Raw genomic sequence first — 144,179 nt, forward strand, 5'->3', positions numbered from 1 at the left:
TAAGCCAGAGGAATCACACCTGTTAGTGATTCCCGTGTAATAACGCTAACCACCACTGGGGGCAAACTAGAACAAAAGACACCACTGTGTATTAATCCTAATGGCCACTGGGGGCAAAACCAAACAAGCACACAGCTTAAGGAAAAAAAGGTTATATGTGCTTTTAACGGTCATCATCCAACCTGGATCATGACAGTCGGTCAGTCGACCAGCATGAATTTCATTAATGTGGCAGGCCACTGGTGTATCTCTCTTGTTTTTTATTTCACTGCCATGTTCACCCACCCTCACCCTCAATTCCCTTTGTTTTTCCAACATAGTCCAAAGGACAGGTACAGGTGGCCTTATATACCATGCCCATGAACCTGCAATTGCCAAAATCCCTGATGGAAAACAACCGGCCATTGGCTGCACTACAAAAAGCCTTCCCTGGTTCCCTGATGAAGGCTCGCCGAAACGCGCGTCGGGGTGACGCCAGTGTGTGGCTGTCTCCATTCCCTCTCGTTACTATTTCTCCAGCGGCCTGGTGATCGTTACTTGGTATGTACTGGGAGCCGCATGTCTCCATTTTTGTTCATACTGTATGAAATCACGTTATAATGATTGCTGCTTGGGTGTTACAATTAGGATTGGTATTCTAATATTCTTGAGGGAATTCTGATATATATATATATTATATTAACCCTAGTGGGGTCTTGTTACCTCTTATATACAATAACATTAGATATAATTTTTGTATAATTTAGACAGCACGCCTGTGTCCTGTTTGTTTTTTGTTTTTTTCTTTTAACTGCACATAGCACTTTGGTTTGTACCACCCTACACTTGCTGCTATATTTGTAACTAATTTAATAAAAATTGATATATTTGAGCATTTTGGACTTGATGGTCGTTTTTTCTTCCTTTTGTGGTTGTGGTTTTTATGTTATATTGCGATCAGTCCATATATTTGTCCACCATCTGGGGTATCAATATACGATTCTATAATTTTGATATGTCACTTTCTATATGAATGATACCCTTCTGTCTGCTGAAATTGTTTCTCCTTGAGACATCATGTTGCATCTGGAGCAATTACCACACCTATAGAACCCCACAGGTCTTCTGTCAAGCCAAGTGCCAGTCCTGGCCGGTCTCTGATAAAGACTATGGAACAAACGGTCCCCAATCGATCGACCCCCCCCTCCTATACATCACACTAGGTTTAGGCGAGATAAGTTTGCTAACATTTGGGTCCGCTAATAGAAACCCCCAGTGCTTTTTGAGAACCTAATAGACCATCTCAGATTGCCCATCAAATGTTCCAATGAACCTCACAAAATTCCCCTGAGCCTTCATCTGCAGTTGATTTTTATTGAGAAGTGTTTCTCTATTAACAGAGAAGGCCTGATTCAGGGGTCCATCCAGGGCACTGCATGAATATCCTCTCCTCCTGAATCTACTGTAGAGATCCCTGGATTGCCTTCTTAAGGTACCAAGGTCTGAGCGGTTCCTTCTAATCAGGAGGAACTGCCTCTTCAGTATCCCTTTCTTCAGGGGGGTTGGATGATGACTAGTCCATCTAAGAAGACTATTGGTCACAGTGGGTTTCCTATAGGTGCAGGTATATATTCTCCCATCATCCTCTTTCGCAATAGTCAAATCCAGAAAATTGATGCTCCGTGTATGACATTCTGAGGTGAGCCTTAGACCAATTGCATTATTGTTGATATTTTCAACAAAACGGGTGAATCTCTCCTCTGGGCCAGACCAGAAGACCAATATGTCATCAATATATCTGGCCCAGAGGGAGATGTAAGGACTCCACCAACCTTCAACTTCCCCACCAAAAAAGATGGGTTTACTCCCACCAGCGCAGGAAGATATTTTATATGGTAGTGTACATTAGGGAAGCAAGGGACAGTCTACGTTGAGTGGGGGCTCCAAAAAATTGTTTCTTTTAGGGTGCCAACCTCCACAGTCAGGTAGGGATCATCATAGGCATATTGTAGGGTATCTGTAAGGCTAGGTTTATCTTTGGTATATCTGGGTATATACCTTTTCACTGGGTTGGTGTTTTTTAGAAATGTATTAATAAAGAATCTAGTTTTTTTAACGGGGAATATATGTGCACATGTCAGTTTACTATTTCCTGGATTATTTTATACTAGATAATATTCAAATATGATGTGGTCCCTAAAAAAAAAAACGGGTTTGTAAATTTTGCTGGAAAAATGAAAAATCGCTGGTCAAGCTTTAACCCTTACAACTTCCTAACAAAAAAATTTGCTTCCAAAATTGTGCGGATGTAAAGTAAACATGTGGGAAATGTTACTTATTAAGTATTTTGTGTGACATATCTCTGTGATTTAATGGAATGAAAATTCAAAGTTGGAAAATTGCAAAATTTTCCAAATTTTTGCCAAGTTTCCATTTTTTTTCACAAATAAACACAAGTTATATCAAAGAAATTTTACCACTATCATGAAGTACAATATGTCACGAAAAAATATTCTTAGAATCAGTGGGAACTGTTTAAACATTCGAGAGTTATTACCTCATAAAGTGACAGTGGTCAGAATTGGAAAATTTGGCCCGGTCAGTAACTTGCAAACCACCTTTGGGGTTAAAAGAAAAGGGAATTGACATGAAGCACAAATGCAGAGCAGCCAGGTGGTGAGGTTGGTATTGGTAAGCGTATAGGATACATGTCTATAGCGCAGAATTATGCAACTGCCTACAGGAAAAACTGTCTTTGTTGCTCATAGAATCCATCCAGTCACAGCTCACATTTCATTTCTCAAGAGAACTATGAACACTGAAAGCTGCACTGTTATTGGCTGCCAAAACCTCCTTACTTTTTAGATGAAGGGAACCTGACAGTTGATATATGCTACCCGATTCATGTAGCACGTACCAGACACTGGCTGCACGATTCCAGCCATATATGTTAACTCTGAAATGCTAGGGCATTTCACTAAAAACAACATAGTTTTAATAGCCTACAAGGACGGAGTCGTGCTGAGGACTAGTTTGACAGTCGGGTCCCTGGTGTCATATCCCCGTCCCCTGCCCTGCAGTGACAGGTCTCTGTGTGCGTATACAGGTAGAGACCTATCACTCAAGGGCAGCGGGAGGGGAGAAATGTGGCTGGAATCATGCGGCCACCATGGATTCCATGTTTCTATCTGTTATGATTCGACTGAATGTTTTTTTTCTTTTTATTACGGTAACACAAAAAATTATAGTTATAGAAATTGATGCAATAAAGGTGTGCCATTTTATAGAATCAGAAATCTACTATTTTTTTTTTTACTATTTTTGAATGTACATTCTGACCCTCCTCGGTTGTTGTCTGCAGCGCTGACATCAAGTCGACAGCGCTGCAGCCAATCGCTGAGCTGATGGCTATGGCCATGTAAAGAGGACGAGCTGATGAACTCAATGATTTGTGATGCAGGCAATCGACACTAAGAGCAGCGTCAGAGAGGCAGCTTTGGACCCTGGTGGGGTGTGTAAAGCTCAATTGGTTTTTTTAGCGCCACAACTTCCTGAAAATAGAAAACTCATTTAAGAAGCAAAGAGAAAGATGACCAACGGAAGGTATGCTTAATGCAACACAGTTTTTTGGGGGGTCAATAATTAAAGCAATTTCTGTGCGGAAACTGATGGAGGTAGCCAAGCACAGACTACCCCCAATCAATAGATTCACCTGTGTGCAGACCCCCTGGAGTTCAAACGGCAAATCCTCACCTATAGTCCAAGGAGTAATCTCAGTTTTTTGCTAGAGATGGAAAATTAGCATTCTGTGTTATTTTTCAGAGAAAATATTGAATTGTAGTTGAGAAAAAACCTGCCTACTTATCAATTTATGGCATTTGTGTGGTTGGCAGGCACGCAGGGCTACTGGAGGCAAGAGTCTGACCAAGATCAGAAAGTGGACATCATTTTATTTAATAAATAGCACCAGAGGAGGTAACAACTTGTAGACGGATTAAAGACTTTGGAAAACAGAAAGATGGAAAAAAATATTGTATTGAAGTGGATTTGTTTCTTTTTTTGGTACAAGGTGACTTAAGACCCGCATCAGAATACTGAGCAATTCTAAGTAAATGCAAGCAGAGTCACTTAAGAAGTCCACTCTAAGGAGCAAGTAGAGAGTCACAGTCAGAGAAAGGTTTCCTGATCTAGATGGTGGTGAGGGATCACTGCAGATCTTCAGCCTCCCCACGCTCAGCAGACTCCTCTTTGCTGGTTGCAGGTTTGCTCCATGCAGTTTCTTTGAACACAAACCATGCATTCGCTGCCCAGATCAGAAAATTCAGAAATCCAAAGAGCTGTGGTGAAAGCAAGGAAAAGTGAGAGAACAGAAATGTGGTAGAAAACTGTAATAAATAAATCATTAAAAAATAAGGACAAGTATTGGCAAAGTCATTACCAAATCAACTGTTTAAATGCCCTCTAGTACCTAAGGATTTGAGGTGGACACCTCTGTATATAACATCTGCATATATATAATTATAAAGTGGTTCTACTGTAAGAAAAAAAAATTATCACCTAACCAAAGGCTAGGCGCTAAATATGTTACAGCTGGGGATCACATAATTCTCCGTTTGCTTCTCATGGCTATCAGAATTGAATGGAGTAGTATGATCACACATGACTTCTGCTGCTCCATTTATGGCTATGAGACTGATGGAAATAGCTTTTATATCTGTCAATTCTGTAGTCACTGAATTGTTTCCTATTTTTATAGTGTTTAGATTTTACTATTGTGTATATTAAATTAACTTATTATTAAGAATTAATATTTTACTTTGTGTACATTATTAGGTATAGTTCGGTAAATATAAACAAACGGAAGCATATGCCAGATAAATTAAAAAGTACCGTAATAGTCTTTAACAGTTATTAACACACTATTAAAAGAATTTTTGCCTTTAGTGGGTAAACACACAAATATGGACCTGAAAACACAGGAATAATTATACCCAAGTTATGAGCTAAGAATCAAAATTTCATAACAGAAATAATATACTCAGAGCATACAATGAAGAAAATCCACAAAAAAGTTTCTGTCTGTGTAGAGCACAACTGTTAATACAATTATATAAGAACATCAATATACTGGTTACAAAAAAACTAACGCTCAATGTAGTCAAAGCTTTTAAAATGCCTATAAAGTATGTACAATCCTTGTTTAGGGATAAGTACGCATATAGTGTGTTACACCAGGTCCCGGTTCTGGTCCTGCACCCGGTTCTGGCACTGTCCCCAGTTCTGGTCCCTCACCCACACCTGCTTCCGACGCTGCCCCTGTACCTCTGCGAGGTCCCTGTCAGGATCCTCGCTCTCGGTCTGTCACTTGGCGTCCTGCTGCTGTGTCTCTCTCCCTACTTCCTACCAACAAGAGAAAGAAGTGTGTATAATAGACGCGATCAACCCCATGGTCATAACCACATCCACTGAGTCCATTATACACACTTCTTTCTCTTGTTGGTTGTATATCTAATTATGTGTGTGGTCAGCAGTCCCCCTTAGTTATTGGTAGTGCCCTCAGGTTTTTGGTTTCTTCTCCCCTACTTCCTGGCATGCTGCCAGCAGGCCTCCTGGGAGAATGCTTAGGATGCGCGTGCTTCCCTCCAGTCTCTTAAAGGGACACGTGCATTTTTTGAAAATAGCAATTAACCAATGGCAGCGCACTAATTACTATTTCTGGCCACTCCGCCATGGGGGGAATGCCGGAGCAATGAGTATCTACTCTTGCTACATCTGGTTCTGTTCCTGCTTTGTCTGCGCTGTTATAGCATTCTGTTTTGCACTCTGCTTATACTGTTTGTTTCCACATAATTCCAGTGACCAGTTGTTCGGCTGTCCTAAGACGACACCTGTACTTATACTCAAGTGCCATCCCGTTCCGCCACTCGCCATCCGAACCTCTGGATGACGCTAAAGTTGCAGGAGCCAGCTTCCTCCCAACTACCTGGAATCTGAATACCCTCGCCAGAGCCAGCTTTATCTCTCATACCCGGTGTCCGCCGGTCAGCTCCACTATATCTGTAATATCTGTTTACCCATTTGTCCCGCTGGGACAGCTGCCACGTGTCCGGGGTCTAATTGGAGGTAGCACCTGTGTGCCCCAGATATTCCACTCTGGTCCTGTTCGAAGGATCTTACTACGGATACCTTGGGCTCACTAGTTACGCCCTCATTGGAGCCCCCCAGACCGAGGTACCGAGGTTCCACTCAAAAAATAAAAAATGAATGTGAACGTCATCACCTGTGCCTCCACTTCCATTTGCTACACAGTGCTTAACACAGTAGTAGTTAAACAAAAACAAAAATGCTTTTATAAACCAATGGGTAGGGACTTTTTACAAATAAAGCTCTATTTTAGTACAACTATAGTTCATAACCTAATACAAGAGAGTGTATTGCCCCTCACAAAAGGATATACATATACATATTAATTGCTTTATATCTCCACATGATAGAAGTAAGTGTTTAGTGCTCATTGATTCTAAATGTATTTCCTGGCAAAATAATACCTAAAGTGAATCGCATGACACCAGAGGAAGATATACTCATTAAAGTGCAAATATGCTACTGAATATTACAACAATTAAATATATAGTGAGGGAGAGATAAAATATGCTCAAATATACTGGGTATACATGACCTGGTTAGCAGGATGGCCCCCCGACGCGCATTTTGCGTTAGCTTCATCTTATGGGGGGTAAGATTCTTAGCTCATAACTTGGGTATAATTATTCCTGTGTTTTCAGGTCAATATTTGTGAGTTTACCCACTAAAGGCAAAAATTCTTTTAATTTTGTGTTAATAACTCTTAAATAAAGACTATCACTTTTTTTTAATTTACCTGGCATATGCTTCCGTTTGTTTATAGGTAGAATGGTATTTTGGAAGTGCCATTTGTAGCTAGGTCATTCCCTTATGCTTATAGTTCAGTAAATAGTATATACTCTCGAGTATATAACACTTTGGGCCCATGGTACAGAATTTCATTTATAGATTACACTTACCACTGATATATTGGCAAGGCCATAGTATGGTGTAACGCCAGCACTGCAAGACGCGTTATCCAGCTGGCACAACGGCATTGACGACAAAATGCTAGATGGGTGAGTAGCTAATTTCACATCCATGAGACCTTTTCCCCATGCTGAAGCAGCTACAAGCCACAAGAAGGCAAAGCCACCGGTCACACAGAAATCCTGCAAAATGACATTACCATAAAGGCCATCAGTACTTGATGAATAGAGTAGATCCAGTGTAAATCAGCTAACGTCAATGTAAAAATACAGCATATTTTACATAACATAATAAATGCAAAGAAAAAGGGTAAAATTTTCTTCATATACATTACTTATAATATTCTACTTTTACTAATTAAAGAGAACATGTCAGAAGGATTTCGCTATGTAAACTACAGACAGGGCAATGCTAGTGCTGTAATACTGATGAAAATGATACGTGCAGTGATGAAATCCGTATTGTGGTTCTTGTGTAATGAGTGTCTAAAGTTTTGCTGTAATCATGTCTTCGGTGCATTAAGACAGTACTATGGGCAGGGTCTTTTCTTGTGCCCAGAGGACCAGCGCGATGTTACCGGTCTCCTCTTCTGCTCACTCCAGCGCTGGTCCTCTGGGCATGGTGGGCAGCGCATACGCAGATTGAGAATTAGTATACACTTTTAGATGCGACCGTGCATGTGCAGCCACCACCGTTTTGTGGGAGACCTAATATTTTTTGGAAACAAAATAAAGTACTGCGCAGGCGCCATATTTTAAATAGGAGGCAGATGACTGACGGATCAGTGACATGTCATTCAAACAGGAGGCAGACAGACCAGAGCAACAAGAAAATAGACTACCCATAGTCCTGCCCCTATGCACGAAGACAAGATCACAGCAAAACTTTAGACACGCATTACACAAGAACCACAAAACGGATTTCTTCACCGCACGTATAATTTTAATCAGTATTACAGCACTAATATGGGCCTGTCTGTAGTTTAAATAGCCAAATCCTCCTGACAGGTTCTTTTTAAATGGGAATCTGTCATCAGGTTTTTGCCTCATAATCTGAGAACAGCACAATGAAAAGCAGCAAACCTATTTCCAGTGATGTGTCATTTACTGCTTACGATCAAATCACAGTTTTATCAGCAGTAGATTATCACTAGATGACTAGTAAGCCTGCTGCCATGTAGTTCTCCATATTCATGAGCTCGGTGTATAACTTTTCCTCCACCGATTGGCAGTTTTACGCTTATGCACAGTGTACACAGTTCTGCCTATCAATGGTGTGGGGGTGGGCTTATGCAGAGCTCCTCATTCAGGGAACTGGTAGATCTGCAGCAGATAAAACAGTGATTCTGAACTGCAGCAAACAGCCCAGTAAGTGATACATCGCAGGAATCAGGGTCTCAGCCCTTACATCGTGCTGACCTCAGATGTGGTGCAAAGACCTGGTGACAGGTTCCCTTTAACGTGGTTTTCAGTGCTTAAATGTGAAAATAAAATAAAAAATCAACACACTGCTGTTAGGGACCAGGTCAACATAAAGGAACCCCACTGTTTTCAACAGCAGCCAGAAGAACTACTGATACATCCAACATTATAAAGTGTCCTCCTATTTTTATTTAGTTCCCCAGTAATTCTTGACATGACTAGAGCCACTTACCACAATTGGTACTCTCCGAATCTGAGTGTATCGGTCATGGAAGAGCAGATAAATTACCAATGCAAACATGGAATAAAAGAAAGCAAACACAGACAAGGTAACAAAGAATTCAGCTGGTGCAGAGAAATCCCCTGAGAGGTGCAAAATACGACTTTCGGTTTCCCCACAGGCTGGCATCTCATACCGTTGTCGATACAGCCTAAAGACATGTACAAAGATACAATCAGACACATGGAAAGGAGTAAAGGCAGCATACAAGAGCAATTATTTACCCCTTACTATGTAATCATGTAGCCAAATTATAAGTAAATAATGAATGTGGAAGCTTCCATAATAATGAATGACAAAGCTAAGCAAATACGGCAGGATGAGGAAATGTCTAGTTTTAACCGTTTACATTTATGCTGTACACTTTAATATGTTTTTATTAGATTATACTTTGGCAGACGGGTGTTAGTTCTGCCCCTTATAGACTGTAACCCAAAAAGTTAGCTGAGACATTTTTATTACCAAGAGGAAAATCTCAGATAAAGATTGTTTTATACCATTAAACACTACTTTTTCTATAAATAGGTCTGAAATTGTGACGTTACTGTATGTTAATTATTTATGAGACTGTAGGAAAAAATAAAATTTGGGCTCGAACATGAAATGGTCATATACTGGTGGATATTTAAGGTAAATCTAAAGCTTATGTCCACCTATTTTAATAGTTCATGTACAGAATTAAAATCTTGACTAATATTATAATACAGTATATTGCCCTAAGTCCCATCTATATGGAAGAATTGTGGCTTCATTTTGCATGCAGTTATAACTCGGTGCCCATGGATGTGTGAAGGGTCTTTCTTGAATCTCCATGTGCTTAGTGCTGTGTGATCATGTCTTGTACTAACACAGTAACAGCCTGACAGTCCAAAGCTGCATGCACGGTTCTGCTGGTTCAAAGTGAATTTACCACTAGGTTTTTGTTACAACTTCTGAGAGCAGCATGATATAGGGGCAAGGGGCAGACCCTGATTCCAGCAATCGCTTATTTTACTGGGTTCTGCAGAGATCTACCGGCTCTTTGAATGGCGAGTTCTGTATAACCTCACACAGCTTTCTGTGTACACTGTGCATAGTGTAAGGTGGCTACCAGACACACAGTTGATGGGAGGTATGTATCACAGAGGTGGTTGTCATCTGTGATGTAAACCTGGAGTATTTCCCTAGTGCACATAGTACTACTAGGCTTGTTTGGTGCATCTGGGCCAGGTTTTATGGGCAGCTTTGGAGATGGGCGGGTCTGGCTGCCAATGTACCCCACCTCTGGGTGTGGTTCAGATGTAAACATGGAGTCTGTTGCTTGACACATGGTGTGTGTGTATGTAGGAAGAAGGTCTCCTGTGTGTTATTCTCAGACTGATATGATATAATGGATGCTCTCCAGCCTTTGTCACCAGGACTGGTTCTAAAGAGACTTTGTCAAGAACTGTTCACTTTGTTTTCCCTGCACTGAAAGGCTGCTTGTTTTTCCTTTGCTTGTAGCTGGTTTATGAAGCACCAATAAACTAGCATAGACATTTAAAGGCTTCCTGTGTTGCCTGACGACGCACCCAAGTGAATAGCAATCCAAAAATTGGTGTTAGAAGTGCAGACTGCGTTCCTAGGGAACATGGGTGATGGCTACAGTGGTACTGCATGTCCAGGGCGAAGAGGGTCATAAGTCAGTAAATAACGTCAGACAGCATGGGCTGTTGTGAATTCGCTTTGTGGCCTCCCTCTGGTTGCTACTGAAGGTAGTGGAGCTGGTCAAATTGACAGAGGGGTTGCGAGTTCTCTTTCTGGGCTCCTTCTGGTGGTTACTGGAGGTAATGGAGCTGATCTGATTAACAGAGGCTTGCCACCTGATAATGAGGATGATGATTGGAGATCTGGAGTTTCAGACCGGGATTTAAGACAGCCGACTCCCTCTATCTCTGCTGGTGATTTTCTTCCTGCCTCCTGAGGTCTTAGTTTCCAGCTCAGTCCCTGCATTTTCAGCTAAGTGTTCATTTGCTATTCTGCTTACATTTGATCTGGATTTGTCAATCTCAGTTTTGTGTGGTCAGCTAGCTCCGGCTGGGGCTGTGCTGAATCACCATCCATATGTTACTGCTTGTGCCAGTTTGTTTTTGTCCCTTATTAGATTGGCCTCTTTTTGCTCTGCTTTCAGAATATACCAGAGTGCTGATACAGTGGGCGAAGTCGTGCGACTTCAGTATTTTTTGTATCAGACGTGTTGGATTTTTTTGCAGGGTTTTTTTGCGTGATTACAGACAGTGTCTTTCCTTTCCTTTCCTGTCTAGTCAGTGTGGGCCCCATCATTTGCTCAGTCTATTTTCCTGCCTGCGTTTGTGTTTTCATCTTGTCTCACCGACAATATATGTTTGGGGGCTATCTATTCCTTTGGGGTCTGCTCTGGGACAGTTAGCTCTCCGGCTGTGCCGAGGCATCTAGGATCATCGTAGGCATGCTCCACGGCTACTGCTAGTTGTGTGGATAGGATCAGGGGTCTGCAATCTGCTTAGTTACCAACCTCTCTGGTTTTCTGTGGCTTAGCTTGGGCTTGCTCTCCTCCTCGGTGACCCAATCATAACAGACTCACCAGCCTAACCGCAGACTCTAGGGTACTCAAAAGAAGGAAAGAATTGTAAAAAAAAAAAGTGTCAGAATTTTTTAATATATTCTTTCCTCTTTTTCTCTGGGGCCGTAGGAGGATTTTTTTCTTTAATAGAGATTAAGCAATTGTCCGATTGTGTTGAGCAGCTCGCTGCTAAGTGCGGGGAATTTCTGCCTACCTCGTTCAATCATCTGCTGTTGAACCAAAAATCCCTATTCCTGATGTGTTTTCTGGGGATCGGTCTAAATTTTTGAATTTTAAGAATAATCGTAAACTATTTCTTGCCTTGAAACCTAACTCCTTGGGGAGCTCTGTGCAGCAGGTTAAGATTGTCATTTCCCTGCTGCGCGCCGATCCCCAGGATTGAGCCTTTTCTTTGACACCCGGAGATCCTATTCTGGCCAATGTGGACGCATTTTTTCAAGCCTTGGGGTTGTTGTAAGATGAACCTAATGCTATTGATCAAGCTGAGAAAACCTTATTGGCATTGAACCAGCGTCAGGATTCTGCAGAGCTTTATTGTCAAAAATTCTGAAAGTGGGCGGTCCTTAATGGAATGACGATGCCCTAGCAGCACTCTTTCGGAAGGGTTTGGCAGAAACCGTAAAAGATTTTATGGTGGGATTCCCTGTTCCCACTGTTCTTGATGATTCTATGTCATTGGCCATTCAAGTTGATCGGCGTTTACGTGAACGTAAAACTACATGAGGCGTTACCGCCTTTTGAACGAACATCTGAACCCATGCTATGTGATAGGGTTTTGTCTAGGGCGCAACGTCAGTTTATAAGGCGTAATAAGCTGTGTTTTTTCTGTGGGGACGCCTCTCATACTATTTCTGTCTGCCCTAAACGAGAAAAACGTTTTGCTCACACATTTACTGTGGGCAGTGTACAGCCTAAGTTCCTTTTGGCAATTACCCTGATCTGCTCCTTGTCTACATTTTCCACTAAGGCTTTTGTTGATTCAGGAGCAGCTTTGAATCTGATGGATTTGGACTTTGCTAAACGTTGTGGTTTTCACAAGATACCCCTGCGGACTCCTATCCCTTTGAGGGGTATTGATGCTACTCCTTTGGCAGAGAATAAACCCCAGTTTTGGACCCAGGTGATAATGCGTATCGCCCCGGACCACCAAGAAAATTGTAAATTTTTGGTGTAGCACAATTTGCATGATACTATTGTTCTGGGTTTTCCCTGGTTGCAAACTCATTATCCTGTTTTGGATTGGAAATCTGCGTCTGTAGTGAGTTGGGGTTGTCAGTGACACTCCTGTTTTCTCCACCTCTCCCCAGTCTCATGATATTCCTGACTATTTGGCTGATTTTTCTGATGTATTTAGTGAGAGTAAGTCTGCGTCTTTGCCTCCTCATAGGAGTTATGACTGTGCAATTGAGTTAATGCCCAGGTGTACATTTCCCAAGGGTCGGCTTTTCAACTTATCGGTACATGATGCTATGCGATCTTATATGAAGGAGTCGTTGGAGAAGGGTCATATTAGACCATCCTCTTCACCTTTAGGTGCTGTTTTTTTTTTGTGGCCAAGAAAGATGGTTCATTAAGGCCATGTATTGACTATCGTTCCCTTAACAAAATCACTGTTAAATATCAGTACCCGTTGCCCCTGATTTCTGATTTATTTTCCAGAGTTAAAAGTGCCTGTTGGTTTACCAAGCTTGACCTCAGGGGGCGTATAATCTTATTCACATCAAGCACGGGGATGAATGGAAGATGGCGTTTAATACTCCGAAGGGACATTTTGAGTACCTGGTGATGCCTTTTGGGCTCACTAATGCCCCTTCTGTCTTCCAATCTTTTATGAACGATATTTTTCGGGACTTTGTGGATAAGATTTTGATCATTTATCTGGATGATATTTTGATCTTTTCCAGTGATTGGGATTCTCATGTGGAACATGTCCGCACTGTGTTCCGGATTTTGAGGGAAAATTCTCTGTATGTTAAGGGATCGAAGTGCCTCTTTGGTGTACAGAGGATTTCATTTTTGGGATTCATTTTGTCCCCGTCTGCTATTGAAAAGGACCTGGCCAAGATACAGGCCATATATGATTGGGTTCAGCCCACTTCTTTGAAGGCTCTCCAGAAGTTTTTGGGTTTTGCTAAATTCTACCGTAAATTTATAAGTAATTTTTCTGGTATTGTCAAACCACTGACTGATCTGACCAAAAAGGGCGCTGATGTGGTGAATTGGTCTCCAGAGGCAGTCTCGGCATTTCAGGAGCTTAAGCGGAGATTCACTTCTGCTCCGGTTCTACGGCAACCTGATGTCTCACTCCCATTTCAGATGGAGGTAGATGCTTCTGAGATTGGTGCAGGAGCAGTTTTGTCCCAAAAAGATCCAGTGACTTCTAAGAAGAATCCCTGTGCCTTCTTTTCTCGAAAATTCTCCCCATCTGAACGTAACTATGACGTGGGGAATCGGGAATTGTTGGCTATGAAATGGGCATTTGAAGAGTGGAGACATTGGTTGGAGGGAGCTAGACATCAAGTTGTGGTCCTCACCAACCACAAGAATTTGCTTTATCTTGAATCAGCCAAATGCTTGAATCCTAGACAGGCTAGGTGGGCCTTGTTTTTCATGCGTTTTAATTTTGTAGTCTCTTTTCTTCCGGGCACTAAGAATGTTAAGGCGGACGCCCTTTCTAGGAGTTTCTTTGTGGATTCTCTTGATGTGACCGAGCCTACTACCATTCTAAATGAGGGTGTAGTTCTTTCCGCCATCTCACCCGATTTGAGACGTGCCCTGGAGGAATTTCAGGAGGACAAACCTGAACGTTGCCCTATGGGAAAATTGTATGTCCCTGACCAGTGGAGGAAAAGAGTAATGCCTGAAATTCATTGCTCCAAGTTGGCTGGTCATCCAGGTATTTTTGGTACCAGAGATTTGGTGAGTCGGTCTTTTTGGTGGCCTGCCTTATCTCTTGATGTCAGGAATTTTGTGCAGTCTTGTGGGACATGTTCTCGGTCCAAGCCCTGTTCTCGTTCTAGTGGGTTGTTGATGCCCCTGCCGGTGCCCAGGAGGCCATGGACTCATATCTCAATGGATTTTATTTCCGATCTTCCTGTCTCTCAGAGAATGACTGTTATCTGGGTGATTTGTGATAGATTTCTAAGATGATCCATCTTGTACCACTCCCAAAGTTGCCATCTTCTTCTGAGTTGGTGTCCTTGTTTTTACAACAGGTGGTTCGGTTGCATGGGATTCCTGAGAGCATTGTGTTGGACAGAGGAGTCCAGTTTGTTTCCAGATTTTGGAGAGCTTTTTGTTACAAACAGGGAATTCAGTTACCTTTCTCCTCGGCATTTCATCCTCAGACTAATGGGCAGATGAGAGAACAAACCAGACTTTGGAGTCCTATTTGAGATGTTTCATATCTGCTGATCAGGATGACTGGGTCTCATTTTTGCCCTTGGCTGAATTCACGCTAAACAATAGAACAAGTTCTGCCACTTTGATGTCGCCCTTTTTCTGTAACTTTGGGTTTCATCCTCGATTTTCTTCAGGGCAGGTGGAATCTTCGACCTGCCCAAGTGTGGACACTGTGGTAGAGAGAATGCAGCAGATTTGGGACCAAGTGGTGGATAAGTTGTCCCTCTCTCAGGAAAAAGCCCAATGGTTTTCCAACCGGCATAGCACCATTGGTCCCCGGTTTAAAGTGGGTGATATGGTTTGGTTGTCATCAAAGAATATTCCTATGAAGGTTGTGTCTCCAAAATTCAAGCCAAGATTCATTGGACCTTATAAGATTTTGGTGATCCTTAACCCTGTTCTTTTCGATTGGCTCTTCCAGTTATGTTTAAGATCCATAACGTGTTTCATAAATCTTTATTGAAGAGGTTTGTGGAGCCAGTAGTTCCTATGGCGGCGCCTCCTGACCCTGTATTGGTTAAAGGCAATGTGGAATAAGAGGTAGAGAAAATATTGGATTCTCGTTTGGCTAGACGGAGACTACAGTACTTGGTCAAATGGAAGGGTTATGGCCTGGAGGATAATTATTGGGTCTCTGCTTCTGACATTCATGCTGAAAGATTGGTTCGTGCTTTTCACCGGGCCTATCCTGATCGACCTGGTGGCGTGGATGAGGGTTCGGTGACCCCTCCTCAAGGGGGGGTACTGTTGTGAATTCGCTTTTTGGCCTCCCTCTGGTTACTACTGAAGGTAGTGGAGTTGGTCAAATTGACAGAGGGGTTGCGAGTTCTCTTTCTGGGCTCCCCTTCTGGTGGTTACTGGAGGTAATGGAGCTGATCTGATTAACAGAGGATTGCCACCTGATAATAAGGACGACGAATGGAGATCTGGAGTTTCAGACTGGGATTTAAGACAGCCGACTCCCTCTATCCCTGCTGGTGATTTTCTTCCTGCCTCCTGAGGTCTTAGTTTCCAGCTCAGTCCCTGCATTTTTAGCTAAGTGTTCATTTGCTATTCTGTTTACATTTGATCTGGTTTTGTCAATCTCAGTTTTGTGTGGTCAGCCAGCTCCGGCTGCGGATGTGCTGAATCACCATCCATATGTTACTACTTGTGCCAGTTTGTTTTTGTCCCTTATTAGATTGGCCTCTTTTGCTTTGCTTTCCGAATATACCAGAGTGCTGATATAGTGGGCGAAGTTGTGCAACTTCAGTATTTTTTGTATCAGACGTGTTGGACTTTCTTGCAGGGTTTTTTGCAGACAGTGCCTTTCCTTTCCTGTCCTGTCTAGTCAGTGTAGGCCCCATCATTTGCTCAGTCTATTTTCCTGCCTGCGTTTGTGTTTTCATCTTGTCTCACCGACAATATATGTTTGGGGGCTATCTATTCCTTTGGGGTCTGCTCTGGGGCAGTTTAGATTTCCCCTTTCTTGCTTTAGGCTTAGTTAGCTCTCCGGCTGTGCCGAGGCGTCTAGGATCATCGTAGGCACGCTCCACGGCTACTGCTAGTTGTGTGGACAGGATCAGGGGTCTGCAATCTGCTTAGTTACCAACCTCTCTGGTTGTCTGTGGCTTTGCTTGGGCTTGCTCTCCTCCTCGGTGACCCAATCAGAACAATGGAGGACCTGGTGAAATACTTGGTGCAAGCCCAGCTGCAGCAGCACCAACAACAACAGCAGGAACAGCAGAAGACAAACTGATTATGCAACAGATCCAGCAGCAGCTGTTTGATCTACTCACAGAGGTGGCTCGTGGCACGGTGGCAGCTCGAACTCCAAGGTCCACTGATGATTTTTCCATCCGGAAGGCGGTAAGAGGTGCCCTGAAAAAAATGACTGAGGGGGATGACATAGAGGACTTTTTGACCGTTTTTGAAATGGTCTCCCAGAGGGAGAAACTTCTGCTAGAGCAATGGGCGAAAGTGCTAGCGCCATACTTAATGGTGGAGCCCCTGAAGGTCTACTATAACTTAGCCTTGCAGGATGCCAAGGAATATTTCACACTTCCTCTCCAGCTGATCACTGGGAAGATTGATGTCCGCTGCACTCATGGGGATGCTACAGACAATCCAGAGGCCAGAGTGGTCATTGAAATGGCCCAAGGTACTGAGTCCAATAAGGTCGACATGGTCCAGGACTTTTTGCACCCCATTATCATAGGTCGGGACTTTTATTTGTTTTAGGACCTGTGGGGGGAAGGAGACAAGGCTTGGTGGCGCGGATAAAGCCCTAAAGTAGTATCATTCATCACACCTGACAGGTTTCCTGTCATGATCCAGGGTGGATCTGACAGATTAAATGCACAAGTAACCTTTATTTTTCCTGTGAGCTGTTTTGCTCAGGGTTGGTTTTGCCCCGGTGGTGGTTAGAGTAATTGCACGGGAATCACTAACAGGTGTGTTTGCTCTATAAGGGTCTGTCAGTAGTGCCCACTCACATTGGTGATATTATTATTGTTGGGCTTTCCAACCATCCTGGGTGAAGGAAGGAGCTGGATGGGGAGCTGGAGGAGAGTCCAGGGCGGCTCATTCAGAGTCCTGGAGTGGCAGCCATGGTGTCAGCGAGGAGTTTGTGTAAAGCATGGTGGAGTGGCAGCTATGGTGTCAGTGAAGAATTCCTGCAAAGCTTGGTGGAGTGGCAGCTATGGTGTAGAGCTGCACTCAGTTTGCTGCACTCTGTTACTGAGAGCTGCACTCAGTTTGCTGGACTCGGTTGCTGGACAGCTGCACTCAGGTGCTGGACTCTGTTGCTCCAAGGCGGCACTCAGTGCTGGATGCTGTTGCTGTAAAGCTGCACCCAGGTGTTGGACACGGTGGGAGGAAGATGCACTCAGGTGTTGGTCTCTGTTGCCAGGAGCAAGTGCATCAGAGCAAAGCTAAGTGTTTCCCTGTTTGTCACTTATCCTCATGTTGGCGTTAGTGCAGCAGTGGGGCCAGTGCCTGCGCCACCCAGCTCCCTAGCAAGGGATAGGTGTAGGGTGTGCCAGGGCTACAGGTTCCTGAGCGGCGCCCGGTGCGGAACCGGCATAGGGAACGTTAGGAGCGTTAGGGACAGTTATTGGTATTAGGACCCTATAGATGGAGGGCATTGGACATCACATGTCTTGGGATTCATCTGGGGATGGATAAAACTCAAGAGCGGGTCATGCAGAGGTTGTATTGGCCCGGATGTCACCTGGAAATCTAAAAGTATTGCAGGACCGGTTTCACCTACCAGCTAACCGCCACCACCTCTCACTTTCAAAGCTCCCTCATGCCATTATCCATCATATAAGTGTCCTTTGAGAGAATTGCCATGGACTTGGTCAGTCCACTGGTTAAATCTGCTCTTGGGCATCAATATATACTGGTCATCCTTGACTTTGCTAAGTGGTACCCTAAAGCTGTTCCTTGAGAAACTCCTTTGTGAAAAGTATAGCCCTCAAGTTGGTCCACGTTTTTTCCCAAGGGAGATCCTGACCAACCAAGGAACACCCTTTATGAATAAGGTGAAAAGGGAATTGTGTAAGGCCTTAAAAATTACACAACTGAAGACATCCGTGTACCATCTCCAGATGGATGGCCTTGTGGAAAGATTCAATAAAACACTGAAGAGTATGCTTAGGAAGGTTATAGAAAAGGACAATCGAGACTGGGATTGTCTCCTACCGCACCTGCTGTTCTCTATCAGGGAGGTTCCACAGGCCTCTGGGTTCTCTTCATTTGAACCTCTGTATGGCCGACATCCGTGGGGTTTCCTTGCTATATCAAAGTAAACTTGGGAAGCCGAAGTCACAATTTGGATTTAGCAAAGGGATATTGGCAAAACCTCATGTCACAAGAAGCCAAGGAGAAGACAGCTTTTTCTACGAACGACAGATGCTTCCAATACGTCCAGATGCTGTTTGGACTGCAGAGGGCCTTGACCGGATCCTCGCCCCCCCTAAGAATTATGCCGCAGAATACCTGGATGATATTGTAATCTTCAGCGCAGATTGGGGAAGTCATCTCCGAAAGGTCCAGGCGGTGTTTGATGCTCTTAGGAAGACAGGGTTTTCAATAAATAAAAAAAAAAAATTCCATGGAGAAAGAAGAGGCCAAATACCTAGGATATATAGTAGATAGAGGTGAGATCAAACTCCAGATCAGTAAAGTGGATGCAATCCAACACTGGCCGAGACCGCTCTGAAAGAAGCAAGTTAGAGTCCTTCTAGTAATTGTGGGTTACTAATGGAGATTCATCCCAAAGTTTGTCATGATAGCCGCACCCCTAACTGACTTCCTTAAGGGGACCAAATCAGCTATGGCCAAATGGACTGCAGAGGCAAAGACGGCCATCTAGGACAAGTTTTATGGGCAGCCTGAGAGATAGGCAGGTCTGGCAGCCCACATACCCCACCTCTGGGTGTGGTTCAGATGTTACAATGGAGTCTGCTGTTTGACACACGGTCTGTGTGTACGGAGGAAGAAGGCCTCCTGTGTGTTATGCCCAGACTGAGATGGCATAATGGATGCGCTCCAGCATATGTGACCAGGACTGGCTCTAAAGAGACTTTGTCAAGAACTGTTTTATTTTGTTTTGCCTGCACTGAAAGGCTGTGTTTCCTTTGCTTGTGGCTGGTTTATGAAGCATCAATAAACCAGCATGGACCTTTAAAATGAAAGACGCTTCCTATGATGCCTGATGACAAGTAAGTAGCAATCCCACAATAGGCACAAAGATGGCAATTAATGGTGGGAGCATGGATGGACTACCAGGCAGCAGGTTTGCTAGTCTTCTAGTAATAATCTGTGTTGATAAAAAACGATTTCATAAAAACTACACTAATCAGCCTGGTAAGTGATGCATGTAACTGACCCTACATTATGCTGCTCTCAGATTAGGAAGCAAAAAGCTGGTGACAGATTTCATTTAAGAGTTAAAATCTCCACACATTTATCTACTTCACACAAGGTGTTAACACTGCAAAAAGGGGCAGCAGTATTTACCTGCCCAGGTCACAGAATATTAGGATACAGCAAAACCATGTAGTAAAGATGATGGCAACATAGGTGCAAAATACTGATGAGACAACCACTCACAACCTACCAATTCACTCACACATACTATTAGATTAGGCGGGCTGCCTAGCACTATCTAAGTGCCCCCCATGAGAAGAGACACCCTAGTTTACAAGACCAAAAATGCTGGGCTTCACTGCACCCTGAAAAAAGACGTGCAAAACATGTACATAATATATGAGGAATTGGTCGCCTAATCTAATAGCATGGGTGTCCGTAATAGACTGTAAGCCAGACACTGTGCCTTACCTGTGTGCGCCCTATACAAGCTGCTTTTGTCTAATTTAATACTAAGTAATTGCCCCCTCCATGAACTGGTAGGTTGTGACTGGCTGTCTCATCAGTATTTTTCGTCTGTGTTGCCGCTATCTTTACTACATTGGCTTGCTGCATCCTGATACATTAGTTCTGAGACCTGGGCAGGTAAATACTGCTGCCCTTCTTTTGGGTGTTAATTTTTTAATTTTAGGAGGATTTTTTATTTCTCTTTTTGTGGCTTTGCTTTTAATTTTAGTGCTGTACAGTTCTCGGATGTAGAAAGAACTACAGTAACTATTATAGTGCAGCGGAAGAGCTTAGCTGAGATGTTAGGCATCCAATGATAATTGGTAGAACTCTGAATACAGTTTAGGACTATAGTACAGGATATCAATTAGAATCAATACAAGTCAAGCACCGCTCTATAAGTACTAATGTAAATAATTTTTTATGTAGACTATAGCGTGATCAACCATAACTCTAAAACCACCTAGCTCATATTGTGCAGATCCCACTGGTGCTGCAAAACATCTGAACCCCCACAAAATGGGATTCGGGCATATGGGCTGATGGGGCCATAGACAGTAATGATGCAGACAGACATCATTTTTGGTCATATACGACTATTGGAAATAATGTTCTACATCATTCTTCCCGCCTCGAATAGGCGTATGCTGCCAGAAATGATGCATTATTAGTGTCTATGGCCCCATCAGTGCAGGCGCCCAATTCCCATTTTGGGGGGTTCAGATCTAAGCCCCTTTGGAGCCAGTGAACTAAAACTATGTAAAACTCTATGTAAACATAGCCTTATTCAAACCATTACTGAGCAATTTTTGCAGCGTGACCAGCACATTATCCTGCTGAAACTATTGTCATCAAGGGTTCTTCATGGACTGCAACACTGCAGAAGTAGATTTGACTGTCAGAATAACATCCATAAGAATGCCAGAACTCATGGTTTTAAAGCAGAACATTGTACCGAGTACCACACTGCCTCCATTGGCTTGTTTTCTTCCCACACACATCATTTGATGTCATCTTGTCTCCAGGTGGCCAGGCCCATTATGAGCAGTGGATAAGGGTCAACATGAGCTCTTTGAATGCCTTAAGAGTTCTGACACCTTCTATCACAGTAACACTTCTGCGAGGTTGAATCAGACAGGTTAGAGTTCATTTTCCTTGAACATCTGTTCACCGATTGTCCTTCTTTGACCACTTGTGGCAGGTACTAACCACTCCACCCGAAAAACATTTTTGGAGGTGTCTATAGCCAGTCACTGTAGTTATGACAAATGCCATGTTAGAGCTGGTTAGGTTTGTATACGGTACTTTACTTTTTTCCTGCTGCCAACACATCTTCTCAGAGATGGCTGCTCACTTGCCACTGAATATAGTTCATCCCTTGACAGGTGTCATTGTAATTACCTGTCCAATGTTACTCTTTTCGTCTGCTTCTTCCCTGGTGATTAGTGTGTGCATATATATATATATATATATATATATATATATATATGCACACTGTATATACACACATACAGTGAGGGGTACCTGGACAAACTCTTTAATGATCGGGCAAAACAGGCAGAAAGAAACTTTCGGTATTCTATTCTACTGGCAGGGAATGAAGTAAAGATGACAAGGCATTACCTGAAAGGGTAGGAAAAAGGCACCGAAATGAGATCTGTGTCTGTCTGCGTATCTGAAACCTTACACATCACGACTGCTGCTGTCTCACCAATGAAAGAACCACAAGTTCCAAAGGCAAAGATGGCAAACAGCTGAGAAACAATAGTGGACAGGAAATTTAATAAGCAGTAGGTTAAGAAAGGTCTTAAAAGTAATGAATGGATTTTCAATACATGACATCTAAAAGATGAGCAATTATTTATTACACTGTTACAGGCAAATATAAATCTATCTGTTTATGTTTTTGAGTACAAAGATCGATATAGACAATGTCTAATGTTATAAGACTAAAGGTATGTAAAACTATGTACCATAAATACAAAAAGTATTACGTTTTCAAGTAATCCAAATATGTATACTTAAGAAATTACTAAATCAGGTAAGCTTAGACTAATAGATGGGCAATCCTATACTCTTCCCTCCCTAAATGAGAAACGGAACCAATACAGCAATGTACATAACTGGGCTCTGATTGTATAAGCTAAATATATTATAAAACTTATCTGTATTATATTAATCATTTCATTCTATGCACATTCATGTAGCATGTTAAAAGGAGCCTGTCATGTCCCCAAGAGCTCCAGGTTAATAGTATTCCTAAGTTGTCTGTCCGCTTTAGGGAAAGTGTGGCTACTGGAGAAAACAAACCTTATTCCTCCCAGAAGCCGTCTGATACAGTCACTACTTAGTACACAGTGAGTGGCAGCAGTAAGCATGCACTGGTACTTTGATTGACAGCTCATTCTGCATGTCAGAGTGAGCTTTCAATCAAAGTGCCGAGGTGAGTGACTGCAGTTGTTTTGGGCACGCCTGTATAACTGAAAGCAGGCGGCTCCTGGGAGGAATAATGTTCATTTCTCCCAGTAGCCGCACTTTTAGTAAGGCGGACAAACAACACTGGAATGCTATTAACCTGCAGATTAACCCTAAATGTGCAAGTGAATAGCATTTGGGGACATTTTCCCTTTAATGTACTCATGTAAGATTTTGCTTTATATAGCAGCATGTATGTGAGCTGTAGATATTGGTTTGACTTGTGTGACCAGGGCATGTTTTTTAATGGTTTAAAACAGTATTGAAACTGTAATAAATGTATCTGCTTGGTATATCCAAAATAACCTGGAAAAAATAGAACCCAGATACCAGTTAGTAAATGGAAATTAGTATAGCAGTTGACAACGTGGACAGACATAACATACATTAATATTTCTTGAAGGCTCAAATTTACAGATGTTGCCCTCATTGTTGATGAACTCATTTATTATAACAAGTTTCTTCTGTATTAAAGAAATACAAATATCAGTCACTGCTCCCTCATATGAAAATATAACATTCTACTACTATCTACTATCCAACCAAGCCCTAGATCTCCTCTCTCATCTCTACCACCCTACCCGTGCTTTATTGTCTTCCAATCATATAAGGCTAATATTGCTCATAATACAAACCTCCTATTCCAGGCTCTAAGACTTCTCTTGTGTTGCACCAGTTCTCTGAAATGTACTACCCCAGACAATCCTGTAAAATCACATCTATTTAGCCAGGCCTATTATCTCAATAACCTAGCTTTTCTCAGTTCTCCCTTTCTATATTTCCCTTAGAATCTGGTCCTTTTTATCATCTGATTGCACACCTTTTATGCCCTCATTAGCACTTTGTATCTGGACAAAAACAGATACTGGCTGCTGACTGGTTCATGAAGATTTACATGAATATCCCTTGTAAAGTATTGTAAAGTGCTGCGGAATATGTTGGCGCTATATAAATAAAAATTATTATTATTATTATTATCCCTAAGCTACAAGCACGTGTTAACTTATTTGTCCCCCCTATTTCCTTATAGATTATTAGCTTGCAAGAAAGGTCCTTACTCCTTTTATAATTGTTGAATTATGCTTACCCTTGTAAAATGCTTTGGAATATGTAGGTGTTATATAAATATATGATAAATAATCTAAAAATAATGTATACATAAATGGGAAATACCCAAGCAAGTCATACTTAAAGGAGTTGTCCAGTTTAAAAGTCTGACAACTCTGTGTGGCTGCAGATTAGGGAATCCTTGGAGAGCACGCACTGTGCACTGCGAGAATTTGCCTGTTTCTGTCAAGTATACAATATGCATGCTCATGTGCAGGACTCAACTAGTGGGCGCAGCCTTTCTGAATACAAATACACTTGTTTGGAGTCGTGTCCCGGCCAGGAGTATGCATACTGCATACTTTACCGCCGTTCCTGACACAAACTAGTCATTCTAGACTGGACAACCACTTTAAATGGCTGTTCCATCTTGGAAAGGTATCACGTATTTAAAGATAGGCAATGAATTTCTGAACTCTGGGTATCTGATCACCAAGACCCCCGCCATTACAGAGTGCAAGATTCAGAAGAGTTCCATTTAAATCAGGGGTCTCAAACTTGCGGCCTGCGGGCCAGCTGCGGCACTCGGGTCAATAGTTTGCGGCCCTCACCTCATGGGCCCTTGGGATAATAGTTTGCGGCCCTCACCTTGGCTGGGATCACACATGCGAGAAACACGGCCGAGTCTCGCATGTGAAATCCCAGTCAAACGTAGTACCACTCATTAAGGTCATGAATATGGACGCCACTCCACTCTCATAGGCGTGGCGCCCATATTCATGAGCTTAATGAGCGGTACCACGTGATGTGTGACCGTGTGCTCATACAGGAAGATATCAGCGCTGGACCATCTGAGCTGCAGCAGGAGGAGGTGAGTATGATGATGGCTAGACAGTCACAGCAGCCTGCTATCAGCAGGCAAGGCGTATGAGTCACACTCACAACACATGCAGCAGGAGCAGCCAAGCAGGGACGGGACCGGACCACGCCACAGACTCAGGTGTGCCAGGTTCAGAATGTTTGGAATGTTTTTGTAAGAGCTGTTATTGTGGAAAACCTGATGCGGCCCAGCCCCACCCAGATTCTACCTCCAGCGGCCCCGGGTAAATTGAGTTTGAGACCCCTGATTTAAATGGTTCAATATCCAAGCATTCTGCGCTATAAGTATTGCAGTATATAGAAGAAATGACAAGCTCCTATGAAAACCAGCCTCTATCAGAGATTGAAAGTAGCATTTACATGCTTAAAAAATAGCAAAGGAAATGGGTTAAAGACTAGGTAATAGCTTGCTAATATGGGAATAACTATTTTAAAATATCCTTATTGTCAAAGATAACTATGTCTACCATACATCTACTTTCAGCTACCATCAATTTAAACCAAAGGAAGTATCAGAGCCTTGGGAGATACTAGCTGAAGACATCACAGCAGGAATATGAGGATGAATGTAATGGACACTTTATTAACATATTATTCAAAAATAAAATAATTTAATAAAACAACAAATGTTATTAAAGGAAAGGTAGGAAAAGCCTACACACTTCAACATGTTTCAACACTGTACTATTGTCTTCATCAGGCACACAGATGAAGTGTACAAAGCTTCTATAAATATAAATGATTCAGCAATGAAAGCACATACATTTTGAATATATATATATAGTACAGACCAAAAGTTTGGACACACCTTCTCATTCAAAGAGTTTTCTTTATTTTCATGACTATGAAAATTGTAGGTTCACTCTGAAGGCATCAAAACTATGAATTAACACTGTGGAATTATATAATTAACAAAAAAGTGTGAAACAACTGAAAATATGTCTAATATTCTAGGTTCTTCAAAGTAGCCACCTTTTGCTTTGATTACTGCTTTGCACACTCTTGGCATTCTCTTGATGAGCTTCAAGAGGTAGTCACCGGAAATGGTTTTCACTTCACAGGTGTGCCCTGTCAGGTTTAATAAGTGGGATTTTTTTGCCTTATAAATGGGGTTGGGACCATCAGTTGTGCTGTGCAGAAGTCTGGTGGATACACAGCTGATAGTCCTACTGAATAGACTGTTAGAATTTGTATTATGGCAAGAAAAAAGCAGCTGAGTAAAGAAAAACGAGTGGCCATCATTAAATGAAGGTCAGTCAGTCGTCAGTCCGAAAAATTGGGAAAACTTTGAAAGTGTCCCCAAGTGCAGTGGCAAAAACCATCAAGCGCTACAAAGAAACTGGCTCACATGATGACCGCCCCAGGAAAGGAAGACCAAGAGTCACCTCTGCTGCGGAGGATAAGTTCATCCGAGTCACCAGCCTCAGAAATCGCAGGTTAACAGCAGCTCAGATTAGAGACCAGGGCAATGCCACACAGAGTTCTAGCAGCAGACACATCTCTACAAAAACTGTTAAGAGGAGACTTTGTGCAGCAGGCCTTCATGGTAAAATAGCTGCTAGGAAACCAGTGCTAAGGACAGGCAACAAGCAGAAGAGACTTGTTTGGGCTAAAGAACACAAGGAATGGACATTAGACCAGTGGAAATCTGTGCTTTGGTCTGATGAGTCCAAATTTGAGATCTTTGGTTCCAACCACCGTGTGTTTGTGCGACGCAGAAAAGGTGAACGGATGGAGTCTACATGCCTGGTCCCCAACGTGAAGCATGGAGGAGGAGGTGTGATGGTGTGGGGGTGCTTTGCTGGTGACACTGTTGGGGATTTAATCAAAATAGAAGGCATACTGAACCAGCATGCCTACCACAGCATCTTGCAACGGCATACTATTCCATCCGGTTTGCGTTTGTCACGTGGACCCGTCCTGTGTGACACGACCAGCAGGGTCGGTAACTCAGACAACAAGACACAGCACGTGTAACTAAAACAGCAAAACACGGGGAAAGGGGAACAGTTACAACGGTGGGCCCTGCGATAGGGAACGGGGACGTGGAGACCTCCTGCACTCCCCTGAGTCAGTGTCCCTCACACTCCTAACATTCCCTAGGCCGGTTCCGCACCGGGCGCCGATCAGGATACCCGTTACCCTAGCACACCCTACACCTATCCCTTGCTAGGGAGCTGGGTGGTGCAGGCACTGGCCCCACCGCTGTACTAATACACACGAAGGAAAAACACAAACAGGGAAACACCACTTAGCTTTGCTCTGTTGCTATTGCTCCCAGCAACAGAGTTCACCACCAGAATGCAGCTTTCCCCTGAAGCTCGACACCTGAGTTCAGCTTCCACCAGAAGCTAAACACCAGAGCTCCCCTGAGCTGCCAGGAACTCTTCTCTGTAGTTCCTTTCTCCACCAGACTTGGTTGGGAAAGAGCAATATCACCAACACCTGCTCATAGACCATGTGACCCTATATAGGAAAAGGGGATGGTCAAATGATCAGGGGCAAAAAGCTGCTATAACCCCACTGACCACCGGGGGCAAAAGGCAAAGCAAAGAAAACATCAAGTGCAATGACCCTAATGGCCACCGGGGGCAAAACTAGAACTGAAAACACCACAGTGCAATGACCCTAATGGCCACCGGGGCAAAACTATCATTAAGCACACAGCTTAAGGAGAAAAAAAAAAAGGTTACTAGTGCTTTTTATCTGTCATGATCCAGCATGGATCATGAAAGCGTTTAGTTGGACCATCATTTATTTTTCAACAGGACAATGACACCAAACACACCTCCAGGCTGTGTAAGGGCTATTTGACGAAGAAGGAGAGTGACGGGGTTCTACGCCAGATGACCTGGCCTCCACACTCACCAGACCTGAACCCAATTGAGATGGTTTGGGGTGAGCTGGACCGCAGAGTGAAAGCAGAAGGGCCAACAAGTGCTAAGCATCTCTGGGAACTCCTTCAAGACTGTTGGAAGACCATTTCCGGTGACTACCTCTTGAAGCTCATCGAGAGAATGCCAAGAGTGTGCAAAACAGTAATCAAAGCAAAAGGTGGCTACTTTGAAGAACCTAGAATATAAGACATATTTTCAGTTGTTTCACACTTTTTTGTTAATTATATAATTCCACAGTGTTAATTCATAGTTTTGATGCCTTCAGAGTGAATCTACAATTTTCATAGTCATGAAAATAAAGAAAACTCTTTGAATGAGAAGGTGCGTCCAAACTTTTGGTCTGTACTGTGTGTGTATATATATATATATATATATATATATATATATATATATATATATATATATACACAGTGGGGCAAAAAAGTATTTAGTCAGTCAGCGATAGTGCAAGTTCCACCACTTAAAAAGATGAGAGGCGTCTGTAATTTACATCATAGGTAGACCTCAACTATGGGAGACAAACTGAGAAAAAAAAATCCAGAAAATCACATTGTCTGTTTTTTTTTCATTTTATTTGCATATTATGGTGGAAAATAAGTATTTGGTCAGAAACAAAATTTCATCTCAATACTTTGTGATATATCCTTTGTTGGAAATGACAGAGGTCAAACGTTTTCTGTAAGTCTTCACAAGGTTGCCACACACTGTTGTTGGTATGTTGGCCCATTCCTCCATGCAGATCTCCTCTAGAGCAGTGATGTTTTTGGCTTTTCGCTTGGCAACACGGACTTTCAACTCCCTCCAAAGGTTTTCTATAGGGTTTAGATCTGGAGACTGGCTAGGCCACTCCAGGACCTTGAAAAGCTTCTTACGAAGCCACTCCTTCGTTGCCCTGGCGGTGTGCTTTGGATCATTGTCATGTTGAAAGACCCAGCCACGTTTCATCTTCAATGCCCTTGCTGATGGAAGGAGGTTTGCACTCAAAATCTCACGATACATGGCCCCATTCATTCTTTCATGTACCCGGATCAGTCGTCCTGGCCCCTTTGCAGAGAAACAGCCCCAAAGCATGATGTTTCCACCACCATGCTTTACAGTAGGTATGGTGTTTGATGGATGCAACTCAGTATTCTTTTTCCTCCAAACACGACAAGTTGTGTTTCTACCAAACAGTTCCAGTTTGGTTTCATCAGACCATAGGACATTCTCCCAAAACTCCTCTGGATCATCCAAATGCTCTCTAGCAAACTTCAGATGGGCCCGGACATGTACAGGATTAAGCAGTGGGACACGTCTGGCACTGCAGGATCTGAGTCCATGGTGGCGTAGTGTGTTACTTATGGTAGGCCTTGTTACATTGGTCCCAGCTCTCTGCAGTTCATTCACTAGGTCTCCCCGCGTGGTTCTGGGATTTTTGCTCACCGTTCTTGTGATCATTCTGACCCCACGGGGTGGGATTTTGCGTGGAGCACCAGATCGAGGGAGATTATCAGTGGTCTTGTATGTCTTCCATTTTCTAATTATTGCTCCCACAGTTGATTTCTTCACTCCAAGCTGGTTGGCTATTGCAGATTCAGTCTTCCCAGCCTGGTGCAGGGCTACAATTTTGTTTCTGGTGTCCTTTGACAGCTCTTTGGTCTTCACCATAGTGGAGTTTGAAGTCAGACTGTTTGAGGGTGTGCACAGGTGTCTTTTTATACTGATAACAAGTTTAAACAGGTGCCATTACTACAGGTAATGAGTGGAGGAAAGAGGAGACTCTTAAAGAAGAAGTTACAGGTCTGTGAGAGCCAGAAATCTTGATTGCTTGTTTCTGACCAAATACTTATTTTCCACCATAATATGCAAATAAAATGAAAAAAAAACAGACAATGTGATTTTCTGGATTTTTTTTTCTCAGTTTGTCTCCCATAGTTGAGGTCTACCTATGATGTAAATTACAGACGCCTCTCATCTTTTTAAGTGGTGGAACTTGCACTATTGCTGACTGAATAAATACTTTTTTGCCCCACTGTGTATATATATATATATATATATATATATATATATATATATATAGAGTATACATACATACAGAGAAGAGCAAAAGGGTAACAATGATTTGAACTTTTGACTTTCAGGCTCCATATCTCACCATCCACTACTGCTTTGATCGTGAGACTACCATCATTTTATAGACAATCATCTTGGCTATCTCACACATAAATATGACTTACAACTATTTAGCATATGATTAATTATGCAGATTCTTGTTATGTCACCGCATTGTTACTGGGCTCCTGGCTTTGGAAAAATATTTTTCTTCCTGAATACTACAACCTGTTCTCACATTCCCTAGTAGCTCAGTATATTATTAGGTTGATTCCCAAGTGAAAGGTCATTGGTTTGAATGGAGGAGGAGCCATGAAGACAATTTCCCAAGAAAAGAGAAACCGCATCATACAGTTCATCGATAGCAGTCTCTTGTCCGAGAAAATTGCCAAACTGCATCATGTGAGTGCCATGACAGTTTGAAGAATGTGAAATGAAGTCAATCCATTCAGAAGCCAAAGGGTGGGCATCCAGCAAAATATTGGAGTCAACAAATCAGCTCATCACAAGGTCTATAAGTTCTGGCATGATAAACATGGAAGTGGAGATGGCTTGTATGCGTCATAATAGCAAGATCACAGATGTTGATGTGAGCACAGTGCAACCTACATTACACAAGTCTGGAATGGTGGCCCGAAAAAAGGTGATAAAGTCTCAACTACAATCAATATATATAATTGCCTTAAACTGTCCGTCATCCACTTCCGTCTGGAAGTCCTCGAATCCCATAATTCACCGTGCCGACCAGAAGTACGCCGACTGCCATATTAGAATACCCAAGTGATGGGTATTCCAATATGGCACCCGGTGGCGGTACCAGACCCCTCTGCAGTACCACCGGCGGGACACCCACGCCAGACCACACCAGCCGCCACTGGACCCGCCGTCGGAACTGCCGCTGGACACGCCGCCAGGACCCGCCGCCTCACTACACGCGCCGGATCCCGCCGCTGCCTGCCCATCCACCTCCGTGCAGTGACAGCCAGCAGGAAAGACCGCAGCTTGTGGCCTTTGCTGGAGGTGGGGCGCCGGGACACCCACGCCGGACCCCCCCGCCGCCGCTGGACCCGCCGCCGGACCCCCTCTGTGCCGGATCCTGCCACTGCCTGCCCACCCACCTCCGTGCAGTCACAGCCGGCAGGAAAGACCCCGGCTTGTGGCCTGTGCTGGAGATGGGGTGCGGGCACTCTCTGGTGGCACCGCACTTAGAATCATAGAATCGTAGAGTTGGAAGGGACCTCCTGGGCCATCTGGTCCAACCCCCTGCTCAAAGCAGGATTCGCTAAATCATCCCAGTCAGATGTCTGTCCAGCCTCTGTTTGAAGACTTCCATTGAAGGAGAACTCACCACTTCTCGTGGCAGCCTGTTCCACTCATTGATCACTCTAACTGTCAAAAAGTTTTTTCTAATATCTAATCTGTGTCTCTTCCCATTCAGTTTCATCCCATTGCTTCTAGTCTTTCCTTGTGCAAATGAGAATAAAGTTGATCCTTCTACAATGTGACATCCCTTTAGATATTTGTAGACAGCTATTAAGTCTCCTCTCAGTCTTCTCTTTTGCAAACTAAACATTCCCAAATCCTTTCCTCATAAGACAGGGTTTGCAGACCGGTCACCATTCTGGTCGCTCTTTTCTGAACTTGCTCCAGTTTGTTGATGTCTTTTTTAAAATGTGGTGCCCAAAACTGGACACAATATTCCAGATGAGGTCTGACCAAAGAGGAGTAGAGGGAAATAATGACTTCACGTGATCTAGACTGTATGCTTCTGTTAATACATCCTAGAATTGCATTTGCCTTTTTTGCTGCTGCATCACACTGTTGACTCATATTCAGTCTGTGATCTATTAGTATACCCAAGTCTTTTTCACATGTGCTGTCACTTAGCCCTATTCCTCCCATTCTATATATGCTTTTTTCATTTTTATTGCCCAGATGTAGTACTTTGCATTTCTCCCTGTTAAAAACCATTCTGTTAGTTGCTGCCCACTTCTCCAGTTTATTTAAATCTTTTTGAATCCTCTCTCTCTCTTCTCTAGTATTAGCTATCCCTCCTAGCTTTGTGTCATCAGCAAATTTAATCAGTTTACCCTCAATTCCTTCATCTAAATCGTTGATAAAGATGTTGAACAATACAGGGCCCAGGACAGAGCCCTGTGGTACCCCACTTGAGACATTCTTCCAACTGGATGTGCAGCCATTTACGACCACTCTTTGGGTCCGATCACTAAGCCAGTTATGAATCCACCTAACAGTTGCCTTGTCCATTCCATACTTAGTCATTTTTTCAATAAGGATTGTATGAGAGACTTTGTCAAATGCTTTGCTGAAGTCAAGATATACTATATCTACAGCATTTCCTTGATCCACCCAATCAGTGATACCGTCATAGAAGGAAATTAAGTTAGTCTGACATGACTTATTAGTTACAAACCCATGCTGACTCTGTTTAATCACTTCATTCTTATCCAGGTATTGACATACATGTTGTTTAATAATTTGTTCAAAGATCTTTCCTGGTATAGAAGTCAGACTCACCGGCCTATAGTTGCCTGGGTCCACCTTCTTCCCCTTTTTGAAGATAGGAACAACATTTGCTCTTCTCCAGTCTTCTGGCACTTCTCCTGTTCTCCAAGAATTTTCAAAGATTATGGAGAGGGGTTCAAAAATTTCTTCTGCTATCTCCTTCAGTACTCTGGGGTGTAATTCATCTGGACCTGGAGACTTGAATTCATTTAGGTTAGCTAAGTGTTTCCTCACTATCTTTCTGTTTATAGATATCCTGGATTCTTCTATTCCCTTAATAGGACAGTGAATAACAGTTGCTGTTGCATTTCCTTTCTGAGAGAAAACAGATGCAAAATAGGAATTTAAAAGTTCAGCCTTCTCAACATCCTGTCTTACCATTTCATCATTTTCATCCTGTAAAAATCCTATAGCATCTTTGACTTTTCTTTTACTTTTGACATATCCCCAAAATCCTTTATTATTGCTTTTGACATCTCTTGCAAGCCTCAGTTCATTTTCAGCTTTAGCTAATCTGATTTGTGCCCTGCAGGTTCTGCAGACAGCATTATATTCTTCTTTAGATACGCCTCCCTCTTTCCATTTTATAAACATTTTTTTCTTCCTTTTTAGCATGTGCTTAAGTTCTGTGTTCATCCATCCTGGTTTCCTTAAATGCTTCCTATTCTTCCCTCTTTTCGGAATTGTTAACAACTGTGCTTTGAGAATTTCATTTTTCAAGATTTCCCATCCTTCCTGGACATTTTTGTCTTTAAGGATATCCAGCCATTGGATCCCTCCAATTCTCTTTCTGAATCCCTTAAAATCTGCCTTTCTGAAATCTAACCTTGACGTCTGAGTCTTCACAGGTCTTCCACCTCTAGTAATCCAAAATTCTAAAATAGCATGGTCGCTACCTCCTAGGGTCCCAGCCACTTTTACCTCCTCAACCATTTCCTCCCTGTTTATAAGGATTAGATCCAAGGTAGCAGTTCCCCTTGTTTTCTCCCTTACCTTTTGGAAGATAAAGTTGTCAGCAAGAGAGGATAAGAATTTCCTTGACCTGTTAGTTTTGCCTGAGAGAGATTCCCAACAAATGTCTGGATAGTTGAAATCTCCCATGACAACTATGTCATATTTTTTGGAGAACTTGGCCATCTGATGCATAAAGAGTTCATCTATATCTTCGGCTTGCACAGGCGGCCTGTAGTAAATGCCTACAATGGTGTCCTTTCCATTGTTCTGTCCTTGTATTCTTACCCAAATAGTTTCCACAGAACTCCCAGTCTCTGAAGCTTCAATCTCTGTGCAGATATACGCGTTTCGAACATACAATGCGACACCCCCTCCTCGTTTATCAAGTCTATTTCTTGCAAATAAGTTGTATCCTTCTAGTCTTGTATTCCAATCATGTGTATTGTCCCACCAAGTTTCAGTGATTCCAATTACATCATATTTCTGTTCCTGTGTTAGTAGTTCCAATTCTCCTTGTTTGTTGCCCATGCTTTGTGCATTAGTATAGAAACATTTTAGTTTGTGATTGGTTTCTCTTTCTCCATTATTTTTATTAATTAGATTCTTTCGTCTTTGTTCTTCCTTTCCACTTCTAATAGCAGAGTTCTCAATAGCATTTGTCAGGTGTATGGCTTTTTCTGGTCTTTTGCTTCCCTTCCCATGTTGTTCTAGTTTAAAGCTCTCCTTACAAGTGTAGCAAGGCGACTTCCAAATACATGCTTTCCAGTCTTCGTAAGGTGCACCCCATCTCTAGCAAGTAGTCCATCGTATAAGTAGTTCACTCCGTGATCCAGAAATCCAAATCGTTGCTGACGGCACCATCGACGTAGCCAGTTGTTCACCTGCAGAATCTTATTCCACCTCCTTGTTCCATGGCCATCCACTGGGAGGATGGAAGAGAAGACCACCTGCGCTCCCAGTTCTTTCACTTTCTTGCCTAAGTCTTCAAAGTCTCTGCAGATGATTTCCAGGTCGTTTCTTGCGGTGTCATTTGTCCCCACATGTAGTAGCAGGAATGGGTAGTCATCTGTAGGTCTGAAGAGTCCTGATATCCTGTCAGACACATCTTTAATTTTTGCACCTGGAAGACAGCACATTTCTCTTGTAGTTATATCCGGTCTGCAGATAGCGGCCTCTGTTCCTCTCAGCAGGGAATCCCCCATGACCACCACTCTCCGTTTCTTCTTCACAACATTTTTCTTTCTCCATCCAGGAGGACTCTGAGGGCGTACAAGGTTGCTGTTTGTTGGCAAAGTCTTATCCTGATGTATTTCTTCATCGTTTTCCTGCGTGAGAGCCTGGTACTGGTTCCTGAGCAGTATGGGTGCTGACTGCCTCCTGATCCTCCTGCTTCTCTGGGTCACATGTCTCCATTCCTCTGTTTCTTCAGGTGCACTTCGAATTTCTTCTCTTTCTGTAACATGAAGATACCCCTTCATCTCCAGCACAGGCCACAAACCACTGTGTTTCCTGAGCTTACCGGAGCCGCTCACAGCACGCCGGACCCGCCGATGCCTGCCCACCCACCTCTATGCAGTCACAGACGGCAGGAAAGACCGCGGCTTGCGGCCTGTGCTGGAGATGGGTGCTGGTGCCCTCTGGTGGCGCTGCTCTCCATCACCAGCACAGGCCGCAAACCACCGTCTTTCCTGCCGGCTGTGAGAGGGTGTAATGAGAGGGGTATAATGAGGAGGGTGTAATGATGGGGAAATAATGAGAGGGTATAATGAGTGGGATGTAATGAGGGGATATAAAGAGGGGGTGTAATGAGTAGGGTGTGATGAGGGGATATAATGAGAGGGGTATAATGATGGGGGAGTAATGAGAGGGTATAATTAGAGGGGTGTAATGAGGGGGGAGTAATGAGAAGGTATAAAGAGAGGGGTGTAATGAGTGAGGAGTAATGAGAGGGGTATAATGAGGAGGCAGTAATGAGAGGGGTGTAGAGAGGGGTGTAATGAGGGGTATAATGAGGGGGTATAATGAGGGGGTATAATGAGGGGGTATAATGAGGGGGTGTAATGAGGGGGTATAATGAGGGGATATAATGAGAGGGGTATAATGAGTGGGGTGTAATGAGGGGATATAATGAGAGGGGTATCAGAGCTGCCCCCATCGTGATGTCACTGCCCTCCCAATGCGATAGCATCGGGCCCACTAGTATTGTCATAACAAGCGTTGGTTTGAGTTTGCAAACAAGTAAGGCTAGCTTCACACTAGCTTTATGTAGCGCTGCGGATGGCAGTTTACTTCCTTCTTCCGTCCTCCGTTAAGTCCCGCCCACTGCTGCACCTCTTCCTTCACTCCGCCTACGTCGGCATGCATCCTGCGTACCCTATTTTTAACATTGGGTATGCAGGCCATGCCGATGTATGCTGATGCATCCGCCGCATGCGTCATTTTGACGCTGCGCCGAACGCAACAAGTTGCATTTTGTTGCGGTTGGTGGATGCGTCAAAACGATGCATGCGGATGCGTCAGCATACATCCGCTTGGCCTGCATACCCAATGTTAAAAATAGGGTACGCAGGACGCATGCCGACGTAGGCGGAGCTGAAGGAAGAGGTGCAGCAGTGGGCGGGGCTTAAGGGAGGACGAAAGAAGAAAGTAGGCTGCCATCCGGAGCCCTGCCGAACGCTAGTGTGAAACCAGCCTAAGAAAAGTGGACATTTAAAAATTTAAAATGGGCAATTTTGAGCCATGACACAAAAGTCAATAGACTAGGCTCTGATAGGTGCAAATGGGTCTGAAATAAACAAGGGAAAAGGGGGCTAACGGATTGAGAAATTGAAGTTTGGTGTAGGAAGCCTGATGATATGGGGTTGTTGCACAGACAAAGGCATTGGATACTTGACCAGGATCGATGGTGGTCTCAATGCTGAGGTATATGTGAACATCCTCAAGTACTAGGAGTATGAAAAGGACGACATAGCGTTCCAACAGGACAACAACACGAAGCATACATCAAGATTGGCGTAGAAATGCTTCAATGACAATGAAGTAGAGGTGCTGTTCTGGCCCCTACAGACCTCAATCCAATCAAACACTTGTGTGTTGAATTGAATAAAAAACTGTATACATACCCAAGTGAGTCGATCAGTATGCCCTCTGGAAAAGTAAATAAATGAATTGAAATAAATTATGTACTTAAACCTCCTATCACTATAATACCTACCTTAACCCCTTTACTCCCAAGGGTGGGTTGCATATTAATGACCAGGCCAATTTTTACAACTCTGTCCACTGTCCCTTTATGAGATAATAACTCTGGAACGCTTCCATGGATACCGGTGATTCTGACAATGTTTTCTCGTGACATATTGTACTTCATGGTAGGGGGAAAAATATGTTGATATGACTTTCGTTTATTTGTGAAAAATTGGAAATTTGGTGAACATTTAAAATATTTCGCAATTTTCCAACTTTGAATTTTCATGCCCTTAAATCAACATTTCCCACGTTTACTTTACATCAGCACAATTTTGGAACCAAAAATTTTTTTTTGTTAGGAAGTTATAAGGGTTAAAAGCTGACCATCGATTTCTCATTTTTACAACACCATTTTTTTTTTATCGACCACATCACATTTGAAGTCACTTTGAGGGGTCTATATGATAGAAAATACCCAAAAGTGACACCATTCTAAAAACTGCACCCCTCAAGGTGCTCAAAACAACATTCAAGAAGTTTATTAACCCTTCAGGTGCTTCACAGGAATTTTTGGAATGTTTAAAAAAAAATAATAAACATTTAACTTTTTATCACAAAAAAAATCACTTCAGGTCCAATTTTTTTTTTATTTTCCCAAGGGAAACAGGAGAAATTGGACCCCCAAAAGTTATTTTGCAATTTGTCCTGAGTACGCTGATACCCCATATGTGGGTGTAAACCACTAAATATGTATACTTTTATTGTTTTTTTTAATTTACATACAGAAATGAATTTATTGGGGAATATTTTTTTTTTCTTTATTTAGGAATCTTTTTAAAATTATTTTTACACGTTAATTTTTTTAAAATCTTTTTTACATTGTCCCAGGGTGGGACATTACTATGCAAAGTGAGATCGCTGATCTGACCCTTGCAGAGCACTGTGTCTGACAGGCAGTGTAAGGAGGCTTCTCAGCCTGCTCTCAGTAGGCACTGAGAAGCCACCTCTCTGCAGGATCCAGAAGGACCCCGCGGCCATCTTGGATTCGGGGGCCTGCAGGGAAGAGGCCCTCAGAACAATGCGATCACATCGCGTTGTTCTGAGGGTCTCAGGGAAGCGTGCAGGGAGCCCCCTCCCTGCGCAATGCTTCCTTATGCCACCGGAACACTGCAATCATGTTTGATCGCAGTGTGCCGGGGGTTAATGTGCCGGAAGCGGTCCGTGACTGCTCCTGGCACATAGTGCCGGGTGTCAGCTGTCATAATCAGCTGACACCCGGCCGCGATCAGCCGCGCTCCCCCCATGAGCGCCACTGATTGATGATGACGTACTATCCAGTCCTTAGGAATTAAGCAGGGTACAAGGAAGGGATAGTACGTCATATGGCAGAAAGGGGTTAAGTGGCTGTTATAGCTGTCAAAAGTGCACAATCACCGACATGGGAGACTTGGGGTTCAAATCCCGGCTCATACCTGTTGAAAATAATATACTAGTAGTGGTCCTTGGGCAAGATTACTAACACTATAGTGCCTACCTCAATAAACATGAGAGTGTCACGAACAAAGAGAGTCAGGCCAGCTCGGATGTCGCCTGGATTAAAAAGGTCTGCGTCAGATGTAGAGGAACCAGGACAATCTAATGATAAATAGCCTACTGGAACAAACAAGGCAAGAGAACCTGGATCTGATGAAATGCTACTATAACAGCAGACCAAATTAGAGAGGATATATGAAGTGTATGACTGACTGAGAAACAACTAGTCACCCAAAGTTTCAATTTCATAAAGAGAAAGCTATTATCACAACTTGAGATGGATCAACTGCACTGCAGATCCACCCCACATGAAGACCTGAAAGAACAATATGTGCAACCCGCAGAAGATCCTGATCCAATCTTGCAACTAGAGAGCACTGCAGCTGATCTGAAACAGAAGATCTTAGATAATCTAAATACCATCAATACCAGAGATCGACTGTCAAGGCAAAGAAATACCAGCAGACAACCAGACAGTATGCTAGAAGATGTCAATAGAGCACTTGCATCAATACCTACCCACCACCATAACTCAAATTAATAAACTTATTTATGCTACTGCCTCAGCAATCATGGAAATGCTTGACTATACAGGCAGAAGTACATGCCCCCCTTGGAAAAGAAAGATCAAGGTGTCACGAAGGGAAGTCAGCCAACTAACATAAATACAAAAGGGTGTAAAGCTCAATAATAAGACCAAGTTGCACAAGTATAAAGGCTTGACCCAACTGAAGCCCTAGCGACTGCTTAACAAAGGCTCACAACACTCGCTGCAAGACTAGTGAGATACACGAGAAAAGCTGAGGCAAAAAAGATAAATGCCCTGTACTCCAAAGAACCATAATGTGTACTCCCAACTACAGAGTAACAGCACAAAGGCAGTAACTCCACCAATAGCAGAGACTGAACAATACTGGATGAACATATGGGAGTAGGAAAAAAACACAACACCAATGCATTGTGGCTGCAAGATCTGAGAATGAAACACAGCAACCACCTAGAGCAAGAACCAGTCCCCATTACAGAAGCAGACATCCAACAGAGGGTCAAGAACATGAAGAGCTGGACAGCACCTTGCCGAGATATGATCCACACCTACTGGCTAAAGAAATTAACAGCGGTACATGAACGCATGGCAAAGCAGATGAACCAACTGCTAGAAGCAGGCCACCACCCAGCTTGGCAACACAAGGAAGAACAGTTCTGATCATGAAGGACCCTCACAAGGAAGAGTTCCATCCAACTACCGCCTAATAACCTGCCTTGTTGTGAGTTCATTTTCCCCTTCGTCACTGGGGTCTGGTGAACTCCCTATTCTGGTAAAGGAAGGTAATGAGCCTGATTATCAGGCACCTGAGTCTAATGAGGATGACTGGCTGAGTGGAGTCACGGACTGGATATAAGGTTGCCGACGCCCTACTGCCCTGCGGGTGATTTCTCTGTGGACTTCTAGGACACCAGTCTGATTCCTGCTCCTCTCAAGCTAAGTTTTCTGTTTTGCCTGTTAGCTTTTGGTTTTGTTTTTTGTTTTCCTTGCTTTTCAGTATTCTGCCATTCCCTGCTGGGGTGAGCTGAATCTCCTTTTGCCTGTAGCTCTGTCTTCAGTATATTCCTGAGTACTGACATAGCTTTTTTGAAGCCTAGCGTCTTCAGGGCCTTTTTCACTGTCAGTCTGTTGGCTCTTATTTTCATAGGGTTTTTCACGGATTGCAGACAGCAGCCTTCCTGTCCTTTTCTATCTAGTTAGCTTGGGCCCCTCTTTGCTCTGTCTATCTTTCTGTCTGTGTTAGTATTTTCATCTTGCTTCACCGTCATTATATGTTGGGGGCTGCCTATTGCTTTGGGGTCTGCTCTGGGGCAGTTTAGATTTCCCCTTTCTTTCTTTAGGCCTATTTAATTCTCCGACTGTGATCGAGGGGTCTAGGGCATCGTAGGAACCCCCCACGGCTACTGCTAGTTGTGTTGATAGGTTCAGGGGTCTGCAATCCGATAGCTGCCAACTTCTCTGGTTTTCTGGACTTAGCTAGCATTTCTGTTTTTTGCCTCCTACGGTGACTCAATCATAACAGAATCACCCGCCATACCGCAGATCCTAGGGTACTCAATAGCAGGAAAGAATTGTGTTTAAAAAAAAAAAAAAGTGTGTGTATATTCTTTCCTCTATATCTCTGAGGCCGTAGGGGGAATTTTTTTTTTCTCTCAATGGAGATAAAGCAATTGTCTGATCGTGTGGAGCAGCTCGCTGCGGAAGTGCGGGGAATTTCTGCCTACCTTGCTCGTTCGCATGCTGTTGAACCAAAGATCCCTACACCTGATGTATTTTTTGGGGATCGATCTAAATTTTTGAGTTTCAAAAATAATTGTAAATTATTTTTTGCCTTGAAGCCTAACTCGTCAGGGAGCTCCGCGCAGCAGGTTAAAATTGTCATCTCTTTGCTGCGTGGCGATCCCCAGGATTGGGCGTTTTCTTTGAAACCAGATGATCCTATTCTGACTAATGTGAACGCATTCTTTCAAGCTTTGGGGTTGTTGTATGACGAACCTAATGCTATTGATCAGGCTGAAAAGACCCTGTTGGCATTGAACCAGGGTCGAGATTCTGCAGAGTTGTACTGTCAAAAGTTCCGAAAGTGGGCGGTTCTTACTACCTGGAATGATAATGCCTTGGCTGCTCTCTTTCGGAAGGGTTTGTCAGAAGCCGTAAAAGATACTATGGTGGGATTTCCTGTTCCCTCTGGTCTGGACGATTCTATGTCATTAGCCATTCAGGTTGATCGGCGTTTACGGGAACGCAGGATTGCACGAGAGGTGTTGCCACCGGTTGAACAGACGTCTGAACCTATGCAATGTGATAGAGTTTTGTCTAAGGCGCAACGTCAGGAGTTCAGAAGGCGTAATAAGCTGTGTTTTTTCTGTGGAGATGCCTCGCATATTATTTCTGTTTGTCCTAAACGAGAGAAACGCTTTGCACACACGTTTTCTGTTGGTGGTGTTCAACCTAAGTTTCTTCTGGCAATTACTCTGATCTGCTCCCTGTCCACATTTTCCGCCAAGGCTTTTGTGGATTCGGGAGCAGCGCTAAACCTAATGGACTTGGATTTTGCTAAACGTTGTGGATTTCCGATGACACCTCTGCGGACGCCTATCCCTTTGAGGGGGATTGATGCTACTCCTTTGGCTAAAAATAAACCTCAGTTTTGGACCCAGGTGGTCATGCGGGTCACCCCAGACCATCAAGAAAATTGCAGATTTTTGGTATTGCATGATGCCGTTGTTCTGGGGTTTCCCTGGTTGCAAATTCATAATCCAGTTTTGGATTGGAAATCTGTGTCTGTGGTGAGTTGGGGTTGTCGGTGTGCCTTTAGTGAGGCTCCGGTTTTTTCCACCTCTCCTCAGTCGCATGATGTTCCTGACTATTTGGCGGACTTTTATGATGTATTTAGTGAGAATGAGTCTGCGTCCTTGCCTCCTCATAGGAGTTATGACTGTGCAATTGAACTAAGCCCGGGGTGTAAATTTCCCAAGGGTCGGCTCTTCAATTTATCTGTACCCGAGCACGAGGCTATGCGGTCCTATATTAAGGAGGCGTTGGAGAAGGGTCATATTAGACCATCCTCTTCACCCTTAGGTGCCGGGTTTTTTTTTGTGGCCAAAAAGGATGGTTCTTTAAGGCCTTGTATTGATTATCGTGCCCTCAATAAAATTACTATTAAATATCAGTATCTGTTACCCCTGATTTCAGATCTATTCTCTAGAGTTAGAGGTGCTTGCTGGTTTACCAAGCTTGACCTCAGGGGGCGTATAATCTTATCCGCATTAAGCAGGGGGATGAATGGAAGACGGCGTTTAATACTCCGGAGGGACATTTTGAGTACCTGGTGATGCCTTTTGGGCTCACTAATGCCCCTTCTGTCTTCCAGTGCTTCATGAACGATATTTTCCGAGACTTTGTCGATAAATTTTTGATTATCTATCTGGATGATATTTTGATCTTCTCCAAGGATTGGGATTCTCATGTGGAACATATTCGGACTGTGTTCCGGATCTTGAGGGAGAATTACCTGTATGTCAAAGGATCAAAATGCCTTTTTGGAGTACAGAGGATTTCATTTTTGGCATTTATTTTGTCTCCGTCAACTATTGAAATGGACCCGGCCAAGGTACAGGCCATTTATGATTGGGTTCAGCCCACTTCTTTGAAGGCCCTCCAGAAGTTTTTGGGTTTTGCTAATTTTTATCGGAAATTTATAGCAAAATTTTCTAGTATTGCCAAGCCATTGACTGATCTGACTAAGAAGGGTGCTGATGTGTTGAATTGGTCTCCTGAGGCTGTTGCTTCCTTTCAGGAGCTGAAGCGAAGATTTACCTCCGCCCCGGTTTTGCGGCAACCTGATGTCTCACTCCCGTTCCAGGTAGAGGTGGATGCTTCTGAGATTGGTGCAGGAGCTGTTTTGTCCCAAAAGGATCCTGTAACATCTAAAATGAATCCCTGTGCTTTCTTTTCCCGAAAGTTCTCTCCATCTGAACGTAACTATGATGTGGGGAATCGGGAACTGTTGGCCATGAAATGGGCATTTGAGGAGTGGAGACATTGGTTGGAGGGAGCTAAACATCAAGTTGTCGTCCTCACTGACCACAAGAATTTGATTTACCTAGAGTCGGCTAAACGCTTGAACCCTAGACAGGCTAGGTGGGCCTTGTTTTTTACACGTTTTGATTTTGTGGTCTCTTTTCTTCCTGGAACTAAGAATGTCAAGGCAGACGCCCTCTCTAGGAGTTTCTTTGCTGATTCTCCTGTGGTGACCAAGCCTGCTACCATCTTAGGCGAAGGGGTAGTTCTTTCTGCCATCTCGCCCGATTTGAGACTTGCTCTGCAAGAGTTACAGGAGGACAAACCTGAGCGTTGTCCCAGTGGAAAGTTGTATGTTCCTGACCAGTGGAAGAAGAGAGTGATGTCTGAAGTTCATTGCTCTGCATTGGCTGGTCATCCAGGTATTTTTGGTACTAGAGATCTGGTGAGTCGCTCTTTTTGGTGGCCCACCTTGTCTCATGATGTCAGGAATTTTGTGCAGTCCTGTGGGACTTGCTCCCGGTCTAAATCTTGTTCTCGCTCTAGTGGGTTGTTGATGCCTTTGCCGGTCCCCAGGAGGCCATGGACCCATATTTCAATGGATTTCATCTCTGATATGCCGGTCTCTCAAAGAATGACTGTTATTTGGGTGATTTGTGATAGGTTCTCTAAGATGGTTCATCTTGTACCACTCCCTAAGTTGCCATCTTCCTCTGAGTTGGTGCCCCTGTTTTTGCAACAGGTGGTTTGCTTACACGGGATGCCTGAGAACATTGTATCTGACAGAGGAGTTCAGTTTGTGTCTAGATTTTGGAGGACTTTCTGTTCCAAGCTGGGAATTCAGTTGTCCTTCTCCTCTGCTTTTCACCCTCAGACCAATGGGCAGACAGAGAGAACAAACCAGACCTTGGAGTCGTATTTGAGATGTTTTATTTCCGCTGATCAGGATGATTGGGTTTCATTTTTGCCCTTGGCCGAATTTGCTTTAAATAATAGAGCTAGTTCTGCCACTTTGATGTCACCTTTTTTTTGTAGCTTTGGGTTTCATCCTCGATTTTCTTCAGGGCGGGTGGAGCCTTCTGCCTGCCCAGGTGTTGACACTGTGGTGGAGAGAATGCACCAGATCTGGGACCAAGTGGTGAATAAGTTATCTCTCTCCCAGGAAAAGGCCCAGCGGTTTTCCAATCGACATAGGACCATTGGTCCCCAGTTTAAGATTGGTGATATGGTGTGGTTATCATCAAAAAATATTGCTATGAAGGTGGCTTCTCCTAAGTTTAAGCCTAGATTTATTGGACCTTACAAGATTTTGGAGATTATTAATCCGGTCTCTTTTCATTTGGCTCTTCCTGTCACATTTAAAATCCATAATGTGTTCCATAAGTCCTTGTTGAAGAGGTTTGTTGAACCAGTTGTTCCTGGGGTGGCACCTCCAGACCCTGTATTGGTTGAAGGTAACATGGAATATGAGGTAGAGAAAATACTGGATTCCCTTCTGGCTAGACGGAGACTCCAGTATTTGGTTAAGTGGAAGGGTTATGGTCTGGAGGATAATTCCTGGGTCTCTGCCTCTGATATTCATGCCAAAAGATTGGTGCGTGCATTTCATCGGGCTCACCCTGATCGCCCTGGTGGCGTGGTTGAGGGTTCGGTGGCCCCTCCTCAAGGGGGAGGTACTGTTGTGAGTTCATTTTCCCCTTCGTCACTGGGGTCTGGTGAACTCCCTATTCTGGTAAAGGAAGGTAATGAGCCTGATTATCAGGCACCTGAGTCTAATGAGGATGACTGGCTGAGTGGAGTCACGGACTGGATATAAGGCTGCCGACGCCCTTCTGCCCTGCGGGTGATTTCTCTGTGGACTTCTAGGACACCAGTCTGATTCCTGCTCCTCTCAAGCTAAGTTTTCTGTTTTGCCTGTTAGCTTTTGGTTTTGTTTTTTGTTTTCCTTGCTTTTCAGTATTCTGCCATTCCCTGCTGGGGTGAGCTGAATCTCCTTTTGCCTGTAGCTCTGTCTTCAGTATATTCCTGAGTACTGACATAGCTTTTTTGAAGCCTAGCGTCTTCAGGGCCTTTTTCACTGTCAGTCTGTTGGCTCTTATTTTCATAGGGTTTTTCACGGATTGCAGACAGCAGCCTTCCTGTCCTTTTCTACCTAGTTAGCTTGGGCCCCTCTTTGCTCTGTCTATCTTTCTGTCTGTGTTAGTATTTTCATCTTGCTTCACCGTCATTATATGTTGGGGGCTGCCTATTGCTTTGGGGTCTGCTCTGGGGCAGTTTAGATTTCCCCTTTCTTTCTTTAGGCCTATTTAATTCTCCGGCTGTGATCGAGGGGTCTAGGGCATCGTAGGAACCCCCCAAGGCTACGGCTAGTTGTGTTGATAGGTTCAGGGGTTTGCAATCCGATAGCTGCCAACTTCTCTGGTTTTCTGGACTTAGCTAGCATTTCTGTTTTTTGCCTCCTACGGTGACTCAATCATAACACTGCCTTACAACAACAGGGAAACTCCTGCCAGGCATCATAGCCACCAAGCTACAGAACCATATGAACCAGTACATGAATCCAGCCCAGAAAGGCATTGGGACCGACACCAGTGGCTCTAAGCACCAGCTCCTTGTCGACAGAGCAGTCGCTCAAAACTAAAGATCCTGACAGATCAATCTCAGCACAGCCTGGATTGACTACAGGAAAGCCTATGACTCAATGCTACACACATGGACCTGTGCATGCTTGGCTCTCTAAAATGTCAACAGGAAATTAAGAATCTTCCTCAGAAAATCAATGGGGCGATGGAGAACAACATTGGAAGTCAACTCAAGACAAGTGACCATCAAATGAGGCATATATCAAGGTGATGCACTGTCCCCCCATTGCTGTTCTGCATAGGCTTGAATCCACTCAGCCAGATAATTACAGAGTCTGGCTACAAGTTCAAGAGTGGAAGCACCATCAGCCACCTCCTCTACATGGGTGACATCAAGTTGTATGCGAAAAATGAACGAGACATCAATTCACTGATCCACCTGACAAGGATCTACAGCGAAGACATCGGGATGTCCTTCGGACTGGAGAAGTGCAGCCAATTGGTAATGAGGAGAAGCAAGGTAGTCAAGACTGATGGAATTACCAGCAGGCCACATAGCAGATGTACAGACATGTTACAAGTACCCTGGCATCTCACAGGGATATGGTAACCATGATGAGGAGGCAAGGAAAGCAGCAACATCCAAATACCATCAAAGGGTAATACAGGTCCTGGAAACCCAGCTCAATGAGAAGAATACAATCCGTGTAATCAATACATATGCCCTGCCAGTTATCAGATACCCTGCTGGCATTGTGTGCTGGCCAAAAGAAGATATGGAAGCTGCAGATGTGAAGACAAAAAAACTCCTCACAATGCATGGAGGTCTCCACCCTAAAGGCCCCTTTACATTTAGCAATGCACCAGCGATCCGGACCAGCGATATGACCCGTCAGGATCGCTGGTGCATCGCTAAATGATCGCTAGTGAGCTTCCACACAGGAAGATCTCACAGCGATGCAGCAGCGATACAGCGTCCACGCATCACTGGTCGGCGCCAGCAGGAAGAGCCCAGCGAGAAATGGAGCTGCGCGATCAGCAATGGACAGCGGGGGAGCCGGTCGGAGGTAAGTATCACACATAGCGATATCGCTAGCGATATCGCTGCTGCGTCACCAAATCGGTGATGCTTTAGCGATATTCTCAGCGATATCGCTATGTGTAAAACCCCCTTAAGTCTAACACCCAAAGATTTTATAAAAACAGAAAGGAGGGTGGTCGAGGCTTAGAAGCATCCAAGCCACCATCACAAATGAAACAAGGAGTATCCAGGAATACATCATAAAAATGGCACCAAAAGATGAGATACTGAGAGAATGCCTAAGGCAGCAACAACAACAGATCTGGAAGGAAGAACAGGAACATCAAGTGCCATGGCAAGACAAGCCGCTGCATGGGATGTACCATCGACAGATAATGGAGGTGGCTGACATGGAGAAATCCTACCAATGCTGGAGAAAGCTGGACTCCGAGACAGCACAGAGGCACTAATCATTGCGGCACAAGAGCAAGCACTAAGTACCAGATCCATAGAAGCAGGAATCTACCACACAAGACAAGACCCAAGGTGCAGACTATGCAAAGAAACCTCAGAAACAGTCCAACACATAATGGCAGGATTTAAAATGCAAGCAGGAAAAGCGTATACCTGTACAGCATACGGGCTAAGTCCCCCTAAGTCCAGGTGGGAGACCCCAGAGAAAGTGGTGGAGAATGAAAAGGCTAAAATCCTGTGGGACGTCAAGATCCAGAAGGATAAGCAGGTGTTGGCTAACCAATCAGACATTGTGATAGTAGACAAGGACGACAAGACAGCAATGATAATAGATGTGGCAGTGCCAAGTGACAGCAACATCAGAAAGAAGGAATATGAGAAGCTGGAGAAATACCAGGGCTTCAAAGGAGAACTGCAGAAGATGTGGAAGGTGAAGGCAACAGTGATTCCAGTGGTGATAGGAGCACTTGGAGCAATGACCCCTAGGTTGGAAAAATGGCTAGAACAGATCCCAGGAGCAACATCTGAACTCTCTGTCCAGAAAAGCGCAATGCTGGGAACATCCAAGATCCTGTGCAGAACCCACAAACTCCAGGCCTCTGGTAGTGGACCCAAGAATGAGGAAGGACAAAAAAGACCACCCCATTGGGGGGTGAGAAGGAAGTTTATTCAGTGGGTACGGAAAGTATTCAGACCCCTTTAAATTTTTCACTCTTTGTTTCATTGCAGCCATTTGGTAAATTCAAAAAAGTTCTTTTTTTTCTCTTTAATGTGCACTCTGCACCCCATCTTAACTGAAAAAAAAACAGAAATGTAGAAATTTTTGCAAATGTATTAAAAAAGAAAAACTGAAATATCAAATGGTCATAAGTATTCAGACCCTTTACTCAGTATTGAGTAGAAGCACTCTTTTGAGCTAGTACAGCCATGAGTTTTCTTGGGAATGATGCAACAAGATTTCACACCTGGATTTGGGGATCCTCTGCCATTCTTCCTTGCAGATCCTCTTCAGTTCCGTCAGGTTGGATGGTGAACATTGGTGGACAGGGCTCTGGCTGGGCCAGTCAAGAATGGTCACAGAGTTGTTCTGAAACCACTCCTTTGTTATTTTAGCCATGTGCTTAGGGTCATTGTCTTGTTGAAAGGTAAACCTTCAGCCAAGTCTGAGGTCTAGAGCTGTCATGATCCATTTCTGGATTTGTGGCAGCTCTGGTTTCACTCAGCTTAAACATTTTTCCTTTTGGACCATCGGGGTTTAATGTCAGTTTTTCCCCCGCTGGCAACCTGATGTTCTGCTGGGTCAGCCGATGTAGGTAGTGACCACTCCTACCATCCTTCCTTTATAGAGTCACCTGATATATCAGCTGACTGTTGGTTATACAGGTCCTTTCTGGAGACCAGCCTAGCAGAAGCAGCTCTCTGGTGCCTGCCACGTTTGGTGTTAAGAGTCCTGTTGCTGTTAATATCTACGGTGTGGAGCTTTGCAGCAGTGCATATAAGCTAAGTGTGGTGTTTTTTCTCCTAGTCCCTTTTGGTGTATGTCACTTTCCCCTGTGTGTACTATCTACAGTGGCAAAGGCTAGTGTCTCCTTGCCGGCCAGTGCATTAGCCAGGGCACAGACAGGTGACACTAGGGATTAGGTTCCTGACGGCGGCAGGGGGAAGGACCTGCATAGGGTGCTAGGGGAGTGCAGGGACAGGCTCAGTCTGAGCTCAGGTGATGACCATCCCTCATTCCCTATCGCTAGGGTCTTCCTTTCGCCTTTTCCATCCCGTTTAGTGTGAGTTGCGCCGTCTGATGACCGACCACCTGTTGGGGTCGAGTCACACAGTGAAAAGAGCACTCTGGAAGAGGTTTTCATCCAGGATACCTCTGTTCTAAGCCGCATTCATGTTTCCTTAAATTGCAACCAGTTTTCCTGTCCCTGCAGCCGATAAACACCTCATAGCATGATGCTGCCACCACGTTTCACTGTTGGGATTGTATTGGTCAGGTGATAAGCAGTGCCTGGTTTTCTCCACACATACCACTTAGAATTATCACCAAAAGTTCTATCTTTATCCCATCAGACCAGAGAATCTCACTTTTCATAGTCTGGGAGTCCTTCATGTGTTTTTTAGCAAACTATATGCGGGCTTTCATATGTCTTGCACTTAGGAGAGGCTTCCGTCGGGCCACTGCCATAAGGGCCCGACTGGTGGAGGGCTGCAGTGATAGTTGATACTGTGGAACTTTCTCCTATCTCCCTACTGCATCTGTGGAGCTCTGCCACAGTGATCTTGGGGTTCTTCTTTACCTCTCTCACCAGGGCTCTTCTCCCGCGATTGCTCAGTTTGGCTGGACGGCCAGGTCTAGGAAGACTTCTGGTGGTCCCAAACTTCTTCCATTTAAGGATTATGAAGGCCACTGTGCTTTTAGGAACCTTGAGTACTACAGAAATACTTTTGTAACCTTGGCCAGATCTGTGCTTTGCCACAATTCTGTCTCTGACTTCCTTGGCCGGTTCCTTTGACCTCATGATCCTCATTTGGTCTGACATGCACTGTGAGCTGTGAGGTCTTATATAGACAGGTGTGTGCCTATCAGTTTAAACACAGCTGGACGCCAGTGAAAGAGTAGAACCATCTCAAGGAGGATCACAAGGAAATGGACAGCATGTGACTTAAATATGAGTCTGAGCAAAGTGTCTGAATACTTACGATCATGTGATATTTCAGTTTTTCTTTTTTAATAAATTTGCAAAAATTTCTACATTTCTGTTTTTTTCAGTCAAGATGGGGTGCAGAGTGTACATTAATGAGAAAAAATGAACTTTTTTGAATTTACCAAATAGCTGCAATGAAACAGAGTGAAAAATGTAAAGGGATCTGAATACTTTCTGTACCCACTGTATGTATGTATATATATATATATATATATATATATATATATATATATACAGGGGTTGGACAAAATAATGGAAACACCTAACATTTTGGCATCATAATCTTTGAACATGTTGTAAACATGCAAACTGTGACATATGGTAATGTTTTGTAGTTGATTGATTATTTGTGTTATGTGATATGTGTATGTAAATTAACTGTTTGTTTTGCAGAATTGTAAGAACATTGATGAAAACCTGATACCAATGACAGACCTCTCGGATTTTCAAAGAGGCCAAATTGTTGGTGCTCGTATGGCAGGCGCTAGTGTAACAGAAAGTGCCCGAATGCTTGGCGTGTCAAGAGGTACTGTCTCCAAAGTAATGACTGCGTTTGAAAGAGAAGGAAAAACGTCTGCAGCAAAGCACAGGTCCGGCCGAAAGTCGAAGTTGACTGAGAGAGACCGTCGGACTCTAAAGCGAATTGTGAGAGAGGATCGCAAGACCACAGCTCCGAAAATCACTGCTGAGCTCAATGAACACCTACAGAACCCAGTTTTCACGAAAACTGTTAGTCGGGAGCTGCACAAATCTGGATTCCACGGAAGAGCTGCAATTCGAAAACTGCTGCTCTCAATGACAAATGTTTCCAAGCATTTAAAGTGGTGTAGAAACCTCCAGAATTGGTCCCTCGAGCAGTGGAAACATGTGATATTCTCAGACGAATTATCATTTACCCTATTTCCGACCTCCGGTCGAGTGTACGTTTGGAGACAGCCGAAAGAAGCATTCCATCCAGACTGCCTTCTCCCAACCGTAAAACATGGTGGAGGTTCTGTGATGATCTGGGGTGCTATTTCGTGGAGATCCGCTGGGCCAATGATATCTCTTCATGGAAGAATTAACAACCGCCATTATTTTGGCATTTTGGGCGACCAAATGCATCCTATGGATCAAGCACTGTTCACGGAGGGGAACGCCATCTTTCAGGATGATAATGCACCAATTCATACAGCTAGAATCGTTAAAGCATGGCACGAGGAACATTGTAATGAAGTTGAGCATCTCATCTGGCCCCCACAATCCCCAGACCTCAACATTATTAAGCATTGATTGCCGATTTTAGAGATTCAAGTTAGACGTCGATTTCCGCCACCATCGTCGCTCAAAGAACTGGAGGGTGTTTTAACTGAAGAATGGGCGACAATTCCTTTGGAAACAATTCACACCTTGTATGAATCCATACCTCAGAGAATTGAGGCTGTAATCGCCACAAAAGGTGGACCTACACCATATTAAACTAACTTTTGTTGATGTTTCCAGGTGTTTCCATTATTTTGTCCAACCCCTGTATATCATGTTTACATTTCTGAATCATTGTATCACATCTCTACAATGTTTGTTAATGAGGTCAAAAGTAATTTGCTTCTGCTGCCTTTTGTGGTACATAGGCTTTGTACTCGGTATCTACATGCCTGATGAAGATGCCTATATGTTGCCTAATTGAGATGCTTTTTACCCCTAGTTCCTTTTATATAATTTGTTATATTATTTTAAGTTATTTATTTTTGAATATCATTTAAAAAAATCAATTTATTGTATATTCTGATGGATTCTCCTCATATTCCTACAGTGACACCTTCAACTATCTGCTCTCAAGGCTCTGCATTTGCTGTTCGGTGGGTTGGTATCAAACAGGGAAATTTGGTAACTTATTTTGAAGTTATTACAACAGGTGATGCCATTCCTGTATTAGTTGATGACACCAAGAATGGCATTTCAACATATTATCCTGCAGGAGGAGGAGGATCAGTAAGCAGTGTCAATGCTATGCTCTCCTGCTTCTGAACTGACGGTGTACATTGCAGTCCGTATTGGCAGGTGGAATTGATATGTGTCCAGAAAGCCTGCATGTTTGTGAGTCTGGAGAATATGCGCACAGTAAGCATACAAGAGACAGCAAGACTTGTGATGAGACAGATTGGAAGCCTAGGCCTAGTCAGCCAAGAGAAGCATGCCAGTGGCTAATGCGAGAGAGGCTGAGAAGTGATTCTGAGGAGGAGTGGTGGCCATCTCACTACTAAGTGGGGACAGTGCCACAGAGAGACAGTTCGGGAAATTGCACACTTCGAAGGAGTTACTTGGAGATTTAGAAAGTCATAGAGGCTGGTGAGTCAGAAAGACTGGTAAAAGGGAGCTGGTTGCTGTGTACTGTTCCAGAATTTACAATTGTTTTAGAACAGTTTTTTTCCAAGGCCTGGTCAAAGGCAACTAAGACACTCCAACTCTAAGAAAGCATGCACTGTGATGGAGAAAGAAAGACATGGATCGTGTCTATTGGTGACCACACCAGAAGTACTAAATACTAATATGGGATCAGAGTCTGTGGTTATTCACTTTTTGCAAGTCCAGATGGGTGCAAATGGGACTCAGAGTCTTAGAGGTGTAATTAATGAGGTTACTATAAAGTTAAATGTTGTGCTGTTAATCCAAGTCAGAATGGTACTTGCGGGTCTGTTGCAGCCTATAAGCGGCCACTGGCATCTGATGGAATATTGGTGAGCTACACCTGATCAGCAGCCACTGCCCATTGGCTGCAGATCTCTGACACAACAATGTCATGTGACCTGACGCGAATACCAGCTGGATTGGCACCAATGTGGAAGGCGAGTATCCACTGTTCTTTTTTTAAATAGGATCCTGAAGCAATTAAAGGAATTGTTCAGTCCAAATCAACATGTTGCGTTCGGAGCAGGGTCAAAACCACACATGCGGAGGCATCCGCATACATTCGCATGGGCTGCGTACCCAATGTTAAAGATAGGTACGCAGGACACATGCCGACGTAGGCGGAGCTGAAAGAGGTGCGGCAGTGGCGGGGCTTAATGGAGGAAGCACGCAGCCTTCCGCAGCTCTGCCCTAAGCAAATATGAACCTAGCTTTACTCTTGTATATCATCTTGTTACTCTTAGGTCCTATTTAGACATCCGTTTTTCACATACATGTTCTATCCGTGAAATATACCCATTATAACCTACGGTACTATTATAATCTATAGTTCTAGTCACATGTCTGTATTTTTTTGCACAAAAAATCCTGGAGACGTGTCCATTTTTGATTGGCATCATCAGTGAGAATCACCCATGCAAGTGTATGGGTCCATGGAAAGTCCCATTTAGGACATGGATTGCATCAGCGTACAGTCTGTTTGCGGTCAATGATCAACATTGTAGTTGAAAGGAGAAGCTTTGTCACTGATTTATTTATATTTTAATATGAAAAAAAATCACTGATGAAACTCTGATGGTCAAAACTGATCAAACACTGATGACACTTGGATCTAACATACTGATTACACTCGCAAAAACATGAAAAATTATGAATGTTTGAATGAGGCCTTAGGGTGACTCACCCAGTAAGATTTTTATGCCTGGTAGTGAGAAAAATATGCTTGTTTGCTTCAAAAAGTCTGTAGGAATCTTTACTTGCTAATTAATAGAAGATTATAGTTGAGTGAGTGATGTAATCCATTGTAAGGCTGGGATCACACATGCGAGAAACTCGGACGAGTCTCGCACCTCAATAGCATAGCAATACATGCAGCCGCACGCTCCGCTCCTGAATGCCGGCGTCAGTGCCGGGTATTAACATGCGAGACTCGTCTCGTATATAAGAACAAATCATTTCCATGATTTTTCATTTACAAAACAATATATAAAGATGCCTCTTTCATAGATAACCACAAAAACCCCGGTAAATCCTACTGCCTCGTACGTTGTGGAGATGACGTAACCCTTATATATTAGCCTTGTGTCACTCTATTTCATGCACCCTCTAAGTGTCCAACCGTGCAGCTGCCAGTAGACAATTAAATGTTTATGTGATGACCACCATTTATCTATGTATTAGCACTAATATGTTTGAATGAACAGTTAATGCGATGATAATGCGATGAATGCCCTTCTACTCCAGTGACCAATCACCAGTAACATGTGTTGGGCGAAACTGAAAACGCAGCGACGCATTGTAATATTGGATGTAATGATTTTCTATGGTGTCGCGTTGCGACCTGTGACATTCTACAACTGTGATGCAGAGTTGCAAATGTTTCCAAATGTGTTGGATTTTCTAAAAACAAAACAAGAAAGCAACGCGCTAAAGTTGCTACTGTATGAATCAAAATCCGAGAAGCAATACCTAGAGATCATGGAGGCATAACATGCAGGTAAATGAAGAAAACCGTCTGCCTACCTTGAGTTGAATGTATGATCAAGCACGGATAGAAGGGTACTATGAAGAAAGTTTCTGGGTTACTAACCCGCAAAATAATCCACAGGGGTAGCTGCACCAGAAGGATCCTATACGCTGGAGCAGGGAGATGAGAGCCAGCAAGTATACAGGTACTGGCATGAAAACACAGCGGCACGTAGAAAAAATGCTGGGCACCCCAGGTGGAGGATGAGTGGGGACCGGGGAGCGTCCCCCCCTTGGCAATGGAGCCCACCTGAATCCTCACCAAGGATAAGAAGCACGCGGTGTGCGCCGGCCGGGAGACGCCGCTGTCAGTGTCGGAGTGTCGGGGGGCGTGGTCTGGGTGATGTCACCTAGAGCAGAGAGCTAGAAGCATGGGAACGGAGGCTGGGAACGGCCAATCGCCAACGGGTTTCGAAGGTGCACAGACGACCTTCGTCAGCCCTTTCTTGTTTTGTTTTTGCAAACCTTTTTTTTGTCAGCCATTAGCACAGAGGCTGTCTTAGCACCTGCAGCTCTAGTTTGTATTAGATGCAGCGCCGGTGTATATATCTATATTTGTTGGATTTTCTATCGCTAGTCACAAGTCACACTTGATATAAACTTCAATGCTAGTCGTATGCGATCATGCAACTTGGCTGTTTTATTTCCAGCAAAGTTCTAATGTAGTCATCCGACAGCAAGTTCTTTTGGAAGAATTGCTGTCTCGTGACACATGTCGTTGTCTAGTGGTAGAAAATAGTTGTCTAGCCCTAACTTAATAGGGGTGTCTGCTTCCTGCTCAAATGCTATAGATTTACGTAACAGCCTATGAACCACTCATTGCATGTAGAACCTAAATGCTACCAATGGGTTCGGTATGTTCATACCACTCAAGATAACTGTGGTTACATGATTTACCCCATGTCTCATGTGACTTTGTTGTCTACTGCGCAGAAGATAAAAGTGTTCAGTGTGGGCACAGAAAAAATAGATTCTGTATGTATGCCAGGACAGTAAACATATCCACAGGATATGTCAAAAATGTTTGATAGATGTGGTTCCCAGCTCAGCAATTTTCACAACTTCCATACAGATGAAAGGAGAGAGCTGCGCATGCGCAGCCACCACCCCAATGACCATTGCACACAACAGAGCCCGGTTGTCAGCATAGATGAGGGTGTCATCGAGTATATTTAAACGGCTACTGGGATCACCATCCACTACATAGTATAATTTCCTTGTCAGAGGTAGTAGATGTGAAAGACATGTACTACACAGAATATACGGTTGAAATCTGAACGCTCTGTGGCACAAGTTAAGTGCAGAGTGATCCCAAGCATGTGGGGTATGGAGATGGTGGAAAGGTTACTGACTGGAGAGATTCCTGAACGGCAGTGAAATGTGAGAGCAGCTATTTGTGATTGGCATATGGATCCATCCAAGTTGGGGGCAGGGTGTAGAAATATACAATATTGCGTACAAGAAATACTAATAGGGAAATAAAATAATAGTGAGTGACTTGCATGGGTCATGCCCATGATATGGGATCCCATTACAAGAGTATTGCAATCCTTAATCAAACATCCCTTAGAGTGTTGGATATCTTCTCATACAGGCACTTGTCACCATTTGAGTGCAGAAACAGCTGAGACTGTGACAGGATGCCGAAGGTACGATATCTTTTTATGCCGTCGTTATACCCCACAATTTATGTGTAGAAATGTAATCCAAATTGCATTGAAAAAACAAACCTCAATCCAAGCTATCTCATGGAAAGAGGAAAGCAACTGCTGATGTACCTGACAGTAAAGGTTACCAGGAACTCTGTACAAAAGAGGATTTTAATGTTGTCTTCATTTGAACAGATAGTTTTCCTTGCTAAATATACACATATATTTCTTTGTTTAATGCAACTTTCCACCAGCAATGTGTGCACCAACGCATGAGAACAGGTTAGGGTTAATATAACTTTCCACCAGCAATGTGTGCACTAACGTATGGGAACAGGTTAGGGTTAATATAACTTTCCACCAGCAATGTGTGCACCAACGCATGAGAACAGGTTAGGGTTAATATAACTTTCCACCAGCAATGTGTGCACCAATGTATGGGAACAGGTCAGGGTTAATATAACTTTCCACCAGCAATGTGTGCACCAACGTATGGGAACAGGTTAGGGTTAATATAACTTTCCACCAGCAATGTTTGCACCAATGTATGAGAACAGGCTAGGGTTAATATAACTTTCCACCAGCAATGTGTGCACCAATGTATGGGAACAGGTTAGGGTTAATATAACTTTTCACCAGCAATGTGTGCACCAACGCATGGGAACAGGTTAGGTAACTATTCTTAAACTGATGGAGATGCATATCTTAGGATGTAGCTCGTCTTACCCATTCCAGCAGTTTGAGGAATCCAAGTGGCTCTTCCAGACGCTTCCATCGCAGAGCTGGCAGCGGATTCTAGTGAATCAGGGGTGAGATGTGATTATATAGATAATTCACATTGAGTAAAGACTATATCATTCATATGATCCGCTCTCTTGAGCTACCTTGAATACAAAGCCCGTTTGGCCCCCTTCTCTATCCATCGTTGAGGATGACACTGGTGTAGACATATTCCGAAATCACCGTTTTCCAAAAAAGATGAACGAAATCCAAGTATCCAAATAAAAGAGCTTCCGGTTTCCCGATAGAGATGGCGTGGCCGATCCTCAGACTCTGTATAACTGGGTACTTTCTGGTACTTTTCGCCCTGTCTAAATTTGTGTAACCTTGCAAAGCTAGTGTTCTGGATTCGGATTATAAATCCTTTTTTTGCATTTCCACTTTGTAATTCTTCTTCCACTTCTGTTTTGTGTAGATTACCTTGTGCTATACGCAGATCTGATCTTTCCAGTAGCACGTATTTTTATATATATCTGGTAAGAGTGTGCACCCTTTATAGATCTAACTATAAGCAATCCTAGCAGGTTTTCCCTAAAAATTGTATATAGCTATATGTTACCTATTCCCTGGCTCAGTGCCCTTGCCAATCTAACCTTCTGCCCCCTCCCTACCCACTCTCTAACACTCACCTACTTGCTCCCTCTCTCTGCTCACTGACAAAAAAAATCCTAGTTTAGTGTGGAGCTGTGAGAATGCAAAGGACACTTGATCCCTATGCACACCCCATCCCAAAACAGGACATAAGCAGTCATCGGTCCAGCTGGTAGGAGGTGACACACAGGCCTTCTTTACTTGGAACGGGGGGCACAGGCCGGCGGCAGGATCCTAAGGAGCAATGAAAATACAGTAAATTAATATACAATTACTAACCTTATAATAGAAGAGGGAATGATCTGTCACAGTAGAGTGAAGGATCGGCAGATATACCATACAACACAATAACAGTGCCGGGTGCACAGGATCATAATTTGGAATGACAATACAGGTCAAGATGAAGATAAAATTGGGACACGTAAAAAAAAAAAGATTCTGAAGAAATGTTTAAACACCTTGGTTTGTTTGTTTTTAAATACAAAATAAGTTCCTTTTTTGGGGTCATCATCATCTGGAAGACGCTGAAGTCTAGAATGAAGAGAAATCCTGGCATTGGTTTAAAAAAATATGGCACATAGGCCCGATTCTCAAGGCCTGTCTCAATGAAATCAGGCCTGCAGTAAAATGGCACCGACTAAGATGTGTGCATGGTGATGGCTTTCCGTCTTGAAGCGGTCATCACCAACAAAAGCTTTTGTACACAGTATTAATTACCTTTCAGTAAGCGTATTCAATGCTTTTCCCAGTGTCATTTCTCATTATTACACATCATTTAATTTATGGACATCTATGGTTTGATTTCTTAGCCTGTGTGGATTGGATGGGTTGTTACTGATATCTGGTGAGAATTTCATGTCAATAGCACCTTTAGAAATATATTTACTTAGACAATTGGGGAAGTTTAATATTTATTTCACCCAATGTATGTGTTTGGGGGAAAGAAAGCTAAGTACTTAATAAAACCAATGGCTATCCATTAGGCTATTCACATTTGTTGATGCTGCTTTTTTTGCTGGAAACAAGCCGAGAATGGTTTCCTCAATGTTATAGCAATTAATATCAGCATTAGTTGGCTTTTAGTCAGGGCCGGGCTCAGCTAGGGTGGTTTTACACTTACCGTATTTTTGAGAGCCGATTTTGCGGCCCCAGTGCATTACTATGGGGCCACAAAATCGGGCCGCAAAAATTCAATGGTGCGCTGTGTGCCGTACGGCCGTATATACGGCCGTAAAAAAATATTGTGCTTGCTCGATATTTTTCACGGCGTACAGACACGGTGCCCATTTAAATCAACGGGGCCGCAAAAGCAAACAGGAAGTTTGTATTCGCGGCGTGCAGTCACTTGCGGTTTTGCGGAACGCCATTTTTTTTCTCCAATACTATTTCCATAGTATTGGGGAACATTTTTTGCAGTCCGTTATTGCGGTACACCACAAAAAAATGCAGTAATACGGCCAGCAAAAACGGGCCGCAAAAAATGCGGTAAGTGTAAAACCACCCTTACAGCCGCTGCTCTTTATGCACAGTTCAATGACTGAAACCGCGCCGATCTGGTCCAGAGCACTATTAACCTGCAGATTAACCCCGTATCTGTAGGTTAATAATGTTTTTTTCACGTGATAGGTTCCATTTAAAGGTGACGGTTGGCACCGTTACAGTGCGTGGGAACTCTGTCGCCACCATTACAGCGCGCGGGGACTCTGTCGGCACCGTTACAGCGCGCGGGGACTGTCGGCACCGTTACAGCACATGGTGACTGTTGGCACTGTTACAGCACGCGGTGACTCTGTTGGCACCGTTACAGCGCGCGATGTCGGCACCGTTACAGCACGTGGTGACTATTGGCACCGTTACAGCACGTGGTGAGGGGTCGCCCTCGCACACCCAGGGCAGCGGGGTACTCGGTACCGGGCCGGTGTCAAGGCGGGAAGGTGTCACAGCAGCGGTGACCCGGTCCGTGGCCCTGGGCGCCCAATATCAATGGCAGTGATGTTAATGGTGTTAGAGTTTATATGAATAGTTCGTGACGACACCCGTGGTGTTTGGCAAGTAAGATGGTAAGCCAACGCTGCATACAGATCTGCTGGGACTGATGGTGTGGTGCAGCAGAGATGGTATAGCTCCCCACAGGTGGAGCTGTAGTCCCAGGGCAGTGTAGGTGCAATGGATGAGGAGAGGCGCAGAATGGTATGATGGCTGGTACCCAGGTGTAGTGGTGCCGGAAGAACTGGAGGACACCAGAGTATGCGATTCCAAAGCTTTACTCACTGTTTGCAGTTCACACAACTGCCTGCCTCCGTACCGTGTTCTCCAGGTCAGGGCTCCAGCCAACCTCCAGGCAGTATAGGATTCTCCCCTCCACACTCCGCCAACATATACCTTCCTGAACGACTCCTCGAATGCGCCTTTAGGTGCGAAGCACTCCAGTACTTAGTTACCCTGGAATGCCTCTCTCTAGGTGTTCCTAGTCTTTACTTGTATGACAGACAGCTGTAGCCTGCTTCGGGGACTCCTCACTGCGTCCCGGCTCTCTATTCAGTTGCTGTTGTGTCCCAAGTCTATGACGGGAGCAACGCGTTAGTGGCTCACTACTCCTCCGGTGTCTGTTGCCGGACATAAAGATCCAATCAACCTCGGGGACCGGGCCCCGGCCTTTGCACTCTCTGGACTGGAAGGGTTCTCTCTCTTTCTCAACCTGCTTCCCACCATCCTTCTATTCTATCTCTCTCTTATGGAATCTGTAGTCTTCAGTCTACATCTCTTTCTCCTTCTCTTCCTTCTTTAGGGAGCTCGATCCACTAAGACCAGTCCTCAGCCTCACCTGACTGACTGCCTTCCTCCGCCTTGAGCTCCTCTCAGGCTGACCTGCTGTCAGCCTGCTCTCTCTCTCTGGGACTCACCCCAGACTGACCTTCTGTCAGACTCACTTGAAATCCTACACCTTCCCTCTCTTTTATAGCTAACTCCACCCGCCTCCCCAGCACCTCTCGTGTTATGAAGACAGGGACCACAAAAGGCACCCTATGACCTTTCCAGCATAAAGCATGGATGGGTCCCTGTTGAACTATCCTGTGTGTGGGGTGCAGGTGTTGGAATGCGGAAAGGAGTTCCCAGCCTACCTGGATGGTGGGGCACTACACCTTAGGAGAAGGTGCAGTACCTCTATGGCGACTGAAGCCTCAGGGGAGCCACAGTGACTTTGATGGCACGGTTACAGCGTGCGGGGACTCTGTCGGCACAATTACAGCATGTGGTGACTCTGTCGGCACCGTTACAGCACGTGCTGACTCTGTTGGCATGGTTACAGCGCGCGGGGACCCTGTTGGCACGGTTACAGCGCGCAGTGACTCTGTCGGCACCATTACAGCACGTGGTGACTCTGTCGGCACCATTACAGCACGTGCTGACTCTGTTGGCATGGTTACAGCGCGCGGGGACTCTGCCGACACGGTTACAGCGCGCGGTGACTCTGTCGGCACCATTGCAGCACGTGGTGACTCTGTCGGCACCGTTACAGCTGGCTGTGACTTTGTCAGCACCGTTACAGCACATGGTGACTGTTGGCACTGTTACAGCGCGTGGTGACTCTGTCGGCACCATTACAGCGCGGTGATTGTTGGCACGGTTACAGCACATGGTGACTGTTGGCACCGTTACAGCGTGCGGCGACTCTGTCAGCACCGTTACAGCGCGATAACTCTGTCAAGACCGATACAGCGGGCGGGGACTCTGTCAGCACCGTTACAGCGCGATAACTCTGTCAAGACCGATACAGCGGGCGGGGACTCTGTCAGCACCGTTACACTTAGTGGCCCTGTCAGAACATCCACCTGAATCCCATTTTCCGTACTGGGGGGTGTTGAGCCTGTAAGCCTCGATGGGACCACAGAACGTGGGACACAGCGCAGTGTGACAGGGCCGTTAGAAGATGCCCGGCCATCTTTTTTGAGTGTTTGTGTTTAAAAAAAACGCTGGTAATTCATTCTTGAGTGGAAACAATAAAAGAAAAACACTTAAAGTTGCTTCATAAAAAAATGCCAGCGTTTTTGAGGCGTCTTTCTAAGAGAAGTGTGAACAGAACCTAATGTCCCGACCCTGGGTTTCATGTTTCTGTGAGTTTGCTTTACCTATCATTACTGTTAGACCGGCTAAAAACAAAGACACAGCCGAAAAGACACACACCACAGCGTGACGCTAGTAACGAATGGCGCGGCACTCACACATGAGTGTGCGACAACGACTCGTTTACAACAATCGTTGGCCGGACCCAGGCCTACAAACTACACTTCCCGTCATGCCTTGCACCCACTTCCGGATGTGCTGAACCCCACGTGGTGCGGTTTTTGCCCAGTCAGAGGTTGCGGCGGTGTGACGTCAGCTCTGTGTGCCGGCAGTAGTAGGCCCCGGTGAGTTAGCAGCTGCGGTGCCTCCTGAGCTGTGCGCGGTCTCCTGTATCACCATGTTCCTCACACGGTCCGAGTATGACAGGTGAGTGTGATAGCTGGCAGGGGAGGATGCGGCGGTGGGCTACATCACGTGATGCTGGACATCAGCTACCAGAACCACATTGGAAAATGAAAGTAGTTAACCATGTGTGTCCTGGGCTCTTCTATTCCTTATAGCGAGGGGGTCTCCATTATAATGGGTGGGATATCTGTCCTCACTGCTACCATGCAGCCATCAGGCTGTAGGGGGCATCAGTGCCATGGTTGATCTGCCCCCTTTATAGGTTGGGCCCCTTGTGCTGGACACAGTCATGAGGTCAGGTGGCCGGGTGTCTTTTTTATGGGTTATTCCCGCTATGGTAAATGGATATTGTCACATAGCGCTTCTAAAAACGAGCACTTTTTCACTTTACTGCTTTTTTAATTTTGAGCCGTTCTTTAGCTATAAATACTTTTATTTACAGCTCGTTGCCTTGGAGATCGACCACCGCTGCTAGACAGCAGAGCATGCTCAGTGCTTACAATAGCTTTTCTCTTGAGTTTATAAGCACTGTTTTGTAGTTGGGAAGGATCTCTCGAGTGCAAGGTTACCTCCTAATCCTGGCAAGCTGTAGGTCAGAGGTGGTCGGTCTCCTAGGTAACAGGCTGTAAGCAAAAGAACCATATAATGCAGGGATTCTATCGGCGATGTCTAGTTGACCACTAATTCACAGACCACTGTAGACAATCTCATGTGCCTTGTACCCACAGAGTGTGCACTATGGCCTCGAGCTTTTCCAACATACCTGCCTGATAGATTTGATTCCACCCTCCCGATCTTTGTCCCCCACTGCACTGTCACATGACTGTAACAGCCAATCTCGGCCTTCTGAGGTCATGTGACATGTCCGCACGCGGAGCAGTTTAATGTCAAAAGGAGCTCATTTAGGAGTTCTCTGGGAAAAGAAGTAATAAAAAAGTAAATTCTTTATTTGGCGATTCTTGCTTTGTTTAGGGATAAATAACCTGTCCGCTGCTCTGATGCCTGAACATATGAACAGCATATGAGCTTAATCGCCTCTTCTCCAAATCGCACCTCACAACCTGTGCACTTGACCCCACCTCCTCCCCCCCCCCCAACCTCACCACCACACTTATCCCATCCCTAACCCACCTCTTCAACCTATCACTATCGTACGGTACCTTCCCTTCTGCTTTCAAGCATGCCACAATCACACCTATCCTTAAAAAGCCAACCCTCGACCCAACCGCTATGTCCAGCTATCGCCCAATATCATTGCTTCCAAACTCCTGGAACAGCACGTCCACGCTGAACTTTCCTCCCACCTATCATCTAACTTGCTCTTTGACAATCTACAATCTGGTTTCCACCCCCATCACTCCACTGAGACAGCCCTGACCAAAATTACTAACAACCTACTTACAGCCAAATCAAATGGACAATACTCTTTACTCCTGCTTCTAGACCTGTCCTCTGCATTTGACACAGTTGACCACTGCCTCCTACTACAGATCCTCTCCTCCTTCGGCATCAAAGGCCTTGCGCTATCCTGGATCTCATACCTTTCCAACCACACATTCAGCGTCTCCCACTCCAACACCACCTCCTCATCCCACCCTCTCTCTGTTGGAGTCCCCCAAGGCTCTGTTTTAGGACCCCTACTCTTCCCAATCTATACACTTGGTCTGGGGCAGCTCATAAAGTCCCACGGATTCCACTACCACCTTTATGCTGATGACACTTGGATCTACCTCTCTGGCCCAGACGTCACCTCTCTGCTGTCCAGAATCCCAGATTGTCTATCAGCCATATCCTCCTTCTCTCACTTCCTCAAACTCAATGTAGACTAAACAGAACTCATCATCTTTCCTCCATCTCACAGATCTTCCTTACCCAACCTAGCTATAACAATTAATGACATCACACTTTCCCCAGTACCAGAAGTCCGCTGCCTCGGAGTAACCTTTGACTCTGCCCTGTCCTTCAAACCGCACATCCAAGCTCTTTTTACCTCCTGTCGCCTCCAGCTCAAAAATATTTCCAGAATCCATCTTTTCCTCAACCCTCAATCTACTAAAATGCTTGTGCATGCCCTCATCATCTCCCGCCTCGACTACTGCAACATCCTTTTCTGTGGTCTCCCTGCTAACACCCTCGCACCTCTCCAGTTCATCCTTAACTCTGCCGCCCGACTAATTCATCTCTCTCCTCGCTACTCCTCCGCTTCTCCCCTCTGCAAATCTCTTCACTGGCTCCCATTCCCTCAGTGTATCCAGTTCAAATTACTAATACTGACCTACAAGGCCATCTATAACCTGTCTCCCCCATATGTCTCTGAACTAATCTCCCGATACCTTCCCTCACGTAATCTCCGGTCCTCCTTCTCTCCTCCACACTTATTCGCTCCTCACCCAACCGTCTCCAAGACTTCTCCCGAATAGCCTCTATTCTCTGGAATTCTTTGCCCCAACAAGTCCGACTAGCAACTACATTTGGATCCTTCAGACGGAACCTGAAAACCCACCTCTTCATGAAAGCCTACAGCCTGCAATGACCCCACTATCTCCTTCTCTCTCACCACTACCGGTGATATCACCTCAACCAACACCGGAACTGCTGCAACCCACCAACCTACTGTCTCCTTCCCCACCATCCTGTAGCATGTAAGCCCGAAAGGGCAGGGTCCTCTCTCCACTCTGTATCAGTCTGTGATTGTTAGTTTGTTTACTGTAAGTGATATCTGTAATTTGTATGTAACCCCTTCTCATGTACAGCACCATGGAATCAATGGTGCTATATAAATAAATAATAGTAATAATAATTCGTTTTGATATAGAAATATACACGTGCATTCTTTTACGCTTTTTCAGGTGGGTTTCGGAGTGGACCTGCCTGAAAAAGACGTAGTGTGCACATACGGTGATACTGTGTGTCCTGTCAGGCTGACTGGCAACAAACCAATTTTCACAGTCTTGACAGGATGGCGGCCATTTTAGTTCCCCCAAACAAAATAAACAGAGATCTAAGAATTAATGGTTTTGACTGTTTTTTTTTTTTCCCCCCTCTGAACCCCCCTTAATATACAGTTTACAGACTTCAGGCAGGGACAGCCACAAAACAGGTTCTTGAAGGGAGAGGAAGTATAAGCGTATGTTCACACTACAAAAAATACAACTCTGTGACAGAACCATGACAGGAATAAACATGGCTGTATGAACTACAATGCAGTTCTGTAATTGGTGCAGAAGAGTTCTGTTCACGGAAACATGACGTATGAACACATCCTAAAGGAAGCGCAGTTTTCATTTTGTCTGTAGATAAAGTGTATTTCTCAGAAAGCACCGCCATCATCCTTCTATAATGTACTGGTGTTGGTGGTGTTCAGTCGCCATTATCCTTACAGAATGGACTGGTGTTGGTGGTGTTCAATCGTCGTCAATTTAAGAGAATGTGCTGGTGTTGGTCGCGTTCAGTCGCTGTCATCCTTATAGAATGTGTTGGTGGCGTTCAGTCGCCGTCATCCTTATAGAATGGACTGGTGTTGGTGGCGTTCAGTCGTCGTAATCTTTTTAGAATGGACTGGTGTTGGTGGCGTTCAGTCGCCGTCATCCTTATAGAATGGACTGGTGTTGGTGGCGTTCAGTCGTCGTAATCTTTATAGAATGGACTGGTGTTGGTGGCGTTCAGTCGTTGTAATCTTTATAGAATGGACTGGTGTTGGTGGCGTTCAGTCGCCGTCATCCTTATAGAATGGACTGGTGTTTGGTGGCGTTCAGTCGCCGTCATCTTTATAGAATGGACTGGTGTTGGTGACGTTCAGTCGCCGTCATCCTTATAGAATGGACTTGTGTTGGTGGCGTTCAGTCGCCGTCATCCTTATAGAATGGACTGGTGTTGGTGGCGTTCAGTCGCCGTCGTCCTTATAGAATGTGCTGGTGGCTTTCAGTCGCCGTCATCCTTATAGAATGGACTGGTGTTGGTGGCGTTCAGGCGCCGTCATCCTTATAGAATGTGCTGGTGGCTTTCAGTCGCCGTCATCTTTATAGAATGGACTGGTGTTGGTGACGTTCAGTCGCCGTCATCCTTATAGAATGGACTGGTGTTGGTGGCGTTCAGTCGCCGTCGTCCTTATAGAATGTGCTGGTGGCTTTCAGTCGCCGTCATCTTTATAGAATGGACTGGTGTTGGTGACGTTCAGTCGCCGTCATCCTTATAGAATGGACTTGTGTTGGTGGCGTTCAGTCGCCGTCATCCTTATAGAATGGACTGGTGTTGGTGGCGTTCAGTCGCCGTCGTCCTTATAGAATGTGCTGGTGGCTTTCAGTCGCCGTCATCCTTATAGAATGGACTGGTGTTGGTGGCGTTCAGGCGCCGTCATCCTTATAGAATGTGCTGGTGTTGGTGGCGTTCAGTATCCATTGTATAACACTGTATAATCTGTTTGTCTCCTTTCTCTCATTAGGGGGGTGAATACTTTCTCACCCGAAGGTCGACTCTTCCAAGTAGAATATGCGATTGAAGCAATAAAGGTAATTATTATTTTTCTATGCAGTATCGTATGTGTTACCAAACAGAAAGTGAAAGTAAATCCGCAAGTCATCCTCGGAGGGAGATCTTCCTGGGTTTCTCTGAATGGCCTCTGATCTGGCTTAGAAAGAAGCGGCCACCTTTGCTTTGCCGTGTATATTTATTAGCACTACAGCTTGGAAGTATAAAGGGTCATTTTTGCTTCTTGCAATTTTATGTATTTCACTTTACCGTAAAGTATTTTACAAGCCCCACTCTTTGATATTCTCACTTTACGATATAACATGACTAGCAGTAAAATAGCCAAGAATATAATGCTTACTAACAAATGAACCTTATAAAAACAGGATAAATATAAAGATAAAAATTGTAAAATTGAAAATTAAATCCACACAATATATTAGTTTTTTATAGTGATGGTAGCCAATAAATGTTGTCATGCCTGTGGCTCAGTCCCTATGTGTTTGGTGCTACTACACCTTGGATATATGTTTGTATTTTTTTAATTGGCTGTCAACTTTAAAGGCAACCTGTCAGCTGTTTTGGGCTCTAAAACCCTGAAAGGTAGTGGCCGCATCTTAATCTACAGCATTACAGAATGCTGTAGATAAGCCCCCGGTACAACCTGAAAGAAGAAAAACAAGTTTTATTATACTCACTCCGGGGGGGGGGGGGGTCCGATGGGTGTCGCAGGTGTGGGTCCGGTGCCTCCCATCTCAACAGGGCAGATCAGTACGCCTGCGCTGGAGCGCCGCACGAAGCAAGCGGGAGGATGACATCACATGAAGATGGGAGGCGCTGGACCTGCGACACCCATCGGATTGGATCGCCCCCGGGTGAGTATAATAAAACGTGGTTTGTTTTTTTTTTTATCTTTCAGGTTGTACCGGGGGCTTATCTACAGCATTATAGAATGCTGTAGATAAGCCCTAAAAAGCGGTGGCTGCATCTTATAGCGGCAAAAAGAGCTGACAGGTTCCCTTTAAATAGCTACCTTTATTCCCCCTGACAAAGTATGAAATCAGCATGGCGAAAACATCTGGACATCCCAGTCCTGTTCTGTTTGGAGACTACTTTGGTCTCTTCCCTGCCTCATACTCCATGTGATAGAAGTTTCTGGCTTTCTACGTATATGCTTGTTCTTGCTCAATATTTCTGTACTGCTTTGTTTCCAGCAATCTTCCCTGGAGAATGTTTTATTGTCTTCTATAATTACGCCATGTTTGGTTCAATATTCATGTACTTTGTAATGTCTGTAAAGCGCTGTGGAATTAATGGCGCTATATAAATGAGTAAAATAAATAAAATACTTTTCCATACAACGAGTATTTTGTTGATGCAGTTGGTTCTCTATAATATCAACAGCAGCTATGAGTATGTAAAAATACCAAGCTGCCCCATAATTCCATCTTACTTTACTCCCGCCTCCCTTCTCATGGGTCATCCTTGTTTGGCATGATGACTTGCATATGATACATGGCCCTTGACAACCAGTTTCTTGGCTGAGACTTAGCTCTGCTTTACTACAGCTATGTGATTGAATAAATGGACTACCTTGTGGGTTGTGACTCTGTGGCCACTGTAATTGTGCTCTGTATTTCGCAGCTTGGCTCCACGGCCATCGGTATCCAGACATCAGAGGGAGTATGTCTTGCTGTTGAGAAGAGAATTACCTCTCCATTGATGGAGCCAAATAGCATTGAGAAGATTGTAGAAATAGATGCTCATATAGGTAACATATATAGGCTACTAGGTTTTATTAATTGCTGACCATGTTGTACCTTTGTGCTCCCCGGAAATTGCCCATCGGGCTTGCTGTATGTACCTTCCGAACCGTTGGCTGTGGCTGATACTGCTTCAGGTCATAACCTCTTTAGAATGTGATACAAAAGTCATAACCATATCATAGTTTTATCCTTTGATAAAGCCAATCGGTCGTAAAATGTCTACCCCTCTTTTGTATATGTAAGAAGTGTGTAACGTACAAATGTTTGGGACTTTATGTATAGCAGATAACAGATATCTGTAGAATTAACGGGAACATTTAATCAAGTTTTTACCACCTAAACTGAGAACTATATTATGTAAGGGCAGAGAACCTAATTCCAGCGATGAGTTACTGGGCTGCTTGCTGTAGATCTGTTTTATCAACAGGAGATTATCATTAGAGGACTAGTAAACCTGCTGCCAAATAATCCAACCATGCCCGCATGACTGGCAGCTTTCTGCCTATGCACAGTGTACACAGAAAGCTGCCAATCAGTGGTGTGGGTGGGGTTATACAGAGCTTAGCATTCAGAGAACTACTGGATCTGCAGCAGAGAGAATAGTGATTTCATCAAAAGTGAAATAAGCAGTTCAGTAAGTGATACGTCACAGGAATCAAGGACTCTGCTCTTTCATTATTCTGCGCTTAGATGGGTTAACATAACCCTAGTGACAGATTCCATTTAAAAAGCATCGGTGCATGTGTAATGTAAAGAACAGCACCAGTGTGAACTTGGCCCCAATCCGTTATGAAGATTTCTATTATTTTCCAATCGTTTCTTTCTAAGCTGTGCTCCACTATAATGATTTCTTTCCAATCCAGGCTGCGCCATGAGTGGGTTGATTGCAGATGCAAAGACATTAATTGATAAAGCTAGAGTTGAAACCCAGGTAAGATCATATCCCAATCCGGTTTTCAATGCTGACTTTTTCCATATTCATTTGTATTCATCATTCTTCTTTCTTCTAGAATCACTGGTTCACATATAATGAGACGATGACCGTAGAGAGCGTCACACAGGCTGTTTCTAACCTGGCGTTGCAGTTTGGGGAAGAAGATGCTGACCCTGGAGCAATGGCAAGTGCTACTCCCAAGGATGTACAATGGGGAAAAAAAGTATTTTTAAGCCACCAATTGTGCACGTTCTTCCACTTAAAAAGATGAGAGAGGCCTGTAATTTACATCATAGGTAGACCACAACTATAAGAGTCAAAATGAGAAAACAAATCCAGAAAATCACCTTGTCTGATTTGGCAAGATTTATTTTGCAAACTATGGTGGAAAATAAGTATTTGGTCACCTAAAAACATGCAAGATTTCTGGCTCTCACAGACCTGTAACTTCTCCATTAAGAGGCTCCTCTGTCCTCCACTCATTACCTGTAGTAATGGCACCTGTTGATCTCTTTATCAGTATAAAAGACACCCGTCCACAACCTCAAACAGTCACACTCCAAACTCCACCATGGTGAAGACCAAAGAGCTGTTGAAGGACAGCAGAAGCAACATTGTAGACCTGCACCAGGCTGGGAGGACTGAATCTGCAATAGGCAAGCAGCTTGGTGTGATGACATGAACTGTGGGAGCAATAATAAGAAAATGGAAGACGTACAAGACCACTGATAATCTCCTTCAATCTGGGGCTCCACGCAAGATCTCATCCCGTGGGGTTAAAATGATCACAAGAACGGTGAGCAAAAATCCCAGAACCACACGGGGGGACCTAGTGAATGACCTGCATAGAGCTGGGACCAGCGTAACAAAGGCTACCATCAGTAACACACTATGCCGCCAGGGACTCAGATCCTGCAGTGCCAGACATGTCCCCCTGCTTAAAGGAAACCTGCTGCCTTGTTTTGTCGCTATAAGATGCGGCCACTGCCTTTCTGGACTTATCTACAGCCTTCTATAATGATGTAGATAGGCCCCCGGTCTGACCTGAAAGAGAAGAAAAACAAGTTTTAATATACTCACCCGGGGGCAGTCCGGTCCGATGGGTGTTGCAGGTCCCAGGTCCGGCGCCTCCTATCTTCACGCAATGTCGTCATCCTGCTTGCTTCGTGCCACGCTCCTGCACAGGCGTACTGATCTGCCCTGTTGAGGGCAGAGCAAAGTACTGCAGTGCACGGGCGTTGGGCCTCCCTGACCTTTCCTGGCGCCTGCGCACTGCAGTACTTTGCTCTGCCCTCAACAAGGCAGATCAGTACGCCTGCGCAGGAGCGCGGCATGAAGCCAAGCAGGATGATGGCATCACATGAAGATGGGAGGCGCCGGACCCGGGACCTGCGACACCCATTGGACCTGACCGCCCCTGGGTACTTCCAATAAAACTTGTTTTTCCAGGACGTCCCTCCTGACAGCACCAGGGAGGACTTCCCTCGCCTCCTTGCAGGGACAGGAAGAGCACACAAGAGGTTAAAAACAGTCTCCACCCCCATTCCCTCAGTGTTTCTTCCTGTCCCTGCACGGAGGGACGCACAAGAGGAGTCGGCTTACCGGAGGGGTCCAGGGGGATCGGGCGGCCCTGCCAATCCTTCCTCCTGCGAAGCGACCCCGGCGCTGAAACCCTCCTGGGTGGGGGTCCCTCAGCCACAGAGACCAGGGGAGGATGAGCCCCCTGGGTAGAGCTGCTTTCTCCCGCAGCGGAGGCTCTCAGCTCCGACGCCGGCAGCAGCGCGGGGATCGGAAGTCGCGTGCAGAGAGGCCGCGACGCACTTCCGGTGACGTCAGAGCGCCGGAAATACAGGCCACCGGCTGGCGCTCTGAAGGGGGCAGAGCGTGGTATCAGTGAGACAGGCAGCACCCTCCTGTCCTGACCTCACAGAGGCTCTCAACAGCGATGAAGAACCAGGGCAGAATCGACCCGTATGGGGTAAGTGCGCATAGCGCAGACCGACCGACTGACACCCGGAAGGCCCAGATCAGAGCCTGACTGTCGCTCTCTTGCACTATGCAGGAAAAGGCACAACCGACAGCGCCCATTCCCACAAAAAAACAGGCGGAGAAAGACCCAGGGGAGCCCAATAAGTGTCCTGCATGCAGAGTTAAGCTCCCCAGCAAGCACAAGAAGTTGCTGTGTGACACTTGTACGGCCAAAGTAATGAAAGGCGAACAGCCGTCCCTCCTATCGGAGATGAGATCACTGATTCGAGAGGAGGTCCAGGCTTCCTTGGCCCAGCCACAGCCAAACCAGTCCAGGCCCCAGTGCTAAGCGAACCAGACAGGAGATGGAGCTTAGTTCGGAGGAAGGGTCCTACTCCTTGGAGTCGGATCAGGAAGAAGGCGAGCTGGGCACTAGCGAACCGGAGTATGGGAAAAGATACCTCTTTTTCTCGGATGATACAGACAATCTGGTTCAGGCGGTCAGAGACACAATGCAGATTGAGGAGGTCCAGAAACCTCAGTCCAGGCAGGACATGATGTTCGGGGGCCTTAGGGCGCAGAGGAAAGTGGTATTTCCAGTGAACGACCATGTGCGAGCTATGTTCCTGGAGGAATGAGAGGAGGTGGAAAAACGTCTCCTGGTATCCCGGGATTTTAAGAGACGGCTCCCTTTCGACCCCGAGGACATTAAAGAATGGGATGTAGTTCCCAAGATTGATGTCCCTGTGGCAAAAGTAGCCAAGAAAACAACGATCCCTTTTGAGGATGCGTCTAGTCTGAGGGACCCCATGGATAGGAAGGCGGATAACCTACTAAGGCGGGGCTGGGAAACTTCAGCAGCCTTAATTAAAACAAACGTAGCAGCTACTTCGGTAGCAAGGTCTATGTGTTTGTGGTTGGGCCAGTTAGAGGAACATTTAACTAACAAAACCCCAAGGGTCGAAATTATAGATTCTCTTCCGATCATGAAGTCAGCCACAGCCTTCCTAGCCGATGCAATCAGCGGAATCTATTAGTATTGCCGCCCAGAATGGCTCTTTGTCAAATTCGGCACGCAGAGCCATCTGGTTAAAGACCTGGCCGGGTGATGGAGCCTCTGAAAACAAGTTCTGTGCCCTACCCTTCTCTGGGTTAAAAGTCTTTGGCCCTGCATTGGATGATATATTAGAAAAAGCATCCGATGTAAAGAAAGGGTTCCCTGAGGAAAAGAAGCCTAGGGACCAGCCCTTTCGTAGACCCAGGGGATATAGAAGGCAGCAGTGCTATAGGTACCAGGGGAGCTCTCAGAGAGGTTCCTACGGTAGCACCCACTCTAGAACTGGAAGATAAAGAGCCCCCCCTTCTGGATCACGTACTAGATCCAGGAGAACATGACTATATCAACATAGGGGGTCGACTCAGAGCATTCAGTTCCCAGTGGTCTCAGATCACAAAAAATCAGTGGGTACTGAGGACAATAGCAGAGGGTTACCAAATAGAATTTTCATCCCCCCTCCGGTTCCCCGGGCAGAAATTGGGGCGGGCGGGCCACTATTCGTCCCTGTTTGCCATCGCAAAGCCATCCGGAGAATCCCGTACCATTATAAATCTGAAACCCTTAAATGCCTGGGTCACGTACAAAAAATTCCGAATGGAGTCAATTAGATCCACAGTCCATTTGATAGACAAGAATACCCTGATGTGTACCCTGGACCTGAAAAGTGCCTACTATCAGGTGCCAATACACCCAATGTCACAGAGATTCCTGAGGTTTGCAGTAAGACTTCAGAATCGGACCTGCCACTTTCAATTTCAGTGTCTTCCTTTTGGTCTGGCCTCGAGTCTTCACGAAACTAATCGCGGAAGTGGTAGCGTTCCTAAGAAATTGCGGAATAATCATTCCATACCTAGACGACTTCCTCCTGGTGGCGAGATCGGCAGAAGAACTATGGCGACACAAGGAGAAGACAATAGAGGTTCTAGAGTTTCTGGGCTGGTTCATAAATAAAGAAAAATCGAATCTAGTACCAGAAAGAAGAAATATTTTTTTGGGGGGTACTACTGGATTCCAGAAGCAGAACTTCCTTCTTACCACCAGAAAAACAAACAAGGATACGGGACAGCATGAAGGAACTTCAAAAAGGCCGCGTTTCCAACAGAATAGCCATGCGCGCTCTGGGCCTCATGACATCCTGCATCCCTTGTGTCCGATGGGCACAGTTCCATGCGAGAACCCTTCAAAAAGAAGTATTGGCCACCTGGGATCGTCACCAGACCTCCCTAGATAAGAAAATGGCCTTGTCTCCAGCAGTAAAAAGATCCCTGGTGTGGATGCAGCGACAAAACCTAAGGAAAGGTGTCCCCTGGATCACCTCCCCATGCGTCATAATCACTACAGACGCCAGCAAATGGGGCTGGGGGGCTCATCTAGAAGGCAGAATTCTTCAGGGAGAATGGCCGGCAAACATGCGATCCACCTCCTCCAACTACAAGGAACTTTACGCCACATGGGAGGCCCTAAGAAGAAATCAGGACAAACTAAGAAATCAACTCGTCAAGATTCTATCGGACAATGTGATGGCGGTTTCCTTCCTCCGGCATCAAGGAGGAACAATGCATTGGGAGCTCCAGGACCTGGCAAAAAAGATCTTTTCCTGGGCAGAAAATATGGTTCTGTCAGTAACAGCCGTCCACCTCGAAGGGTCGCAAAACACAGTGGCAGATTAGTTAAGCAGGCAGAAGATCTGTCCCACGGAGTGGGAGCTGAACACGGAGATCTTTCAGAACTTATGCCAGCGCTGGGGAAGACCGCAGATAGACCTCTTCGCAACCAGAAAGAATACGAAGACGTACAGGTTTTTCTCTCTGAATCCGTTGGACAATCCAGAAGGGGTAGACGCCTTAAGCCAAAAGTGGGGGCAGACTCTCTCATATGCATTTCCCCCGATAGCTCTCATTCCAGCCATCAGGAAGATTCAGGAGGATCAGGCAAGAGTGCTACTGATAGCACCTTATTGGCCGAAAAAGGAGCTGGTTTCCACTCCTGGGGATTATGGCAGAAGATCAACCACTCCTGCTTCCACAGAGGGAAGACATCATTCACCAAGGGCCGGTGCTTCACCAAGATCCAGGGAGACTTCACCTGTCAGCCTGGATCCTGAACGGCAGATCCTGAGGGCTCGAGGCCTGTCAGACCAGGTCATATCGACTATTCAGGCCAGCAGAAAACCTGTAACTTCTGCGATATATACCACAAAATTTGGAAAAGATTCTGTCTGGATTGTGGCAGGCTTGACTCAGCGGAGGGAAAGCCAGACATCCCAAAGATACTGGATTTTCTTCAGGCAGGCTTTAATAAAGGACTTAGGCCTAGTACCCTGACGGTCCTGATCTCGGCATTAAGCTCCTTTCTGGACTACCCATTGGCCTCCCATCCCTGGGTAATAAGATTTATCAGGGCAACTCGGAGGTTACATCCCACAGTTAGGAGGTCAGTCCCCCCATGGGATCTTAGTCTTGTCCTGCGGTCCCTTTGCTCAGATCCCTTTATCCAGAGTCAGGAGATGCCCATCTCAAATCGAACCATGAAGGTGGCATTCTTGATGGCGATCACCACTGCAAAACGGATAAGTGAGATACAAGCACTATCTATCCGAGACCCATATCTCCGAATCTGGGAGGATCGAATAATCATGAGATTAGACCCCACCTTTTTGCCCAAAGTTGCGTCAGTCCAAAACTTAAACCAGGAAATAATTTTACCTTCCTTTTGTGAGAACCCCTCAAATTACAAAGAAGGGGCCGTGCACGAATTAGACGTACGCCAGGCAGTTATTGATTACATCAGGGCCACATAGGGTTGGAGACAGGACCATAACCTATTTTTACTCTTTGGGGGGAAAAACAAAGGGAGAAAAGCCTCCATCACGAGATGGATAACATCGCTAATCAGTTTAGCCTATGTCTCTCAGGGGGTACCTCCCCCAGAAGGGTTAAAAGCTCACTCAACATGAGCTTTATCAGTTTCCTGGGCGGAAAGAGCAGGGGCTTCAGTAAACCAAATCTGTAGGGCCGCAACCTGGTCCAGGTTGGACACATTCTTTAAGCATTACAAATTAGATGTGTTATCTAACCAACAGACTGCCTATTGGGAGAATGGTTCTCCAGGCAGTCATCCCACCCTAAGGGAATACTTTGGTATTCTCCCTGGTGCTTTCAGGAGGGACGTCCTGGAAAATAGGCATTAGACCTACCGGAAATTGTTTCCAGGAGTCCATCCTGACAGCACGGATAGTTCCCTTCCCGAATAATGATGTCATATGTCGTAATATGATTCTGTAAATAAAGTGTTCAGTTGCATCATCCACGGTGTGGTACTTGGAAAAACACTGAGGGAATGGGGGTGGAGACTGTTTTTAACCTCTTGTGTGCTCTTCCTGTCCCTGCAAGAAGGCGAGGGACGTCCTCCCTGGTGCTGTCAGGATTGACTCCTGTAAACATAATTACCGGTAAGTCTAATGCCTATTTTCTTCTCCTTCTGGTCAGACCCGGGAGCTTATCTACAGCATTATAGAATGCTGTAGATAAGTCCCAAAAGGCAGTGGGCTGCATCTTATAGCGGCAAAACGAGGTGACAGGTTCCCTTTAAGCTAGTACATGTCTGGGCTTGTCTGAAGTTTGCTAGAGAGTATTTGGATTATCCAGCAGAGTATTGGGAGAATGTCATATTGTCTGATGAAACCAAAGAAGAGACAGAATGCTGAGTTTCATCCAAAGAACACCATACCTACTGTGAAGCATGGGGTTGGCAACATCATGTTTTTGGGGCTCTTTCTCTGCAAAAGGACCAGGACGACTGATCCGTTTACATGAATGAGTGAATGGGGCCATGTATCGTGAGATTTTGAGTGCAAACCTCCTTCCATCAGCAAGGGCATTGACATGAAACGTGGATGGGTCTTTCAGCATGATAATGATCCCAAGCATAGCACCAGGGCAATGAAGAATTAGCTACGTAAGAAGCATATAAAGGTCCTGGAGTGGCCTAACCAGTCTCCAGATCTCAACCCCATAGAAAACCTTTGAAGGAATTTGAAAATCTTTGTTGCCCAGCAACTGGCCCAAAACATCACTGTTCTAGAGGAGATCTGCATGGAGGAATGGGCCAACATACCACCAACAGTGTGTGTCAACCTTGTGAAGACTTACAGAAAACGTTTGACCTGTGTCATTGCCAACAAGGATATATAACAAAATATTGAGATGAACTTTTGTTAAAGACCAAATGCTTATTTTCCACCATAATTTGCAAAATAAATCTTGCCAAATCAGATAAGTTGATTATCTGGATTTGTTTTCTCATTTAGACTCACATAGTTGTGGTCTACCTATGATGTCAATTACAGGCCTCTCTCATCTTTTTAAGTGGGAGAACTTGCACAGTTGGTGGCTGACTAAATCCTTTTTTTTCCCCACTGTAGTTCTTCGCAGCATTCTGATATTTATGTGTAAATTTTCCTTTTTTTTGTTTTCGATAGAGTCGACCATTTGGAGTTGCTTTACTATTTGGTGGAGCAGATGAGAAAGGACCACAACTGTAAGTGTGCGATACTATAGTTTATCACTGTATCTAAATTTCTAGATCTGTTTGATTAACCCCTTTCTGACATCTGACGTACTATCCCGTCCATGGGACCCTGGCCCCTATGCCCATGGACGGGATAGTACATCATAGCGATCGGCGCTCACGTGGTGAGCGCCACTGATCGCGGTCGGCTGTCAGCTGATTATCACAGCTGACACCCGGCACTATGTGTCAGGGGCGGTCATGGACCGCCTCCGACACGTTGACCCCTGGCACACTGCTATCAAACACGATCGCAGTGTGTCGGGGGTTTAGGGAAGCATCAGCAGGGAGGGGGCTCCCTCCATGCTTCCCTGAGCCCCCCGGAGCAGCGCGATGTGCTGCGCTGCTCCAGGGGCCTCCTTCCCTGCACGTCCCCGGATCCAAAATGGAGGCGGGGGCCTGCGGGAGCCGACTTCCTCAGTGCCTGCAACATGCAGGCATGAGGAAGCCTGCAGCACTGCCTGTGACAGGTCGCTGAACTGTCACAGCGATCTGTAATGTGACAGATCAGCGATCTGTCACATGACAGTGATGTCCCCCCTGGGACATTCTAATAAAGTTTAAAAAAAAAAAAAAAAAGTGTAACATTAATTTATAAAAAAAATCGCTAAATAAAAAAAAAAAAAAAAATTATTCCCTAATCCATTTTTTGGAAATAAAAAAACAAAACAATAAAAGTACACACATTTAGTATTGCCGCGTCCGTAACAACCCGCCCTATAAAACTGTCCCACTAGTTAACCCCTTTAGCGAACCCCTTAAAAAATAAAAAGCAAAGCAAAAAAATAATGCTATATTATCATACCGCCGAACAAAAAGTGCAATAACACGCGATCAGAAAGACGGATATAAATAACCATGGTACTGCTGAAAACGTCATCTTGTCCCGCAAAAAACGAGCCGCCATACAGCGTCATCAGTGAAAAAATAAAGTTATAGCTCGCAGAATAAAGCGATGCAAAAATAATTTTTTATATAAAATTGTTTTTATTGCATAAAAGTGCCAAAACATAAAAAAACGACATAAATGAGGTATCGCTGTAATCGTAATGACCCGAAGAATAAAACCGCCTTATCAATTTTACCGCACGCGGAACGGTGTAAACACCCCCACAAAAGAAATTCTTGAAATGCTGGTTTTTGTTCATTCTGCGTCCCAAAAATTGGAATAAAAAGCAATCAAAAAATGTCACGTGCCCGAAAATGGTACCAATAAAAACGTCAACTCGTCCTGCAAAACATAAGACCTCATATGACTCGGTGGGTCAAAACATGGAAAAATTATAGCTCTCAAAATGTGGTGATGCAAAAACTATTTTTACAATAAAAAGCGTCTTTTAGCGTGTGACAGCTGCCAAACATAAAAACCCGCCATAAATAGTAAATCAAACCCCCCTTTATCACCCCCTTAGTTAGGGAAAAATAATAAAATTAAAAAATTTATTTATTTCCATTTTCCGGTCAGGGCTAGGGTTTAGGGCTGAGATTAGGGTTGGGGTGTGTTCGGGTTAGGGTTGGAGTTAGAATTGGGGGGGTTTCCACTGTTTGGGCACATCAGGTGCTCTCCAAACGCAACATGGCGTCTGATCTCAATTCCAGCCAATTCTGCGTTGAAAAAGTCAAACGGTGCTTCTTCTCTTCCAAACTCTGCTATGCGCCCAAACCGTGTTTTACCCCCACATATGGGGTATCAGCCTACTCCGGACAAATTGCAAAACAACTTTTGGGGTCCTATTTCTCCTGTTGCCCTTAGGAAAATAAAAAATGGGGGGCAAAAACATCATTTTTTTGGAAAAAAAAAATGATTTTTTTTTTATTTTCACGCCTGGGCGTTATAAACTTCTGTGAAGCCCTTGGGGGTTCAAAGTGCTCACTACACATCTAGATAAGTTCCTTGGGGGGTCTAGTTTCCAAAATGGTGTCATTTGTGGGGGGTTTCCACTGTTTAGGCACATCACGGGCTTTCCAAATGCGGCATGGCGTCCAATCCCAATTCCAGCCCAAAAAGTCAAATGGCGCTGCTTCCCTTCCAAGCTCTGCCATGCGCCCAAATAGTGGTTTACCCCCACATGTGGGGTATCAGCGTACTCAGGACAAATTGCACAATAACTTTTAGGGTCCTGTTACCCTTGGGAAAATAAAAATTGGAGGTGAAAAAAAGAAATCATTTTGTGGAAAAAATATGATTTTGTTTATTTTTACAACTCTATGTTATAAACTTCTGTAAAGCCCTTGTGGGTTCAAAGTTCTCACCACATATCTAGATAAGTTCCTTGGGGGGTCTAGTTTCCAAAATGGGGTCACTTGTGGGGGGTTTCTCCTGTTTAGGCACATCAGGGCCTCTCCAAACGTGACATGGCGTCCAATCTGAATCCCAGCCAATTTTGCATTGAAAGAGTCAGACGGTGCTCCTTCCCTTCTGAGCTCTGCCATGCGCCGAAACAGTGGTCCCCCCCCCACATATTGTGAAGGGTTAAAACTAAAATCAAAGCTGAAGTTTCATTTTCTCCATTCTCTGAAGGTTTCGTTTCTCCATTTTTGTTGCTGTAAGATAAATTTTTTTTGTAATTGGGATGAAAAGTTCAGGCTGTCATGAAACCAGACTGTTCCTCATCAGGTGCAAGATAAGGGACCCGGGGGTATATTACTCTGTAGAATATGCTATTTTACTACTTTCTATGCTATGTAAATACGGACATTATATGCAGTTTCCGGTTTTCTTGCAATATTATTGGCTTATAAAGTGAAATGATGCTATTGGTAGTTGAGAACTTTGCATAACTAAGCAAAATATTATAAAAGTGACTAAAATAAATTGGTTTAGCGATCTCTTTGGATCGTCCCGTACAGAGACCCCCGTCTCCGTGTGGTCATTTGAGTTGTTAGCAACACTGTGGAATAATTTGGAAATCACTGCATCAACCGTGAAGGGTTAATTTAACCCTCTCCCTATCAGCATCAGGTATCGGCGTACGCAGGAGAAATTGCACAATAACTTTTGCAGTCCAATTTCTCCTGTTACCCTTGGTAAAATAAAAAAAATTGGACCTGAAGTAATTTATTCGTGAAAAAAAGTTAAATGTTCATTTTTTTTTTTTTAAACATTCAAAATATTCCTGTGAAGCACCTGAAGGGTTAATAAACTTCTTGAATGTGGTTTTGAGCACCTTAAGGGGTGCAGTTTTTGGAGTCACTTTTGGGTATTGATGTGTTCGTAACAATAAAATGGTGTTGTAAAAATGAGAAATCGCTGGTGAACTTTTAACTTCCTAACAAAAAAAAATTTGGGTTCCAAAATTGTGCTGATGTAAAGTAAACATGTGGGAAATGTTAGTTATTAAGTTTTTTTGTGTGCCATATCTCTGTGATTTAAGGGCATAAAAATTCAAAGTTGGAAAATTGCGAAATTTTCAAAGTTTTCGCCAAATTTCCAATTTTTTTTCACAAATAAACGCAAGTTATTTGAATGAAATTTTACCACTAACATGAAGTACAATATGTCACGAGAAAACAATGTCAGAATCACCGGGATCCATGGAAGCGTTTCAGAGTTGTTACCTCATAAAGGGACAGTGGTCAGAATTGTAAAAATTGGCCCGGTCATGCACTTGCAAACCACCCTTGGGGGTAAAGGGGTTAAAAATCATTATTTCTCTTTCGTCTCATTGGGGGACACAGGAACCTTGGGTGTGTGCTGCTGTCACTAGGAGGTTGACACTATGCATGAATAAAATGTTAACTCTGCCTCCGCAGTATACACCCCTCCGACCAGCTGTAGGACAATCAGTTTTGCTTAGTGTCAGCAGGAGGTGGACAGAGGTCTCTCGCAGACCCATGCCTACCTCAATGTGCGTCGTTCCTTTTCAGGTAACCATGGTGAGATACAGAGTAGATATGCTACATCTGTATTCCCACACCGGGATCATGAGTACGGTGTGTACTGCCACCCCATATCCTCATGAATCCCACGGGCAGGACCCTATCCCCTAACACAGGACTCGTGTTCAGGTGGCAGCTCCTGTCCTGACCTTCGTCTCCCATGACTCGCCCACCAGAGCCTAATGATCGAGAGAGACGCCCTGCAGAAAAGGTTTGAGACAGCAATCTTTTCATGCAGATAACCGACCCCTGTTACGGGGTGAACTGGAGGTAAGAGGCTGCAGCGTTCTATGATCTGCTCACCACCACTCTGGCTGAATGTGACCACTGTAATCAGCACTCGGGCTTACAGCCTATGGCTCTATACTTATGTTAAGAGCCAACACTTTTAAGCACGCGGTGCAGCGCGGTTCCAACCTCCTCCCGTGGCAGCATTATGGCCGACGCTAGATTCCGACTTCCGGCAGGCTCCGCCCCCGGCTTCCTCTTCCTGTACCAGCACCATCTTGGTGCTCCAGGAGGCCAGAGCAGGGCCCCGCCCACCGCTTCCGGGCGGGGATTTCATAAGGCTTCTAGGCAGCGGCATGGCTGTTCACCTCGCTCGCGCTCTCTCTCTCTCCCTCATCAGCCTTCGGGTGGCAGCAGCGGCGGGGACACAGGTCGTGGGTATGTGAGTACTGCACTACAGGTTGCTCCCTCTGCTTTCTACCCCCGACGGTCGGCACCAGGTAAAACCTATCGGTATGCCCAAGGGAGAGCAGTTCCCCTCCAGTGACCTTGGTCAAGTATTTTGTATGTACCAAATGCAATGTCAGGCTTCCTTCAGGTCAGTCCTCGCCACTCTGCTCAGATTGCAACAGACCTACGGTGCCACCTATGCTAGAGAGCAGGTGCAGCCCCCCGCTTTGCCTGTCAAAGCTCCCACATTATCCCTAGAGCAGGTGGAAGCCACACTGCCTGGTGCCCAGGGGACATCCATCGCCACGGGAGACTGTGAGTGTCCAGGATGGGCCTCTTATCTAAGTCCGTGGCCGACCTTACCCAAGGTATCACAGACCTTGGAAACGGTGCTTGACAGATTGCCACTTCATATTCCAGTGGACGCAGGAGCACCAAGGGAGCCTCCTTTTGGGCCTTCTAGAGGCCGTAAAAGGTTTAGACAGGACCACGAACCCAGGTCCCCTTCTCACTACATCTCTCCGCCAGAATTCCTCTGGCCGTCTGCCTTGTCCCGGTCCTCATCCCCGGAATCAGGCGAGGCATTATCAGACACACACTCAGAGGAGGGTTCTGAGTACGGGCCAGAACAGTCCCAGGTCAAGGATATGGTTCAGGGCCTCATTGCCGCAGTCAATGAGACCTTAAACATTGGGGGTGCCACATCAAAACCTAATGATCAGGCTTTTTCATTTAAGCATCATAAGTCCCCCTCTAGGGTCTTCGCCTCCCACAAGGATTTTGAGGAAGTGTTGGCCAGGGAAAGGGAAAACCCAACCAGGCAGTTTCAGAGAGGAAGTAGTTTTGGGATTCTAAAACCCTTCCCTCCAGATCTCACCGCCAACTGGACCGCCCCCACTCGCCAGTGGGGCAGCCCTAAAGGATCACAATGATAGGATGATGGAGTCCCTGGCAAAATCCTCCTTTTGAGGCAGCAGCCGCTGCATTGTGTCCAGCCTTCGCCTCAGCCTGGGTAGCTAAGTCTGTTACAGAATGGGCCAAACAGCTTAGACAGAGCATATTGGCCGGGGCACCACCAGCGGAACTGGCGGAGTTCGCAGATCAGATCTCTCATACCGGGAGGTATATGGTATCAGCAGCCCTAGATGCCGCGTCTTGCGCCGCTTAAGCATTCAGTAACATGGTAGCAGTCTGGCGGACGGTCTGGCTAAAGGCTTGGCAGGCTGATTGCTCAGTGATTTTTTTTTTTTGAGGACAAATCTGCCGTTTCAGGGCACCCGGCTCTTTGGGTCAATGTTAGATCAAATCATTAAGGATGCCACAGGGGGTACAAGCTCCCTTCTCCCTCAGGCCAAGCCTCGTCGATACATTTTCAAACGTAGGGCTCAGCACTTTCGCCGTACCCCAGCACTTATGCTCAGGGCCCACAGAGGTCGCAAGCACCGAGAGATAGGAGGAAGGTATCCTTTCGGGCCACCCCTTCATGGCATTCCCGCAGTTCCAACAGCAGAGCTACCAGGTCAGGGCCGGGCAGAGCCACTTCAGCCTGACGCCAGCAGGGAGTCCAACTCCCTTCCCAGTACCTCTCCCAGACTAGGAGGCCGCCTTCTCCTCTTCAGACATGTCTGGCAGAGTTCAGTAGAGGATATCTGGGTAAAGGAGGTAGTATCGACAGGATGCAAGATAGACTTCAACGTGCTTCCGCGAGATCGCTTCTTTCTATCGCAACCACCAAAAGACGCTGCTATGGCTCTAGGTTTTTTTGCGGCGATCGACTCTCTTCTCAATGCAGGAGTAATCGTCCCCGTTCCCGAGCAGGAACGTTTTACCGGCTTTTACTTTGATACCAAAAAAGATGGCTCAGTTTGTCCCATTCTAGACTTCAAAAGGGCTAAACAGATGGGTCCGCTTATGCCATTTCAGGATGGAATTGATTCGGTTGGTAATTTACGTCTATGGAGGATCAGGAAATACCTATGTTCCATAGATATCCGGGACGCCTACCTACACGTCCCCAGTTTTCAGAGACATCATAGGTTTCTGCGTTTTGCTGTCCAAAAGCAGCTTTTCCAGTTTGTGGCCCTGCCATAGGGCTGGCAACAGCCCCCAGAATTTAAAAGATTATGGCAGCGATGGTAGCAGTATTAAGGGTCAGAGGCATAATATTGGTACCATATCTCGACGATATTCTCGTCAAAGCGCCCTCCTTCGCTCAGCCCAGGTTTGGTTGGATCATAAACAGGGAGAAATCCCACCTAATGCCAACACAACACCTAAAATTCTTAGGAATGGTAATTGACACCCGCCGCTCGAGGGTCTTTCTCCCAGAAAGAAAGTGGATTACCCTCCAGCAGGGAATTCGCTTTCTGTTGAAATTCCGGCTTCTATCCTTTCGCGCTGCCATTAGAGTCCTGGGAAGGATGGTGGCAGCTTCAGAGGCAATACCCTTTGCCCTGTTCCTCTGCAGTATCCTGGAATGGAACATCCTCCTTCAGTGGGACAGGTCCATCTCTTCGCTGGATCGCCCCTTCCTCCCTTCCATTCAGATCAGGGAGTCCCTCAAGTGGTGGCTGACCTCCCCCCTCGTTCATCTGGCACGGCCCTTTCCCCCTGTCCACTGGCAGGTAGTAAGTACAGATGCCTGTCTCCTGGACTGGGGTGCGATATTCCGCCACCTGACGGTCCAGGGACGATGGTCGAGGCAAGAATCCTCACTATCAATCGACATTCTAGAACTGAGGGCGGTGTTTCTAGCGCTTCTACATTGGGAAAGATACCTCAACAGCCAGCCAGTCCGGATTCAGACGGACAATGCCACGGCGGTGGCATACATCAATCACAAAGGGGGAGCCAGAAGTCCCCGGGCACTGGCCGAGGTATCCAGAATCTTCATCTGGGCAGAAACCGCAATTTCAGCAGTTTACATTCCCGGCACAGACAACACGGCCGCTGACTTCCTCAGTCGGGATGGGCTCGCGGCAGGAGAATGGTCCTTACACCAGGACGTGTTCCGTCGATATGCCAGCTATGTGGGACTCCAGACGTGGACCTCCTGCCATCGCGACAGAAGGGTCCAACAGTTTGCCTCAAGATACCGCAATCCTCTAGCAATAGGGGTCGACGCGCTGGTCATTCCCTGGACACAGTTCAGACTCCATTACCTGTTCCCTCCCCTTCCTCTCCTGCCCAGACTGCTAAAGAAGATCAAGGCGGAAGGGGTGCCGGTCATATTTATCGCCCCGTACTGGCCCAGGAGGGCCTGGTTCACAGAAATTATCAATCTTCTCACAGGCACCCCCCTGGAGACTCCTCGACAGACCTGATCTCCTGGCTCAGGGGCTGTTTTACCACCCGAATTCTCGGTTGCTCAATTTGACGGCATGGCCGTTGAAACTACAATACTGAGAGCAGCGGGATTTTCAGACCGAGTCATTAATACAATGATCCAGGCTAGGAAGCCATCCTCTTCCAGGGTCTATTATCGAGCCTAGAAGGCCTATTTTGGCTGGTGTGAGTCTAATCACATCACACCTATGCCCTGTTCCCTGCCATCCGTCTTTAGCTTTTCTCCAGACAGGGTTAGATGGCAGTCTGACCCGAAGTTCCTTGAAAGGCCAGGTATCTGCTCTCTCTATTCTTTTTCAAAGAAATTTGGCCTCCCGCTTGCAGGTTAAGACCTTTCTGCAAGGAGTGGCACATGCGGCCCCTCCTTACAGATCCCCTGGAGCTCCATGGGATCTTAACTTGGTCTTGGAAGCCTTGACAGATTCACCCTTCGAACCCCTCCAGGAAACTCCCATGTCTTTGCTGTCCTGGAAGGTGGTATTTCTCGTAGCCATCACCTCTATTAGATGGGTTTCAGAATTAGCGGCATTGTCCTGTCGCCCTCCATTCCAAATTATGCACCAGGACAAGGTTGTTTTGTGGCCTCCCCCTAACTTTCTTCCCAAGGTGGTATCGGCCTTCCACCTGAACGAGGATATAATCCTTCCGTCGTTTTGTCCCGCTCCAACCCATCCTCTGGAGCGTTCTTTGAATAAGCTAGTCCTGGTCAGGGCGATAAGGGACTATCTGGCCAGGACCGCTCCCTTCAGGAAGGTGCACTCGCTCTTTGTTATCCCCAATGGGGTGAGAAGAAGCCTGCCGGCCTCTAAGGCAACAATTCCCCCCTGGATCAGAATGGCAATTCTGGAAGCCTACCAGGTGAAGGACAGCGTGTCCCCTGCTGGGGTCAAGGTCCATTCAACCCGGGCGGTGGGCACCTCCTGGGCGGTACACAACAGGACATCAGCCATGTAGTTGTGCAAGGCAGCCACATGTTCGTCCATGCATACCTTTTCATAGGTCCATACCTATGCTTCAGCGGACGCCAGTCTAGGCAGAAGAATCTTGCAGGCGGCAGTGGTGAGTTCTCCGACCTGAAGGAAGTTTGTCTTTTCCTACCCCAGAGACTGCTTTCTGTGTCCCCCAATGAGACGAAAGAGAAAACAGGATTTTGGTTGCTTATCATAAAATCTGTTTCTCAGAGTCTTCATTGGGGGACACAGCGCCCTCCCATGATTTTGTTACTTGTAATGAATATGATGACTTACATGATAATGTCTCCTCCTGCTTTTTCACTGATTTGTCCTACAGCCGGTCGGAAGGGTGTATACTGCGGAGGCGGAGTTAACATTTTTTTCATGCATAGTGTCAACATCCTACTGACAGCAGCAGCACACCCACGGTTCCTTTATCCCCCAATGAAGACTCTTACGGTAAGCAACCAAAATCCTGTTTTAACCTCTGCAGGACTCAAATATTTTGGTCCTTCAGGACAAACCTTTTTGTAGTCCATGTAGTCAAATGGGGGCTTATTTTCTTATTTTGTAGAGCGTGTTATATGTTTTGGAGTTCTTAATTTTTTTTTTTTTTTTTTAGATTTTTACTTTTGTATCTTACTCTAAGAAGTTTAGAAAGGACTTGTCTCCAGGTCAAAATTGGCCTGTTCTGTTCTCGGTCTATTCCTGCAGCTTCCCTGAGCATTCCAGATTTTTTTTCTTTTATTGATCCACCATACAGTTTCAGAGATGGGTTTTTTTGATTTGGTGGTACGTTTTATGGACTTGTCTTTAGTCTTCTTTGCAATGTCACCCCTATGACCACGTCCTCTTGTGAAGACCATAACAATGATCTTACTTAATGGAGGTGGGATTTTACATTGTGATGTGTTTAGGGAATAGAGTACATTCTCAAGTGAAGATCTTCATGATACGAAGCACAAGTACAAAGCTTTTCTTTATGCGTAGCGATAATGTACTTTGGACGACAATGACAATCTGCATGACTGTGGATTCTCTTACGGCTTTATAGCATTAGAGTTTTTTTTGTGTGACCTGTCCCCCTCATGTTCTGCAGCTTTCACATGGATCCTTCAGGGACTTTTGTGCAGTGTGATGCCCGGGCCATCGGCTCGGCTTCTGAGGGGGCACAGAGCTCTTTGCAGGAGGTCTATCATAAGGTGAGTCTAAAGCTTTGTAACTTTCTTCCATTACATGAAGGCATATAAAACTGTACAGGTTACATAAAAAGGGGCATTTATCATTCTCATACCCAAAACATTCTCATGTGCTTGTTGAAATGTACAAGTTACATTTGCCTTAAGACGTTCTAGAAATAAAAAAAAATAAAAAAAAAAATTGGAGACTAGGTTGAACCATGAAAAATCTACAAAGGCCAAAGTGGCCTTAAACTTATATCTGACAATTTTTTAACAATACACCCAATTAGTTAGTGTGTTTTTTTTTTTGTTTTTTTTTCACGTATTATAAAATCAGACTGATTATTCTGATCAGACTCTGACCAGAGTGTGGTACGAGTGTCATCCGATTTTCTCATACATGAAGAAATCTCCAAATTGTTCATTCTGACAGTCAGTGAAAATTGGACTGCACTCTCTGTCAAGGAGTGCGGTCTGATTTATTTTATTTTTTTCATGGACTTACTGAATTGTATTGCTGATATTGATCTGACCCTCGGATCAAAATTGGACTTGTCTCTGATGTTTTTCGCTGACCACTCTGAGGAAAATATTGGACGTGTAAGTGGCTTCATAGACAATCACAGGTACAAGTGCTATCTGTAGAAAAACACGAATAGCAATCATGCAAAAAATGGATGTGTGAATCAGGCCTTAGTCATAGGGGGAGCCCTCCCTCTGGTAGCCCATCAGCACCCTGCAATGCGGGAGCCTTGTGTTTTTAGTTTACAGCCCTTGTAATATGGCTATGTCAGCAAAAAAAATGAAAAGTGTGGCTCCTGGATTGCACAATAAATAGACTGGGGAAAAAAAATAAAAAATTGTCATTGGGGTCAAAATAGGCGTTGTGCTTAAAAGGTTTGGACAAGTTAGAAATTACATAACAAATGTGTGTGAACAGCACTGTCTGACCCTTAATAATAAATGCCTTTGCACACAGCAGCTGGTGGTGGAGGAGGAGCCTTGGACCGGATTGGCCCATCAGCCCCCTGTTACAGAGCAACACCTCACATGGAAAACTGGTTTTCATTTGGAGGCTGATGGACTAATCACATGGTCTTCCATCAGCAGCCATCTGTGCAGTTTGTGAAGAAAGCTTCTGTAACCAGGAGAATCTTTCATATTAGGTGGCAGAAAGTCATGTGTCCAGCACAGCAGTTAACGTGAAAGTGAAGTGTAACTGTCACCTCACATTTTATTGTATACTAGATGGAGGCCCGGTGCGGTAATGCCACAATGGCGTAAGGCTTTGCAGCGTTAAAAATCCCCCCCCCCCATGTGCTCACCCACCTATCCACTCTCTTTCCCCATGTGCTGACTTCTTCCGTCTGTGCTCTCTTCTTTGACCTGTCTACCCCATGTGCTTTCCCCCTTGTCTGCTGTCTCTTTCCTTCCTGTGCTGTGTTCTCCCCTCATGTGATGTCCCATTTTGAGCTGTCTCCCCCCCTGTGCTCTGTCTCTCTCACCCCTGTGTCTGACCGTGTACAGAACATACCACAGCTCCTGGGCAGGGGAGGAAGCAAAAGACAATACTGACATTACAGCAGGAGATCGCAGAGGATACATTTTGTGAGGTAAAATATTGTTTAAAAACAGTCAGTGAAATATTTTACCTCACAAAATGAATCCTCTGTGATCCCCTGCTGTAATGTCAGTATTGTCTTTTGCTTCCTCCCCTGCCCAGGAGATGTGGTATGCTCTGTATATGGTCAGACACAGACAATTTTTAAAATGAACTTTCATTCGTGGGAAAACCCATTTAATGTGACCGGCTTCCTCTGCCTGTAGACAAGTCGCGCATCTGCCGCTGGGATCAGCCGAATGATTCATTGTGCCTGTGCGGAATTCGCACAGGCTCAGTGCGACGGTGGTACCGCGCAAGAGGCTGCATGAGTGTGAAAGTGTGTGTGTGATGCGATGCAACAGTGTTTCGCTGGTGGTACCGCGCAATAGGTTGGTACCAGCAGCAGTTTCCATACTGAGACACCCATCACTTGGGTCTTCCAATATGGCGGTTGGTGAACTTCCTCCGCTTGGAATTCTGGGATACGGTGACATCTGGACAGAACAGGAAATGAAAACATTACAAGGCAATTATATAAATAGATGATAAACACTAAATAACTGCCAATCGGTGGTGGGCCTAATCCAGTCAGTGGTGGTCCACTCAAAATACTGCTTTGCAGTGCACTGCTTTTGAATGTAGTGCATACACATGTCAGTATAGGGCCTTATAATAAGCTGGAGTCCGTCCCCCACTCCAAGCTGTGTACAGACCCATGCAGTTTGCATTGAGCCTTACACCACTATGGGCACTACATAGGAGAGTAGCACACATAACACTAGTGTTTTCAGCAAGTTGTGGTGGTTTTATGATCCGAACCCCAGTAATTTGCAGCTATTTACAGTGCCTAGCGTAAAATGGCAATGCCTGCATGCGTTTATAAGGAGAGACCTGTCACTCCAGGGCAGTGGGTGGGAAGAAGCCGCCGGGGAACGAGCAGTGTGATTAGTCTCCTGTGCAACTCAGTCCCTGAAGTATGTCTTTTTTTTTCTTAAATCTGCAGCGTTTCAGAGTCATACGTACCTGTCTGAGATAATACAGCTAGTGTCTTATACCTGCTGAGCCGTAGATCGGGCAGCATGTGTGACGTGTCGGGTTCACTTTTTAATTATATTTTCGAATATATACGAAGTATTTCAACTCATTACTAGTGATGAGCGCAAGCGCTCGTTACTTGAGTGTTCCTAGGGTGCTCGGGTATGTAGTGAGTATCGTGGGTGCTCGAGTGACAGGTTTGAGACCCTGTGGCCGCATGTTTCGCGGCTGTTATACTGCCATACAATATACGAGGATTACCGGTGTCAGGCAGTCTTTGCATATTTTGTGGCTGTCTAACAGCCGTGAAACATGCGGCCGCGGGGTTTCGAACCTGTCACTCGAGCACCCACGATACTCACTGCATACCCGAGCACCCTAGGAACACTCAAGTAACACTTGCACTCTTCACTACTCATCACCACAGCTTGTTGTATGTGACCGTGTTTTGCTTTGCATTCAGATAATGTCAGTCTGACTCGGGTATGCGGCTTTCAGTCTGACGCGGGTATGCGGCTTTCAGTCTGACGCGGGTATGCGGCTTTCAGTCTGACGCGGGTATGCAGCTTTCAGTCTGACGCGGGTATGCGGCTTTCAGTCTGACGCGGGTATGCGGCTTTCAGTCTGACGCGGGTATGCGGCTTTCAGTGTATCTCGGCTCCATCTTACTGTAGGTTAGATGTAGCAAGTATGGCTGTGGCAGTGACATATGAAGGATTGTATAAAATGACCTTTATTAGTTGTCTAGTATGTGAGATCTTAACTGTATATTTTATTTTAAAGTCAATGACGCTAAAAGAAGCCATTAAATCGTCACTCACAATCCTAAAGCAAGTGATGGAAGAGAAGCTGAATGCCACAAACATTGAGGTAGGTTGTTCTTCACGGAGGAATAAAATGTATCCCGTGCTCTACTTGCCGCTTTCTGTCTTGTGTGCAATGTCTTCTCTGTTTTACCCCTCCGCCTTCAGGAAGTGGACCCGCATTGCTTTACTGATGTAAAAGGCTCAGCTCTAATTTCTCACCGCTCTGGATGAGGAGGGGGCTGTCCGATGAGCTATTCTGGGTGCGGGTGGCTATATTTGGGGGATTGCAATGGCAGATTCTTTGTTGACATCAATCACACTCTCAGCAGCTGCTCAGTCCACCTCCTGCTGGTCTTTACCTCCCATCACTGTCATTCTTCACCTTTTTTTTTTTCCTCCCCTTTGCAGCTTGCCACAGTAGAGCCTGGGAAGAAGTTTCATATGTACTGCAAGGAGGAACTTGAAGAGGTGATCAAGGACATCTGAGCAGCAAAATCACAGAGCTGATTGGTTCACAGCTGCCCGTTCCTTAGTTGATTTTCCTTGTTTTTTATATATAATTATCTGTATAGAGATGCAGGTTCCAGATGTCTCAAATAAACCTTTTTCTTATACTTATACTATGTTTTCTTCGTGTTTGATAACCTGACTTATCACTGATCATTTCCATTATTTTCCAGTTTCCAAACAAAACCTGCTTTCATTTACCACTAATGCCTCCTGTTAGTTTTCATGCATTTTACTAATATTGGTTCAAAAAACATCACAGAATAAAGGCAGCTGTATTTACCAACAGCAGGTCATAGTACTAAAGCACTACAAGGTGCAGCAGGCCCAATGATAAAGGGGGAGGCAGCACAGATACTGATGATACAACCACATAACGACCAATCATGGAGGGCTGGTAGTATAATAAATGCACACGACTAAGGCTTGTGTAGGTCGCCAGTCACGCTGATGTGTAGTGCACTGTGACTGCGTCACTTATCATGGACACCCATGCTATTAGATCAGGCAGGCTGCCCAGCATTATATTAGTGCATTCCACAAGAACAGTGACTGGCTTATCAGTGACACCCATTGTGACGGATCGCACAGGGGAAGTGGGTGTCGACTTTGCTCACCTTGGGTCAGTAATGGTGTGGGGTGGCATTTCTTTGGAGGGCTGCATAGCCCTCCATGTGCTCGCCAGAGGTAGCCTGATTGCCATTAGCGACCGAGATGAGATCCTCAGACCCCTTGTGAGACCATATGCTGGTGCGGTTGGCCCTGGGTTCCTCCTAATGCCAGACCTCATGTGGCTGGAGTGTCAGCAGTTCCTGCAAGATGAAGGCATTGAAGCTATGGACTGGCCCGCCCGTTCCCCAGATCTGAATCCGTTCGAGCACATCTGGGACATCATGTCTTGTTCAATCCACCAATGTCACGTTGCTCCACAGACTGTCCAGGAGTTGGCCCATGTCTGGGAGGAGATCCCTCATCAGGAGCATGCCAAGGCGTTGTAGGGAGGTCATACAGGCACATGGATGCCACACACAGTACTGAGCATCATTTCCTTGTCTTCAAGCATTTCTACTGAAATTGGATCTGCCTTTAATTTGATTTTCCACTTTGATTTTGAGTAACCTTCCAAATCCAGACCTCCATGGGATATTAATTTTGATTTACATTGATCATTTCTATGTTTTATTGTTCTCAATGAATGCCACTATGTAATGAATAAAGATTTTCAACTGGAATACTTAATTCATTGATATCTAGGATATGGTTTTTTAGTGTTCCCTTTATTTTTTTGAGCAGTGTATATAAACCTCCCGGCCATTACTGCCAGAGTTCTTCACTAAAACAGTACGGTTTGCTGCCACCAGTTCCTCTTCAAAATAAGCCGCGTCCGACGGCAGGCTTATATCGGGTCAGAAACCAACCCGGGTAGCTTATGATAACCAACGGAGCGTGGGGATTTGTGTATCGAGATAAAAGAGCAGCCCAAGATTAATTTTATATTTAAGCGCCGAAAGGCACACTAGAAATATACAGGCATATATTTACAGAACAGTATGCAGGTATACAGTTAAGAGTGTAGTACATTGTTAGGGTATAGATAGGTTGCAATTAACGTATTATGTAGTATGTGACCACAGGGAGGCGCTGATGGATCACAGGTCCAAATCTTTGTTACGTGCTTCCTGGCCATGTCTGGTAATGGATCCTCCTTCCAGTAGAAAACTAAACTCTAAAATGAGAAGCTGCCTCTTATCTCCTAGGCTGCTCCCTCCCACACTCTGGGCCCACCCCTGGACTTGTGCAGCCTCTCCCTTCCCATATCTGAGAGTATGATTTTCTGTCCAGGACCGTGGAGGCTCAGAACTCCCCCCCCCGAATCTCTGAATGGAATGGTGGCGGTGCGACTGGATTCTACTGGATTTTATCTGCACAGGGAGAACAAATATGCCTACCATATGTAATCCCTGGTAGCTGTGCTTCATAGCTCCATAACACACGTGGCTACCGGGCGCGGGCGTGTGGGGGAAGGAATGTCGGTTCCGAGAATGGGCTAGGCTTAGAGATATTTCATTCTGTTATGATGGGTCATTTTCCAGATTCAATAACTCAAAGCCTTGCTGTGACCTGTGGTGCTTGAGTTAGACAAAGGAATCCAGTTTGGCTGTAGCTGCAGTAGAGCTCACACCCTTGTGCTAATTGCTAGTCACAGAGCTTAAAAGGGCTTGTTCCTGGAGTTTAATTAAATTAGAACAGTGATCCTGTGGAATCTCAAGGGTGGGGCACATTTCAGGAGAGGAGAGACATCGCCGTCATCCCTCACACCCATGCTATTAGATCAGGTAGGTCGCCCAGCACTATATTAGTGCACCCCACAAGGACAGTGACTGCCTCAATAATCAGGGACACCCTTGCTCTTAGATCAGGCAAGCTGCTCAACACTAGATTAGTGCACCCCACAAAGAGTCACTGGCTTACTTTTCAGGGACACCCATGCTATTATCAATATCATCCAAACGGAAAACATCTAGCGATACGGAGGTATCTCATAATTATGTCAATGACTGACCAAAATAAACGCTGGACACTCCACCAGAGTATGTATCCTAAGAGAGACTTGAAGTACAAAATCCAGAGTATAACGTAAAAGACATGATTTTTTTATTAATAAGACAAAACAAAAAAAAGTAGTACAATAAAAAGCAAGCAGTTAATGGCGATGGCACACGGTGTCAGAAAAATACAAATTCACAAAATTAGTAGCAGGTAAGAGAATCAAGATAAATAGATAATAGCAGTTGGAGCCAGTAGTGATGTAATTTCCCTGGGAATAACTAGGTAAAAATTAAGAATAGATTATGAAAGTGCATGGGTCATAAGATCCCATGTAGGAAAATGCTACTCCCCAGTATTGTATGAATATACCATGGTGTTTGCCCAAAAGTAAAAACATTATTGGAAACACGGGCAAAGTTTTATAACTTTTTTTCCACTTGTTAATCACAATTTGAACGCTGCTGACTGGCATTATCAATTCCTTGGATATCTTTTTGTATCCCTTTCCTGTTTTATACAGTTCAATTACCTTTTCCCATAGATCCGTTGACAATTCTTTTGCTTTCCCCATGACTCACATTCCACAAACGTCAGTGGCTGATGGAAGATGCAATAGTTTGTCTGGATCTCAGAAACTCATTCAGCTTTTATGCACACACACTGATTACAAGCAAACAGGTCACAGGTGAGGATGTTACCTTCGGTAGCCTGTCAAACCCATTTGTGTCAATTCTGTGCATGTTATCAGGCCAAAATCACCAGGGTATGTAAACTTTTGATCAGGATCATTTGAATGTTTTGGGTTGTCATTATGATTTAAAAAGAGAAAACACAGTAGTTTGACAATAAATGGCTTCACCCAACCACTAACCATGAGTGGAGAAAAAGTTTTGGTGTTATTCATATTCTCTAAAAAAAGCAAAAATTCTGCTGGGGTATGTAAATTTTTGAGCACAACTGTATATTCTCGTGAAATTAATGCCACTTCGGTGGTGTCAGACCCTCATTTTTGGAAATGTGAACACTCCTGGTTGGGTGTCCATCTGCTGGGTTGGCTGTAGTGGAATAGATGTTGCTCCCTATTATACTTTTTCTACTGTGGTGAAATTGATGCCACTTTATTGGTATCTGCCACCAGTTTTTGGAAATGTGTACACTCCTGTTTGGCTATCTGCTCAGTTGGCTGTAGTGGATGATGTGCCATCCCTATTATACTATAACTACTCTCATGCAATTGATGTTACATTAATGGTGTCTGCCTCAAATTTGGTTGGGTGTCCATCTGCTGGGTTGGCTGTAGTGGAAGATGTGTCTTTCGTATTATAACAATACTACTTTTGTGAAATTAATGCCACTTTGCTGATGTCTGCAACTAATGTTTTGAAATGTGAACACTCCTGGTTGGGTGTCCATCTCATGGGTTGGCTGTAGTGGAAGAGATGTCACTCCCCATTATACTATTTCTACTGTGGTGAAATTGATGCAACTTTGGTGGTGTCTGCCACTAATTTTGAAATGTGTAGACTCCTGGTTGGGTCTCTTTCATGTATGTTGCCTGTAGCAGTAGGCCTCCATTCCCTTTGAGTCAACTACCCATGTTACTATCCTTAGATTTTTCTGACTATAGTAGTCTATGAAACTGATATTTGTGCCACCTGAGTGTGGCTGAGCATGAAGGCAGGTTGAGCTGTTGCATGTGGTATCAGGGCTCCAGCACATCAGGTCTACACTGATCCCTCACCCAACTCGTCTTAATTTGACATTCAATTCAAAGCTGTAAATGCTGTCCCAGACCCTGATACCTCACGCATGGCTGATTGCTACCATGCCATTCTAATATTTGTACTGTGGGTGAATTGAGGCCACTTTCCTGGTATCTGCCCCTCATTTGATGTGTTTTGGCAGCTTTTGGGCCTGTTTGAAGGTGTTGTGTATGCGTTTGTTTTTGCCTCCCTTTGACTTGAATGGCATTCGACTGTGTTCGGCGAATATTCAACAAGTAAATTGTCGCATATTGCAAATTGGGCTATTGTAATCTGTACTGAACATTAGCGAATATTTCAATCTCTATTGAGGACCGCAAACAAAAATAAGAGTTGTTTGGGTCAAGTAATATAAGAACTGGACATTACATCAGTGGAAATTTTTATTGTCGTCCGATGAGTCTAAATATGGTTCCAAATTGCATGTCTTTGTGAGACTCAGAAAAGGTGAGCAGATTTTTTTTTTTACATGAGTGGTGCTCACCATGAAGCCTGGAGTGAGAGGTGTGAGTTAGTGTTGGTGTGCATTTCTGGTGACACTGTTGGTGAATTATTTGAAATTCAAGGCACACGTACCCAGCAAGGCTACCACAACTTTTTGTAATAACATGCCATCCCATCTTGTTTGCACTTTAGACCATCATTTGTGTTGAAACAGCACCATGACCCCAAACTAGCATAAAGGCTAAGTTAGGGCTAAGCGATCAAGAAAGAAAAGGATGGAGTGCTGCAACAGCTGACATGACCTCCACAATCATGCGATCTTAACACAATTGACATGGTTGGAGTGACAAGTGTGGGGTGCATCATATTCACCTGTAAGGAGGAAGACCAGGCCACTAGTGCCTGCATTATGCTGGGTCTGGAACTGTCGAAGCTGCGTCCTGTGTTGCCGGTGGGAAAAGAGTGGGGAAAAGAGTGGGGAACCGGACAGGTCCCATGACCCAAGAAGAGGAGTTTGGCTAGGCCGGGCAGTGAGCAGGACGTGTGGGAAAGAGAGTTTTCCCGCCGTCAGCGAGAGCAGAAACAGGTATGCGGTGCACTCCACAGTGAGACCGCACGGAATCGTGCACCGGCAGAGCTTATGCGAACGCTCCGATAAGTCAGTGAGTGGGCAGAGCGCCATGCACCCGGCTAAGCAGAGTGCAGGAGGAGCGGGTGCCAAGTGCAGGACCCTGAGGGGCAGTCACCATTGCTGATAGACGCGCAGCAGCACACGAGTTGGACAGAAACTCCTGCAGCGCTCCCCACTTCTGTTGCATAGATTTATAAACTAAGGGCTTAACGGGCAAAACTGGTGACCATCCGTTGCCACCAGAAGCTGGACCGTGATTTGTTGGATTTCATTTGAAGACACCGCGCCGACTGTTGTTGGTACTCCAACTCCCATTGTACTATATGTGAATGAGGATCAGAGAAGACTACGATAAGTGCCGTTTAAGTAACAGACTGTCGCGTTAACCCTTTTTCTTCCATTGTTTATTGTTTAACCCTTGTCTGACATTAGACATACTATTCCGTTCATGTCACCTGGGCTTTACTTCCCATGGACGGAATAGTACGTCATTAGCGATCGGCTGCGCACAAGAGGGGTGTGCGGCCGGGTGTCAGCTGATTCTCACAGCTAACACCCGGCACTAAGTGCCTGGAGTGGTCACGGACCGCTCCTGGAACTTTAACCCCTGGAATACTGCGATCGAACAGAATCACAGCATTCCTGGAGTAAGCAGAGGGCTGACAGCCCCTCTTTCTTTGGATCGGAGACCCTGCGACATGACGCGGGGCCCCGATCGCTCCCATAGTAACCCGATGTCATGATGACATTCGGGTTACCAGAGCTGAATAAGTTACTGTCATGCGCAGTGCAGGAATTCTCTCAGGTCAGTGTGCACAGAGTGCAGCACTGACAGCTTCTGTAACATGCAGATGTTGCTTCATCTGCATGCTATAGAAGCGATCAGCCTGCACAAAATGAGTGTCCCATAATGAGACAAAGTGTGAAAGTAAGAATGAAATAAAAAATGTTTTAATATTTGTAAAAATATTAGAATAAATATTATTTTATTATTTTATTAAATCAATATTTGAATAAAAAAATCTAAATAATAAAAGCACACATATTTGGTATTTCCGCGTCCGTAATGACCCGACCTATAAAACTGTCCCACTAGTTAACCCCTTTAGGCAAAAAGCAATGCTTTATCATCATGCCACCGACCAAAAAGTGGAATTACACGTGATCAAATACAATATAAATAAACATGGTACTGCTGAAAACGTCATCTTGTCCCGCAAAAAAAGTGCCACCATACACCGTCATCAGCAAAAAAAAAGTCATAGCTTGCAGAATATAGTGAAGCAAAAACAATTATTTTTTCTATAAAATAGTTTTTATTATATGAAACCGCCAAAACATAAAAAACGATATAAATGAGGTATCGCTGTAATTGTACTGACGCGGAGAATAAAACTGCCTTATTAATTTTACCACACACAGAACGGTGTAAACGCCCCCCACCCAAAAGAAATTCATGAATTGCTGTTTTTTGCTCATTCTGTCTCCCAAAAATTGGAATAGAAAGCAATCAAAAAAATGCTATGTGCCCAAAAATTAACCAATAAAAATGTCAGCTCGTCCCGCAAAAAACAACACCTCAAATGACCCTGTGGGCCAAAATATGGAAAAATTATAGCTCTCAAAATGTGATGATGCAAAAACTATTTTTTGCAATAAAAAGCGTCTTTTAGCGTGTGACAGCTGCCAAACATAAAAACCCGCTATAACGCCTTTTTCACACATCCTGATATTTCAGGTACCAGAAATGTCAGTGTCCATGTGTGCAATACTTGTGGCATGTGTGTGTTGCATCAGTACCACATGGATGAGCGCAAGGGAAGAAGCGTTGCAGAAAGCGCTGTTCCCCGGCACCGGTTGCTGAACACTGCTCTCATCATTCCCCCATGCGCTGCTGGCAATCGGCGCCAGCAGGGGAGAATGATGGGAGTTACAATTGATACGGGTTGCCCAGGCCCAGGAAACGTCAAGCGAAGGGAAGGTTCTAGGAAAAGTAATAGTCTCTGCAGCTGCTAAACTCATTCTACCGTCTGGTCAAACTGTGCTCACATTGCCAGTACAAGCTTGTACACCTCTCGAAGGGATGGAGGTCCAGATAAAGCCAACCTTAATGGATCAGATACCCTTGGGACTCTTCGTTGCTCGGACCTTAGCCACCGTCCATGATATGGGAGAGTCAAAGCCCGTGGGCGGCTCCCATTGTTTTAGTCCAGAAAAAGGATGGAACCCTGCACTTTTGTGTCGATTACAGACGACTGAATGCTCGTATGGTGCGGAACTCCTATTGATTGCCCAGAATCGAGGAGTCAATGTCTGCCTTAGGAAAGGCAAAGTATTTTTCGCCCCTGGATCTGGCCAGCAGATACTGGCAGTTGCCTATGGCTGAACACAATTGGCTGAAGTCGGCGTTCATACTGCCTATGGGATTGTTTAAATTTAATCGGATGCCCTTCGGCCTGACTAACCCTCCCGGGACATTTCAGCGATTGATGGAAAGATGCCTGGGGATCTGAATTTCGAAGCAACACTCATCTATCTGGACAATATCATTGTCTATGAAGCCACCTTTGAAGAACATCTCCGGCGGCTGGAACAAGTGTTGAGTCGACTGCAGAAACGGCCTGAAAGTGAAGCCCCAAAAGTGTCACTTTTTCCGCAAACAAATTGAGTACCTGGGGCACATCGTATCTGCTGAAGGAGTGAGAACTGCATGTGAGTAGATAGCGGCGGTACATGACAGTGAAAGACGTTCGGGCCTTTCTGAGGCTTATGGGTACTACTGATGGTTCATGAAGAATTTCACCCGTATTGCTAAACCGCTGCTGAAACTACTAAAGGAACTACCATCTGGTTCAAAGAATTGGACTTTCCAATGGGGAAGTAGCCAGGAAGAAGCCTTCAGAGCCTTGAAGATGGCCTAAACTTAGGCCCCAATGCTCGCCTATGTGGATTTCTCACGGCCCTTCATCGTTCACACCGATGGAATTCTACATGGCCTGGGAGCTGTGGTATCGCAAATGCAGGAAGGAAGGAACGAGTGATTAACTATGCAAGCCAGTCTCTTCATGACTCGGAACGGAACCCGGACAATTACAGCTCCGTCAAGTTGGAATTGCTGGCGTTGGTGTGGGTGAAGACCGAGAAGTTTACTGAATACTTGTCAGGGTCCGAAGTCCTGGTGGGCACCGATAAAAACCCCCTAGCCCACATTTGGAAAATGCAAAATTGGGGGCCTTGGAGCAGCGATGGGTGGCCCGTATGGTTTACCACCAGAGAATTGTCCTCGATGTCTTTAACGGGTTCCTTGGTCCACGATTTGCTGTGTGAGGTATGGTACTGTCCACAACACTATCAGAGCCTAACGTGGCTCAGCAAATGTAGACCAAGTATGACTGCTTATGCGCACGCTGCTGTGGTTCCCCTCGCTTACCCACGCCCCCTGCTATCCAGTGCAAAGGTCGGTTCGGGTCTTTAAGCTTTCCCACGGACAACAGATGAGATAGCCCCAACAGTTCCGGCCCCGGCGCAAGACAGGTACCCCCCGGTCTGGTCCTTCTTCCTACACTCCCCTCTCCTTTTACTTGCCATTCCATGGGCGAGATTTCTTCTAGTAAGCGTTGACATTTCCCTATTTCTTGGATGATTCGTTGTCAAATAAATTGGTCTTGGTTGTATCAGTTGGATGGTATTCCAGCCGTTGTTCGTTCGGTGTGACGTAAGTCAGAAAGAGTAGTAGTAGTAGTCGAGTCAGGTTGAACAGACGAGGGAGGAGACATGCTCAGATCCACTGGAGCAACCACGTCAGGAGCTTCAGGGACCTGCCCCTCTTCTGGGACTACCTGTGTTAAATCAGGGAATTCTTCTTCACAATCAGCAGCTGCGGCAGGAAGTATGTCAGGTACACTTTGCACCTCCTCCACTTGATCAGGATCTCTTGATAAGCAAGGACGTACATATTCCGATGGACTATTCGAGTAGGGGCATCTTTCTCCACCTCAGGTTGGACTTCGTAGATGGGACTTTCGGAGCTGATTCTTTGTTTTACTCGATACAGAGTTTTTTCCCACCGGTACTCCAGCTTATCCCGAGGGTGATTGTCTCGGACCAACACACGGTCCCTGGCTTGGAGAGCTGTCCATTGCAGGGGAGCTGTCTCTGAATGCTCAAGTTCCCGAAACTTAGTCTGCACAAGGTGGTGTAGTGTTTGTAACTGGTGATGTTGTTCTTGAACCCAGGTGGACACCGCCTTCCATGGGTAGTCCTCCCCTGGATCCAACTCCAGGTCAGTAATCTCTCTTCCCGTCGGCCGAATAGCTGGGTATAGGGTGTGTACTTGGTGGTGCGATGTACTATTGTACACTCAAACTAGTTCAGCTACGAATTCAGGTCAACTGACTTTCCTGTCTTCCTCTAGCATCCTCAGCATTTTAATCAGAGTTCGATTGAACCATTCACAGACTCCAATTCCCTGAGGATGATAGGGTGTTACCTCCCTGCTCACCGCCACTAGTCCTGGGTCTGCCGCCTGCGCCACTGCTCCCGTGCTGCCCCCGCGCTGCCCTGGCCTTCCCTGGTTCCTGCTCGTGCTCCCCGCTGGGCGCACTCCTCCTATGCCGCCGGCTGCGCGCTCCAGCTACTCGCGCATGCGCCTTAGGGCCCGACCGCGCGTGCACCCACCGGTCTTATTTCCCTGAGTGACCTGACCCGGCAGCGCTGCCTGTCCAATGGAGGACAGGCGCCGGGTATTTCAGGCTGCCCTCCCTTAGTGGAGGCGCCTGATTATTGTGTTCGCCTTGCTTGCTTGGGATTTGCAGAGTTTGCGTCTTAACCCTTTGTTTTCCCTCCTCTTCCAGAGTCCGCTCTTGCCCTTTGTCTTCCTGGTGCCTGCGTACCATCTTCACTCTCCTCAGTCTGGTGCCATCTCCACCTCCGCTCTCCTCAGTCTGGTTACCGTCTCCACCTCCGCTACCCTCTGCCCTATAACCGCTCCATCTCGTGCCTTACCTCCTCTGTACCTCTCCTGCCCCTTTCCTGCTCAGTTCTTATCCTCTCCCTACCAGTCAGTCTCATCTCCTTTTTTTTATGTTTTTTTCCCTGAGCTTGCTCCCTAACGATCCCTGTATAGGGTTGGTCAAATCTGGTGCACTCGCTCGGAGGAGTTTCGGTATCACGGTCCAGTGGGTCCACTCTTGGTACTCACCGCCTCCGGCGTAACAGTATAATCAGGCCATGGACCCCGCTGGGACCTCTGCTCAGAAGGAGCTAATATTTTTGCAAGAACACCAGACTCACATCATGTCTTTCATGAAGACAATGGATTCATGTTTGTCAGCCTTACAGGCCTCAGATCCCAGGAATGCCTCCCAGTTAGCCAGCCTCCAGCAGGAGCTGGTCCAGCAGCGCGATACCCAGGCTCACATTTTGTCATATATGGCCTCCGTGGATGACTGCCTGCTTTCCTTGCAGTCACCCTTCTCACAGGTACCATCCCGTGCCTCTGACTCCGTGTCTGCACCCTCCCCCCGTCTTGGTAAACCACCTTGTTATGGCGGTGACCCCAAGCTGTGCCGGGGTTTTCTCAACCAGTGTCGCCTGAATTTTGGGTTGTTGCTCCAATTTTATCATGTCCCATTTGGAAGGAGAGGCCCTTTCCTGGGTGAATCCTCTTTGGGAACGGATTTTCTCTAAATTAAACATACGTGGAGCCTACAACCTCATTCGTATCCGCGAATATCTTGTCATGCCCTTCGGCCTGTGTAACCCTCCCACGGTATTTCAAGAATTTGTCAATGACATCTTCCGGGTCCTGCTATACTCCTGCGTTGTGGTCTACCTAGACGACATCCTTGTCTTCTCTCCGGATTTATCGTCTCACAGGAGGAGCGTCCGTCTGGTGCTGCAGCACCTGGGGGAGAACCGTCTTTACGCTAAGATGGAGAAGTGCGTCTTCGAGCAATCTTCCTTGTCCTTTTTGGGGTATATTGTCTCTGAGTCTGGGCTGGAGATGGACCCTGAAAAATTGATTGCGATCCTCCAGTGGCCATGCCCGGTAGGGGTTAAGGCTATCCAACGCTTCCTCGGTTTTGCCAAGTACTACCAACAGTTTGTCCCACATTTCTCGTCTGTAACCAAGCCAATCTCGTGCCTCACTCGGAAGGGAGTCAGTACTGCAACCTGGTCTCCGGAGGTCGAAGATGCCTTTCTAGGCCTAAAACAAACTTTTGCGTCTGCACCTGTGTTACATTGGCCCGAGGCGAACAAACCGTTTGTCCTGGAAGTGGACGCATCTTCCACTGGGGCCAGCGCAGTACTGTCTCAGAGGTCTTCTTCCGGCCGGTTGGTCACCTGTGGATTCTTCTCTAAGGCCTTTTCCCCTGCGGAGTGCAACTATTCTGTCGGGGATCGGGAGCTGTTAGCCATAAAAATGGCTTTCGAGGAGTGGCGCTATCTACTGAATGAGGCTATCCATCCTTTAACCATCTTCACTGACCATAACAACCTGGCCTACATTCAGTCAGCCCAGAGGCTCAACCCCGACTGGCCAGGTGGTCCCTATTCTCTGCTCGCTTCGACTTTGAGTTGCATTTCCGTCCTGGTCAGAAGAATGTCAAGGCAAACGCGTTATCTCGGTCTCTTCAGCCTCCAGACTTGGAAGAAGAGTCCTCTCACATCATTGATCCGGTCAAATTCACCACGATGGCCCCCATAAAGCTGATTACACCGACTCCAGGTAAAACCTTTGTCCCAGAGGCTGATAGGAGAGAGGTTTTGCGTTGGGGACAGGCTCGGACTGGCCCATAGGGTAACAGGGGAATCCCCCCGGTGGGCCCCTGTGTAGATCTGGACCCCCAGCCCCACTGTATGAGAAGTACTTGGCATAATTTAATTGATTCTGTATAGAAATGGCAACATCTATTATATTAAGATATATATTATATAGAGATATCTATATATTATATAGAGATATAGGTAAATTTATGGACAAGGGTAGTGTGATATTTGTATGCAAGTGGGCCCCCAAAGTCAGAGTCACTGGTGGGCCCTTGACACCCCAGTCCGACACTGGTTGGGGACGCTCCTTCAAGATCTCTGGTCATGTCGCGGTTAAAAAGACTCTGGACCTCATTTCCCGGTTTTATTGGTGGCCCTCTCTCCGCCAAGACATGGTTGACTTCACTGCCTCGTGCCTCTCCTGTGCCAAAGTCAAGATCCCCAGACTATTGCCTTCGGGGCTTCTACTTCCATTACCTGTTCCTTCGTCTCCATGGCAACACATAGCCTTGGATTTTATCACGGACCTGCCCCGCTCTTCCGGTTACACAACTATTCTGGTGGTAGTAGACCGGTTCTCTAAGATGGCGCACTTTGTCCCACTACAAGGACTGCCTTCCGCTCCTGAATTGGCAAAGGTCTTCATCCAGCATGACTTCCAACTTCATGGATTTCCACAACACATTGTGTCTGATCATGGAGTTCAATTTATGTCCCGATTTTGGAGGGCCTTGTGTGGTCTCTTGGAAGTAAAGTTGGATTTCTCTTCTGCATACCACCCTCAAACCAGCGTCCAAGTGGAGCATGTAAATCAAGTGTTGGCGTCCTATCTATGTAATTTCTCCAATGCACATCAAGACCACTGGTCCAGCCTTCTCCCGTGGGCCGAGTTCACCTATAATAACCATCCCAACGAGTCCTCAGCCAAGTCTCCCTTTTTAGTGGTTTTTGGCATGCATCGAGGTATTCCTCTGCCAGTTTCCGCCACCTCCGGGGTGCCTGCAGCCGACTCTGTAACCTTGGATTTCTCCAGAATTTGGAAGAGACTAAAGAGGCCCTCAGGAGAGCCGGAGAACAAATGAAGAGGCATGCCAACAAGAGGCGCCTGGATGCCCCAACTTATCTTCCGGGCGACAAGGTTTGGCTCTCGTCTAAATATATTAGATTAAAGATACCCTCCAACAAGTTAGGACTTCGTTACATCGGTCCTTTTGAAGTCCTCCAGCGCATCAACAATGTAGCCTACAAGCTGAAGTTGCCTGCCTCGCTCTGCGTTCCCAATGGCTTCCACGTCTCTCTCCTGAAGCCAGTCATACTGAATCATTTCCATCCTGCTCCCAGCTCCTCTCCTCCACCAGTCAGTGCAGATAACGTTCTTGAGGTGAATGATATTCTAGCCTCCAAGAGGGTCAGGGATAAGACGTTCTTTTAACTGATTTGAAGGGGTTTGATCCTGAGGAGAGGTATTGGAAATTCCTGGAGAACATTAATGCGCCCTGTATTCTTGAGAGGTTTTTGTCCAAGGGTAGAGAAGGGGGGTGTAAGAGAGGGGGTACTGTTACCTCCCTGCTCACCGCCACCAGGCCCGGGCTTGCCGCCGCCTGCGCCGCTGCTCCCGCGCTGCCCCGGCCTTCCCTGGGTCCAGCTCATGCTCCCTGCCGGGCGATTGCACGGGCGCTCCAGCGCGCTCATCCTCTGCCTCCGGCCGTACGCTCCAGCTACTCGCGCATGCGCCTTAGGACCCGACCATGCATGCACCCGTTGGTCTTATTTCCCTGACTGACTTGACCCGGCAGCGCTGCATGTCCAATGGAGGACAGACACCAGGTATTTCAGGCCGCCCTCCCTTAGTGGAAGCGCCTGATTATTGTGTTCAACTCCATAGTTAGGCCCGTCTTGCTGCCGCCTGCTTGGGACTTGCATAGTTTGCGTCTTAACCCTTTGTTTTTGCACCTTCTCTTCCAGAGTCCGCTCTTGCCCTTTGTCTTCTTGGTGCCTGCCATCTCCACCTCCGCTCTCCTCAGTCTGGTGCCATCTCCACCTCCGCTCTCCTCAGTCTGGTGCCATCTTCACCTCCGCTCTCCTCAGTCTTGTTACCCTCTTCACCTCCGCTACCCTCTGCTATATACAGTAACCTCTCCATCTCGTGCTTTATCTCCTCCGTACCTCTCCTGCCCCTTTCCTGCTCAGTTCTTACCCTCTCCCTACCAGTCAGTCTCATCTCCGTTTTTTATGTTTTTTCCCTGAGCCGACTCCTGGTCCTGGCATCCGTGGTACTAGAGGTCCCTGAGTTTGCTCCCTAACGGTCCCTGTATAGGGGTTGGTCAAATCTGTTGGAGTTTTGGTATCACTGTCAAATGGGTCCACTCTTGGTACTCGCCGCCTCCGGCGTAACATAGGGCTTCGTCCGAGACTTTTCAAGCTGGTATATGCGATTCAATTCTTCCATTACTCACCCCTGGAAACAGGCGCCTTGATCAGAGTGGATCCTCTTCGGGCAGACGTACACTTGAATGAAATTCATGAAAATGGCTTGTGCTACTGATTCAGCAGTTTGATCCTGAGTCAGAGTCACAACAGCAAATTTGATGAAGTGGTCCGTTATCACCAGGCAATGTTCATATCCAAGATGAGCCGGACCTATGGTCAGATTATCTATCATCAACACTTCTAGTGGGGCAGAAGTCACGATGGTCTGTGTGAGAGCTCGATGTTCCGGAGGTTTAGCTAAATCACAGCTTCTACACTGCTGACGTGCCTCTTCCACCACAGCTTTTAGTCGAGGATGATAAACTAGCTTGTGTAGCCACTGAAAAGTCTTGACCAAAATGAGCTCCTCTTTTGTGTGCCTCCATGGTGGCCACCTTGTGAAGCAGCGGCTCGGGGATCACCACTTGCCAGGTAACATCCAGTTCCTGTTGCAGCTGGATCTTCCAGTACAACAGTCCATCTTTAAGGTGGAGCCTTTCCCACTGTTGAAGGATCTGCAGAGTCACCGGGGACAGGGCTTCTCTCTCTTTCAGACTGGGCAGTTGCTTTAGAGTTACCCACTGTCTCATTTGAGCGAGTTCTCCATCTTCCTGTTGCAATCGAACCCACTCGTCACGGGGTCGACCCAGAATGCATTGTTTGGACACTGCCTGCATGTGTTTCTGCGCAGCCGCCAACATCCTGGCAGAATCACAGAACTCAGGGATTTCTTCAGCATCCAGTTCTTCATCCCGGTTGGGTCCAGGTCTCTTGTGTATCACTCTGGATAAGGCATCTGCGTGAGTGTTCTCAGCTCCCTTCCTGTAGACAATTCTATATTGATACTTCACCATCCGTGCCACCCAGCGTTGCTCCATCAAAGCTGGCTTTATCTAAATCTCGACTCCTTCCAGAGGGGTGCAAGCTCGGACGGGCAGAGTGAGCATGGTTTGGCCCAGTGGTAGAACAAGGTTGGCTGCGTCTGGAACAATCAACTTTCCAAGCATCTTCCCATAACAAGAGGTTTCTTGGGCTTGGGCCACATGGATCAACTGCTGGAAAACTCTCCTTTGGGGAGTACGAGGATTCCACCGTTTCAGGAACACATCTGTCGACTTATTGATAAGACTTCCGAGTTCCTTCAATACGTTCATCCCTAGAGTAACAGCATGACCGCTACCTGCATCTCCTGTGGTCAACACCACTCCCTTCTGACCCAGATCTTTGCCACAGACAGTGACTTGCATCCAGATCACCCCTGTGACCGGGATGGGTACAGTGCCTTGCGAAAGTATTCGTCCCCGGGAACTTTTCAACCTTTTTCCACATATCATGCTTCAAAAATAAAGATACCAAATGTAAAATTTTGGTGAAGAATCAACAAGTGGGACACAATTTTGAAGTTGAACAAAATTTATTGGTTATTTTAAATTTTTGTGGACATTCAAAAACTGAAAAGTGGGCACTGTAAATGATTAGCAGCCTTCAACTTTATCACCGGGCCCCATTCAGGCCATCCATTTTGGCCCAGATGAGAGGATACATGGAAACTAGACTTGTGGGACTTCTGGTTCTCCTTCTAGACTGTACAGGCTCCGGGTGGCGTCGCCCAGCCATAGAGCCTCCTAGTTTAACGGACGCCATTGAAGGGATCGCCCCCCATCATTAACACAACCCTGAGCCAAATGTCCAGTTTCACCTCAGTTGTAGCATGTAGGCAGTTCTTCTCTGCGGCATGCTCTCATTTTCCGACGAGGCTCAGGACTAGTCCTACCCCTGGACAAGTTTGATGATGTTAAGGGTTTTTTCTTTGACTTAGACAACTCTTCTCGTATATCCTGGATCTCTTTCTGCAACTCTTCTACTCATCCTGGTTCGGTGACCATGGTCACAGATACCTCCCTGCTCCGGACCTTCCCTGCCGGGACTGACACCCCCCCGCTCCTGTTCGCAATCGCTTCACTCCCGACTTCTAAAAAGGTAATGCGTGGATTTACCTGCAAGCGCTCTTGCAAGGCCTGTTTCAGTAGTGCATCTGTCAAGCCTATCATCAACTGATCCCGCAGTACTATGTCAATAGACCCTACGCCTACAACGTCTTTCTTAATAATTGCAGTATGGATGTCCTGTAGCACGTTCATGTACTGCGTCACAGTCTCCCCCTCCATTTGAACACGACTAAATAAACGCATGCGCAATTCCCCTAAGTCCGTGGGGTCTCCATGCGTTTCTTCCAGTATATGAAGCACCTTGTCAAAAGTGTCCCGCTCCGGAGGAGGTCTGAACAAGACAGAATTCCTCACCTCTCTGTCCAGAGCCAACATGTCAACCTCTGCCTCTAACAGCGGGGGTCATGGGGTGTATCCTCATCATTCCCCTGACCCGCTCAGTCCAGTCCCATAGCACAGTGTTGCTTCCAGAATATTTTGGGAGGTTACTCAACATTGCCCCCAGGGATATGCTAGACCTTGGGGCTCCCCCAGCTGCTTGCTCTGCCGCCTCCGTGCTGTTGGACTGCATCCTGCCGACTACGCCAAGTGTGAGCCGATTGCGAGATGAAGTAACAAATAGGAGACAGAATTCAAACTGGACAGATTCGTGGTGAAAAACCCATGCTGCTGTACAAATCATGATCCAACAGTAAAGATGAAAGTGATGGTTTATTTTCTTTCTCAATGCGTTTCAAAGTCTCAGGGACTTCTTCAGGAGTGAATACAAGTATGCACTGTCATTACATGCTATTTAAATAGTGTAAGGTAGCGCTTGTCTTTAAGGTAGGGGATACTCGCTTTGCAGCCAAATAATCAGATCCAGCATGGATTCTCCATAAAACAATCACAGTCCATGTGGTTTATTCAGGCATCATAAACCCACAGCAATAGAAAGTTCATATACAACAGCATAGCGTCCATGATAGAGCTCCATTCTGTTAACCCTGTAGTCACACAGGGTAATGCAATGTCCAATACGCAGACTCTCTAGCCTCACAGTTATCTTATCCCGTCAGGGTTACCTCATGGTTGCTTCACCACACTGCAGACATCCATTCCCTCCTCTGGGAACTCTCAAACACGTGCAGCCATTACACACAGGCACTTCTGGAAGGCAGACACATCTTCCAGCGAGACCTTCCAAACGGACCAACCGGGTCCAAGCATTCACTCATGTGACCTACCCTGGCCACCTTATATGGTCCGTAGCCATGCCCACCGGATCACATGGCTATGACCTCATCACAGGTCCTACAAGCACTCGCACATACACTTTACTATGGCGTTCTAGACACCCCCTAGGTGGATTTGTAGGTAGCTGGTACCGCCCGTCTCACCAGCTACCTGGAAAGCTCTCCCTGACACAGTGTAATAAAAGCTCAGCAGTACCTCTGCTGATCAACACACATATTCAAGCTTCCATCCCAAGGCCACCTACTTTGGGATACATAACGATCATTCAGCATCCTGCCACTCATCTTCTCTCCCTGGGACACCACACAGCGCCCCCTAGCAGACACAGTGGTCACTACACCACATACCTCCCCCTCTGTTCAAATTTGTGGGGTTGAACACACAACCTTACCCCGGGATCTCGAGACCGGTCACACATGTCACCTTGCCCAACAGGTCGAGAGAACCGTCTCCGTCTGTTTTGTCTATCACACGGCCTCATCTCCACGTTAGGCCTCCCCCACCCCCAGCGGTCAGAATATCGGCCTTGATCTTTTGCCCTCCAGTCACAGTCTGTCTGCGTCATCAGACACTGTTTATTCATCACACTCCTCCAGTGCGCTCAATCACCTCCTTTTCTGTCTCTGCGTCTGGTAACAAATGGCACATCACTACGTCTAAGTTCGCTGTTCAGTGCATTAACCTCACAGTTCATTGCATCTACTGTTTCTGTATCATCCTCCAGTTCACGCTGTAATCTACTGTGCAACGCATTGGCACGTTGAGCCTCTTTCACTGCTTCTTCCACCTGGCGCTTCAGCTGTTTCAGACGCACATTATTTCCCTCCACCAGGCCTTTGTACTCAGTGGCGTAGCAACTGTTTGTTGCGCCCGGGGCGGTCGAAAAATTTGCCGCCCCTTTGGTCGTTGATAATTCGGAAGCATCCGAAGAGCCCACACTACACTCAAAGATCTAATTTTTAGTCTGCTACTAACTCTGCTATTATTTCTAAATTTCTAGACTTTCATCTTCTTGCAGTTCTCTATATATATGTATGTATTAGCTTGATGATGCTGGATGAAGACCTAATGGCTTTTTTAATAATAATTTTTAATAATGTGACAGAAAAAAACCCAGAAAGTACAAATAATTTTGGCGGACAGGGGGCGGACACTGACAGCTTGGGGCCCCTGTGCAAGAAATGTGTCCGGGCCCCCCTCCTTTTATGGCGCCAAAGCTACGTGTGTGTGTGTATATATACACATATATATAGAGATAGATATTGATATTATATAGCCACACACACACATACAGGTATATATTACATAGTCTCCTTTATTATGTATATTGCTGTCCCTTACACAGTGCCCTCTCTTGTTATGTACAGTACCGTCCCTTACATATTGGATTATATAGAGCCCTATATAATCCAATATGTAAGGGACTGTACTGTACATTATTATTACTGTACTGTTATTTATTACATACCGTCCTGTCTTGTTGGCTGTATAATGCAATGATGGCTGATGGAGCATGGGAAAGCTTCCTTTCTAATGGAGGAGCTGAAGGACTGGTAGTTTGGTCACCGGCTCCTCGATCAGCAGTCATTTTATATCTAAAAAGAGAAGGGACTATGTAATAAAAGAGGGCACTGTAAATAACAAAAATACACTATGTAAGAGACAGCACTATACATAACAGCAGAGGAAGCTATATAATAAGGGACGGCATCATATATAACTAGAGAGGATGATACGTAATAAGGGATGGTGTTATACATAATAACAGAGGAAACTATGTATCTAAGGATGGTGTTATACAGAATTAGTTTGTACACTATATACTAAGTGACTGTGTTAGACATAATAAGCGATAATGTCTTCCTCCACCTCCCCCTGTTCCTAAGGCCATTATAAGTCCCCCTTCCTCCCATCCCAATCCCCCCACCCCTCATTGTCCTCCTCCCCTCGCATCCCATTATTGTCCTCTCCCCACTCCATCATTGCCCTCTTCACCACCTCCATCATTTTCTTCTCCACCACTATCTTTGCTTTCTCCCCCACCACTCCCATCATTGCCAATTCCACCACCTCCATCATTTCCTCCTCCTCCACCACCATCATTGCATTCTCCCCCACCACCCCAACATTGCCCTCTCCATCACCCCCATCATTGCCTTCTCCTTCACCCCATCACTGCCTTCTAGACCATCACTCCCATCATTGCCTGCTCCATCACCCCATCATTGCCTTCTCCATCACCCCATCACTGCCTTCACCATCACCCCATCACTGCCTTCTCCCCCACCCCATCACTGCCTTCTCCCCCACCCCATCACTGCCTTCTCCCCATCACTCCCATCATTGCCTGCTCCATCACCCCATCACTCCCATCATTGTCTGCTCCATCACCCCCATCATTGCCTGCTCCATCACCCCATCACTGCCTTCTCCCTATCACTCCCATCATTGCCTGCTCCATCACCCCATCACACCCATCATTGCCTGCTCCATCACCCCCATCATTGCCTGCTCCATCACCCCATCACTCCCATCATGGCCTTCTCCCATTACCCTCACATGGCCTTCTCCCATTACCCCCTCAAGGCCTTCTCCCATTACCCCCATCATGGCCTTCTCCCATTACCCCCATCATGGCCTTCTCCCATTACCCCCATCATGGCCTTCTCCCGTCACCCCAGGCATCATGGCCTTCTCTCCCTATCACGATCTTCTCATGTCCCCATCTCCTGCAGGGCCAGGCTAACCTACAGACATACACACACACACAGACATACATACACACACACAGACATACATACACAGACACACAGACAGACATACACACAGACACGACCACCTCTCTCCTCTCACCTGTCCGCAGCATCGCGCGCGCTTCCTCCCTCACACAGCAGCGCTCCACTGTGTGAAACAGGAAGCGCGGCCTCCGGGCAGGAAGCAGGACGGACCCTTGCAGCTCCGCTCCTGCTATTCACTCTTGCAGGCAGCGGAGCTGCTGTGATCGCTCCCTGCCCGCCGCTGCACTGCACTGCAGGGTGGAATTGCTGCTGCCGCGCCGCCCCCACACACATGCCGCCTGGGGCGGACCGCCCCCCCCGCCCCCCCTACGCTATGCCAGTGTTTGTACTGCTCAGAATTATGCCTTTCCTCATTCATTTGCATTAGTACATCCTTCAATTTTTTCTCTGCATGACATACTTGTTTGCTTGCAGATTGTCGCTCTTTAGTTTCAGCCTCCAGCTGTTCCTCCAGTTGTGCAACCTTTGCTTTTAACTCCTTGTTCTGGCGATCTAACTGCTGACGGGCATTCTCGTTCTTCTGAGCATTACTACGTTCTGCATTCAGATCAGCATTCATCTGGTCAACCTGAAGTGTGGCCTTTATCAGCCTGTCATTGGCTAATTCAACGTTGCCTTGTTCTTCCTCCAATTCTTCTTCAAGCTGTGCAATGCGAGACTCTAGATGCCTCTTTTCTTCCAAAGCCAGAGCATCTTTACCACTGGTGGTGGCAATTACATCAGCCAGTTCATCTCTTTCCTGCTGTGCTTGCCTTTTAGCACGCTCTGCAGCAGCAAGCTCCTCCTGCATATGGATCATCTCTGCTTCCATACTCTCCAGTTTCTTCTTGTCTTCACTTTGTTTATCACTCGGGCCTGGCCGCTTTAGGTCTTCATCCGACTTCTTCTCCCGCAGAAGACCTCTTACAGTTTCTGTTAGTACTCCTACCTCTTCTCTGAGGAACTTATTCAGACCTTGCCACGATGCCAGGTGACCTTTGAGCTTGGAGACTTCCTTCTCTAGCTCTTATAGTCTGTGCTCCTTTTTTCTCTCAGAGCCACAGTCACCCCCTGAGTCTAAGTCACCCCGATCATCCGAGTGAACCCTCCAGTTACCCTCTGACCATGTGTCCACTCCAGTCGTCTCATCTACCAGCTCACCACCAGTCATGTCACGAGACGTCAGGTCCGTCCGTTGGGCAGATGTACCCCTTCTTCTGGTCATTTCTACATTAGACTTGTCCACTTTAGGAGGCGTCACCGTCTCAATGTCTGTTAACCCAACATTAGAAATGTCTCCATCCCGCTGCCATACATCATCAAACACAACAAAGTCCCGGCCCCTCTCCAAGGTATACACTAAGTCTGGTGGTATACCGCCACCTTGGCACTTAATGCCTCCGAACCCCTCAAACATTACTCTGTCTACCGCATAGTTCACAGTTCACAATAATTTGCTGCCTGTATCTATTGCTTTTATTATGCAAGCGCGTCATCTTTTTGTGCCTGGATCGCAGGCGCGTCATCTTTCAGGGCCTGACACGCAGGTTTGTTTACCACGCATGCGCGGCGATATAGTACCTACATTTATTGCTTTCATTATTTAAGCGCGTCATCCTCCTGTGCTTGGAACCTGGTTCTATTCTCTGCGTATGTGCAGTAACCTGATACATACACACACACATTACCCTCATCACACAGCAGACGCCGCACTCAGGTGACGGCGCTTGCTGTTGTGATTGCAATTGCACTACATAAGGGGCTTGTGGATACAACTGGCTACTTTCCCTGACGAAGCTGCAGGTTGTAGCGACACGCGTTGGGTGCTGGCGGGCAGTGTGATCTCCCTCGGTAAATATTATGTGAGTCTCATTGATTGCTTTTTGCTCTCTTTCTCTTTTTTTTTTTTACATGGATGGAAAGATGTTTGTTTATTACATGGCTCTGTCTGAACACATTATTACTATGTAAAATTGACATTGTCTCTTTTCACCCACATATGTGTATCAGGCACATTGCCTCTTGTGTATTAAGATTCAGGTCCACTTGGCATAATTGTTCACTTTATTGTGAAATCATATATTATATATTGGCTATAGTTTGGACCTTCTTTTGGAGATAAGAGAGAAATAAATAAATTAAGTAATCCAATATATCAACTTTCACACTTGCTGGGAGAAAAGAGCATTGTTGAGATTTAATATTACTTGTTACATCATGTCTTGTATGCTTTATTTACATATGCATGCTCTTATTCCACCTGCCCACCCTCTCCATTTTGGTGTTTTTTTAATTGTTTTTATCATGTATTCGGCCTTCCTGGCATTTGTTTGATTAATAAAATTCCTTTTTGCATATCCACATCTGGCTGTGAGTGCACTTTTTCTGAGCTTCTTTTTCTTTTTTTTTTCCCTTGTTATCTTTGGCACTGTGCTGCACCCAACTAAGTCATTCACGTGTTAAATATTGTGGTGCCCACCTAACACACATATAGTTTACAGCGAACCTGGACCATTTTCTCGGTCAGACAGAAAGTGAGAGGAGTTCCTGTCAGAGTCACCGAACTCTTTGAGTCCAACCGTCCAGATACTCCTTCCTGGTGAAGCATCACGGTACACACCTGCGGCCCGTCATTACCCGGAAGGAATGACCCGCATTCTGAAAAAGTCATACACACACACTGCGGTTCCTTAGACATGTCCACTGAGGTACCCAGTGCTGCCCTTTTCTGAACCACCCCGATTTGAGTCGCCTCCCCCTTTGGTTACCATCCCGATTTGGGACACCGCCCCCTTTCGGGATTTCCCCATGTCCTTTCTACAGGTCTCCTTAGACCACAGTCAACACAAAACAATTTGTCTCTTGGGCCCATACTGGCCGTTTAAGTACGATACCACACAAGTTCTTGCTGGCACCACCACAGCTCCTGCTGTCACCAATCTACGACACCTCCGGCTGCCGCTCATACACAGCTGCTGGTGTCACCTTCGTAACCCCGCCGAGTTACAGCAAGCTGCTTGTCACCTTCGTAATCCCGCCGAGTTACAGCAAGCTGCTTGTCACCTTCATAACCCCCCGAGTTACAGCAAGCCGCTTGTCACCTTCTTGACCCCACTGAGCCACCGCTGACTTGAGAGGGAAAAGAAAAAAAAAACAACACACACAACACAAAACTCACATGTCCTGTCTGTGTGCTATTCAGGACATCTGTCTCCTCCTGAGACCGTCCAACACACAGGGCACACCGGGTGCTACTCAGGGAGCCGACCCTCCTCCCAGGGTTTCCCAACACACCGGCTTCACCAGGTTCAGGGGCTCAGCGGGTGCTCTTTAGGACATCCGTCTCCGCCTGAGACTGTCCAAAAATCACGCCTCACCAGGTCCAAGGTCACAGCACATGCTCCAGGGATCCGATTCTTCTTCTAGAATCTCCCAGCAATGACCCTCCAGGACCTCGCACACTGAACCCTCCAGGTACACAGTCTTTCTCACTGACCCCGGTCAGTCCAACATGGACACCTGTCCGTTACCTGTGTCGGCCACACAGGTTCTCGGGTACCACTTATCCCCAATGGCACCATATAGCAATCACCAGTCTCTTTCTCTGACACCGGTCAGCATATCACACGGTTTTCAAGACCGTCCGCCCTCCTGGCTTAGCGTTGCCAGCACTGCAACATGTGCTTTTGGAAACCGTTGTCCGTAGCAACCGAATTTTGCAGTCCTCATCCGCTACCCCTAGCAACAAGGCTACAACACTGCCCATAGCATTCTCCACCAATTGTAACGTAGCGCTTGTCTTTAAGGTAAGGGGATACTCGCTTTGCAGCCAAATAATCAGATTCTCCATAAAACAATAACAGTCCATGCGGTTTTTTCAGGCATCATAAACCCACAGCAATAGAAAGTTCAGATACAACAGCATAGCATCCGTGATAGAGCTCCACTCTGTTAACCCTGTAGTCACACATGGTAATGCTATGTCCAATACGCAGGCTCTCTAGCCTCACAGTTATCTCATCCCGTCAGGGTTACCTCATGGTTGCTTCACCACACTGCAGACGTCCATTCCCTCCTCTGGGAACTTTCAGACATGTGCAGCCATTACACACAGGCACTTCAGGAAGGCAGACACATCTTCCAGCGAGACCTTCCAAATGGACCAACCGGGTCCAAGCATTCACTCATGTGACCTACCCTGGCCACCTTATATTGTCCGTAGCCACGCCCACCGGATCACATGGCTATGACCTCATCACAGGTCCTACAAGCACTCACCCATACACTTTACTATGGCGTTCTAGACACACCCCTAGGTGGGTTTGTAGGTAGCTGATTCCGCCCGTCTCACCAGTTACCTGGAAAGCTCTCCCTGACACAGTGTAGTAAAAGCTCAGCAGTACCTCTGCTGATCAATACACATATTCAATCTTCCATCTCAAGGCCACCTACCTTGGGATACATAACGATCATTCAGCATACTGCCACTCATTCTCTCTCCTGGGACACCCACACAGCGCCCCCTAGCAGACACAGTGGTCACTACACCACAATAGGTACAGCATTCAAATCCAGCATCAAATAGGAAATCACATGTCAAACAAATGTCAAAGTTCATGAAAGTAACACATGGTACAGCGCATGAGAGTTACAGAAAAAAATGAATTTTGTTTTTAAAATAATAAGAATTATTTTCATACATATGTTTCTATTTACAGGTACCCAAAAAAGAAGAAGAGATTTGAGAAAAAAAGAAAACGATAAAAGAAATACAGGGAAGTCAACTCATCAATATAAAAAAAAAAACACAGAGAGGCTCCAACCCCCTGGACCAGGTTACAGGCTGAAGTTCTGATAAAAAAAAAATTGATAGTATAAATAAAAATAATAATTATATATATATATATATATATATGTACATGTCTATATATATATATATATATATATATATATATATATAATAAAAGTCACCATCATCAATTAGGATAGTTATAATAAAATATTTATTTATTAATTAAAAAGGTATATTTGATTGAAAATTTTTTATTGTTTTATGTAAATTCACTAAATAAATTTGTTGTGGATATAGAATAAATGTGTTTGAAAAAAATGCTTGTGTACTTTAATATAAGATAATATAAGACCTGTACATAATAATAATAATCTTTATTCTTATATAGCGCTAACATATTCCGCAGCGCTTTACAGTTTTTGCACACATTATAATCGCTGTCCTTTGCTCTGCGATAGGCCGTGCGTCGACGTCACATAGCAGTTACGTTAAATGGCTGCCAGTCTATCAGAGGCTACATGCTGACTCCTGCAGCCCTTTCATTGTTACTGCCTATCACAGAGCAGAGCACCTTTTCAGAGCTGCAGTCGGTGGCCATTTTAACGACCATGCCAAATATGAAGCCACAATAAGATGCCAGTGAGTGCAGGAAGGTGAGAAGAATCCCCCCTGTGATTCGGCAAGATAGTGGACATAAGGGGCTGACATAGGGGCCCAGAATGGGGACAATAATAAAGTGGACATAGGGCCTAGGATGGGGTGACATTAGGGTCTAAGATGGGGACATTGAATAAAGGGGCCCAGGATAGTCACATTATTACTAGAAGGGGCCAAGGATGGGGACCTTATTAAAATGGACATTGGGGTCCAGAATGGGGACAATAAATAAAGGGAAAATACGAGAAGTCAGCTCACCACTTTTATTCCATCTAGATGTCCAGCTTGCTTCATAGTGCTCCACACGGACAAGGGTGAAGCACAATACACACACTGGCTCAATGCCGCTAATGATCAATGCACTAAAGCACTAGATCATGATTAAGACCCACAAGTCGAAATGCGTTGATCATTAGCGGCATTGAGCAAGTGTGTGTATTATGCTGGACATTATTTAACCCCTTCCTGACATCCGACGTACTATCCCGTCCACGGTACCCGGGCCCGTATGACCGTGGACGGGATAATACGTCGGGCCCTTTAATGCGATACCGCGACTTAAGTCGCGGTGATCGCATTAAAATTCTCACCTTACAGAAGATGGCGTCGCCATCCCGGGCTGCGATCCCGCCCCCCCGGCATTCAGAGCGCTGTGATTGGCTGTTCAATTCTGCACAGCCAATCGCAGCGTTTCTCATTGTTTCAGCCAATCAGCTTGGCTGAAACAATGATGGCCTAGGCTGGGATCGAGTACCGATGTACTCGATCCTAGAGCCGATGCCTAGCAATGGCAGGCACCGGCAAAAAGCACCCGGATTGGCGCGATCGCCGATCTAATCGATCGCGCCAATCGCAGTGCACAGTGGCGCTATATCGCCGCTGTGCCCTGCCAGTACCGGCCTGGATCGGTGCTTTATTAGCACCGATCCTAGGCTGGAGCCTGATGCAGGCCCAGCAGGGCCTGCAGGAGCTGGCTGGCGAGATCGATTAGATCGGCGATCGCGCCAACCACAGGGCACAGCTGCGGTCACCATGTGACCGCTCTGTGCCCTGCTGGTGACCTGGGCATGACCTGCCTAGTAATCGGAGCTGTGAACTCCGATTCTAGGCAGTTGCCATGGTCACCAGGCAGATCAGGGATTGGTGGATCGATGTAATCATTCGATCCCACCAATGACAGGTCACAGCAGCGATGTGACCGCTCTGTGACCTGCCCGTGACCTGCCTCTGACCTGTCTGACCTGTCTGCAGGGGTCCTCACTCTAGCTGAGGATTCCTGCAGAGAGGTTGGACGCAGCAAGAGCTCTTGTGCTGGGTATTGTGGTGCCACAGCTTGTAGCATCACAATCCCTGCAAAAAGAAGAAAAAAAAAAGAAAGAACAAACCGCCACCCGTAAGTGTTCCTGATCCCTGATCCCCTGCCCAATCTATCTTCACCCCCCCATCTATCTTCATCCCCCCATCCCTGCACCCTAATCCCCCCATCCCCCATCCCCCTTCCCCCTATTTTTACCCCCCTCCACCCCACTTTTGCGCCACCTCCGTGCGCAGCCGCCGAGCGTTGATCGGTGACGCCGTTCACCGATCGACACTCGTGCTCCCTTTTTTTTTCCTTAGCCCCCTTTGCGCCACCTCCGTACACACATCCCGCAGCCGCAAAACTTGAATAAGTGACACAGTCACTTATCCAAGCTTGTGCCTGCCGTTTTTCATTTTTTTCACCCCCCTTTGTGCCACCTAACTACAACCGTAACTGATCCCTGCCCAATCTCTCTTCATCCACCCCAATCCCCCCATCCCCCCTCCCCCTATTTTTACCCCCTCCACCCCACTTTTGCGCCACCTCCGTGCGCAGCCGCTGAGCGTTGATTGGTGACGCAGTTCACCGATCAACACTCGAGCTCGCTTTTTTTCCTTAGCCCCCTTTGCGCCACCTCCGTACACACATCCCGCAGCCGCAAAACTTGAATAAGTGACACAGTCACTTATCCAAGCTTGTGCCTGCCGTTTTTCATTTTTTTCACCCCCTTTGTGCCACCTAACTACAACCCTAACTGATCCCTCCCCAATCTCTCTTCATCCACCCCAATCCCCACATCCCCCTATTTTTACCCCCTTCCACCCCACTTTTGCGTCACCTCCGTGCGCAGCCGCCGAGCGTTGATCGGTGACGCAGTTCACAGATCAACACTCATGCTCGCTTTTTTTTCCTTAGCCCCCTTTGCGCCACCTCCGTACACACATCCCGCAGCTGCAAAACTTGGATAAGTGACACAGTTCACTTATCAGAGTTTGGGCCTGCCGTTTTCCTTTTTTTTTTTTCCACCCCCCCCTTTGCGCCACCCCGTGCGCACATCCAGCAGCCTAGTTTTGATAAGTGACACTTATCAGCTAGGGCCTGCTGTTTTAGACTTTTTTCCACAGCTTTTTCTTTACAGAAAGTTTACACCAATCACTCCCCCCTCATGTACACATACAGTTTTCAATAAAGTGTACACCCAAGCACCATATTTACACAAAAATGTCATCAAATTCATCCCAACAGCGCTATTCAATGGAGGAGGCATATGCTATACTTGCCTCCGACACTGATAGCGATTTGGATGACGATCCGACTTTTCTTTATTTTTCGGATTCTTCATCCTCGTCTTCGTCCTCTTCCCCCTCCTCATCTTCCTCCTCGGGTCCTGCAGAACCGCCACGCTGTTCCAGGACAGAAGATGAGGCAGCGCTCACCATGCCCGCAGCTGACCCAGTGCTCCCCGTATGGACCTCTCCCCTGAAAATTACGAGCCACTGATTCCTGATTTTGTGGCAGAATCAGGAATCAAGTTTGTCACCACTGGCCTCACAGAAATTGACTTTTTCTCTGAGGATTTTGTTAACCTCATGGTGGAGCAAACTAATTTGTACGCTCGTCAATTTTTGGAGGAAAACCCGCGTTCAACATTTTCAAACTGGTCTCCTGTAGACGCAGTTGAAATGACGCAGTTTTGGGGCCTGGTCCTCCATATGGGGATACTGAAGAAGCCGGAAATTCGGCAATATTGGAGTGTTGATAATTTATACAACACTCCAGTGTTCCGAATGGTCATGGCCCGGACGCGTTTTGAGGCCATCCACAAGTTTCTGCATTACACTGATAATGCACAGTGTCCCTCACGAGATGACCCCAACTTTGACCATCTTTTCAAAATTCGGCCGGTCATCAAACACTTCAACGTGCCCCAAAGGGACATCTGCGTGGATGAGTCCTTGGTTCACTTCAAGGGAAGGCTGCGATTCCGTCAATACCTGCCCAGTAAGAGGGCCAGGTACGGAATCAAACTCTATAAGTTGTGTGAGAGTACCTCAGGGTACATCCACAAGTTTAGAGTTTACGAAGGGAAGGACACCCGGATTGAACCCCCTGAGTGTCCTCCTTTCCTGGGAGTGAGTGGGAAAATTGTGTGGGATTTGGTGCACCCACTGCTGGATAAAGGTTATCATCTCTACACTGATAACTTTTATACCAGCATCCCACTCTACAAATCCCTCTCTGAGCGACGTACCGCAGCCTGCGGTACTGTCCGCAAAAATCAGAGAGGCCTCCCGAAGACGCTACTTGGGCAGATGCTCCGAAAAGGTGAGAGCAGAGCCCAATGTAGCGACCACCTGCTGGTGGTCAAGTACAAGGACAAGAGAGATGTCCATCTCTTGACCACCATACATGGTGATGGCAGTACCCTCTGCACTGTACGGGGTGTACCTCTACACAGGTTTGCAAACCGACATATGTAGTGGGGTACAACAAAAACAATGGGGGGCGTTGATCTCTCCGATCAACTCCTCCAACCGTACAATGCATTGAGGAAGGCCAAGGTGTGGTATAAAAAGCTGGCCGTGCACATTGTCCAAATGGCAATGCTCAACACATTCCTGCTGTCACAATGTGCATGCCTGTTATGAGTTCATTTTCCCCTTCACCATTGAGGTCTGATGAACTCCCTCTTCTGGTGAAGGAAGGTAGTGAGGCTGATTACCAAGCACCTGAGCTGGGAGAGGATGACTGGGCGACGGGGATCTCTGACTGGATATAAGGCAGCTGATGCCCTTCTGCCTCGCTGGTGATTTCTCTGTGGAATTCTAGGAGACCAGTCTGATTCCTGCTCCTCAAAAGCTAAGTTTTCTGCTTTGCCTTTTTGCATTTGTGTTTTGGTTTTAGTTTGCCTTGCTTTTCTGGATTCTGCCATTCACTGCTGGGGTGAGCTGAATTCCTTTTTTGTCGGTTTGCTCTGTCTTCAGAAAATACCTGAGTACTGACATAGTCTTTTTGAAGCCTAGCGTCTTCAGGGCCTTTTTCCCTGTCAGTCTGTTGGCTCTTATTTTGATAGGGTTTTTTCGCGGATTGCAGACAGCAGGTTTCCTATCCTGTCCTATCTAGTTAGCTTGGGCCCCATCATTTGCTCAGTCTATCTTTCTATCTGTGTTAGTGTTTTTTCTTCTTGCTTCACCGTCATTATATGTTGGGGGCTGCCTATTGCTTTGGGGTCTGCTGTGGGGCAGTTTAGATTTCCCTTTCTGTCTTTAGGCTAGGCAGTTCTCCGGCTGTGATCGAGGGGTCTAGGGCATCGTAGGAACCCCCTACGGCTACTGCTAGTTGTTGTTGATAGGTTCAGGGGTCTGCAATCCGATAGCTGCCAACTTCTCTGGTTTTCTGGACTTAGCTAGCATTTCTGTTTTTGCCTCCTACGGTGACTCATTCATAACACATGCCCCAGCGATACATCGTACCTTCAGTTCCAGGAGGTAGCGGTTCAGGTCCTGATGTTTGGCACTCAGGAAGGAGCGGGCCCCAGTACTTCTGGAACTGAAGGTGCTCGTATTGTCCCAGGTCAGCATTTTCCAGGGAAGGTCCCGCCAACCCCAAGAAAAGGTAAGCCGCAAAAACGGTGTCGAGTGTGTTACAAAAAAGGAATACGCAGGGACACCACTTATCAATGCGACATGTTGTGAGTTCATTTTCCCCTTCACCATTGAGGTCTGATGAACTCCCTCTTCTGGTGAAGGAAGGTAGTGAGGCTGATTACCAAGCACCTGAGCTGGATGATGATGACTGGGTGATGGGAATTGCTGACTGGATATAAGGCAGCCGACGCCCTCCTGCCTTGCTGGTGATTTCTTTGAGGGATTCTAGGAAACCAATCTGATTCCTGCTCCTCAAAAGCTAAGTTTTCTGCTTTGCTTTTTGCATTTGGGTTTTGGTTTTGTTTTGCCTTGTTTTTCTGGATTTATGCCATTCCCTGCTGGGGTGAGCTGAATTCCTTTTTGCTCTGTCTTCAGAAAATACCTGAGTACTGATTTAGTCTTTTTGAAGCCTAGCATCTTCAGGGCTTTTTTCCCTATCAGTCTGTTGGCTCTTGTTTTGATAGGGTTTTGACGGATTGCAGACAGCAGCTTTTCTATCCTGTCCTATTTAGTTAGCTTGGGCCCCATCATTTGCTCAGCCTATCTTTCTATCTGTGTGAGTGTTTTTTCATCTTGCTTCACCATCATTATATGTTGGGGGCTGCCTATTGCTTTGGGGTCTGCTCTGGGGCAGTTTAGATATTCCTTTCTGTCTTTAGGCTATTTAGTTCTCCGGCTGTGATCGAGGGGTCTAGGGCACCGTAGGAACCCCCCACGGCTACTGCTAGCTGTTGTTGATAGGTTTAGGGGTCTGCAATCCGATAGCTGCCAACTTCTCTGGTTTTCTGGACTTAGCTAGTATTTCTGTTTTTGCCTCCTACGGTGACTCATTCATAACACACCTGCCCCGAAAAACCTGGCCTGTGTATGAAGGATTGCTTAAAATTGTACTACACCTCCATGCACTACTAATTTACATTAGATTAGTTGGGGGCACATCTAGATTTGTTCTTTGGGGGTCTAGTATCCAAAATGATGTCACATGTGGGTTTTTTTCCTGTTTAGGCACATCAGGGGCTCTGCAAACGGAACATGAGGCCAGCAGACCATCAAAGTCTGCATTCCAAAACAACACTACTTCCCTTTCGAGCCCCGACGTGTGCCCAAACAGTTTTTTCCCACATGTGGGGTACCAAAGTACCCAGGACAAATTGGACAACGACTTTTGGGGTCCAATTTCTCCTGTTACTCTTGGGAAAATTAAAAATTGGGGACTAAATGATCATTTATGTGGGAACAAAACAGGATTTTATATTTTCACGCCCGGGCATTATAATCTTTAGTGAAACACTTGGGGGTTCAAAGTGCTCACCACACATCTAGATAAGTTCCTTAGGGTTCTAGTTTCCAAAATAGGGTCACTTATGGGGGGTTTCTACGGTTTAGGAACATCAAGGGCTCTGCAAATGGAACATGACGCCCGCAGACCATTCCATCAAAGTCTGCTTTCCAAAGCGTCATTACTTCTCTTTCGAGCCCCGACGTGTGCCCAAACAGTAGTTTTCTCCCACATGTGGGGTATCAGGGTACTCATAACAAATTGGACAACAACTTTTGGGGTCCAATTTCTCCTGTTACTCTTGGGAAAATTAAAAATTGGGGACTAAATGATCATTTATGTGGGAACAAAACAGGATTTTATATTTTCACGCCCGGGCATTATAATCTTTAGTGAAACACTTGGGGGTTCAAAGTGCTCACCACACATCTAGATAAGTTCCTTAGGGGGTCTAGTTTCCAAAATGGGGTCACTTATGGGGGTTTCTCCTGTTTAGGAACATCAAGGGCTCTGCAAATGGAACATGACGCCCGCAGACCATTCCATAAAAGTCTGCTTTCCAAAACGTCATTACTTCCCTTTCGAGCCCTGACGTGTGCCCAAACAGTAGTTTTCTCCCACATGTGGGGTATCAGGGTACTCAGAACAAATTGGACAACAACTTTTGGGGTCCAATTTCTCCTGTTACTCTTGGGAAAATTAAAAATTGGGGACTAAATGATCATTTATGTGGGAGCAAAACAGGATTTTATATTTTCACGCCCGGGCATTATAATCTTTAGTGAAACACTTGGGGGTTCAAAGTGCTCACCACACATCTAGATAAGTTCCTTAGGGGGTCTAGTTTCCAAAATGGGGTCACTTATGGGGGGTTTCTACTGTTTAGGAACATCAAGGGCTCTGCAAATGGAACATGACGCCCCCAGACCATTCCATCAAAGTCTGCTTTCCAAAGCGTCATTACTTCTCTTTCGAGCCCCGACGTGTGCACAAACAGTAGTTTTCTCCCACATGTGGGGTATCAGGGTACTCATAACAAATTGGACAACAACTTTTGGGGTCCAATTTCTCCTGTTACTCTTGGGAAAATTAAAAATTGGGGACTAAATGATCATTTATGTGGGAACAAAACAGGATTTTATATTTTCACGCCCGGGCATTATAATCTTTAGTGAAACACTTGGGGGTTCAAAGTGCTCACCACACATCTAGATAAGTTCCTTAGGGGGTCTAGTTTCCAAAATGGGGTCACTTATGGGGGGTTTCTACTGTTTAGGAACATCAAGGGCTCTGCAAATGGAACATGACGCCCCCAGACCATTCCATCAAAGTCTGCTTTCCAAAGCGTCATTACTTCTCTTTCGAGCCCCGACGTGTGCCCAAACAGTAGTTTTCTCCCACATGTGGGGTATCAGGGTACTCAGAACAAATTGGACAACAACTTTTGGGGTCCAATTTCTCCTGTTACTCTTGGGAAAATTAAAAATTGGGGACTAAATGATCATTTATGTGGGAACAAAACAGGATTTTATATTTTCACGCCCGGGCATTATAATCTTTAGTGAAACACTTGGGGGTTCAAAGTGCTCACCACACATCTAGATAAGTTCCTTAGGGGGTCTAGTTTCCAAAATGGGGTCACTTATGGGGGGTTTCTACTGTTTAGGAACATCAAGGGCTCTGCAAATGGAACATGACGCCCCCAGACCATTCCATCAAAGTCTGCTTTCCAAAACGTCATTACTTCCCTTTCGAGCCCTGACGTGTGCCCAAACAGTAGTTTTCTCCCACATGTGGGGTATCAGGGTACTCAGAACAAATTGGACAACAACTTTTGGGGTCCAATTTCTCCTGTTACTCTTGGGAAAATTAAAAATTGGGGACTAAATGATCATTTATGTGGGAACAAAACAGGATTTTATATTTTCACGCCCGGGCATTATAATCTTTAGTGAAACACTTGGGGGTTCAAAGTGCTCACCACACATCTATATAAGTTCCTTAGGGGGTCTAGTTTCCAAAATGGGGTCACTTATGGGGGGTTTCTCCTGTTTAGGAACATCAAGTGCTCTGCAAATGGAACATGACGCCCCCAGACCATTCCATCAAAGTCTGCTTTCCAAAACATTATTACTTCCCTTTCGAGCCCTGACGTGTGCCCAAACAGTAGTTTTCTCCCACATGTGGGGTGTCAGGGTACTCAGAACAAATTGGACAACAACTTTTGGGGTCCAATTTCTCCTGTTACTCTTGGGAAAATTAAAAATTGGGGACTAAATGATCATTTATGTGGGAGCAAAACAGGATTTTATATTTTCACGCCCGGGCATTATAATCTTTAGTGAAACACTTGGGGGTTCAAAGTGCTCACCACACATCTAGATAAGTTCCTTAGGGGGTCTAGTTTCCAAAATGGGGTCACTTATGGGGGGTTTCTACTGTTTAGGAACATCAAGGGCTCTGCAAATGGAACATGACGCCCGCAGACCATTCCATCAAAGTCTGCTTTCCAAAATGTCATTACTTCCCTTTCGAGCCCCGACGTGTGCCCAAACAGTAGTTTTCTCCCACATGTGGGGTATCAGGGTACTCATAACAAATTGGGCAATAACTTTTGGGGTCCAATTTCTCCTGTTACTCTTGGGAAAATTAAAAATTGGGGACTAAATGATCATTTATGTGGGAACAAAACAGGATTTTATATTTTCACGCCCGGGCATTATAATCTTTAGTGAAACACTTGGGGGTTCAAAGTGCTCACCACACATCTAGATAAGTTCCTTAGGGGGTCTAGTTTCCAAAATGGGGTCACTTATGGGGGGTTTCTACTGTTTAGGAACATCAAGGGCTCTGCAAATGGAACATGACGCCCGCAGACCATTCCATCAAAGTCTGCTTTCCAAAGCGTCATTACTTCCCTTTCGAGCCCTGACGTGTGCCCAAACAGTAGTTTTCTCCCACATGTGGGGTATCAGGGTACTCAGAACAAATTGGACAACAACTTTTGGGGTCCAATTTCTCCTGTTACTCTTGGGAAAATTAAAAATTGGGGACTAAATAATCATTTATGTGGGAACAAAACAGGATTTTATATTTTCACGCCCGGGCATTATAATCTTTAGTGAAACACTTGGGGGTTCAAAATGCTCACCACACATCTTGATAAGTTCCTTAGGGGGTCTAGTTTCCAAAATCGGGTCACTTGTTAGGGGTTTCCACTGTTTAGGCACATCAGACGCTCGTCAAACGTGACATGGCGTCCGATCTCAATTCCAGCCAATTTTAGGCTGAAAAAGTCAAACGGGGCTCCTTCCCTTCTGAGCCCTGCCATGTGCCCAAACAGTGGTTCCCCCCCACATATTGGGTACCAGCGTACTCAGGACAAATTTGACAACAACCTTGGTGGTCTAATTTCTCCTGTTACCCTTGGGAAAACAAAATATTGGGGACTAAATGATCATGTTTGTGGAAAAAATATGATTTTTTATTTTCACGCCCGGGCGTTATAAACTTCTGTGAAGCCCATGGGGGTTCAAAGTGCTCACCACACATCTAGATAAGTCCCTTAGGGGGTCTAGTTTCCAAAATGGGGTCACTTGTGGGGGGTTTCCACTGTTTAGGCACATCAGACGCTCGTCAAACGCGACATGGCGTCCGATCTCATTTCCAGCCAATTTTAGGTTGAAAAAGTCAAACTGGGCTCCTTCCCTTCTGAGCCCTGCGATGTGCCCAAACAGTGGTTCCCCCCCACATATTGGGTATTAGCGTACTCAGGACAAATTTGACAACAACCTTTTGGGTCCAATTTCTCCTGTTACCCTTGGGAAAACAAAATATTGGGGACTAAATGATCATGTTTGTGGAAAAAATATGATTTTTTATTTTCACGCCCGGGCGTTATAAACTTCTGTGAAGCCCTTGGGGGTTCAAAATGGTCACCACACATCTAGATAAGTTCCTTAGGGGGTCTAGTTTCTAAAATGGGGTCACTTGTGGGGGGTTTCCACTGTTTAGGCACATCAGACGCTCGTCAAACGCGACATGGCGTCCGATCTCAATTCCAGCCAATTTTAGGTTGAAAAAGTCAAACGGGTCTCCTTCCCTTCTGAGCCCTGCCATGTGCCCAAACAGTGGTTCCCCCCCACCTATTGGGTATCAGCGTACTCAGGACAAACTTGACAACAACCTTTTGGGTCCAATTTCTCCTGTTACCCTTGGGAAAGCAAAATATTGGGGACTAAATGATCATGTTTGTGGAAAAAATATGACTTTTTATTTTCACGCCCGGACTTTATAAACTTCTGTGAAGCCCATGGGAGTTCGAAGTGCTCACCACACATCTAGATAAGTTCCTTAGGGGGTCTAGTTTCCAAAATGGGGTCACTTGTGGGGGGTTTCCACTGTTTAGGCACATCAGACGCTCGTCAAACGCGACATGGCGTCCAATCTCATTTCCAGCCAATTTTAGGTTGAAAAAGTCAAACAGGGCTCCTTCCCTTCTGAGCCCTGCCATGTGCCCAAACAGTGGTTCCCCCCCACATTTTGGGTATCAGTGTACTCAGGACAAATTGGACAACAACTTTTGGGGTCCAATTTCTCCTGTTACCCTTGGGAAAATAAAAAAATTGTTGCTAAAATATTTTTTTTGTGACTAAAAAGTTAAATGTTCATTTTATCCTTCCACATTGCTTCTGCTCCTGTGAAGCACCTGAAGGGTTAATAATCTTCTTGAATGTAGTTTTGAGTAGCTTCAGGGCTGCAGTTTTTAGAATGGTGTCACTCTTGGGTATTTTCTGCCATTTAGACCCCTCAAAGTGACTTCAAATGTGAGGTGGTCCCTACAAAAAAAGGTTTTGTAAGTTTTGTTGTAAAAATTAGAAATCGCTGGTCAACTTTTAACCCTTATAACTTCGTAACAAAAAAAAATGTTCTTTCCCAAATTGTGCTGAAGTAAAGTAGACATGTGGGAAATGTTAATTAGTAACTATTTTGTGTCACATATTTCTCTGTTTAAAGGGCATAAAAATTCAAAGTTTGAAAATTGCAAAATTTTCAAAATTTTCGCCATATTTCTGTTTTTTCATAAATAAATGCAAGTTATAGCGAAAAAATTTTACCACTAAAGAGAAGTACAAAATGTCTAGATCCGTTGAAGAGTTCCAGAGTTATAACCTCATAAAGGGACAGTGGTCAGAATTGTAAAAATTGGCTCTGTCATGAACGTGCAAACCACCCTTGGGGGTGAAGGGGTTAAAGGGAATTTTAACCATTGTTTGCATTAAAAGTTAAATTTTATCTTTTGATTATTCGCTGGACGTTATTCTTCATTAATAAATAAAGAGGCCCAGGATCTGGCAACTTATTAAATAAAGGGGTGACATAATTACAGTATGAAGGTCAGGACGAGGAACATATATTATTGGATTATGGTGGCAAGTGGGGACACAATTACTGTAAGGGCCATTCAGAGGACATTATCACTGGTGTAATTTAATTTACCTTTGAGGATACTGTCTTCCATGGGGGAAAACAAAAGGGAGGCCCTTTTACTGTGCAGGGCAGCACTATGTCTCTTTTTTTCTTCATCTGACGTGTAGAAGTTGGGGGAAAAAGCGGGGAATGTGCTCTGGATGCCATCAGCCATAGATAACTGTGTGTTATTTTCTGCAGAGACGAGGCTTGGCTGGAAGAAGTGATGGCGTTCTGCACTGGATGAAGATGAAGGTCTTCAACTAGAGATGTTACCGGTGAGTCAGTGTATTATCTGTACACCGACACTATACAATGTATACTGTGTACAGAGCTCCTGTGTATAATATCACCGGTGGCCACTGTATTTGTAGGGAAGAAGACCAGGCTGTGGGTGCTGAAAGGGTTCCAGGTCCGGAACTGCTGGGACCTAAGCTATTGTTGCGGGGGGAAAGAAATTGAGGACGGAAGAGACCCATGATCTGCAGAGAGTGGGCATGGGAAGCCAAAAGAGTATAAGGGAAGAGAGGGGGGTTCCCCCCACAGAGGAGTGATAGTGAAGACCTGTGTCACGCCGCGAGAAACGATAGGCGGCGTGGCAGCGATAGCAGTCATGTGCAGTAAGGACCTGGAGACATCGCAGTGTAGTGGACTGGGAGCTCAGCAGGTCAGACTGGTGACCACGCGCTAAAGAGAGAGGACTGAATTGTTAGGTGGGGAAGCCGAAAGACCTTAGCACCGGCCTCAACATTCAATCTAGAGGAAGTGACAGGTACCCAACTCACGCTAAGTGAAATTGACTTACATATAGACTGCCACCTAAAGATACTCTTTTTTTTGTGTAAACCCTAGCTTTAATCTGATTCTTCCCCTGTTGCTCCCTGTGAGGAGATTTATCTCTGTAACAATTAAATCAAACAATTGTTCTCCCCTGATAACCCTTGCTCTGTGCCTCTGTGTCACTGCATCCAATTACCTGTCATACATATTTACCTATACAATATATTCAGAGCTCTTGTGTTTAATGTCACTGGTGATCATTGCATTACTTGTACACTGACACTATACACTGTATGCTATATGCAGAGCTCTTGTGTATAATGTTACTGGTGATCACTGTATTACCTGTACACTGACACTATACACTGTATACTTTATAAAGAGCTCCTGTGTATAATATCACCAGTAGTAATATTAGTGTTATTAATATTGTGGTTTTTATTAATGATCAGTATTGTAGTACTCGGTCATGTGGTGGTAATATGTGATCTTGTCATGATGTGGAGATATATCTCTTTTGTTTGTGGTATTATTCAGTCACTATGTGGTGGTAATATATTATCTGGTCACAGTGTGGCAGTATTTATTCCTTGTATGTGGTATTATTGATCTTGGTATAGTGGATTGTGTTGTGTATGGAGGTCACTTGTTCTCTCTGATATCAATATATAAGGGGAAGATTTTTGATTTCCAAAAGAGGTTAAATACTTGGACGTTTAAAATCTCCCTGTCCTGGGTCTATTACACAGTAGAAAATATGCACTTACAGGGTTTCTACAGTGAAAACAAGTAATCACCTATCCTTTGGCCATGTTCACACATTCAGTATTTGGTCAGTATTTTGTGTAAGTATTGGTAAACCAAAACCAGGAGAGGGTGAAAAATGCTGAAGTTGTGACGTTTTTCTATTATGCCTTTCCTCTGATTTTTCCACTCCTGGTTTTGCATTACAAATACTGATGTCAAATACTGACCAAATACTGAACATGTGATCGTGGCCAAAGAATAAGTGATAATAAGTTACTGATTGGTGGGGGTCTGACTGCTGAACCTGCACTGATCTGCAGAATGTGCAACTTTTATCCCCATTAATATGGAGCTGCATGTGATACTCGACCACTGATCCATTCATTCACTAAAGGGCTGCACTTGGCTTTTTCTGGAAACTCCCAAACAGGATGAATGGAGCTACGGTCCAAAATCCCATCTTCATTTTAACATGGCGATAAAAGTGTCCTGTCAGGGATGAAAGTTCCCCATTTTTCTGATCGGTGCAGTTTTACCAATGGTCGGATTCCACCGATCAATAAGTTAACATCTACTTGTCAGACCTCTGGATTCCCTGTTCATCTTTTGTGCTTTATAGCCCTTTTTCAAGATGGCGCTCCGGCTCATGTGATCCACCTTCCCTGCCTTATAACCCTAGTTTGCCTTCCTGTCCATGCTTTTGTATTCTGCTTGAATCCCCGGTTCTGTGTTGCAAGAGCCTGCTCTTCTTCAGAAGCTCCAGTTATGCTTTTCCAGCAAACCTCTCCAGCTCTCAGTGTTGCACCTGCAACAAGCTGTATGTGTTCTCTGCATCTGCTTCAGTCTTCCTGCTTAGGACACATAAGCTTGGCCTGCTTCAGATAGTTTTACTTGTGTGCAGTGGCAGTGTATTTACTGTTCTGGACTTCCTAAGAGGCTCACAGCTTTCACTGCCTCTGTTGTGAACTGTGTCTTATTATCAGCATGCTCTAGTGTGTGCCTCTCCCAAGAGACTTTACTTGCAGCAGAGATACATACTACTTCCAGTATCTCCTTGCTTGCTGTTCTTTCTTGAACTGTTGCTTACTAGGGGCACCTACATCTATTTGTGTAATGCAGACTTGCTATCGTACTCTTGTTCAGTTGACTCATTTGTCTCAAGCCAAGCGGTTCCTGAGTTTTCCACTATAATTGTTGCACTACCTAACCTCTCGATCGGTGATAACTTGTTTTCATCAAAGAACCATTTAATGCCAACTACTGTAATTGTACATCCCAGTTGTGAGGGCACACAGTAGATGTGCAGGACACTCCTGTGTTTTACAGTCAACGCTCCACTATAACAGGAATAACTGCTAACAGATATTTGCATATAGCTGTAGGATGGGCCCCTAGGGTCAATTCCCTCTGTTGGCCTCAGACACCCCTGTCCGACCCTGACCGCAAAGCACGGACTGGACGCGGGTCTCCCAATCCAAGCGTGACAGCATCATATATAGCTATGATGCTGTTACATTTGGGTCAGGAGACCCGCGGCCAGTCCGTGCTTTGCAGTCTGAGATCGGACTGATATCGACGGATGTCTGCATCAGCCCTAAGGTTTAATGAATACACATTCTGGGTTATTTCACACACGTTTCTCTACTCCTTGTTCCCATGTGTGTTCATTCCTGGTTTTGCTGCCTTCATTCTGAATCTACAATGTGCACATTTCAATAACAACAAGGAAAACCACAGCATGAACAAGTGCATCTATCTAAACTTTTAACAGATTCTGTACATCAGAAGTATAGCTCTCGCTCCACAATCTCACAAACTGGAAAAATCTCTGACCCCAAGATTCATCTAGTTAAGCGCAAAAAAAAAAGGGATTGGTCTTAGATTTTTTATTTTTCTTGTCATACACATGAAACACTATTTGTTTTAGTTTCTACAAAAGATCTAAACAAATAAAAACTGGGTTCAGAATACTCTCTGTACACTTAGGGTATGCTTCCAACACATGCGGAATCACCGCATCCTATCCATAGACTGGGCTATTTATCTTGCGGAGGAAGAGCGTCTCCGCAAGATAAATAGACATGCTGCGGTCTATAAAGATGCGCCGCATGTCCGGTTTCGTGGGTGTGTCACCTGCGTCTTTGTACACATAGTGGAGACGGGATTTTATAAAATCCCCTCCACAATACTGCAACAACAGGACGCTGCGGATTGAACGCTGCGTCTGTACGCAGCGTTCAATCTGCAGCAAATCCTGATGTATTACTCCACGTGGAAACATACCCTTACAGATAAATAACTTGAAAATGTACACCTTGTTAGGAGTTGACTGTGACGACTCCTGGAGTGGACCCTCTGGGTCATGGCACCAACTCTCCCAGGGCGAGCCAACCTAGTGAAGACACCCCCTATACAGGGAGTGTCAGGGGCAAACCCCAGGGGGTGAGGTACCACGACTGCTGGCACCAGGCGGCCGGCTCACAGGAGACACGAGTGGGTGAATGTGTCTGCAGGAACGTGTAAAGCATGGACACGGGAACACGTGGTATACAGAGACTTCGTACGTCTGGGTGTGAGTGTAGCAGGATGTGTGCAAGGAGCACGTCAGAGCACTGAGTCAGGCAGCAGGTGTGCCAGGAGGTGTAACAGAGTAAGGGAGCAGGGTGTGTGCCAGAGGGCACAACTTAGCATAAGACAGAGGGCAGGATTGGTACGTGTGCCAGGAGGCACAACTGAGTAAGAGACAGAGTACAGGATCAGAGCATGTGCTAGGAGGCACAACTAAGTATGAGACAAAGCACAGGGTCCGAGTGTGTGCCAGGAGGCACAACTGAGTATAAGACAGAGCACAGGATCAGAGTGTGTGCCAGGAGGCACAACTGAGGATGAGACAGAGTACAGGGTCAGAGCGTGTGCCAGGAGGCACAACCGAGTACAAAGCAGAGTGCAGGTTCAGAGCGTGTGCCAAGAGGCACAACAGAGTGCAAGGCAGGGGACCCGAATACAGCGCACAGCCAGGCAGGGACATGGCAGACCAAGCCAGGAAGCACAACAATAATCAGGCACCTCCCCTAGGAAGAGGTAGCCTGATATAGCACATGATCACGAGAGCTTCCGGGTCAAGTCCTCCAGTACCATAGAGAGGACTGACCTGGAGACCGAACTGAGAAAAGCTCGCAAGCGCAGACATAACATTGAGGAGACAGGGACCTAGGTACGAGAGGTGCGCGTGCACACCCAGCGGGACCCCCGGAGTGACCGCGGCTCCGGAAGAGATGACGTCGGGACCGAGGTCCCGCCCCCAGGTGAGCGCGGCGTGACAGTACCCCCCCTTTACGCCCCCTCTTTCTAAAACTGGAGAGGAACTTAGACAAAATCTGGGGTGCGTGGATATTCTCACTGGGTTCCCATGACCTCTCCTCGGGGCCAAAACCCTTCCAATCGATCAAGAACATGGTTCTCCCTCTTACCTTCTTCATGGCCAAAATGTCATTCACCTCAAACTCAACCCCCAAGCCAACAAGCTGGGGTGTGTGGCCTGGAGAAGGATGAAATCCGTTAAGAACCACAGGTTTAAGGAGAGACACATGGAAGGAATTGGGAATACGGAGTGAAGGAGGCAGCTTCAATTTGTAAGCAACATCATTAATCCGCCTGAGGACCTCAAAAGGACCAATGTAACGGGGACCCAGTTTATAAGATGGTACCTTAAGGCGGCCGTATTTGGTGGAGAGCCACACCTTGTCACCAGGGAGAAATGGAGGAACGTCCAGGCGCCTTTTGTCAGCGTGTAATTTCATTCTGTCCCGTGCTTTCTCGAGAGCGGTTTTGGTCTCCTGCCATACCCTGGAGAACTCCACAGACAGAGAATCGGCAGCAGGTACCCCCGAGACAGGAAGTACAGGTAAAGGCACATTGGGTTGCTGTCCAAAGACGATGAAGAAAGGAGACTTGGTAGACGATTCACTGGAGTGATTATTGTAGGCGAACTCAGCCCAAGGAAGTAGACCGACCCAGTCATTCTGATGAGCATTAGAAAAATGCCGGAGGTAGGATGTAAGGATCTGGTTGGTACGTTCCACCTGCCCATTGGTTTGGGGGTGATAGGCGGAAGAGAAATCCAATGACACTTTCATGAGTCCGCATAAAGCTCTCCAGAACCGGAAGGTGAATTGGTCCCCTCTGTCTGACACGATGTGCTGGGGGAAGCCATGAATCCTGAAGATATGGGAAATGAAGATCTTCACCAAGTCAGGAGCAGAGGGTAGTCCGGGAAGAGGAATGAAGTGGGCCATCTTTGAAAATCGGTCTACAACCACCAAGACCACAGTACAACCGGAAGAACAAGGCAGATCAGTAATGAAATCCATGGCTATGTGCTGCCATGGAGCCGACGGAACGGGAAGCGGGAGCAGAAGACCGAGGGTGGTTGTCTGGGTATCTTGTTCTGGGCACAGGACGGGCAAGATACCACAATGTCTTTAACATCCTGGGAGAGTGAAGGCCACCAATAATAGCGAGAGGTTAAGTCGAAAGTCTTTTTGACACCAACGTGGCCGGCAATCTTGGACAAATGTCCCCAATTTAACACTCGTTTTCGGTTATTCTCAGCCACAAAGGTTCTTCCCGGAGGTAACGTGGTTAACTTGACAGGAGCCACAGTAATTACTTTGGATGTATCAATGATATGAGAGGGTTCTTCCTCTGCATCAGACGACAGGAATGATCTTGACAATGCATCCGCTCTAACGTTTTTATCGCCGGGCTGAAAATGTAGTTCAAAGTCAAAGCGGGCGAAGAATAGGGACCACCTGGCTTGCCGAGGATTGAGCCTCTGTGCAGACTGGATGTACGCCAGGTTCTTATGGTCCGTGAAGATCTTGAATGGATGTATGGCACCTTCCAGTAAGTACCTCCACTCCTCCAAGGCCAATTTAATGGCCAATAGCTCTTTGTCGCCAATGGAGTAGTTCTGTTCAGTGGAGGAAAATACTTTAGAAAGGAAGCCACAGGTGACAAGACGTCCAGAAGAGGATTTCTGCAGAAGGACTACGCCAGCCCCGGTAGAGGATGCGTCCACCTCGAGAGTGAAAGGTCTACTAACCTCAGGTCGGTGAAGCGCCGGAGCAGCGGCGAAGGCTTGTTTCGACGACTGGAAGGCCTCTTCAGCCTCAGAGGGCCAAGCCTTTGGGTTAGCTCCAGTCAGGTCGGACGCTGTTCACACCACTGCGTCCGGCAGGCAGAGGTAGTTCCACCTCCAGCCACTATAGCCTCAGTGGCGCCGGCTTGATCTTCAGGCTCTCGGGGGTTAATCCTGCTGGAGACCAGGTTGGATGGTTAGTCACGCCCACGGTCTTTAAATAGTCATGCTGGCCTATGGGCGTCACCGATTATAGCTTGTGTTTCATACCAAGTGGTTCCGGTCTGGAGTGGAGATGTTGCAGAGAGAGAGAGATTCTGGTCTGGTGGCGTATGATCTGTTGTTTTCCTTTCTCCTTCCCATATTTGTGTTTAGTTGTGCCCTGTTCACATTACTGTATATTCCTGTGTGTGTGCGGCGCAGTGCAGTTTAAGTTCTCCCTGTCTGTCATATTTGTGTGGGGGCTTTGGTGTTGTGACTCCTCACTGGGTGGAGGGTGGAGGGTTAAGTGCAGGGCTGAGCAGGAGATAAGGAAAGGGTGGAGGCTCAGGCATTTGCACCATCAGCAAAAACCCTGGGTTGAGGGTCAGACAGGGTTTCCCCTAGTTATAGGGACATCACAGGGGCCCCGGGAGTTACAGCCTTAGTTGAACTAAGCCCCCTGTGACATTATAATCGGCCCACATTTTTTCAGGAGTCCATGGATCCATTAGAGTCCATAACCCACCAGTTGGCGGCGCTGTCCATACAGGTCTCCGAGTTGAAAGGGGCAGTTCAGCAGCAGGCCCTGGTAGTAGCGAAGGTGCAAACGGCATCTGCAGGTATCGGTGCAGAGCCGAAGTTTCCGCTGCCAGAACGATTTTCAGGGGATGGCAGCAAATTTGTCGTATTTCGGGAGGCCTGCAAGTTGTACTTCCGCATGCGGCCTATCTCCTCAGGTAATGAGGCCCAGCGGGTAGGGCTAGTGTTGTCATTACTGAGTGGTGACCCCCAAGCATGGGCATTTTCTTTACCAGCTGACTCTGCTACATTTCATTCTGTTGATAATGTTTTTTCTGCCCTCGGGCTCATTTACGATGATCCTGACCGACTGGCTCTAGCGGAATCTAAAATCCGCGCCCTCCGCCAGGGGGAGCGCTTGGCAGAGGACTATTGTTCGGAATTTCGCCGCTGGGCCGTAGACACACAGTGGAATGACCCAGCCCTGTGGAGCCAGTTTATTCATGGGGTATCAGGGAGGGTTAAACAAGCCCTCCTGATGTATGAGACTCCGGCATCGTTGGAGTCTGCCATGAGTTTGGTGATACTTATTGTTCACCGTTTTCGTCAGGGGGCACAGGAGACGCTACCTCTGGGGGAAAGCAGAGGTGCAAGTGTGGTTGAAGTTGATGAGTTCTCTGAACCTATGCAGATTGCTGGCGTGGCACAGGTTAAGCGTCGCGCTCCGGGATTCCGGAAGCCCGGAGCATGTTTCTACTGTGGTAAAAGTGGTCATTATGTTAACGTTTGCCCGGTACTACCTAAGAGGGTCACATCGGCGGAAAACTGTTAAGCTCAGTGGGTATGGAGGAGACCCAACTGAGCGTATGCATATCCTCCATGATGGTATCTCAATGTATGCTCCCTGCCAAGGTTATTATCGCGGGCAGAGAGCTAACAATATCAGTATTTGTGGATAGCGGTTCCGCCACCAATCTCATAGATGAGAAGTTTGCACACACCGCCGGGTTTAAGATCGAAAAACTTCCTCACCCCATACAGGTGGTGACCATTAATGCTGTTCCCCTCCCTCAAGGGGAGATTACGGAGTTTGTGGCAGAGGTGAAACTCCACATTGGGGTCCTACATTCTGAGTCGGTTACATGTAGGGTCCTCCGTAATCTCCCAGCACAAATGGTCCTGGGTTTTCCATGGTTGTCCAGGCACAACCCGGTAATTGATTGGACAACTCAGGACATAGTACAATGGAGTGGTTTCTGCCAAGACAATTGCTTGGCCACATGTGTGTCCGCCGTGACGCCCAGCCTGCCGGAGGCTTTGCAGGATTTCGCGGATGTTTTCTCTGAGAAGGGTTGCTCAGAACTGCCTCCACATAGAGCCTATGACTGTGCGATTAGGTTAAAACCCGGGGCCAAATTACCTAAGGCCAGGATGTTTAATATTTCTGGTCCTGAGAGACAAGCTCTGAAAGACTACATTGCGGAGAGTCTGAGCAAAGGACACATCCGGCCTTCATCCTCGCCTGTAGCCGCGGGGTTTTTCTTCATTAAGAAGAAAGATGGGGGGTTACGCCCGTGTCTGGATTTCCGAGAGTTAAACCAGATTACTATCCGTGATCCCTACCCAATGCCGTTAATCCCGGATTTGTTCAACCAGGTAGCGGGGGCGAATTGGTTTTCCAAGCTGGACCTCAGGGGGGCGTATAACCTCATAAGGGTCCGTCAGGGGGATGAGTGGAAGACGGCGTTTAACACTCCTGAGGGTCATTTTGAGAGTCTGGTTATGCCGTTTGGGTTGACCACCGCGCCTGCCGTTTTCCAACATTTTATTAATGATGTATTTGCTCATATCCTGGGGAGATTTGTGATTGTATACCTGGATGATATCCTCATTTATTCTAGCCATCGGGACACTCATTTGGAGCATGTCAGGCAGGTGTTACAGTTGCTCCGGGAGAACCAGCTCTATGCTAAGCTGGAAAAATGTTTATTTTTTGTCCAGGAGTTGCCCTTTTTAGGATATATTGTGTCCGCAGCCGGGTTTAAAATGGACACCGCTAAGGTGCAAGCGGTGCTGCAATGGGAGAGGCCGGAGAGTCTGAAAGCACTCCAGCGGTTCCTTGGGTTTGCCAATTATTATAGGAAATTTATAAAACACTTTTCGACTATCGCCAAACCGCTCACGGACATGACAAAAAAGGGTGCCGATCTAGCGAACTGGCCTGAGGTGGCTATACGTGCATTTGAGCGTCTGAAGAATAGTTTTGCTTCAGCCCCCATTCTGGTGCAACCAGACGTGTCTAAACCTTTTGTGGTGGAGGTTGATGCGTCGGAGGTGGGAGTGGGGGCAGTACTGTCTCAAGGCTCGTCCTTGAGCGAGATGCATCCATGCGCCTACTTCTCCAAGAAGCTGTCGCCGGCCGAACGGAATTATGATATCGGCAACAGGGAGTTGTTGGCCATCAAATTGGCTTTTGAGGAATGGCGACACTTCTTGGAGGGGGCGGCTCACCAGGTCACAGTCATCACCGACCATAAGAATCTGCTCTATCTGGAGTCGGCCAAGCGTCTGTCTCCTAGGCAGGCCCGCTGGGCATTGTTTTTTACTCGTTTCAATTTTCTTGTGACTTACCGTCCCGGGGCTAAAAACACCAAGGCGGATGCTTTGTCTAGGTGTTTTCCGGGGGGAGAACCTCGGGAAGAGCCGGTACCCATCCTCCAGAAAGGGGTAGTGGTCTCTGCTCTCACGACGGAGGTAGAGGCGGAGATTGCCGAGGCCCAAGAGGAGGTACCACCAGGACTTCCCGCCAACAAATCATTTGTACCCCTGCATCTTCGGCTTAAGCTGTTGAAGGAACACCACGACTCGGTACTGGCTGGTCATCCAGGGGTGAGGGGCACCTTAGAGCTGGTATCGCGTCGTTTCTGGTGGCCCAAAATCCGTCAGGACGTGGTCTCATACGTGGCAGCTTGCATCACGTGCGCTAGGGCTAAGTCACCCCGTACCCGTCCTGCTGGCACGCTACAGCCTCTGGGGGTACCCAATAGGCCATGGACAGAAATCTCCATGGATTTCATCACTGACTTGCCAGCCTTGGCGGGGAACACGGTCATCCTGGTGGTGGTTGACCGTTTTTCAAAGATGGCGCATTTTGTGGCGTTGTCTTCATTGCCCAATGCTAAGACATTGGCTCAGGTATTTGTGAAGGAGGTGGTCAGACTCCACGGAGTACCGTCGGACATAGTATCTGATAGGGGTACGCAATTTGTGGTGAGGTTTTGGAAAGCATTTTGCTCACGTTTGGGGATCAAGTTGTCACATTCATCGGCGTTTCATCCACAGTCTAATGGACAAACTGAGCGCATGAACCAAAATCTAGAACAGTATTTACGATGCTTTGTGTCCGACAACCAGGAGGAGTGGTCTACTTTCCTTCCTCTGGCCGAATTCGCGTTAAATAATCACCGCCAAGAGTCATCGGGAGAGTCTCCATTCTTTTGTGTGTACTGTCAACATCCTCAGTTTTGTACCTTACGTCAGGGTGACTCGGGGGGTGTCCCGGAGGAGGATCAGCTAGGAGCCCAATTGTCATCAGTCTGGAGGCGGGTGAAACAGCGTTTGTTGAGCATGAGTGCCAGGTACAAACGGGTGGCTGACAGTAGACGCGTGCCAGGTCCGGACCTGTGTGTGGGTGAATGGGTGTGGTTAGCTACGAAGAACATAAAACTCAAAATTCCATCTTTAAAACTGGGTCCAAGGTTTATTGGGCCTTTTAGGATTTCTGCCATCATTAACCCAGTGGCTTATTGGTTGGAACTTCCCGCGGTGTACAAGATACACAACGTGTTTCACAGGGCTTTATTGAAAAAGGTGGTAGGCTTGGTGGACACGACGCCGATGCCACCTCCAGTCATGGTGGATGGCGATTTAGAGTTTGAGGTCACCAAGGTAGTGGACTCTCGAGTAGTACGCCGTACTCTTCAGTATTTGGTGCACTGGCGGGGGTATGGTCCGGAGGAGAGGTCTTGGGTTCCAGCCTCAGACATACATGCGGATCGGCTGGTCAGTTCTTTTCACCGTCGTCATCCGGACAAGCCGGGTCCTATGAGTCTTGAGGGTCCGGAGGTCCCTCGTAGAAGACGGGGTAATGTCAGGTCGGACGCTGTTCACACCACTGCGTCCGGCAGGCAGAGGTAGTTCCACCTCCGGCCCTATAGCCTCAGTGGCGCCGGCTTGATCTTCAGGCTTTCGGGGGTTAATCCTGCTGGAGACTAGGTTGGATGGTTAGTCACGCCCACGGTCTTTAATTAGTCATGCTGGCCTATGGGCGTCGCCGATTATAGCTTGTGTTTCATACCAAGTGGTTCCGGTCTGGAGTGGAGGTGTTGCAGAGAGAGAGAGATTCTGGTCTGGTGGCGTATGATCCGTTGTTTTCCTTTCTCCTTCCCATATTTGTGTTTAGTTGTGCCCTGTTCACATTACTGTATATTCCTGTGTGTGTGCGGCTCAGTGCAGTTTAAGTTCTCCCTGTCTGTCATATTTGTGTGGGGGCTTTTGGTGTTGTGACTCCTCACTGGGTGGAGGGTGGAGGGTTAAGTGCAGGGCTGAGCAGGAGATAAGGAAAGGGTGGAGGCTCAGGCATTTGCACCATCAGCAAAAACCCTAGGTTGAGGGTCAGACAGGGTTTCCCCTAGTTATAGGGACATCACAGGGGCCCCGGGAGTTACAGCCTTAGTTGAACTAAGCCCCCCGTGACAGCTCCCTTGCAGATAAGGGACGAGATGGGGCGAACCAACGAGGAGAAATGAGGAACGGACTGTCGGTAGTAATGTGCAAAACCAAGGAAGCGTTGGATTGCCTTCACCCCATGGGGCTGTGGCCAATCGAGGACGTCGGACACCTTTGCCGGATCCATGCATAGACCTGATTCTGAGATAATGTACCCCAAGAATGGCAGGGACGTTTGCTCGAAGGCACATTTCTCGAGCTTGGCATAAAGGCAGTTTTCCCTCAGGCGCTGGAGGAATTGACGCACGTTCTTTCTGTGGGCGGAGAGGTCTGGAGAAAAAACGAGGATGTCATCCAGATAGACAACCACGCAGGAGTACAGCATATCCCGGAAGACGTCGTTCACGAACTCCTGGTACACCGCTGGGGCATTGCAGAGGCCGAAGGGCATGACCAAGTACTTGTAGTGACCGTCTCTGGTGTTAAAGGCGGTCTTCCACTCATCACCGGAACGAATGTGGATCAAGTTGTAGGCTCCACAAAGATCCAGTTTGGTGAAAATTCGAGCTCCTCTAAGTCGGTCAAAGAGCTCCGGGATCAATGGCAATGGGTACTTGTTCTTGACCGTGATATCGTTCAGGCCTCGGTAGTCTATGCAAGGACGGAGGGAGCCGTCCTTCTTTTTGACAAAGAAAAATCCCGCTCCCGCGGGCGAGGAGGGCTTATGGATAAAACCTCTCGCAAGGTTCTCCTGGATATACTCAGACATAGCTTGGGTTTCAGCAGGGGATAGCGGATATATACTACCCCTGGGTGGCGTAGAACCAGGAATGAGGTCAATCGGACAGTCATATGGCCAATGGAGGGGCAGAGTCTCGGCCTCCTTCTTGTCGAAGACATCTGCAAAGGACCAGTAAGCCGACGGCAGACCTGTAGGTGCCAGGGATGGACAGGCAGAGTTCATCGGATGGACGCGCAACAGGCACTTCTCCTGACAGAACGGTCCCCAATGGAGTATGTCGCCTGACCGCCAGTCCAGGGTTGGCTCATGAGTCCGTAGCCAAGGGAGACCTAGAAGAAGCGTGTGAGACATGGTAGACAAGACGAGGAAGGAGATCTTCTCCAGGTGCAGGGCTCCGATCTGCAGCTCGATCTCTTCGGTGGCCCGGGTAACGGTCTCCTGCATGGATGTACCATTGACCGAAACTATCGATCGAGGAGTCTCCAGGGATCTGACAGGAATCCGGTATTTTTTAACCGCCTCGAGTGTAATAAAATTCCCCTCCGCGCCAGAATCCAGAAAAGCCTCCTCAGGATATCGCTTGGCACCGAGATTCAATAACACGGACACGAGCAGGGGAGGAGAGGGATCACGTACACCTAGGGAAGCCTCTCCTATCAACCCTAGGCGGAGAAGTTTCCCGGCTTCTTGGGGCAGGAACGAAGGAGGTGAGAGGAGCTCCTCTCTCTGGCTGATTCACGGGCATGTTCCTGAAACCGCAGGTCAATGCGTGTCGCCAGAGAGATCAGATCCTCTAAAGTGGTGGGGTATCCCGACCTGCCAGTTCGTCTTTGATCCGACCAGACTGGCCACGCCAAAAGATCCCTACGAGAGCCTCGCTGTTCCAACCGAGTTCAGAGGACAAGGTACGAAAACGGATGGCATACTGTCCCACCGGTAGCGTACCCTGATGGAGGTTAAAGAGAGACTCGGTGGTAGAGGCCAGCCGACCCGGCTCGTCGAACACCTTGCGGAAGGTGTCCAAAAAGGTGGAAAGCTGAGAGACGAGTGGGTCATTGCGCTCCCAGAGGGGGTTCACCCATGCTAACGCCTCCCCCTCTAAGTGTGAAACAATAAAGGCAATTTGGGCACGCTCAGAGGGATAGTGCTGCGGCAAAAGCTCAAAATGTAACCGGTATTGGTTCAGAAATCCTCGACAAAACTTAGGGTCCCCGCTATATCAGGGTGGCTTGCCGAGGGGCGGCATCGGGTGCGGGGCCGAGGACTGGGCAGAAACGGATTGTATGGAAAGAAGCCGACTGTCTACCGATGCCATATAGTTGAGGATATGGACCTGGGTGTCGCGTTGCTGTGTGAGTTCTTGCTGGAGGCTGGCCAGCTGGGAAGCATTCCCAGGGTCAGAGGACTGCATGGCCGACAAACGGGACTCCATGGATTTCAAAAAGGCCATAATCCTAGTTTGATTAGAAGACTGAATAGTCGAAAAACGGGACTCCATAGATTTCAGAGAGGACATGATCCTGGTCTGACTCTCCCGTAGGAACACCAGTTTCTTTTGGTTGGAGGTGGTGGTACCAGCGGGGTCCATGGCCTGATTATACTGTGACGACTCCTGGAGTGGACCCTCTGGGTCGTGACACCAACCCTTCCAGGGCGAGCTGACCTAGTGAAGACCACCCCCTATACTGGGAGTGTCAGGGGCAAGCCCCAGGGGGTGAGGTACCACGACTGCTGGCACCAGGCGGCCGGCTCACAGGAGACACGAGTGGGTGAGTGTGTCTGCAGGAACGTGTAAAGCGTGGACACGGGAACACGTGGTATACAGAGACTTCGTACGTCCGGGTGTGAGTGAAGCAGGATGCGTGCAAGGAGTACGTCAGAGCACTGAGTCAGGAAGCAGGTGTGCCAGGAGGTGTAACAGAGTACAGGAGCAGGGTGTGTGCGAGAGGGCACAACTGAGCATAAGACAGAGTGCAGGATTGGTACGTGTGCCAGGAGGCACAACTGAGTAAGAGACAGAGTACAGGATCAGAGCATGTGCTAGGCGGCACAATTGAGTATGAGACAAAGCACAGGGTCCGAGTGTGTGCCAGGAGGCACAACTGAGTATAAGACAGAGCACAGGATCAGAGTGTGTGCCAGGAGGCACAACTGAGTATGAGACAGAGCACAGGGTCAGAGTGTGTGCCAGGAGGCACAACCGAGTACAAGGCGGAGTGCAGGTTCAGAGCGTGTGCCAAGAGGCACAACAGAGTGCAAGGCAGGGGACCCGAATACAGTGCACAGCCAGGCAGGGACACGGCAGACCAAGCCAGGAAGCACAACAATAATCAGGCACCTCCCCTAGGAAGAGGTAGCCTGATATAGCACATGATCACGAGAGCTTCCGGGTCAAGTCCTCCAGTACCATAGAGAGGACTGACCTGGAGACCGAACTGAGAAAAGCGCGCAAGCGCAGAGATAACATGGAGGAGACAGGGACCTAGGTACAAGAGGTGCGCGTGCGCACCCGGCGGGACCCCCGGAGTGACCGCGGCTCCGGAAGAGATGACGTCTGGACCGAGGTCCCGCCCCTAGGTGAGCGCGGCGTGACATTTACTCACTCAGCTGCTTGAAGAGGTAAGCTCAGGAACAAATCTTGTGGTAAATCACCTGCTGGTTTATAAAAACGGACACATGAACTGTACACTAATGACACACTGATGTTTAAAACGAACACACGGTCCGTACACTGATGACACACTGATGTTTAAAACGGACACACGGACCGTACACTGATGACATACTGATGGTAAGAAAGGACACACGGACCATACACTGATGACACAGTGATGGTAAAAACGGACAGACGGACCATACACAGATGATTGATAGTACAAACAAACACACGGACCGTACAATGATAACACACTGATGGTGAAAACGGACACACGGACTGTACATTGAAGACACACTGATGGTAAGAACGGACCGTACACTTGTGAGCAGGTACTAAGATGCAGTAACGGGTTGGAGGCAGAGCAAGGGTTAACGTGGGGTTTAATTTAAGAGGTATATTCCTTGCAGGGAGAAAACAGGGAAAACAATATAAAGGGACACAGGGTATGTAACCCAGGGGATACGGGTGTGAAGAATAGGAAAGGAAGTTCAAGATTAGCTAACTTATCAGTCAGTCGACTTCAGAATGCAGATAGTTCAGTATGTTGGCGTTGGCACCAAAGCAGTGGTGCGTAAGGGGTCCTGGAAAAGATGGTGTCCTGGATCCTGGCGGCGGTAGTGTTTCCTCGTGGTCCGGTGTAGTCCTGGAAAAAATGACATCTTGGCTCCTGGCGGTGACGGTGATTCCTCGTGGTCAGGACGGTGATCGGTGTGTCAGGACACGATGAGCCGGACAAAGCACAGTCTTACCCCCTGTCAGGGTACAGGGACAACGAGCGACTCGACTCAGGTACAAAGGAAACACCTCACAGCGGGTGTCCCAATTCTCCCATCGGTGCGTGCGCGCGCTGAGGTGCTAACTGGGCATCCTGTCACTCATGGTCAGCGTTGTCAGTGGGGACCAGGTACGTCGTTGTCGGCAGTCTGTTAGCAGCTTTTTTTCCTCTGCTCGTTTTGGCCCGCACTGGCAGTTGTTTTATTTGCAGAGGCCCTGACACTGCCCTCCTGCGCTCTGCACGTTCCTCCGGCAACCTTCTGATTTTCTGCGCGCTGTCGCCTTTTTATCTTAGTCACGCCCCCTACTCTTAGGTGCAGAGGTCAGTCCCGAAGTAGGTAGGCCTGGTCTAGGTCTTCTCCTTACACACTGATGACACAGTGATGGTAACAACGGACACATGGACCTGACACTGATGATACACTGATGGTAAAAACGGATCTACAGACCGTACACTGATGACACACTGATGGTAAAAACGGAC

At 46.1% G+C, this 144,179-nt stretch overlaps 2 protein-coding genes across 4 annotated transcripts; one reads left to right on the forward strand and one right to left on the reverse strand.

Moving 5' to 3' along the window:
• Positions 1-3,912: 3,912 nt before the first annotated feature.
• SYPL2 (synaptophysin like 2) lies at positions 3,913-60,891 on the reverse strand. Of its 3 annotated transcripts, none has more exons than XM_073542465.1 (7): positions 60,766-60,891; positions 55,967-56,687; positions 55,809-55,877; positions 21,701-21,831; positions 8,686-8,884; positions 7,023-7,214; positions 3,913-4,316 (listed from the first exon to the last, which is right to left on the reverse strand). In XM_073542465.1, the coding sequence occupies exons 2-7, from the start codon at positions 56,030-56,032 to the stop codon at positions 4,185-4,187; spliced, it is 789 nt and encodes a 262-aa protein (XP_073398566.1). In that variant the 5' UTR covers positions 56,033-56,687; positions 60,766-60,891; the 3' UTR covers positions 3,913-4,184. The 3 variants fall into 3 exon arrangements, with proteins under 3 accessions (XP_073398566.1, XP_073398564.1, XP_073398565.1); XM_073542463.1 differs by having other exon boundaries at positions 60,677-60,796; XM_073542464.1 differs by lacking the exon at positions 60,766-60,891 and adding an exon at positions 59,278-59,391.
• Positions 60,775-89,782, forward strand: PSMA5 (proteasome 20S subunit alpha 5). Its single transcript, XM_073542466.1, has 9 exons — positions 60,775-60,944; positions 65,365-65,431; positions 67,035-67,161; positions 68,020-68,087; positions 68,167-68,274; positions 75,596-75,654; positions 85,639-85,741; positions 89,142-89,228; positions 89,573-89,782. The coding sequence occupies exons 1-9, from the start codon at positions 60,916-60,918 to the stop codon at positions 89,648-89,650; spliced, it is 726 nt and encodes a 241-aa protein (XP_073398567.1). The 5' UTR covers positions 60,775-60,915; the 3' UTR covers positions 89,651-89,782.
• The last annotated feature ends 54,397 nt before the right edge of the window (positions 89,783-144,179 follow it).

The sequence above is a fragment of the Dendrobates tinctorius genome, unplaced genomic scaffold (genome assembly GCF_039654945.1).
Source record: "Dendrobates tinctorius isolate UK_male_01 unplaced genomic scaffold, ASM3965494v1 ptg000127l, whole genome shotgun sequence".
Classification (NCBI taxonomy): domain Eukaryota; kingdom Metazoa; phylum Chordata; class Amphibia; order Anura; family Dendrobatidae; genus Dendrobates; species Dendrobates tinctorius.

Coding starts and splice junctions, on each gene's coding strand:
- SYPL2 (XM_073542465.1), bottom strand. CDS start 56,032: ATGTCTACACCAGTGTCATCCTCAACGATGGATAGAGAAGGGGGCCAA. Junction 8,885..21,700: donor CCTTTTTCCTACCCTTTCAG/GTAATGCCTTGT, acceptor ACATGTCTTTAG/GCTGTATCGACAACGGTATG. Junction 4,317..7,022: donor GCCTTGCCAATATATCAGTG/GTAAGTGTAATC, acceptor CTTTCACCACAG/CTCTTTGGATTTCTGAATTT.
- PSMA5 (XM_073542466.1), top strand. CDS start 60,916: ATGTTCCTCACACGGTCCGAGTATGACAG. Junction 68,275..75,595: donor ATGCTGACCCTGGAGCAATG/GCAAGTGCTACT, acceptor TGTTTTCGATAG/AGTCGACCATTTGGAGTTGC. Junction 89,229..89,572: donor TGAATGCCACAAACATTGAG/GTAGGTTGTTCT, acceptor TCCCCTTTGCAG/CTTGCCACAGTAGAGCCTGG.